This window comes from Colias eurytheme, chromosome 4, assembly GCF_061535395.1.
Source record: "Colias eurytheme isolate Ceu_HAF_F1 chromosome 4, ilColEury1 Martin Lab GWU primary, whole genome shotgun sequence".
Lineage (NCBI taxonomy): Eukaryota > Metazoa > Arthropoda > Insecta > Lepidoptera > Pieridae > Colias > Colias eurytheme.
This window is the reverse complement of record NC_142983.1, coordinates 8,601,508-8,724,808: the sequence shown is the minus strand read 5'-3', so window position 1 is coordinate 8,724,808 and position 123,301 is coordinate 8,601,508. Positions and strand designations below refer to the sequence as shown.

At 32.5% G+C, this 123,301-nt stretch overlaps 1 protein-coding gene and 1 long non-coding RNA gene across 2 annotated transcripts; both read left to right on the top strand.

Annotated features, from left to right (window-relative positions):
* Nucleotides 1-8,982: 8,982 nt before the first annotated feature.
* Nucleotides 8,983-10,057, top strand: LOC149909122 (uncharacterized). The gene is made up of 2 exons (XR_016458639.1): nt 8,983-9,191; nt 9,407-10,057. It is a non-coding gene; the product is annotated as an uncharacterized LOC149909122 (long non-coding RNA).
* Nucleotides 10,058-71,080: 61,023 nt separating this feature from the next.
* Nucleotides 71,081-122,866, top strand: LOC149909121 (ATP-binding cassette subfamily G member 4-like). Its single transcript, XM_090101369.1, has 11 exons — nt 71,081-71,423; nt 99,634-99,751; nt 100,118-100,307; nt 111,229-111,374; nt 113,070-113,229; nt 115,646-115,833; nt 116,604-116,757; nt 117,705-117,873; nt 118,664-118,764; nt 119,402-119,557; nt 121,975-122,866. The coding sequence occupies exons 1-11, from the start codon at nt 71,201-71,203 to the stop codon at nt 122,362-122,364; spliced, it is 1,995 nt and encodes a 664-aa protein (XP_089957495.1). The 5' UTR covers nt 71,081-71,200; the 3' UTR covers nt 122,365-122,866.
* The last annotated feature ends 435 nt before the right edge of the window (nt 122,867-123,301 follow it).

Below are 123,301 nucleotides of genomic sequence, written 5' to 3'. Positions count from 1 at the left end.
ATTCAAGGGATGAGTGTAAAAACTAAATAATGTTGACGTTGGAAACAGCTTCAAAAGTAGGTTAAAAGTGGATAGCGGGAGTCACCGGCGACCTGACTGAGCACACTAAAAGATTAAGGTAGTTTACTCGAAATTACTGTTATATGGCTTCCTTTGAACTGCTGAGAATGTACGGAATTTTCAAAGGATTTAAAATTTAAATAGAAAATCTTGAATATGATTGGAAATATCAAGTTTTCGTGTCACACCAAATATAGTCTTATGTTCAGGCTACGTAGGTTTGTACAAGTTGTAGTGTTTTAGTTTTTATTTCAACTTTAGAATAGTATGAATTTAAATTTCGTTCCTTTGAAAGTGAAATCCTCATTATTCATCTAATAAATATTTTACAAGATGCTTTAAAGAGGTTTGATTATTAAATACTTGTATTTCAATCCTCTTCACAATATATTATTCAAGGAGAAACTTAAGCAAATATAAAATTCATGAAGGCCTTTCTTCAGCAGATAGATGCTAATTCTTGACTCATTATAATATATTATAGTCTTGTATATAATAAATTTAAGATTTAACGCAATATTAGAGCTGTAAAATCAATCTTTGGTATAAGTTTATGAAATACTAATTTTATCAAACCTTTTATAAGGTGTTAAAAGTAGAATTAATCTTATTTATCTTATCCAGAAACTTCCAAGCAAACGTCAGTTCGCAAAGGAAAACATTTGCTTTGACTCATATTATTATACCCTTGACAGCAATAATAATAGACTACAACTACGGGTTGTTTTTGATTACAGAATACTGAAATTATGGGCATTACAAATTTTCACTACAGTTGTAGAAGAACATGAATTTAATAGAGAACAAATACAGTTGTTAGTAGTAGTGAAACATAAATTTAATTGCTAACAAAAACCTTTGATGAGCTCTGTTATGTGTACATACATAAACATGCTTTGGGTTCTCGCATCTAGTAACGACAAATATATATGTTTAACTTGTGTATCCGTAAAAACATAATATTATAGTGACAACAAGTTTTACTTTTATGAAACATGAAGAAGTTGTGCCACGTACAAAAGTCGGTATCCACAAGATGCTACGTAAGCTCCGTTCGCAATAACATAAAACTGACAAATAATAAAAGAAAAACGTTGTGGCACATCAAATCTTCCCACTCAACGCTAAGTGTCGACAACTTGGCAGGAGCACAATTCAACTTTCAGTATTGAAATCGTTGTCTTTGGCACGAATTGTATTGTAATGAAAATTCTGTAGTTTCGAGATTTAACGTTCTCGTCAGTACAATAAACTTCCTGCTTATTCAATGAATGCCGAATCGCTTCCATTACTAGGTAATGTGACGCCACTGCAGTGAATGTTATAATATAATTAATTTCAGGACAAATTTCACACACGGCACGATCTGATCCCACACTAAACTTTCGCTTCTGTTATGGAAACCAGATGGCTGATAAACATACATAATATATAATTTGAAATAAATACTTATATAGATAATTAACACCCAGACACAGAGCAAACATCTATGTTCATCACACAAATATTTGCCCCGGGTGGGAACCGAACCCACGACCTCTGGCTTGGAAGGCAGGGCCACTACCAACCAAGCCAACCGGTCAGTCAAATTTATCAGTGGTCAGTTATGTTTTCAATTTTAACTTCTTCAAAGGAAACTACTGAACTTGCATGATTTGCCAATTTTATTTAGAGAAGAAACGATACATTGAAAGAATTAGCCATATTCGATCCAGTGTTGATTCCTTAATATCTAATGATCCTATCTATGAGAAATTTATAGAAAAGTTTACCAGACTAACAATTTGCTTGCACGTGATATATTATAGATGTATAGAACTGTTCGTTTAAAAACCTTCAATTACTTCAGCTTTTATATCCTCGTAATAAATAACATGTGATTAGTCTACCAGTTTAAAGTTAATATTTCCACTATAAACCAAATGAATCCAAACTATCTTCTTATTATATCTCTAAAGCAATGATTTTGACAACATGAACTTTACGAGGCTGTTGTCTCATTTTGAGCGGTTGCAATATAGATCGAAATCAAACCCAATATTGTCTTGTCTTTAATTAACTTTTGAAGAGCTCTTCTATATTTTACCATGTTGAGTACAATTTTAATGCTTTCGACGTTTAAAATAATAAAAAAGCTTATGAGCTTAAAGATTATTCAGTGCTTAATTATATTAATGTAGAACATTCGAAGTATTTATTAACTGCTTAATAAAGTTCCCTAAAATAAAACCAGCGTAAACGAAAAAATCATGAAGTGTTACCACAGACATGTATGTGTTACCATAAATAAATACTATGTTAAAAATTAATGTAACCTACTGAGTTGTCTATGGTTTCTAATATCTACATCATGTCACTCGCATCTCCCGCTGTCTCTTTATTACCTCTCTATCACTTCATATTCTGTTGATTACGTCAATCGTTTCATGTTATGTTTGATGCTGTTTGTTTCTTGGTTTGTATATTGACAAGTTTCAGATAAGACGCAACTTAGACCCATAGTCATAATATAATATAAGTAACATCCTCAATATATTTTAAACTAATTGATAACTAGTAATATCGTAAAAAAACTAAACTTATGATTTTTTTGTATTTCCACTGATCCTTGATAAGTGTACAAAGTTTAAATGAAAGTGTTAGAATCGAGTCTAAAGCAGTCATATACAAACAGGTGAAGCGTGAAGCTAATAAAAAAACTATATGTACTCTTTTTTATTATTGTCCGTTCCCATAACACTTATTTTACATCGCATATTTATTAATTTTCTAACCCAGAAATACACGGGAAAAGAATTACAAACATACGAGTCTTATCGCCTTCCAAGCTACCTTTATTTATATTTACAGGGAAAACAGCCTAGTGCGTGGCCTACCGCGTTATTAACATTGTCACTAGGTCATTACTCACTCACTCAGACGCCGGAATTACTTATGTAGGAAAAATAATTTCGTTCACGAAGACAGCTGCCTCTGTAGATTATATCAATATATACTTCACTACATAGTATAAAACAAAGTCGCTGTCGTTGTTGTTCGTCTCTATGTATGCTTAAATCTTTACGAACGCAACGCGATTGATGCGGTTTTTTTTTAGGTATCTATTAATGATTATCGAGGAAATGTCGAAGAAGGTTTTAGTATATTATAATTTTGCGGAAAGCGACTAAGTTTGCTATTAGGTTTTAGACAAAGCAGGCGAAGTCGCTAGAGGAAAGCTAGCAATATTATTAGCATAAAGCTGTAGAGTTTGCTTGGTTGTTGGTTGAATACGCTAAACTCAAGAACTACGGATCCGATTAAAAAAATTCTTTCAGCGTTAGATAACTCATTTATCAAGGAAGGCTACAAACTATATATTTTTACGCTAAGACCTAAAGGAGCGGACCAATACGGGTAAAACTGCGAACACAACAGCTAATCTACTGAAACAAACACACAAACAAACAAACAAACAAACTGGAAACAGCTAATCTTTTTATTTTGATCGATTTTATTAAATACGACTAGTTATATCACAATGATATACTCAAAGTGAGTTCTAAGAACTTGTAGAATTAGAGCAATCGCTTTGGTTTGTTTGTTCTGTTAATCGAATTGTGTTAGATTGGTTTGTATCTTAGATGTTTGGTGTGTAATTTTATTGTTGACATAAACTAGCTGATGTGTGATTAAATTTAGTTGTCTTTGAATGGGACCTTCGATGTCGCTATTAGTAAATAATTTGTAAAATGTAAGTATGCATTTAAAACATCTGAATCCTGCTATGCTAATAGTTGGCAAACAAATAAGATACAGTTTATTTCTATAAGAAAACCATGGTTTCCCTTTATGACAAAGGATTGGGGAATACGACCACATTTCCCTGTATGGTCATAAAGGTCCCCCATTCCTATGCTTTGCAGAAAGGTCTTGATTTACAGTTTACGGTACGATATTAGGAAACTGTACACGACGTGATTCTAATAATCCTGCAAGAAGAAAGCCTTTTGCCGAATAATAATCGATGACTACTAATTGCAAATTAAAAACATGGTATTATGAAAAATATTATGTTCTTATGTCGTCTTTAATAACAAAAATAATCAGCACCTTCCAATTGATAATGATAAGTTATATTTAGAATCATAAAAATACTGGTTGAGACCTAGTGGGCAACACGTAAAGTTCACGTTATTTTATTCTCTTCGAAATAATATGAATAATGTCTTGTCCAATTATTTCTTATAATTGAATTTAGCAACAAGTTGCAAACTTTTAATAACTTCATAGTAAATTATTATTTATACATATATCGAATAAATCATTATAGTTTATAATCATTTTCTGTTTAAATCTTTCACGAATTTAAATTTATTTTAATAAAAATACTTGTATTAATTATTTTTTTAACAATATGTATACGTTCATAAATACATACAAAATACAGCATGTATAAGAAAAGAGAACATGAAGTAGATAAGTAATTATGTACATACTACATAATATTAGATTCATAGCAATAATATTATTTACATAAACATCTACAATAACTATAAAAGTATCAATAATCCCCCCAACATGCGAAGCCAGCATAAACCAGTAGAGTTTATGATAAGACAACTTATGTAACCGATAATTTTGCGCCTGTCAAGTGAAACCGCGCCAAAATCTACAAAACCATATGTCGTTTGATTTACGAGCTTATAGTTAAACGATATTAACTCAGCTTTACATGTAACACAATCATTGTGTTATTAACACCAATAAAGTGGAAGAAGTGCCTAGAAGAGATCACTCTTTAGTGATAAGGCCGCCCTCTGTGCTAGTTTAGCTATAATTTTTAGTTTTAAGTAATTTGTATAACTAGCATAGTAAAGTGCTATAAATAAATAAAAAAAATAAAAAAAAAATAAAGTGTTTAAATAATATTGTATGAGACTAACAAGAATCAGCGTAATTTAGTTTACTTGTGTTGTTTAGTTGTTTTAATACGATGTTATAATTGCAGCTAATATTTTACGTAGGTACGTATAGAATTAGTGAGTTAAATATTTGTTTGTTAGATGGATAATAATGAAATAATTGTAATTAATAAAAAGTAAGTCTGATATTAATTTCAATAAACGCACATGTAGAGATTTATGAATACAAATTATTTATTAAACTACAATAAGAAGATATTTTTAAATAGTAGAGACCATAATAATATACTCAAATTGTGTTTAAATGAACACATGAATTTATATTCATTATATTAAGTATGAAGTTTTTAACAAGCACGTTATTATTTCATAAAATATATTCAGTATAAAACTATTATTTTGCAGGCACTATATAAGGATCTCTTTGCTTAGAGTGGGTATCTAAGTGAAAACAAGAGGTCGTCCGCCGCCGGGTAAAGAGCAATTTATTCAAATAAAAAGAGAAACATCTTGCACTCAAGATATAATATAGAGCGGTGTGTCTCTGGTATATCATAATATTATCATGATATTGTCTTTATCATTTATCATGATATTCGTATGTGTTGGTATTTGTGATATGAACTTGATTGTTTATGAGATATTTTTGTTTTAATACAATTTTTTGTTTGTTTGTTTATTTGTGCAGGTGCAGCTGTTTAAATTATTGACACTGTATTATATGAATATATTTTTTTTATTTTTATAATATACATTAATTTTGTAGAAATCACAATAGGTACTTAACTAAATTTTTCATAATATCTTAAATCTTATTAATTCTAAGTATAAAAGATGCATTGAACAAAAGAAACGAAATAAAGATGTATCTTTGAAAGGAGAATACTCAAATAATATACCTACTACTGGCGTACAGACCGTACATTCTTAATTAGCAAAATTAGTATTTATTTCATTCCTAATTATTTTTTTCAAGTACGAAGAAACATCTTAGCACCTAAATTAATTAATAACATCCGTGGAGCTAAGTAATTAAGAACAAAAACATATAATATAGCTTTAATATAGGTAGTAAATAAAATTATTATCTTTCAAGTCACTTTTAAAAATTGTCAGTATCGACTATGTAAATTAAATTCCATCGAACGTTTAAAATAATTATAATACCTTTTTTTGATGGATAGAATGTGAATGTTAAGTAAATACAAATAAAATAAATTGAAGCTCATGATCTGCAATTAAAATGTTGCTAAGATAAACAGAATATGCGGTAAAAATTAATTAATGGAAAAATTGTGAAAACAAAATTACAATTCAGAAAATTCTACCGACTTTGTAAAAAAATGCTAAAATATTGAACCAGTTTTAAATGAATGATTTTGAATACCCTTTTCTAAATTCATATTACACATCTAAAAGTCTGTAATTAGCTTCACCAGTCGCCACTTCATACGGTTAACAATGCAAAATTTCAAATGAGTTCTATAATTCGCACCCAAAACTCGAACGGAAAAGTCGAAAGCTTCATTACTGCGAATCGAGTTAGGTTCGAGTCGGCACCTGCGGCGACCGCAAACAAATTGGCCGGCACATAGCAACCAGTTTCCGTTGCATAATGAATGGAGATCCCGTTTAGCTGAAAATGTTCTACGTCAATTCCATATTGACGGATTACGGTGTAGCTTTTTAGATAATGGGACCTTTAGTGTACGTAGTGTAGTAGCAGTAGTAGTAATGTAGTGTAGCAATACCACAGATAATATAATACTATAAAATCTATACTAATATTATAAAGCTGAAGAGTTTGTTTGTTTGAACGCGCTAAACTCAGTAACTACTGTTCCGATTTGAAAAATTCTTTCGGTGTTAGATAGCTCATTTATCGAGGAAGGATATAGGCTATATAACATCACGCTAAAACTAACACGAGTGGAGCCACGCGGGTAAAACCGCGGGGCGTAGCTAGTACCGACTATACAGCATACTAGTAAGTAATATACTTAGGCCGCGATTGGTCGCGCATCCAAATGGGTCAATACAAATTTATGAATAGAATTAAGAAAAAAAGATATAGGGGTTGAAATAATTAATTATCCATATAAATTAGCTAGCATAAAGCAATATTGAGATTGTAAGTAAGACCTTCAGCATAATAAAGTGAACATAATGTTAACAATATGTATTAGGATATAATAATAATTATGTACTTGTAATAGACAAGTTTTCCAAATTAACATTTCACTTAAGCTTGCAATTATTTATATCTACAATAATGTGTAGTGTGTTCTTAAGCTATTGTATATTTTATTATTTAAGCATTTCAACTACCGTTATATTACATGGTACATTAGAATAAATATATAGAGTGATAAGGAGTTACACATCATAAAAAATGAGACTTTATCAGTTAGTGAAAAGTATCAATATAATTTCCAGATATCAATTAATAATTTATCCCCAATATATTTAAAATATATAAATAAAATAGCATAAAAATTGTTCCCATTCAGTAATATTAAGTAATTAATACTATAAAGATGTATATTGTATAAATGAATAAAATCGTTAATCAAAAGTTGATACAATATCAACAGTACACTGAGAACATGAACACAGCATGATATTCATTAGAAATTGTTTTTTACCTTTGACTCAAAGGATGTCGATTTAAGGTGAATTTTAATTGAAAATACTTATATGGAAAAACACAAATGAATTTTTTTGTTGATTTAAATAACAAAAAGATGGAGTTAATTTTAAAACTCCCAAAGTTGATCAGCGATTCATTGAGCTTCAAAGAATAAAGTGAGTTTCAGAAAAAAAAATTTCTTACTAATATCACTACATAGTATAAAACAAAGTCGCTTTCCCTGTCCCTATGCCCCTATGTCCTTATGTCCCTATGTCCCTTTGTACGCTTAAATCTTTGAAACTACGCAACGGATTTTGATGCGGTTTTTTTAAATAGATAGAGTGATTCAAGAGGAAGGTTTATATGTATAATAACATCCATTAAATAGTGGAGAAGTACTGTTATTTTTGAGGTTTCTAATGTGATGTCGTAAAAAATTACATTTTTTCCGCTTACATTGCAAACGCAGGCTGAACCCTACGAGTTTTATGAAAATAATGTACTAACTATTATACACATTGAAAAGGTCTACAGAAAAGTCCGCGATGGTATATGTCTATCTCTTATGGATAACCCACAATAACTTTTTTTTGTCATTTACTTTTTACGACAAAAAATGGCTAATTTTCGATGCGATTTTAACCAATACAGCATTAATCCTTAACCAATTAAATACTTTGAATACATTGTTCATTTAATATAGATCTATATGGCCCTTTACACCGTATGATTTAAGTGAATATTTTCGAAGATATTACAGATTTAAAAATTGCGGGTCGTAGCGTTTGCGGCGGTACCGGCCGGCCGGCCGCCCGGCTATCTATTTTATACCCGTACGAAGTCGGAGCGGGCCGCTATGTTTTTATATACAACGTTCACAGTTTTTCTGTAGTGTATTTAGTATCAGCATTGCACCCGTGCGAAGCCGGGGCGGGTCGCTAGTGTATTATAAATTCGAAAGTTTGTGAGGATATATGTGTGTGTGTGTGTGTGTGTGTGTGTGTGTTTGATACTCCTTCACACAAATTCTACTGAACCGATTACAATGAAATTTGGCACACATATAGAGGGTAACTTGAATTAACACATAAATTAGTTTTATCCCGGAAATCCCACGGGAACGGGAAAAACGCGGGCGAAGCCGCAGGCGGAAAGCTAGTTTAATATAAAGACACATTTTCATTCTTTAATGTTCTACTTATGTACTTACCAGTGAATTATGCACTAGACTCCTTTAGGTACTTACTTTTACAACTGTGGTTAGCTTAGACCACGTGCTTCCTCTCGTCTTAGCTTTTAAGCTCTAAATACTATTTAAAACCATTCGCTATATTATATTTTTTACGAACATTTAATAGTTATTTGAATGTATCTAATTTAACCCATTAGAGCATAACGTTCGATAAATCGGACGTCAATAAAATCGTTATTTTAGGAGTATTATATATTTTACTCAAGATTTATCTTTATAAAACAGTTGTTGAATATATTTTCAAACTCGGAAACACTGTTGTTATAAAATATATTAACGCGCATGCGTGACAGCTGTCAATTCGTAAAATGGCGGCACGTGGTCAAAATTCTTCGCGGCGAAGGTAAGATTATTTTGTGTTTTTATTATATTTTTTTTAGTGTTATGGGTGATAAATGGATATTTTGATTGCTAAACTATTCGACTATTTATTTTCAATGTAATTTTTACGTAGCCACTGTCATTTTGAATACTATGCTTGCGAATTTCGTACCGTCCGATTTATCGCACGTTATGCACTGTGGGCACTGCATGTCGTGTTTTGTTGAATTGTTACAGGTTACAAGTTCATGAAATATTATCTGCTTTGGAGTGTGAGGAGGTTGATGATTATACAGAAAATATAATTTACGTTGAGCCCCCCATCAAGAATGCCGATCAGGTCACTGACGAAGACAGTGACCTGATCGGATCGGATTCTCAGCCTAATTACATTGAGCAAACTTCCGCCTAACAGTGGCATAAAATTGTTTTTCAACAATTATTTTACGTCTTTGAGCCTGATGAGACACCTGAAGGAGCTTGGCTATTGTGCTACAGGGGCCTTGAGAGCTAATCGCACTGAGAACTGCCCGGTCAAAGACGTCAAAAAATTCAAGAAGGAGGTGCGAGGTTATTACGATTCGGTAACCGGCATACGAAGACATCATCAGCTAGTCGGTACTAGCTGATGATGTCTTCGTATGCCGGTGGAATGATAAGAATGTTGTCACAGTAGCCACTAACTTTGAAAATCTAGAAATTGCATCTGCAACCCGCTGGTAAAAAAAAAAGCCAGAGTGCAAGTCCCTCAGCCATCACTTATTTCAAATTACAATAAGTATATGGGTGTAGTAGACAAATGCGACCAGGCTGTTGAAAATTTAAGAACTCGAATGTATATAAAGAAGTGGTGGTGGCCCATATTTGCATATTTAGTAGACGTTTCAGTAGTAAACGCCTGGTTACTTGCGCGGAAGAATGGCTGCACAAGAGACACTGAGTCCTCATTCGTTTTTAGACGTTTCATAGCAAGAAGCTTACTTTCGTCACATGGCATACCACCACATCAAGGTCACAAGCCAGCGAAACCATTATGTACAATGAGGTACGACGGTAAAGTTCATAGGCTGGTTCCAATAAGTACTGAACGTTGGTGTGCAAACCAATGTGGAGGAAAAAGTAAATTTCAGTGTCAGAAATGTGATGTAGGTCTTCACCCGAAATACCACATGGCATATAACATCGTACATTATAATACGTTTATCTTCTGTTGCTTTTTATAATAAATTTCTTCATAAAATCCGTACTTTTATTTCAACCTCCTTTTAACATCAATTGTGTCCGCCATGCATAACGTCCGATTTATCGGACGGGCTATAAATTCTGAACTTTTACATAAACTAAATATTTTATGTAATTTAATCATTAAAGATACTCTAAATGATGATATAATATAGTGATCATAATGAAAAAAGCGCTAATTAACTTTATGCACTAATGGGTTAATGTTTAAGTATTTATAAATAAATTTAAGTTTGATGAGACCCCGGACTTTGCCCCTACACTATTCTGCGAAAATAATCGAATTATTAATTTTTTAGTATTTCTCAAACGACAACAACGATATAATATTATGTAACATAAAATCAATAACAATCGAGTCCCTTTTAAGAATCACCCGTACCAAACGAAATTAATTCAGTTTTTACTTTGTTACTTCTATCTAGAAAATTACGAGAGAGCAGGCTGTATCTCAAAAGGAATTCCAAATGCATTTAAACACGAAAAGCGAAGTTTTAGTGCAGAAGTAGCTCCGTGAATACGACGAAATGTTAATTTTGCAATACGCTACATGTACTTGCACAGATTTATTGAATGGGATCGCTTCTTTGATTAAAACTTCATCTGAATGGTTATTAATCTGGAATATGTTCATTTGAGACGGGAGTTTCTAAGACATTCAACATAGAGCTGAGATATTTTGTTGATACAGCGACCAGTGTACACTGTACGTACAGGGTACTTACTAATAAAATCATGCACTAATCAACAACATGAAAATAAAAAGTATTGGGTGTTTATAAAATATAGACATGTCGCGGAAGAATTCCAACAAATACCCGCGGCCCCATCATTAAAGCGGCTCGACGGAACACAGTGGGGTTTTAGTCGGTAAGAATCCGACATAACCCACGGCTCCTTCCCCGGGGGCCGTGGGTATCTTTGGAAGATTTCCCCACTATAAAAAAAAGGCTATAATTATATTTCCATATATATACAATGTGGGTTGCTAAATCAAGAAAATGAACTCAGTGCACACCTAAATATAATTTTTTGTAATGGTATCGGTAAAATATCTCAATATTGAAAATGTATAATGTAATACATCACAGTAAAAATATATTAATACCAAAAATATATCACAACACTAATGAAGAAACGATTTCATTCCCAAATGCAAGCGAGTACAATAGTAACCACGATCCACGACTAAGTATCCTCAAAGCGTAATAACTCCGAACATTATGAGCGGCCAATTCAAAAGGAAAAATCCAATATTGGAGAGGCTCGGATGATAGATGAAACACATTAGCGACAAGCCTGGCCATAACTCACCCTACAGCACGTTGAAATTCATCCATCTAGATTTTAAATTTACCGTTACATTCACGATTCAATAATCGAAATGTTCTACGATAAATCGTTTTGAAATTTCAATTCCAATGCGCTAGTAATTTGTACGGCTTTGTTTTAAGTTTGGAACTGTTCACTGTTTCATTTGAATTTTGGTGCAGCTCTTTTGGTAGTAAGGCAGTTAAAATATAAATAAACATAAAGTGTTGGTATTGGAATGACGAATTGCATCGTGACTCTGCCACAATATGTATTTATATTGCTCTTACTTCAGAAATATAATAAATAATCATTTAATAAATAATTCAGATACATTAATGCGTTTAAATTTGTCGAACATTAATATACAATGCGAATGTTATTTAAGCTTCCTTATAGCATGCTATAACAACTAACAACAACAAACAAAAAATGATATATTTCCCGCTCTATAATTATATTTTTGTTTTATTTAAATATGTATCATATTAGTTATGTGAAAAAATATTTTTGTGTAAAATTATCATAACTTTGAGCACGCACGTAAAGGATGATAATTGCAAATTTGATAAAGGTATGAAACAAAAGAGAAACAAATAATATGTCTCGGTTTTAAAAATTAAACTTACCTCTTTTAACAAAAGGTAGGAAAGCAAAAAATTCTTTGTATTCATTATAAAATCACTAATGACTATAGTATTATACCTACGTGTGAATACCGACCTCTGTGCTGTGTTTAAATATTTTTAGACCCTTTATGTTTTGCACAATAAAGTATGTAAATAAATAAAATAAATTTCAAGATATATTGTAGGTCGTGAGGTACCTATACATTCTCCTCGACAAACAACAAAAATGGCTAAAACAGCTGAGGTTCTACTAAAGTGTTTATTTTACGAAGGATTTTCTTGTGTGATATGTGATGCGAATGGCTAGTTTTCAAAATGTTAAAATATTAAAGTCGGCACTAACAATATTGTAACAACCACCAGGGTTACTAATTAAATAATTATTTATTATAATTGATATAAAATATAATATTTAGTACAAGAAATCAGTTCGTCAAGCCCGCCTATTATTGACGCATTTAAAATTCGTTGTTCTTGAAGCTACGAAATACCAAACCATTTTTCTTTCACATACTATAATGCTAGGCGTCCATTTCAGGCGGATCGGGCCGGGCCGCATCGCAACGGGCCGTCTCTAATGGACGCGCTGTTTGCTCCTGCGTCCACCTGTACGGGGCGCGGCGGACCGCCTAGGCGGATTTTATCTAACAGACGCTCGCCGCTCACATCCGCCTGCCTGCGTCCACTAGACGGGTCGGGGCGGGCCGGGCCGCAGCGCACCGCCGGCAGAAATCCGCCTGCGAAGCGATATCCGCCAATGCGTTGCGGCCCGCCCCGGCCCGATCCGTCGCTAATGGACGATGTTTCATACAAAACATAGGCCGGCGTATTTTTGCGTTGCGATGCGGCCTGGCCCGATCCGCCTAGTGGACGCAAGCCATAACACATGATATTATTCCATATTCCTGAGTGACATAGCCTATATTTGTATCCCGGGCTAACCTGAGCTGAATCAAAATTATGGAGTAGGTGTTCAAATTTATATATTATGTACATAATATATACGTATTACGTAGGTATAGGTACAAATGTCTTTCCCTGACACGTAATAACGTTTTCGTTCTGGACTCGTATAGAGAGTACCTATTTCTATGCTAATTTTACCGCTTGTGTATTATGACTGAAAAGTTAAAGCGCTTGAAAACTGTTTATCTAAGACTTTCTGGAAATTCGGTAACCCGTAAAATGGGTTAAATAACAGATAACCTAGTCAACGAAGCGTATTGTAAGGATTGTAAGAAAAATATTTATGAAAAAACAATATCTATAGGTATAATTATATTTTTGTGATTTTTATTTGTACTTACATACTTGTAAAGTACCTACTCCATAAATGCCCCTTGTTACTAAAGGACCGGCCATGTCTCTAAAAGTTTGAGAATGTTTTTACAGTATCCTAAAACAATTGAATGATAGATGAATACCCGTGCACTCCTTAATAGTTGAAAACAATTTCGAGTAACATAATATATTAGGACTAACAAAGACAGGAGGTTCGACGAGTTAATATTTGCTTTAATGAATTTGCTGAGTAAACGTGAAAAGGCGGGTTCACACAGAGCGAGCATCCTCGTAAACCAATTGCTACAAAACAGTCAAATATGTGGACGTAGTTCGGCTGAAGAAAACACGTGAACGGTTATTTTCCTAGGCCAAGATATTTCCACACTGATCGAGTCGTTTCGCGCCGCAATTGTTTCGCGAGGCTGTTCATTTGTATGGACACGCATGTCCACGTTTACAATGCAATATTATCATTAAAGCTAAATATTAAGATTTGCGAGGATGCTCGCTCTGTGTGAACCCGCCTTATAGTGTTTGCGGAGGAATGTCGGAACCACGTGTGAGCCAAGCAAAATAATCGACCTTTGCCTCCATTGTTAAATTTAATATTCGATTCCGCTTAATTGGAGTCTCTGTGGAATAATATATTGGAGATGAACAATTTAAACAAATTTACAGTATATTATGTTATGTTAATAATAATTCATGTCGCGATAGTATTTTGTATTTTATCACCAAATAAATTCATACCCTTACTTTTAATTGAATCATCATTCCCATGAAACTTTTCTTTGATAACGCAGGCGATGCCGCGGGCGGATAACTATTTCTTTTATGAACCAACAGCTGACGCGGATAAACACATATTTACTTTCCGAGCGAGTGATTACAGCCTAAAAGATGTCACAACTTAATCTCGCTCAATTATTCAGAAGCGAACTGAAAATCCACTAGTAGTTTTAGCAACTCAACTCAAGAGCATTAAGAGCGTTACATCATCTGGTCCTATGTTAATTCTCTAATAAACTTTGTATTGTGTGAGACAGAAAGATGGATTATATGAAATTGCTGAGATTATCGTGTACCTTGCGAGTTAAGAGCTTGTAGTAATTTAGTGTTTAAAACTGGGTTAATTGATGATGCCAGGGACAGTTTAGTAAATTGCTGCTGGCGCTAGTTACAATCACAGCTTACCGCAAAATGTTGTCAGTATCATGTTATATAAATTGTATTCTGTTCATTGAAATTGTTCTTTGTATAGTTTGCAATTATTGCTTTTAGGTTTCATTTAATTGATTTATAACAAAATATAATACGGTCTGGCTTTGAAGCTATTTGTATTTTAACTAATTGATATTTTAAATAAGATACCTAATCAGGGGCGTAGCTACCGCCGTATCTGCCGTATCAATTATACGGGGCCCCCGCACCAAGGGGGCCCCCAACGTGCGCTTTTGTGAGAAATCTTTACCCTTCCTAAGGGCCCCCAAACAAATTTTTATACGGGGCCCCGCCAAGGCACGCTACGCTTCTGTACCTAATTATAATTGGTGTTTAAAATAAGCTACTTATCACCGATTATTCTATATTTAACAATAATTTAATTATGTTAACATAAGTATCGAGCACTCAATCATCTTTAATCTTTGTACATTAAAATTTAATATGATAATTATGTTTAATATATCAAACAATCACAACTGGTAAAGTATACACAACGTATCTGTATTTCTTCACAATATAAGTTCGCATCATCCTCATAAACCAATAATCGCCCGTATTCAGAAGTTACACTTGACGACCCAACGAGGACTATTCGAAGATTTTTCCTCAATCATAACTTTGAAATTATGTCGTCATAGCAACACATCACGTGGTATCGGGTAATGATATAGCTGGCATTACGTAAAATCGAATTATTTCGATATCCGTGGCAGAATTACCTCGAGGATCGTTTCGGCAACGACGTCATATTCTCGATTTCGATTCTCGATTCCTCCTAGTCGATTTTACGGTTTCATCCCGTTATCGTACGTTGGCAGGCTGAAAGTACGGGAATTCCATATCTCGGAAATAATTGTGATTCAAACGGGTAAATGTCTAGCACGAATACTTTAACGGAGTATCATTCATATTCAAATTGGCTATCGCATAACCTTATATAAATCGAGAAGTTCTTTCTGTTATATCCTTAGACCGTTACTAAGGTAACGGTAAACTAAGTTAAACGATTTCTTCTTATTCTTCCTTGGTATGTAAATTCTCAATACCTATATCTACTGCATTATAATCTTTTTATTCGTTATGCCGTAAATTTTTACTCGTGTACCTCTTCCTTCTTTAGATTTGCCTATCACAGCGTACATAGATTTAACAGAATAAGCATCTATGAATTTACACACTGCCCCGATTTTGCAATCAGGTAAGACACCTTATAATTATAATTTATAAACACCAAATTATTTATCTAGGTACATAACATCCTCTCTATCTATCTAAAGTACAAATAGCTTCCACACTTCAAGCATGTTAATTCTCTACGCATAATCTTATTACCTCTGATGGAGACGGACCATGTCACGAGTATATTCCCCCTATACAACATCTGCGTAGTTCATTAGACTACCTTGACTCCTCGTATTTTTAATAACTCTCTAATAACATTTAATGAACAAATAAAAAGATCTAAATTAATTTTATAAAAACAAGCACCTTTATTGAGTAAATATTTATCTCATTATTAAAATAAATTAAAACGAATTATCCGAGACTTTGTTTGCTTTTCTTTGAAATGAAACAAACCCACATAAGGGCGCTGTTGACTTATCAAGTTTTCAATGAGTATCGACTTTTGTACGGAATATCTCATTTCGTAATATTAATGTTGAAGTTATTACAGTATTTTCTATAGATTACTCGTAGAAACATGACAAGGCATTGTTGTTGCATCGGATACTGCTAAAGGACTATTATTTCGATCAGCTTTTTATTTCATTAATTATTTGTATGGAAATGTTTGTAGCAAACCACTGCTATGCGGGTATGAAACAACATTCCATTCTTCCATATTCAGTCAGTTAATGATGTTAAAAGGAAAAATGCGTTCTATAAATTAAAAATTAATATCACTTAATTATTATTTAATGACTGAAATAAGAATGAAATACAGTAACTTAAGTATTGTATTCTTATATAAAGGGTGAAGTTTAATCAAAAGCAGGTATAATACACTACAAGCTATTTTATTACCTCGTAAAGGTAAACATCAAAGTCTTTAATCGATTCGTCAGTCACGCTGAATGCTATTTCGATAAATTCTTCGCATAGCACAAAGGAATCTCTATAATGCGATCCTTTCCTTACACCCGTTTAACGGTGTGCGCTTGTGTGCGTGCTGTGTACACACGTTACCGCTGTACATGTGTGTGAAAATTGAAGGTGAGTATTCCGTCTTCGTACTGTAATTACATGGTTGTAACTTGTAACTCAATCACAAATCATTATATGCGTACGTACATATCTGTAAAGAATTCTAAAAGTTATACGAATAATAAAATACACAATTAAATAATAATAATGGAATAGATAAAATAAGTTTAATTAAATTTAAAAGCTACGAAAAATGTTTTAGTAATGATAGAGCTATGAATAATATCATTCGTAATTGGTCAGTCGATTTATTGCAGAAATTCCAAACTTCAATTTTAAATATTATCTATAATAATTCGGTTCTCAATTTGTCCTAATAAATCGCTTTGAATTTGCAAATTTAGACAGCAATTAATAAATCGTACTTTGCTTAATAACGTATATAATTTCTCAAAACTCCTGGGATAATAAAGGTCCGTGTTTATTGTGCCACTGGAACATGCCAAACGGTAAATAGTGTACAAATTAGTGTGGAAAATTGTTACAACTAGAAAAAGTCTCTCAATGAAAACTTACCCTAGCTCACGGCTGGGCTCACGACATCTTTATTGTTTCCTTACTCAGTGCGCTTTTGTAAAGGAAAAAATATTCTTGAAAATTAACGCTATATTTCAGTATTAAATAGAAGCATGCCCAGAGAATTTATTACGTTTCCACGTTTGAAAATTTACCAGACCATTAAGTTCTAACTTCCTAGAATAAGTATTTCAACCAAAAATGTTCTCGAAATTTCCATCGAGGTCAAGGGAATTTAATTACTAGGCTTAATTGAAGACTTATGATCTTAGGAGATATTAGCCAGATTATGCCTTCGTTAATTAGATGTGTCGGGAGAAAAGTGCGGGCAGGAAGGGATCAAAGGGATTTGAGAGACTGTATGAACCTTTTTATCCGTGTTACAAATCTTGCAATAATTGGCACGTTTGTTTCAATTTATGTTCATTGATTTTTAATAGAAAATATTTAGAATTGTTAAATCGTTTTCTAGTTCTGTCAATAAGCGAAACGTATTCTAGAATATTGGAAGTAATTTGAAATACCAGTGTTTTACATAAATTTAGGCATCATTCAGCAAATTCATTTTCTAAGTCATGCTGCTGGTAATCATCAAGCAAGTCTTTGGATGTTATTCGGAAATGTAAAGTATTACATTAACTTACTATATGTATCAATAAAATCTATCACACACATAAAACTAACAACATAACTCTAATAATAGAGACAACTGCAACTCATAATAAAAAGTATGAAAACAATAATACAAACACAGTAAAAACTTTGATTATTACGCAGAATCGCATTCCCTAACACATCAAAAATAGTTTACGTACTCAAAATCTATTATCAACCAAACAATTCAAAGTTTACAAAAGGTTAATAAAACGACAATAACAATAATGAATAGTTAACTTTCACAGCGCACCACAAAGGTGTTAAAATTTAATCAGTTGGCTCAGTAACAAAAAGTTTCACGTGTCACAAACGCGGCAATTAAACCAGAGATCCGTATTATAATTAGGGAATGGAGCCCGAATTGTCGACCCTTGTTACATTTATTTGTTTTTCTGTAATTCGCTAATTGCGTTCCGCGCCGACTGTTACAGATCTCGTACGTTCGATTAATTTTATCTCTTTCCCCGTATTGGGAACGCTTGTGAAATTATTTATTGTTCCATTTTCGTTATTTGCTCCGTAAAAATTTAATAGCATGCTGTAATTTCCCTATTTGGAAGCTATTTGTATTATTTACGAAAAGTGGAATGAGCTTTCGAAAATTAAATTTATAATATCCATAATATTTTATTGTGGCAATTATTTTTTGTCACCATTTACTTAAATTACGTTTATACATTTTATATTTTTTAAGTTAATTTTATTTATATTATTTAATGCAAATATAGTAATTGCACAACTAATTGGTTAATAAGGATATCCGCCCGCCCAAAACTTCGCTTGTTGGTATACTCAACACTATCCCGCTTTAGCCAATCTCCACCCAATTTTCTATTTCACGGCATTCCAGTTTTATTTCCAAGGAGATCAAAATACCTATCTTTAATCGATTTCCATAAAAAATGTATCCAAAACAATTGAGTAGTTCTCGTTAATACGCGCACGTAACAATCACACAGTTTCAGCCTTGCGTTTGTTTATTTTAAAAATATTAACAAAACTTCTGTGCTTAATAAAATTAAACAATTACGAAACCAATAAGGATTTAATACATAGTCGTAAACTGTAGCCCAGATCACAATGATGTAAAATATTATAACAACAGAAGGGTTTACAGCCTTTATACGGCGTAATTATAAAACGGGGTCGAAGGCCTGTGCCGTATTACCTATTTATGATAATGGGGTCGCACATAATGCTATTTACTCCATATATTTGTGACGGAAAATAAGACATTAATTTTTGCCCTCGAATTTTTTAATTAAAACAGGGAAGAGGTTCTCCTGGGTAGGGGACAACGTTAATTAAATTTGGAAAAATATGGAGACAATTTAATATTTTCATTTTAAATTCAAAAGCTTTGAATATATAACATAATTAAGTATGTGCTGTCATAATAATGGTAAACAAAAGTTCCATATAACATTTCGACCTTGAAGAAACAAGGTTAACTTTAGATATAGACGCAGACACATCAATTTCAGCAATACACAACAATAATTAATGGGCACCATTAAACCAGCAAGTCACAGAGCATTAAATAAATTATTAGAACAAAACATAACAAAGTGCTGAAGTTAATACAAAGTTTGATTGTAAATCACGAAAACGTTGTAAATTCTGTAAAAGCAATAGAAGTGTGAGGAAATATTTCGTTTCGAACATATTGTTGGAGCGAAGACTTGAAGTTTTAATTAAACCGCTCCGCAAGTCCTGCTCTACTTTTTTCACTTGCTAGAAGTGAATTAGGGCTTACTCAAGAATTTATAAAATCGGGAACTTTATTGAATTTTTATTAGACAGCGAAAGCAATCATAACCTCCTTTACTAAGATCAATAAATGTGTTATTTGTTTTAACTTTAATTTCCTATTCCCTTTTTATATTGCCTTTAGAAAGAATTAGTATATTTGCAAGGTAGGTACATTACAAATCCAGCATTTCTCCCATAATTATATTATTTATACTGCATTCAATTTATCAATTATTTATTAAGCTATTGCATAGCTTCTATCGCGGACCTTGAGTGCGGGGACCGAATCGAGAAATTCCGTAACGAAAAAACCTCACGCTCCTCACTCCGACGGACACGGAGGTGTGGCTTGAAGGCATAGCATGCAATAGCTTTACCGCGGCAGTCCCCGAGTGCCACACGTCTTTTTTTTTATTTAGAGAGCATAATATTGTGAAGTGCCAAAATCGAGTTTGAGTTTCATTCATTCACACTCGGCTTTGGTATTTCATTCACGGATTTCTTTTACGTCTTATTTAAATACCTATAGACAAAAAAGTGTAAATATTTCTTTCTCCTTTTCCTCTGATACTAATACTAAGAAAAATAAACTGCAACTTTACCTACAAACTCAAAAGCAATAAAACTCAAAGCGAATTTATTTCAAAGCAAAACACAAAGTTTAAGATGTTCGCTATTTGTTTGGTTACAGTTGTCGAGTGCTGTGGACAAGTTTTCATCACCGATCGAGTTAATGGTCAAGCCTGAATTAAATTGTCAACTTCGTGTTACAAATCAGTATTTTGAATGGAGAAACAGTTGAGTAAGGTTTTCTTCAATAAATTAAATACAACAATAAATATAATATATGTACTTAAATTAATATATACGTATAGTTTGGATAAGGCAGATTCAGATTATCAAGAACGAGGAATTATATTATCTAAAATATATATTTATGAAAGAATCACAATTTGAAGGAATGCTAATATTAATCTACAATGTTTTTAATGATTGAATTAGTTACAGTATCTAATTATTTTACGGATAGTATTTTCTTTTGTGAAAAATATTCACCAAAAACTATGGAAATAAATAAATCAGGTTCGGAAGGTTAAATTCTAAAACGTATGAGCTCTGAATTTTAATCGGCTTACAGAATCCCTTTCTGTAGTCACGACGACGTTTGTTTTAATTTCATTGTCGTAAATTTAATACCTATTTATATCTCGACTTAGGTTTAAATATTATTTTATTCAAAAAACTTTTATATACAAGTTTTTGACTGGCTTTATTAAATCTAACACTTAAAAACTATACGCCCTTTCGAACAATATCTTATGGCTTATTATGAGTATTACCACAGATAATACTATACATCACGGTGCATTTACAACAAACGAACATAGAACTAGAGTTGTTAGAGTGTAAATGAAAACTCTTATTCAGTATTGTCTGTGGTATTATTCAGTATTAGAACATTCCTAAAAATCTTTTCACACGCACTAAGAACAACGAAAGAATGCTCTACGCCTGTTTACACAAATAATTCGGCATTACGGGGTTATAATAAATATTCGCTAGTTTGATGTAAATGCACAAGAATGGACTTTTTTTAGATAAAACTCGGCGTATAACATCCGACTGCTGCCTCGTATGATGTTGATTGGATGAACCACCTGTAAATAAAATAAATTATGTTATTGTTAAAATCATTCACAGATATTTCTTACACTTTGAAGGTATAGCCTGTGATAAAATTCTTATAAAAAAAAAACATTTAATAGTATATTGTGCAAATAAATGGCATTAAAAACATTGTAAGTATTTGACAATAATTCAGCTAACAAAACCGTAATTGAATGGAATCGCTGAAAAGTTACATATTATTTGTGGTTTACATTCAATGTTACAATTCCTTTCCAATCATTAAATTCCGAATAATTGATAGGCCGCAACCGAAATGAAAATTAATTTGTTTTATATTGTACATAATAATATGTCAACAGATACGCCATCGTAAACATTAAATAATAATTGTGAAATATTCTCATTTCTCGGCGTGTCGGATATATTTCATACAAGCCTATAACGTGTTATACCAGTACTTATTATGCGTTAATACTGCGTCAATCCATGGAAATAATTGAATGATTAGTATGTGTGAAAATATGAATTTGTAGATTATATGTATTTAATCTAACGGGACTGAATCGAATAGGAAGGACGCTGCCTTTTGAAACTTTTTATAAGTCGAAGCCTTTATTTACGTCATCAATTTATCAGTTTATGAAGTTTACTGCAATTTACTGTAACATTTTTACACTTAGTAATATTATTATTATATAGTATACTTATTATTTATTACTATAAACCAAAAAGTAAAGTAGTAACTTAAAGAAAACATATCAACTATTTCGGTGAAATATAGAGTCAAATCCTATCTTTTTAAGTAACAATCCTGTAACAAAAACGAACACCAAATTATAAACGAACTCACCCTTAACTTACACTCAAATCTTAATTAACAATTTCGCACTAGTTGAGATTGAGCTAAACTTCGCTCCGAAGTTATGTCAATGTAAAGCAAAAAAGGTGCCAGTAAGAAGTAAATGTGAGAATAAACACGGAACAAATACTAGAACTTTAGAGCCAACAACAAGTTTGATGTAAAAACTACACTACGGAAAAGATAGAAGAAAATGTATCTGGATTATCGTATTTTAAGCATGGCATAAACAGATGCACCCAGTGGACCATTCCGTTAATTTTACAGTAATAATCGGAAGAAGGGCAAAATGACGATTTAGTTTTATACGAAACTATAGTTATGGAAATAGCATCGTTCATGATATTATCATCAGAATATTATATAGCTATATTTATTTGCATACTCCCATGATATATGGTACTTGAAAAAAAAATGTGTGCGTGTAATACGTGTGTGTACACACACGTAAGAAGTGAAACTTCTTTATGACCTTATTTTTCAAAAAATAATTTACTACATACATATATGCAACATTACAGAAATACGTCGAATCAAAGATGGCGCGTAACGGAAAAAATGTCACGCGTAACGAAAAAATGTTACATTAAATTTTTTCCAAACCCGACAAAGAAGTTTCACTTCAACAAAAAAAATCATATAACATTTCGTTCGTCTTAAAGCCATATGGCACACTAACCGAAAAGGTGTTTAAATAAGTCTGTATCTCACTATAAAATAAAACAAGACTGTTCTCATTTGCGTTAGTTTCAGAGCCCTAATTATGTAAATGGCTGGGCTTCACCCAAACGTATGTTAATGCACCAAACCCACCCAGGTATGTATTCGTGTATAGCGAATGAAAATTATGTCTTTGCAAAGCTTGTTCCTGCGTAATGAAGTAGAGCGATATGATCACGCCTTTATAAAATCTTTGGTTTTATTTCGTTGTACTTACTCTCTCACGGCTCTAAGAATACAAGTCGATAATAAACCCTATAATTTATTTGGTTGCAGCTTTGATTAATAAGTACCTATGTGATTAATTTATGTAAAAAAATGTTGTTATAATTACAATTAAATAATATTATAGTAAAAAAATGTATTATTTGCATTTGTAATAACATTATTTACAAAAGGATAATATATCAATATCCTTTTGTAAATAATGTAAATAACTCAATAATTATTCCAAACCTTAACAGCGAATTTTAACCGTAGACCAGAAAAATATTATGATCCCATGTTAATCATTTAAAAACATACGTTTTGATAAAAAATACGTTTGCAGGAAAATTTTATTTTCTGTAGGATTGAATTATTGGATGAACGGTATCAAACAAAAATCATAAAGTCGAATCAAATTTTATTAATGACTGTTTTATTTTGAAATCTGATACCGGCCTACAATTTCGGCTATTTCCTGACATAACCAATAACATTAGATAAACACATGCAAAAAATATTTAAATGTAATAAGAATAAATCGTCATAATTATATTTTATCGATGTCTATCTTTAGTTATTTGTCTTCAAAGACAAAGACGAAGTAACATTATGTGAACTACAAAGATAATTTTTAATTTTCCTCGAGTTTCATGTGTGCAAGCGTGACAGGGGACACTAGTTGCATTCTATAATAATGAGTGTTTGCGTACTTTTTTAAAAACTGTAAAATAGAAAATTATATATTATATATTTTCCATTTTGGATATTTCATTTTTAAAGTGTGCTAAATACATTTCAATTTTGCAAGGAAACGAAAAAGGAACTAAAAGTTTATTTTTGAACAAAAATAAACTTATAGATAGCCCTGTCACTCGATACGCAGCGAGTGTCACGTTCGGCGAGACCATAAGAGTGACAGAAACTTAATCGTAAAGTTAAAGTAAACTAAGAATTAATAAACACTTGGAATAATCTTAATAAATCTCTGAAAATATCTCTCCACTGGGAATTTAAAAGTGTTCTAAATACATATCAATTTTGCAAGTAAACGGTTCAAAAATAAACTTACAGCCCTGTCACTCGATACGCAGCGAGTGTCACGTTCGGCGAGACCATAGTGACAGAAAGCTGTCGCCGTGACGTACGAGACGTGTCACGGATACGGCTTTGTCGCGGGACCGTTTTTCGCGAGTTTATCCACTCCTCTCCTTTTGTTTTCTCGTTTTTGTTTCGAGATAATGAGAGCGATTTTTCGGTTTGGCTGTTATTTTGAGTGCATGGCTAATTTAATATAATGACCGGTATTAAGTGAATGAAATTAAATAATATGTATATGTAGGTACGCGTTTTCATGCTGAATAAGTAGGTAATACTTATTCAGCAATAAGTAGGTAACTACTTATGTGATAGATCTGAAGAATGATACACGGCATTCTTTGTTTCAAGTATACATAATAATATAACTAGAAGAAATTTAGAGTTCAATGATAAATGTGCAATAGACCACTATGATCATCATGATAATATACTTCACGATCGGTTCGTAGATCAGAAAAACGTCTTAATGCAGCTTATTTACGGATCATTGTTACGCAACAAACTTCCCAAAAATAGATCTTGGCAAACCAACCAAACATTCCAAGTATGGTCAGATTCAAATAGAGCTGCATATTTACCACAGATAACAATTAATCACAAATCATAACCTTTCAATCACAGCCTCAATGGCTGAAGTATGACACACCACGTTCACTTGATAAATGAAGAGGTCTGGACGGAATGATTAGTCATGCTCGCATCCATATCTTGCGAATCGTGCGTTATTCATAATCCCCTGTAAATGGTTAGGGTTGTCGCTTATATTTTTTTCGTGTTTTTTTTTTGTGAATACTATACGTATACTACGAATCAGGTGACCGATGGTAAGTGATTACTGTGAACACTAGCAACATTGGTGCTGCGTAGATGCTTTGAGGTCAGCAACATGATTTTATGAACATTATATGTTACTATGTAGGAGTAAAGATACAATGATCACTACATAGTATAAAACAAAGTCGCTTTCTCTGTCCCTATGTCCCTTTGTATGCTTAAATCTTTAAAACTACGCAACGGATTTTGATGCGGTTTTTTTAATAGATAGAATGATTCAAGAGGAAGGTTTTAATAAGTAATTTATTAGGTTTGAGACAAAGCGGGCGAAGTCGCGGGCGGTAAGCTAGTTATAAATAATTTGAAGGGATTTCATTTCTAAAAGCAGGTTAACACATTCAAAATAAACCTCCAATTACACTGGATAGCAGAAAAAAAAGGTTTGAGAAAATAAAAATCTAACTCAGTAAAATAATACAACCAAATAAATATATTGTAATATCAATGAAGCAATCAGCATTACCGCTTTGAATAGCTACGAGTAACTTGAACCGTGGACGGAAATATGCGCCAGAAACTGTACGGCAACTATTTGCGACCGCTAAGAAGGAAACATTGCATGAAATTGAATAAATACTACATCAACTTAAGATTTTGAGATGACTTAGGAATATAGAAAAGAAACCTTTAAATATCATGAATTGTAATTTAATCCATTTTGTACGTATTCTTGTTATAAAAGATTCAAAATTGTAGTTATTATGTGTAATGTGTACTCTTACTTATACTGTAACAAATAACATTCCTTCCTTTAAAAACGACACATTTAAGGTATTTTTTTTTTGTTTTCATAACGTTCCAAGTTACTCTACTATTTTTAAGTTTCATTCCTTATGAAAATCTATTTTTTGCCAACCCTATGGGCCCCTAAGCAGGCTATCGCATGTCGACACCCTTATTCTTTTTCTTAAATCTGATCATCATCATTCAAGTTTCTTGTACTACTTCAATAATAGCATTTTAATCTCAAACCTGTAGAAGAGCTCGGTATATTAAGTATTTTTTTTAACTTGTATGAAAGCAAAATATATTAAACTAGCGGTCCGCCCCGGCTTCGCCCGTGGTACATATTTCGCAATAAAAGGTAGCCTATGTTCTTTCTCAAGGTCTAAAGATTATCTATGCCAAATTTCATCAAAATCGGTCCAGTAGTTTATGCGTGAAAACCATACATACATACATACATACAAACTTTTCCTCTTTATAATGTTTATATTAAATTGATATATCAGTAAATATTTTGCATTGCTAAATGCATCCAGCTAATTGAATATTGTTGAGAATTATTGAACAAATCATAATAAGTAATCAAAAATTTATTTGGTGTAAATGTTTAATTTTACTATGAAAACTGAGAACGATATTTTCACAAAAGACAGAGCTAGGCAATATTTTTTGACTATTATGTGTTTTTAAACTTCCATTATAATAATTTGTCTAGACAAATAAAATAAAAGTACGAGGTAAATGAGACAAAAAATTAAACAAGAAAGTCATGAAAACTAGACTCAGTATTAAAAAGCAAGCCAGCATAAAACCTTCTAGTAATGTAATTCGAAACAGAGAATCTCATTCAAATAATTACGAATAGAAATAAAACAATTAAAATGTACAAACAGATGAAACATTTTAACCGAAGGAAATAAAGAATGGTATTATCACAGAGTTAAAGGGAAATTTCATACTAATTCGCTGTTACTTACTAAGGATTCAAGAGCCCCTACTTTTTTCTTATTACATTTAGAATATCAAATTAACTTTGCCTTGAGTAAACCGTTTTTTATTATTCTTGAATTATCTAAACGCTGACGCAGTTGTCAAATGGTTATTAAGGTAAAATCTCATTTACTTTTCACGACGTTTTACAGCCATATCTTATATATAAAATTCTCGTGTCACAATGTTAGTCTGCATACTCCTCCGAAACGGGTGGACCGATTCTCATGAAATTTTCTGTGCATATCGGGTAAGTCTGAGAATCGGCCAACATCTATTTTTCATATGTACCACGGGCGAAGCCGGGGCGGACCGCTAGTAAAAGTATACATTTTTAGTTAATTCAAGATTGCACTATTAAAATAAATTAAGCAATGTTTAAATAGGATTCGAAAGATTTTTGGCTTCTCTCCATTATTTCGTGGTGAAACTGTGCGGTTTTTGGTAATTCACTTTAAGTATCTGCGGTATAGTTTAGTTAGACTAGTTTTAACATATTGTTGTTTTAATTATTTTTATCAAGTAACAATTCTTTTGGGAAAGTAGGCAAAACACATTATTGGTTGGTATTTATATACAACCGAGTCCATATAGAACTAAATAGATATGTGGTAGATACCTTTATCTCACTAAGTGCCTTCTTTAGTTACCATTAAAATATGATCTAATTTGTATAGGAACTTGAAAAACATACGTGTGTTTTACTAAATCAAAACTCTGCATCCAATCGTTTAATGTAGATATAGACACAAATTCCCATATCATCAATCAATTAAGTATCCATACAGAAATAATCTGTGGGACCACAATTTGCAAGCAAACAATGAAAATAATTCCATCATATGTCGACCGAAATTCACGTTCCCAAAGCATGAAACATTAAGCAGAATAACAAAGTCATTGCTCCGTGCGAAAACTGGAAAAATAACTTCGCATTGTTTTCCACAAAATTGCATACAAATTCAATTACAAAGGTTGCTGAAATAGCTATTATTTGAGAATAAATAAAAATGAGTACGGTCTGCGAAATGGTCGGGAACAATGGATGGTGTAATTATCAGCAGAGGATCACGCAATCCCCCAGGCCACTTGGAACTACGCTTGTTACAGTGTCATAATATTTTCGCCTTTATTTCATGTAATTATATACAGGGTGTCCCACTATTGGTATACTAAGCGCGAAGGGACTTGTAGTTTTGCATACACTGATCACGTAAAAAATACTTAAACAACAATATTACGTCAAAATTTTTTTGCTAAATTATTCCTGAAAATCCATGTTTTCTTCTCTAGCTTCGCGCAGCCGGCATATACCGCTTCTCTAATGTGAGCATTTTGTCTATGAAAACATAATCTTAAACGATATCTCACATGCGGGTGGCAAATTTGGGCGTGTTGCTTGTTAGGGGTGTACACATAGAGTTTTAAGAATTCATCTATCCGAAAAAAAAATGCGTCTGGAATTTTCTCTAGTATTTTTTACGTACTCAGCGTATGCAAAACTATAACCTCCTTTGAGCTTAGTATACCAAAAGTGGGACACCCTGTATATTACTAGCCCTTCACTGCGGTCACAGCGACGATATATCGTTAAAACAATAAAGCTAAGAGCTTCGAGAATTACAATTATGTTGATAGTTTAAACTAATTAAAATAATAAAAATAGCAAAAGAAAGGCAGATGATTGTATTATCTTTTCAACTGTCAACCCTGCTCCAAGTATCTTGTGTAGTTGTTACTGTAATAGCACTCTGTAAAGCTTTCTTAAATTACTTCTGCGATGCCTTTTTGTTCAAAATATTTGCAAAATTACCTACACAGTAAACATTTATTTCAATTACTTCTATAACACCCCTATTCCTTACAAACGTTACAATTGTTGTAGAAGAAGTTCTACAATACGAGTCACAAACAATTAACTAACGAACAAAATGAAATCGATAATTAAACCGTTTAATTAGCTAGAATTAATTCCAGATTATACAAAGAATACAAAGCTCTTAACTTGATTATCTTCGTGCAATAAAAACAATTTATTAGGCATTCCGCTTTATTGCAACGTTGCCGGTTTCAAAGAATTTAAAAAGTATTTCAATCGCTGAAGCTTAAACGTTGATTGAAGCTGAACTTGACATAAAATATTTCTTCAATCGAGATAATATTACGGAGGCGATCCGTTATTAGATTCTGATCCAATCCTACTTTAACTGATTATTATTATAATAAGTTCCCTCTATCGTTTTTTTCTCTAAGTTACCTACGCATATCATCCTATACATTTTATAAATCTCATATTATTTAAGGCTATCCTGTGATCTATAAACTGCTCCTGTTAAATGCCTTAAACTTCAATTTTCTCCGAACTCGTCATTGAGGTAAGGACTAAGGGATAATTCTTTTCTTTTGTGATTTTCTTTTTTATTATGTTCCATATATTTTTTAATATAGAATACTAACTATAATAGAAAAGACAGAAGCAGTTTGTTACAAAGCAGAAAATAATATAGATATAAGGGATGTAAAACAAAATAATAGCATCAAAGTGCTTTGAAATGTATCATATTTCGCAACTAACATTTCTATTGTAGTACACATTGAAAAATGTGTTTGACGTATGAAATCTAGTAGAAGCAAGACATTTGGAATATTAACATTGGTTTTCCAAGTACAAAAGAGATACGTTATTACTACAAGTACATGAATTTTACAGGTAAAGTAAAGGAATATAGAGAACAATTGTAAAGGAATATAGAGGTGAAGTATGAGAATTTACTTACAATTTTCTCATGTTCTTTCACAAGTAACTCATTTTCTTTAATATATTATTTAAAAAGTTATCGTAAAAAAATGCAGTCGATTGATAATATACAATAAGTTTTGTTTTATAGAGGACTGTACAATGCTTCGTATTACTATAATATGAAGTCAATGTTGCAAAATAGTGAAAACAAAGTGGAAATTACCTTATAATTTGACTTATAAGGTATAATAAATTTGATAATCAAGTGCAAATTGATATAGGTAGTTATTAAAAAAAGAATTCATAAACATATTTTCTATTATTTTATTAATGAAAAAACATTTAAACTTACACGTATTAAGCTCCCAAGATATTAATAATTTTCCTCAAGAGCTGTCAAAAATATAAGTTATTAAAATAAAATTAGGTTATCTCGTTTCGGATTAATTAGCGAAGCCGTGACCTCGGTGTCTTTATGAATACAAATATTGTATGGTAGCTACTGAGAATATTCATAAATGGTATAAAATATACTGGGTTTTCTGTCATTCTAATACAAGAACTACGTATTTAATGTGTTTTAATCTTGGTGACATATGCACTATTGACTATGACATGGATAAATGTGCTAATTTAAGAAGCATATTGTATTCTCAAACTTTGCGATGATGCTATAATATGTTGCTAGGTATAAAGAGATACATTATATCTAAATCGTATTAATGTACATTGAATTTGTCAAATGTACAGTAAATTATAATCTAGTTAGCTTATTGTACATCTAGTTAGTTATCACTGTTGACAAGTGTTATTTTATTTATTTCTATATTAAAATTTTCCTTCAACATAAAGTATGTCTGTTCGATTCTCTTTTGTCTATTTTATTACAAAAAACCAACATCATAAATCTTGTATGGTGCTTGTCTTAGAAAAAAAATTAGCAGCTCGATATATAGCAATGAAATAAAATAATGACAATAATAAGAATAGAAAAATAGTGCTTCTCTTTGCCTATAATAATTTCATAATAGTGATCCGCAGTTTTCGATCAACTTGAAGAAATTTCGTTGTAAACTGAAACATGCCAGTTGAAGCGTTACAGTTGCAACCAATTCTTCTGTTAGAGGACCAACTTCTTAACACATGTTATAGTATAAAATTTTATATTAAACTAGAACTTTCGATTTTTGCTGTACAACACAGAAATTGGAACTATGTTTGAATATAGATTGCATTTTCGGTCGAAGAGTTCCTTAGGGACTTATTCATCTACATGTATATGAATTGGTCGGTAAAAATTTATAGAATATCATATTTGAATTAGAATTTGAAATACTCTAACTACGTATGTAACTAGTTTTGAAGCTGAATAGTTTGTTCCAGATTTGAAAATTATTAGCTGTTTGAGAAAACGGCTTTGCAGATGCAATTAGGTACAAACATACTGTTTTTAAAATTTCTGTAATAATAAGGCAAATCAAAACAAATCATACCATAAGATAAACTGTTGTAAAAAGAGAAAGTCATAATAAGGAATCAATTTTGTGAAATTTATCTAAAAAAATTCGTATCATCATATGAGACTTTTATAAATACAAAATCATAATATGTAAAGCCGCTTCAGTAAAACGCCTTAGCTAGAGCCTAAAAAATGCGATTATACAAATAGCAACACAACGGAGCAACGTCCATTAGTTCCTATTTAAGCAACATAAGAAATTACCGCGCAAAGTGCTGAAAGGGACTTAAGAACTTGCAAATAAAATACTTCATTACTTTCGTATTGGATGAATGAACCAATCGTGGGAGTTAAAAAGAATTCTAACCGCAGATATTCGAGTCACGACTACGCATCTGGAGCTCTCGAAACACCCCAACTATGTGTACTAGTTCTGAAGCGGACTAGCGTCTTCATTTTATTATCCGCTTTTCAGTGCTTCTACACAAGTTCTTTGGATTACATGTTATTTACATCGAAGTGAAAAAGCAATTGAAATTTTAATAGCAATTGAAGTTAAATTAATTTGATTTATTTTACAGTTTTTTTACAAGTTTCCAAACTATAGGTACTTATCTATATATATATAAAACTCATAATATAGATAATATAGTGATCTATCAACGCACAGCCCAAACCACTGGACGGGCTGAAATTTGGCAATTTGGCATGCACGTAGATGTAAGGACGTACGTACAAAGTCGTGGGCGGAAGCTAGTTATAAATATAGCTAATAGGTTTTTGATTTAAAAACATACTTTGCAGTAATTTGTGTAAGCAAACATAACAGCGATAATAATTAGTATTAATTAGCGATTATTTGTTTTTGATTATATGTAGATATATAATCGAGAACATTTTAAATTAATTGTTTACATACATAATTTAACTTTGATTTGACTGATTAAACCGAATCATTTGCAATCTGCTTAACTAAATAAACAAACATCTGCCTAAATTCACAACAATATGTTTACTTCAGTCGTTTGTTCAGCTTCAGGAAAAGTTAGAAAATGATCTTTAAATATCAAAATTATAAATAAATATCAACCGAGTTACACCTAGTAGTGAAGGTCGAGGGTTCGAACTTTAATTGATATTTAAATTTATCTCAGTAAAAAAAAACTTCGCGAAGAAAGCTTTCTGTCCATGAAAGAAAATTGTCAATAGTGACTACTACCAATCTCCTCTTCGACATCGTCTAAACTATGATATAATCCATACTAATATTATAAATGCGAAAGTAACTCTGTCTGTTACTCAATCACGCCTTAACTACTGAACCAATTTGCGTGAAATTTGGTATAGAGATATTTTGATACCCGAGAAAGGACATAGGCTACTTTTTACTCCGGGACATAGGATAGGTTTTATCCCGGAAATCCCACGGGAACGGGAACTATGCGGGTTTTTCTTCGACTGCGCGGACGAAGCCGCGGGTGGAAAGCTAGTATTATATATACATCAAGCCTGTGTACTGAAGGACAAAATGATAAATACATGTAGGCTAACATATACCATATACTAAATCCAATGTTACCAACTACCCAGACTCCCAGAAAGTTATTTAACTACAAAATTCCAGTTAAACATTCATGAATTGAAATTCATGAACAGTATTCATAGTTAGAAATGATAAGTCTGTCTCTTCGTACCTCGGGATGTGAACAACTTTAGTAAACTTGTTACTTTAAAATTTAATAAATTTTAAGGTTGAGTGTATGAACTCTAAATTTAATATGAGGATGGTTTATGAAATAAAACTGAAAAATTTACAACTATAACATTGAAATTGGCTTAAGCGAAAGACTGAAAATTCGGGTAAGTAGTACTCGTAAACTAGCTTTTTCGATTAGCATCTCAAAACTGGAATTGCTCTCATATTATATTTATTCATAAAATTTCTCTCTCAACATTTTTGTACTTAAAACTTTAAAGATAAATATATTTTTTATTGTATCTTTCCCATACAAAGTTAGTGTCCGTGGAAGTAATTAAACAGCACCGTATTATTAAAAGGCCAGACTGTTAATTAAATGACTGATTAAACTAATAGGCTGCAACATAAATAATGTATGAATGTGGTGATGTAACTGTTATATCGACAAATAAGACTATATGCGCTTTCAAGTTATAATTATTTTTCAAAGTAAAAGGAAATACATGGCAATATTAAATGTATGTTATAAATAATCACTCCTGTTGGTCGCAGCGTGATGATATAATATATCCTTCCTCGATATCAAACACCGAAAGAATTTTTCAAATCGGACCAGTAGTTCCTGAGATTAGCGCGTTCAAACATACATACAAACAAACCCTTTAGCTTTTTTATATTAAGTATAGATTAATGATACAATAGTCAACTAATAAAACTCATAAAACATTAGGATAATGCTTCACGAAACAGCTCGCTCTGTGTGGACACGCCTATTGACATTTCACGTAATAACTGAAAAACATTATAATTCGGCTGACCTTCAGTAACTAATAACTTACATTTACTAAACTCAGTTATTTCGGCACCACCACATATTTTATTAATAAAATAATAGAATTCTTGCAAATAGTGTTGGGCTTATGAAAAATGTAATTGAAGCAGTATATTAGCACATTATTAGTGCACATAGTATTATACCTATATAGACGAAACATGTTCTGATATTGTAATAATATGTTATGAGTATAAGGACCTTATATACACACACATTGACATACCTAATTGGTTACGATACGGTATTAATAAAGTTTCGTAATAAACTCATCATAAAACAAAATATGTTGTCTTATGTGTAGGTGTATCAATATTAAATAAGTCATAAACAAACTTAGATTTGAGATTATTTGCGAAGTTAAGTATCTTAATCATCCATTATTGAAACACAAATTTCTTGATTACATATTATTTCATAATTATGATAGATTTATAATAAATATTTGCTACTTTTATAAAGGATCTACGAAACAAATTACAACGATTTCAAAATTTCGCTATCAAATTTTTCGTTGACTTCCGCTATATCATATCTTATCACTCAAAACTCGACTGGCTTCACCTCAACATTCGCCAGAACGCATCCTTTCCTCTCTGTACTATATTTTATACTATAATTTGTGACCATAGGTCCCTTAAATATAGATTTGAACTCATAGATTCTTCTTCACGAACTATCCTACACGACATGGACCACCTTATTCCTCAAAACACGATTTTATAGCTTTCTTTACGGTACTGGCTGTAAAGTGGAACTTCAACTTTGATATTTTCAGTAAAGCTCAAGCTGTCAGCTATTTTAAAATGCTTGTCAAACAAAACTTTCTTCGCAACTGTTAACTCTCCTATTTTTCTCTATGTCTTGTATACAAGGTGTCCCACTATTGGTATAATAAGCGCGAAGGGACTTGTAGTCTGGCATACACTGATCACTAAAATAATACTTAAACAAAACAACAAAATTACATCAATAAATTTTTCCTGAAGATCCATGTTCTCTTCTCTAGCTTCGCGCAGCCGGCATAGGTATTATACCGCTTCGCTAATGTGAGCATTTTGTCAATGAACACATAATCTTCAGCGATAGGTCACGTGCTGCTAGCAAAGCTGGGCGAGTTGCTTGTTATGGGTGTACACATAGAGTTTTAAAAATTCATCAATTTGAAAAAAAACTGCGTCTGGAATTTTATAAGTATTTTTTACGTACTCAGCGTATGCAAAACTATAACCTCCTTTGAGCTTAGTATACCAACAGTGGGACACCCTGTACAGTAGTTAGTGTAATCATAAACTGCATATTTATCATTGCGAAATTAAGAGTAATTATATGACAACTAGCTTCCACCCGTGGCTTCGCCCGCGTTTTCAGAGAAAACCCCGTTCCCGTAGGATTTCCGGGATAAAACCTATCCTATGTCCTTTCTCGGGTATCAAAATATATCTATACCAAATTTCATGCAAATTGGTTCAGTAGTTCAGGCGTGATTGAGTAACAGACAGACAGACAGAGTTACTTTCGCATTTATAATATTAGTATGGATTACTTATACATAGTCCGGTTGAAATATACGTGAATTGACAAAAAAGGAAATCTAATATATAATATATTATATATAATAAGTATTATAAAGGCGAAAGTTTGTAAGGATGTATGGATGTATGGATGTATGGATGTATGGATGTATGGATGTATGGATGTTTGTTACTCTTTCACGTAAAAACTACTGAACCGATTACAATGAAATTTAGCACACATATAGAGGGTAACTTGGATTAACACATAGGATAGTTTTTATCCCGGAAATCCCACGGGAACGGGAACTATGCGGGTTTTCCTTTGCAAACGCGGGCGAAGCCGCGGGCGGAAATCTAGTACTATATGATTTGATTATCACAATTCCTTTCCTGGAAATCGCTTCGGAGTCAAATCTAATCATTTTCAGGTCTTTCCTTTTATCTCTTAATGGCATTAAATTCACACTTTACGAAGCATTCATCGTCGTGATAGCTGTAATAAGAATTCTTGGTATTTTTCGATATTTCTCAACAAATTTTATTACTTGCGAGAAAATAGCTTTTACTTGACATAATTAACAACAGCCATTAATGAAAGGGTCAAAACTCAAAAGTTTGTATAAATTTTTTGAGTTCATTTATTTAAATTTTCTCTACTTTTCAACTTTTTTAAGTGACCCCAATATTTCAGTGAATATAAAACTTAAATAATCGTTAAAATCTTAATAATTTCTATAATTATTTATTTTCATAATATATACCTAAATAGTTTTATTCAATACAAGCTGCGCTCCGCGGTTTCACCCGCGTGGCTCTTGCTCCTGTTGGTCTTAGCGTGATGATATATAGCCTATTAATAGCCTTCCTCGATGAATACGCTATCTAAATCACCGAAAGAATTTTTCAAATCGGACCAGTAGTTCCTGAGATTAGCGTGTTCAATCAAACAAACAATTATAAGTGTTTTATTCAATTATTCAACATGGAACATACTAAACTACCATGTAAAACCTCCGGTTAAGAAATCTCAAACTGATGTTCGCAAATGTATACTTATTTCTACCTCTTGGAAACGGGTATTGAATGTGATCGTCACGTAGACGTTTAATTTACAACGATTTTACGAAGAAAAATACATTTCAGGGTGAGAAGAAGTATTATTAACTTTATTGAATACTCACTTATAGATATTTTGTTGTATTTCTCATAACTGACGGTAGGTATAGTTGTGTAAAAATATTATTTATTAGTAGGCATAAATTCAAGGTATACGTACCATAAAAATCGGATATTTACATTATTTATTACTCTTTACGACTCCATTCAAACAAAACTAGTTAATATAGTGTACTTATCTTACACGTTTTTGTTATACGTTTTACGCTTTCTGTAGCACTTCATCACAAAAATATATACATAGAGAAATTCTAAAGCATGATTGATTTATAGACATTTGTAATTCAATGTAAGCGGAACGGTCCAAACGATAAACGGAAAGCAACGATTGTAATAAAATCTGAATTATTAATATGTATTGTAACGATTGATTTGAATAACGATAAAGATAAGTTGCTATTTTGAATAGAATTGGGCTAATCTATTGTGTACAGATTGTGAGTCTATTATGAATTTAAAGGGTGTCTCATATGAGGCATTCAGCATTATTTGTTGTTTATCATCGATATAAATATAAAATCTAGTGTTGTTGCTGGTTCCTTTGTATCTGTACAAAAAAAAATTAACTCAATAGATTTTTATTGATATCTATAAATAAAATAAGTTATTTTACGAGGTGTAATTCACCCTCAAGTCTTAAAAAAGCTCTAAAAGCCAGCTTTGCTAAATGTATTAGATTAAATACTTACAAATTAGCCCTTTGAATTTGAATTGAACCCCACACCTCTCGCTTCACCACTGCGCCGCTCTTTTACAAGCAACTCTACGATACTTCAAGCAATATTGCAGGTAAATTGCCATAAAGTTATAACAAAGCGCTGTATAATAATAAAGAACAAAACGTAACAAATTAAGGATATAAAAGTTTTGTTTGTGCTAACAACTGTTTTCCGCATGAACGAGCGGCGCGGTTTGCGCTCGCCTTGTGAATATCAATTACTGGCAAACGTTTCCTATATTAAATTCACTGTGAATTAACAAAGACCGAATTTTCATTATAGCTGCTAAGTTATTGCTGATCGATTTTTATAGTTTTATTTTTGCAATCTATACTAATATTATAAAGCTGAAGAGTTTGTTTGTTTGTTTGTTTGAACGCGCTAATCTCGGGAACTACTGGTCCGATTTGAAAAATTCTTTGGTGTTAGATAGCCCATTTATCGAGGAAGGTTATAGGCTATATATCATCAAGCTACGACCAACAGGGGTGGAGCCACGGGGGTGAAACCGCGCGGAACAGCTAGTATATTATAACGATAATAGTATTTTTGTTTCTTTTTTACGAAAGGAATGAAAAATAGAGACAGGAATTATTAATTATGACAGGATTTTAAATGTATTCCTCTTATACATCTATACTATTCCAAGAGTATAATTAACAGCCACATTTTGTTAAAATCCTCATAAATAAATCAAAATCACATATAGAAATTTCTAAATATTCATAGGAGCTTGTTGATGAAGCATTCTGTTAATATTTTTCATTTTCATTGGTCTCTCTTGTTAAATGTACATAATTTATAACATAACAAGTGCTAGGATAACGATTATTATGCAGCACATATTGTTATAAATACATGGACATAAAAATAGAAATATATTTTTTCCCCGACGCTGAAGAGTTCATATAGTTTGCAATTTAAATCTTGACGCGAACGAGGAATGTTATTACAGGTAAATTAGCTTGGAGAAATTTTTGCATATGTAGTGGTGTGTATATTACTCAGATCTTAGAGCGCGTTTCCACTATATCGTTCTGACTTCTGGCCTATACAAAAATGTTTCGATATCCTAACATTACTATTTAATTTTATACTTATTCCTAGCAACACTTTTGTTTTCAATAAAAACAAGTTTTTATTTGAAAGAAAATGGTTTTGACTTTATAAAAAAAAATATATCATTCAATTTCACGTCCTTGAGCAAACGACAAGGCGACTACCGTGAAACAATAAAATATCGTGTCCATAATAATTTGTTTCATAATTAATATTTGACCATAATAATTACGAAACAAAACAAATAAATAAATCGTCACTTGATAGTGGAAAGTGGAAACACGCACAAAACCAGAATAAACCAGTTTACGCTGTCCGCAGGTGCCACGTGCAGTCGTTTGGTACCGTGAACATAAAGCACACATTTCATTCAAAAATTATAATTATTACGTATAGACCGGGAGATATTGACACAAAATTTCGAGTCATTTGTAACAGGATGGCGGTTCTACAGGGGTCTTAGTACGCAATGACAAAAAGAAATAGTTTGGAAAATCCAAAAGTGCACGCCTCATAATTTTTTTTAATAATTATTTATTAATTATTATTTTTGTTTATTTAATAACAATTAAACCACATCGAATCAGACCCTGAAAAATAAAAGGGTTCTATTCCTGAGCATACTCAAGCGTAAGAGAAAAAAAAGACTCGATTAGTAAAGTATTTCGGTCGCTATCGTGTTAACAAGAAAATCCTCCGCACATACAGACACACGGACGTCCAAGACAGAACTTTTTTAAACTGTTTTTTAACTAGTTTAAATAACAAAAATGACATCAAAAATATCATGAATGTTAAAAATAGTGTTTTTTCTTAATATGTGTGTGTATGTATTATCTTACAAGTGCAATGTATGATACATAAAGACATTTTAAGTTTGAAAAATCAGATGTTTTGCGCGAAGTGACAGTAGTACCCACCTCAACGCTTCGCTTATGAGGCGTGCAAAACGATGGTGTGAACACTGGTACCGGCGGCTTAGTCGCGTAGGCGTTAGTCGAACTCGTCGGAAAAATAGCGAAAGTCAAACGATTTGTAACACAAAAATTTTAGAATTTACCGATAGCCCATAAAAAAGAAGTAGGCGGTAGTGTCATGCCATACTTTTCCGGTGTGACTTACAGCCCGCCATACCGACGCGAATGTGTTGATTAAAAAAAAAACAATTCAACCATTTGTACCAGGCTAACTTTTGCACAGGTAACCATCGTCGTGCAGCTATTTACGAAAATCGCCATGCCATACTTTTCGGACGATTCCAAATGGTCGCCATACCGCCGAAAATCTGCAAAAATTTTTTTTTTCGCCAAACTTTTTGTACCAGTATTGCATTTGGATTTTTGGAGAGTATGTGATAAAATGTGACCATTATTATATTTACCATACTTCTAGTAGGGGGAAAAAGTGCTGCCATACTTAAAAAATTAATTTAGTATTAATTTATATAAGTGAAGATTTCCACCACCTAGATCTTTGAAATTTTGTATTTATATTCGTTGAACCTCAAACTTACAGGAAAAATTAGTGCCATACTGTTACTAATCGTTCAAAATACGAATAAAATCTTACAATAAAAAAAAATCTTATACACATTCGCCACCTCCCACAGGTATGGCATTATCACACTTCTATTTATAATCATCCAGGAGTTGTTGAAAAAAAAATTTAGGGTGGTACAAATGGTTCGGCGAAAAAAAAAATTTGCAGATTTTCGGCGGTATGGCGACCATTTGGAATCGTCCGAAAAGTATGGCATGGCGATTTTCGTAAATGGCTGCACGACGATGGTTACCTGTGCAAAAGTTAGCCTGGTACAAATGGTTGAATTGTTTTTTTTTAAATCAACACATTCGCGTCGGTATGGCGGGCTGTAAGTCACACCGGAAAAGTATGGCATGACACTACCGCCTACTTCTTTTTTATGGGCTATCGGTAAATTCTAAAATTTTTGTGTTACAAATTGTTTGACTTCGCTATTTTTCCGACGAGTTCGACTAACGCCTACGTGACTAAGCCGCCGGTACCAGCGTTCACACCATCGTTTTTCTTTTTGTCATTGCGTACTAAGACCCCTGTAGAACCGCCATCCTGTTACAAATGACTCGAAATTTTGTGTCAATATCTCCCGGTCTAGTTAATGTAAAAGTTATACGTATGTTAAATGTGCAAATATTAAAATAAAGTCTCATCTTTTTCAGAGGAGAAACACATATAGTTTAATTTAAAATCCCTTATATATATATAAAATAAAAACTAAAAATAAAATGTTGTTTTATTTTATTTGCTGACCATACACTACTACAAACGCAAAAATTTCTCCAAGCTAATTTACCTGTAATATTGCTTGCTCTTTTATGTCCATATAAAACATATTTATTCCATTCTAATAAAATATTTTTTCAAAGAACATTTTGTTCTATAAAGTAACTATTTAGGTTTATATTAAGTTAAAAATAAAGATACGAATAAGTGATACCTACTAATTGATAGTAGATAAGAAGTGGAGTAAAAACAAAACTTCAAAGCTGTAGATATTAATCTATATTAATACAGTTTGTTAGACAACCAATTATATCAATAAATGTTATTAAAATACATAGTATCTACACTATCTGAAAGCCTCTTTTTAACGGAACGACAATTCCTTGTAGATATCCTGCTATGAAGCAATTAAGTCGTAGACAGCTTCTGTGTTAAACGAGAACCAATCTGAAATTCTTGGAAATCAAATACCAGCAACATCGTCATTGTACCAAAAAGATATTCAAACGTCTTCAATTTTATTATTTTTGATTTAAGACATTGCTTTTCTCATAGATTACCAAGTTATTTAGATTACAGGCGTTACCCGGATATTGCCAATTATAAGTCTCCTAATCCGATTTAAAGCGCTTATCTTCTTATCCTTTATTAGATGTTTAGCTTTTCCCATAGTAATTTTTTACACGTGTTTATTAGTTGCGATGGCAAATGTTATACTGTTTTATACTGCTTTCCGAATCAGTGGTAATTGAAAATGCTTCTAGAAGAAGTCTAATATTATTGAATAAATAAATGTTTGAGTTTGAGTTTAACATGCATTGTTTTTACGTTATTGTAACGTTAGAAAACAATTAAACTCTATAGTAGGTACAAACTATAAAAAATTAGGAACGTTACACGAATTGAACATATTTCATTAATTAATACAGAGCTATTTGCACCAGTTTCGCTTGATTTAACTTCATTTTGAATTATTGAAAAATTTTATTTTATGAACAGCTGTAATATGAAACTGAAAATTAATAAACGGCGTAAAATTTTTAAATAACTTATCGCCTTTCATAAAATGTACTTCTGGGTTCATTTAATTTGCACGTTTTGGAGAAATTTATAAACTATTAATAACAGAATGTTTAATTAAACTGTAACTGTGACGAAGTAAGAAATTAATGAAAATCCTTGTAACTCAATTTTCAGAGCCGGACCGGAATACGAATGACAGCGAAACAATGACTCGACAAGCTCAATTGATTACTCAATGCGGATTTCGAGATAATGGAAATTAAATATTGGCCGAAAAATAAATTATTTCAATCGCTTTTTAAATTTGTATGTTAATCCGCTGTTTTAGTCGTTGAAATCCGTGTATTTTATGTCGTAATAATCTTGTGAAAACATGTTAAATTGTGAATGGTCGAGTATGTTTAAATATTCTAACATATTTTGAGATTCTGAACAAACAAAATGAAAAATGAAAACAATAAAATAAAATAAAGTTATGTCTTTTATTTTATTGTGTGCTTCCTATAGGTCCTTTTTTCGTTTTTAACACCTTTCCCAAGAACATTTCGTTCTAAGTTCTATCCAAAACGTTCCTACCTACATAATGATATAACCCATAATATTTCTACAAAGCACTTGCCAACAAAATCGAACCATAAATCCCAATACTTTGCTATACGGCATCTGTCGCTGTATAAACCAAACATCAAATAATATCACAATGTACGGCCACACAGGGCTCTATTGTAACAATTAGCGCGCTCCAAACCATTATATCCACTATTCTGAATTAGCTCCAGTCCATTGTACACTGAGCTAAAACAAACACTATAAATCTTTGATATGATAATTGATACTGTCCGTACATGCGTATCGATGTTTATGTGTGTGCTTTATTTTGGGTTATAAAATTGTATACAAATTATGAATTTATATTGTACTAGCTTTCCGCCCGCGGCTTCGTACGCTATGTCTAAAACCTAATAAATTATATACTAAAACCTTCCTCTTGAAACACTCTATCTATTACAGAAACCGCATCAAAATCCGTTGCGTAGTTTTTAAGATTTAAGCAAGCATAGGGACAAAGGCACACAGAAAGTGACTTTGTTTTATACTGTGTAGTGATACAACATAATATGAGGTAATATAATTAATGTCTCGTAATAAGGATTTACAGCAATTTAAACTACTTACACAGTGATTTACTTTTGGCTTCATAGAGTGCATTAAAATCAGCTTAAAACGTTGCACATACCCGATTATGAAGACTACCCTGAATTTTTCATATAAGCGTATATCTACACAAAAGTATGGCTAAATAAAAGCAAGAATGAGTACAAAAATAATATTTGTGAACAACAACGTCGATTTATATTCGCTTCACTTTCATGTTGCATCATTTTTCAAATTTCCCATTTCACTCTTTCATCTCAGTTCAAACGGGGGAAATCAACCAATCTTTATGAAACTAAAAACATCGGAACGAATCTTTATTCCTTTTAACTTGAAATTATTATCTACTATTGGATTTGTCTTATATTTCTGCAGAACTCTACATACACGTATACCTACAGTATATACATTATACACATTTATTACATATACCTACGTAATGAAACACCAAATCGGCATATGCTTAACATCGCTGTAATGAAGCTGAAAACGTTGATTAAAGCCAATCGCAATTTAATCTTACGCTTTAATCATTAACTGTAATTACTGGAACTTACAATATTCTACATACACTGCGGTTCCATCGACAGTGACGTCACCTTATTTTCTAGATAGCAATTCAAATTTACGCGGTTGTTAAGCAAACGTGAACAGTCAGGTTATCATGATGTCTTAAAGCAGTACTACTTTCAGTGTGGAAAAAAGACAGCGCTATAAAGGTCGTCTAGCGTCTTCACACTTTTACACTGGAAATAATACTGCTTTAAGACGTCATGATAACCCTCCAGAACTTAACGTGTGGTGAGATTAAGGCTCTTTGGTAAATGAGTGTTAGCTTGAATAGGATAAACTGGAAATAGGAGCGCTAACGTCTTAAAACGCTCTGAATTTTATTACCTTCTTACGACGTTACTGTTAAGCCTGTAGGTATTAAGACTTCGGATAATTAAAATTGTAAATACAGAAGAGGGTACACAAAGCTTTGTTTCCATTGTTTACATAAATAAATGAATTCTGAAACGATGATCATTATGCAAGGCTGTTTGATTTTTATTTTTGAAATTAAAAATTGTACATCGTATGGCAAAAGGTATTTTTTTCTGTTATTTATTGTTTTCATTTCCACACCTTTAAATTATATCGCTGATCCTAAAAGCATATCATTCACAATAAAGCTTATATTATTTTATTCAATAATATTTGGATTACATGTATCAAATTATGAAATTAATTTACCACCCGTACCACCATTATCATATTAATGTTTTCAGCGGAATTTAATAAAATTATCATTTATGAAGGAAAGGCAATATAAATTTTGTATTCAGTATGGAAAATAGGGAAACTGCACACAAATAAATCCCTCACATCATTTACATCCGCTAATTAAAAATGAATTTTAAATGAACATACGGGTCAAGCACAAAATGATAACGTTGAATATTTTACGGCTTAATATCTGGGATTATGTCAATTCTTGCAAATGTAGTCCTCGGCCACCGTTCGCCTGCTTAAGGCAATTACATGGTTCAACGACCTTAATAATTCTGTCACTATATTTGAATTTGTTTTTTTAACCGCCCTCTATAATATACATCATTGTTGAAGTAAAAGTGACCAAAGATTATGAAATTGTAAAATGTATCGTATTGTATCGTAATGTGTTAGTGGTTTCTACCTAATTTATGTTTTCTCTGAGAGGCATATTACATTTATGAATAGTAAATATTGTGTACTATGTATGTTGTAAATGTAATGTAGGAAGACTCATCTTTCAACATTAACCGTTATAAGCAAAGTCTCTACTACATGACCCATTCTGGAGACCTTAAGATGACTAAGCAAGTAATTATAAGTTCTAGAGTGGGGTTAAGTTAAGGAGTTAAGAAAACACCGATTTAGAAATTAATTTTATTCAAAACAGACTCTACTATGTTCTGGAGACCTGATGATGGCTAGGGTGGAGAACATCTCATCTACAGAGATATAAATTAGAGGATATTATTTGACGTAATTCTATAGAACGGCCTCTACCATGTCATGGTGTATCGAATGGTAATGGTGACCAGGCAAATGTATTTAGCGTTCTCTGTATATCTCTTCATACCTAGTAGGAATATATGCATGCAACCTACACACACCGAAAAAAATAGGGGAACGGACAAGAAATCACGTTTTTTTCGACTTGTTATGTATTTTGTAGTTAGTTCGGGGTTAATTTTTTAAATCACTTACGTCTTTGAAATGATGACGAGAAAAAAAATGTGTTTCGATTTTTAAACATTAAAATTTAAGAGTTTGGTGCCTATTTATCGACTATATAGCAGCTTAAAATAAAAAATATTATAACGTGTTTTAAACTGAGTTTATTTTTTTCTACTGTTTATCTTTGAACACATTACAAAATGAGTGATTTTCCTGGGACTGAAGTTACCAGAGCCTATGACTATGACTGATATGGGTCCTACCTTCCGTTCAAAGAATACAGTGTTAGTTGTGTCGGTACCTACTCGGTATCTATGGTCTATTACAATGTTCAACGCTATAGTTAAACAGTCTTACATATTATGTTGGCGCGGGCAAGGAAGAAATTGGGCAACTTGGAATTGGTTTTATAAGGGTGCAAACTTGGATAATTTATTTGGTTGTGGCTTTGGAAAAAATGCATGTGACGTGTGTAGATCAGTACCACCATGTCATGGCAACAGGAAAATTATAGTACAGTTGAAGATTAAAGGTATTCGAGAAGGAAATAAAACCTACCCAGTACGAGTTAGACTCGCGCACTGAGGGCTCCGATCAAATCTATTTTTTATGATGCTGTAACTTTAAATTTATGTTTTTTGCATTGTTTCCATTATTTGTGTCTATAAGACATCGCCGACATCTGATTAAATCTGATATTTGTTTGGATTACTAGGCCGAACGTTGATTTAACAAGCATCACTCACGACGTCCAACTAGTTAGCGAATTTATAGCCCTTTGAACAGAGCGGATAGAACGTTCGGCATATTGTTGGATGACGAGTTGTTCTTTAGTCATTCAATTACATGTGGTCATTCAATAATCGCTCTAGTCTTCAATCAAATAGCAGACCAGCTGCAGCAGCTCCAGATGACTGCGACATATTATCTAGTATCTTATTAAAATCCTCCGATTAAACAGATTTTCCAGAGAGTTGACGTCTTCAGAAGAGTTTTCGCTTTCGTGAAGTAAAAATTTAACAAAAAAATAATATTGAAAAAACCTTCGTTTTTCTTATAAATATATTTATAATGAAACCTTCTTTGATTATTATTATCCCGAATGTTGGGTTGTAGAATAAAAACGCCTTCGTCACAATTCATATTTTATTATTCCTTCACTTGGTACATTCACTTGATAGTTTTCTTAAATCTTACATAAATCACAAGGCACGGCTATGGCACTTATAGACCGCACTGGTCGGCTGTTTAAGATCAATTGGCTCGCTGATCGTCTCTTCAAAAAATGTAAGCGATCGACTGACAACTAACCAACTGGAGGGGAGGTTAAGTTGTCAGGCGGTAGATTATAAATACCAGAAAACCTTATCGATGGAAATGTTCTATGTATGATTTTAAAATTTGTAACACGAATCTATTTCTTTTTTCCTCGGAGAGTCACTGCAAAGGAATTATTGTTATATAATTTATATTTTTATGAATCACTAGCTTTCCGCCGGCGGCCCCGCCCGCGGTTTCAAAGAAAAACTCGCATAGTTCCCATTCCCGTGGAAAATCCGGGATAAAACCTATCCTATATTACTCGTGGATAATGTAGCTTTTGAATGGTGAAAGAATTTTTAAAATCGGTCCAGTAGTTTATGAGCCTATTCATTACAATCAAACAAACAAACAAACAAACAAAGTTTTCCTCTTTATAATATTAGTGTAAGTGTAGAAGAAATCATCGGTTCACCCAGTTAAAAGTGCGGAGGTAACGGAACCAACAAAAAATTCAGTTGAATTGAGAATTTCGTCCTATAATGGCGTCGGCTAAAAATGTTGCTATATATAGTCAAAACTGACATACCTAAACGAGGTATGTCAGTTTTGACTTTCCTACGATTTTATACAATAATATAAAATTAAATGATTTTGTACAATATAAAAAAAATGCTGATTTTCGGCGGTATGGCGACCATTTGGAACTGTCTGAAAAGTATGGCATGGCGATTTTCGTACATGGCTACTGGACGATGATTACCTATGCAAAAATTAGCCTGGTACAAATGGTTGATTTTTTTTTAAATCAACGCATTCACGTCGGTATTGTGGGCTGTAAATTACACCGGAAAAGTATGGCATGACACTACCGCCTTTTTTTTTTTTTTTTTTTTATAGTGGGGAAATCTTCCAAAGATACCCACGGCCCCCGGGGAAGGAGCCGTGGGTTATGTCGGATTCTTACCGACTAAAACCCCACTGTGTTCCGTCGAGCCGCTTTAATGATGGGGCCGCGGGTATTTGTTGGAATTCTTCCGCGACCCCCTCGGCGGCAGCCCATCTCCAGGCCAGGCGCAAGCCAAGAACAGGAAAGGTAGTTTGCCTGCTCTTCCCTCCCGTTGGCGGCATGAGCGGAACACGTCTCAAGCCGCCTCACCGCACCATGACACTACCGCCTACTTCTTTTTTATGGGCTATCGGTAAATCCTAAAATTTTTGTGTTACAAATCGTTTGCCTTCCGTAATTTTTCGACGAGTTCGACTAACGCCCACGCGACTAGTCTGCTGGTACCACTGTTCTGACCATGATTTTTCTTTTTGTCATTGCGTTCTAAGACCACTGTAGAACCGCCATCCTGTTACAAATGACCCAAAATTTTGTCAGTATCTCCCGGCTTTGGATTGTTTTGGACCCTTAAAATATACGATAGAACAGCAATTAATCTTTTTTAAAAAATATTCAAGACACAGGGAAAGTCTGGTTACTGTTTTATAGGTATGTGTTTTCTGATAATATTTTACTGTCAAAAATTATCAACACTGGATATTATTCAATGACGCCTATCAAAAACAAAACTAATTTACAAACAGATTTTTATATCTTTACATACCTATTTTTAACTTTCATTTCATGAACTGCTCATGTAAATACCTATTACAATCTGGTTTAATTTAACAAAACATTCAATTCGGTGAATTTTAGCGTTATTTTGCAAAAAAAACCGCACGTACAGTCCCCCGTCCGAGTCGAACTGACACCGTCAAATTTCGTCAAAAATATGCAATAGAGGTGAGGTTTTATGTGGGTTTTATTATAAATTCGAGTTTTTTCTTGATAATTTAACGATAATAATGAAAATTGAAAAAACAATCAATACAAATTGTTACAAATATCATAACATATTTTTTGGTATAAATTTCATGTATAAATATGTAGCCGTTTTCCTAACAAAATGCGTTTTATGTTCAAAAAGGGGTTGATTTGTATGTATTTTTTTTATGTTTAGGCCGTTCTAAAATGAAAAGTAAACAATACACTTTGTTAATTATATCCTTGAGTATCACATATATTTTTTTTAACACAATCGTACCAACAGTTTCCTCAACAAAATTCAATATGTATAAGGTGTTTTTCGGTTTTGACCATAGTAATCCCCTTAATTTCAGTGACAGACGAAATTTATCTCAATATGGTTATATCATTCATATATTAAGCCTTATAATCTGAGCCCATAAATATAAAGGCCTATCTGATTACGGAGTGCTGGGTCGGAACCTTAGCCAATAAAATAATATATGAAATATCGACGCCCCCCGCGAATAATCCGGTAATGACCTATTACGGGGTTTTTCATGTTATGCGTTTTTCGGCATCTAGAAGTTAAAATACACCATGTAAATTTTTTTCAGAATTTTTCTATCTTTATTTACGAAGATATGAAAAATTACGCGTATATTCCATAAAATAACATTAAAATGTATTTTAAACGAATAATATGGTTTTAGATCTTTACGAAAAATAATATCAATATGCTTCGACAGTAAACATTGTTACGATATTATTCAGGTAAATAGTTTTCTACATTCTACTAATCTGAATCGTTACTAAATCATTTCTACGAATATTTTTTAATTCGTCCTCTTCGCTTCGTGTAATTATAACATCGTTAATGGAATAAAATCTTGGAATAGTTAGTTATGAATTTTAGATTACCCTTTCAAATAAGTAGAAGTAAGAACAGGGCCTGACTAAGCCAAAGCAAATTTTGGAATTAAATCATCGTAATAAAATATGAATTTAAGATGAGTTTTAATGTAGGTAATGTGTTATTTCAGCTACTAAATAGATTTTGCTAAAATTTAGCATGCAGACAAAATATGAAATAATTTGGCTTTGACTTTGGCTTTTCACTCGTTATCGCGTGGGCGAAAGCGTGGGCGTGGACGAAATCTCGATTATGGATGAGACTTATATTTTCATCAAAGTTGAGCATCAATTAATCAAAACTATTAAAGCATGTCTACCGTCTAGTCAATTTAAAAATCCATCCCAGATTTAGAAATTATTTTTATACCTTAAAAACATATTTTCGTTCGCCTTAATTAATGATCCTTTGAGATAGAAGTTTTCTTTAAATAAATCTTTAAGGTGTTGCAATAAAAAATTAATTAGTTATTATTGAAAATACAAAAATTATTCTTATCTTTAAGAGCTTATTACTACTATTTTTAAAGTAAAATAATATAAATATCAGGTAAAAATCCGCTCGAGCACCTTTACGTCACTCCAACAATTAAGAAGAACTTACCGAACCGAATACTTACCGAACTTACCGAATTTTAATTCGGCTACAGACAAAAGCGCATCAGTAGCAACATATAATATGAACTCAAAATATAGGTTATGGTCTTAATTCTGGCACAGGTTCTACGAGAAACAATTGACCATTTAGGTACATTCAGTTCTTGTACATATTATATACGAATCATCGACCATCATTACAAAATAATAAATGGACACGTGACTATATTGCAAATTGCATGTCGATATTGCCCCTAGTACATTTCAAGCACACCAAGATAAATCCTATAATTTAAAAGGGTGCTAAATTGTTTAAACTGCAATGTATACGGTAAATTTAAGACGAAGCCAGTGCGGAGCGGCCGAAAACATAAAAGTCCGTTCAAATATCGCATATCTATTCCTCGAAGGGAAACGTTCATGATAAGATCTTTTATTTATGTTCCACTGAGTTTGCAGAAGACACTTTGGTCGCAGAATGCGCCCCTATTTCGGTTTCCTTAGTGCAAATAGAATGGGCCTGTTAGCTTCTACACTTTCAAGAAAATCTATTTCCACACTTAGGTTAGGTAATTGAAATATTTTACGGAACGCGATTAAAGAGAATGACGATGTTTCTTTTCTTTGTAGCAGATTCTTACAATTCTATCTGTACTTCTTACAGGAATTTAATTTAAATAAAACATTAATTAATTAATTAATTAAAATGCAATACCTTGTGATTATTGTAAATTTATATCAACCAAAATTGGTGCAAAATCCAATAAGCGTCGAATAGGATGAAAATTACAAATTGTTTTATAAATTTTTGTCACAAAATTATTGTGATAAAGCATATTGTTACTTCGAAACTCTAAATTAAAATCGATCGCCAAAAACCTTAACTCAAATACCTTACTAATATAAATGGACACAAAACAGTATTTTGAAATTTAACAATACGACAATTAGTTAAAATTTTCTGGCTTTATTAACGTAGTTGTACGCTGCAATTTAGAAATCTAGTTGAATTTAGGAATTCTATACATGTAGCTGATCAAAGACAATTATTTTAATCACACGTATAATAAAAAGCAAATTTGTTACTTTGTAGTAGTATTATGAATGTAATTTCTAGAATATGTTATAGTACCATAACTCAGTAATGAGAAGACAAGCATATACTAACTGTTCTAAAATCGTAACTTCAAATTTAAACTTCGTTGAAAATTTCATAATTATTGTATTGTAATTATAAAGTATATGAAAGTGAATTTCTTCTTAGCGTCGTTGTATACCGTCATCTTTGATCTCAATATCAATTTGACGCTCATAACCCAGATTACAGAGAAGAATTGCAAAAATCCCAATAAAGCGACATATTCACTAACAATAACGATAATCGACTTTTAAGCGCATAGTGTGCACACAGCTTAAACCAAAAGTTTCATACATTCGGCAATAGAGAGAAGCATGGATGAATAGAAAAGTTTAAGCGTGGACCGCTTGATTGCGTTCACCCGGAGTCTGGTAAACAAAGTTGATTAATTTTTACCACGCTTACATTTCGAACTTTATTATGTGACTATTGAAAATTTATTGCAATGGTTTGGTAGTGAATTTCAAAAAAGTAAAAAATGAATAGGTACCTATATACTCTGTTGCATTTTAAAAAAGTTTCATTAATTTTCTTCCTTGCATTAGTTTATTAAGATTTCTAATATTTTTTTACATGGTGGAAAATAAAAAGTTTCCTATTTTATATTCAAAAAGTAAAGAAATTGCTAGAAAGCATCATAAGAGTTCTGGTTTTAAATGTCTTGAAGGTACTTTAATGAGAAATAATTACCTCTAATGAGCTTTTGAAGTGGCGTGATATAACAAGTTGTACACTATCACGGATTAAATGTGGACACAGATGAAGAAAATGTATAGAATTTAGTTGTTGGTGTTATTTTTTTAATATGCATATCAATTTTGTTTATAATTTTAAATAGGAATATGTGGGCTTTATTTAAAAAGTAATTTCAAGAGACTTCAATCCCGTGCCGTAACATTAACAAGTCCGATTCGGGCTCATGCCCTCTTCAGTGTTTAAAATACAAAAATATAGTGCGAAATAATATTTTAATTTCAAATTGAAACATATTATTTATTAAAAATATTTTTTAAATAGCACATATCACTATATAGTGATGGAAGATTTGTCGAAGTTGTTTCAGTAATTACAAATATTACTTCCTTAAAATGAAACTCACAAACTTATAAAATTTTCCTTATTAATAATAACTCTAGATCTAACTCTACACAAGATTATTTCTAAAGTTTACAGAACATTCACATTTCACTTCAAATTCCGAAGTACTGCAGTAACACAGTGCAATGTTATAATATGAACATATTTTGTATGTATATACATTGGTCGCTTATTTACCATACAACAGATACAATAAGTATTATGGTCCATATTTGCTCAGTTTCCAAGTTGACACAGTACGGTAAATATGGGTTTTAACCGAAAGCACCTTTATTTCGCGTTGAATGTTAAAATTATGTATGACCAGCTTTACCTGTAACTTGTACATGTACATCATTTTACTTCGTGCAAAGATTAAATTCAAGTGTAACGTAAGTTTCTGAGAATTTCATCCCCTGTTTTATTCAAAATAAACCTTGTAAATACTTGATGTATTTATCATAAATAAACTTAAAATAATTTGGAAAATCCAAAAGTGCACGCCTCATAATTTTTTTTTAATAAATATTTATTAATTATTATTTTTGTTTATTTAATAACAATTAAACCACATCGAATCAGACCCTGAAAAATGAAAGGGTTTTCTATTCCTGAGCATACTCAAGCGTAAGAGAAAAAAAAAGACTCGATTAGTAAAGTATTTCGGTCGCTATCGTGTTAACAAGAAAAAGGATCCGCACATACAGACACACGGACGTCCAAGACAGAACTTTTTTAAACTGTTTTTTAACTAGTTTAAATAACAAAAATGACATCAAAAATATCATGAACGTTAAAAATAGTGTTTTTTCTTAATATGTGTGTGTATGTATTATCTTACAAGTGCAATGTATGATACATAAAGACATTTTAAGTTTGAAAAATCAGATGTTTTGCGCGAAGTGACAGTAGTACCCACCTCAACGCTTCGCTTATGAGGCGTGCAATATTGAGATAAACATTGGTGCTCATATTATAATCAACAGATTACTATAATATTATAAAGCAAAATATTTGTTTTTTGTCCGGTAGAATGCATATGAAACAACCACATACTACAGCTAATAAGAGCTTATTATCTTCAAAAATATCACAAATATATATATATCAAGATTTTGTCATCATAATATGGGTTTCAGAGTGAAGACGCGGGCTCTGATCGAAGTTTATAATCGATCGTGGCTTATAACAATATTGTCCATTCATATATTATCATAGTCAGTAATCTCATATATTATAATTAAATTCCATTAATCTGCACTACAGTTAAAATCAGTGGTTTCCGTACGCTCTAATGAAATCCAACCTAGCTTCATTTACGAGTTCTAGGGTAAGTACATACTATGCAAGGCTTACCATAATATTATTTTAGTATTTTATCTCAAAAGACGTGATATATAAAGATGAAAAGGTGTATGATTTTTATTCCTGCAGCTTTCAGAGTAGGTACTCCTCAAAATAATGTTTATATGGAACTCAATATTTCAAGACTCAACCGCAACACCGCAAACAAAATATGCAAAACACAGTCTGGGAAATGACAATAAAAACTTTCGCCAAGGAATATTGTGTTCATTTGAGTTGACTCGCTTTGTTCGTCATGTCGAAACATTATAATTAAATTTTACCTTAATAAGAGCGTTCTCTCGTTAGGAAAAGATTTTTGAGGGCATTTCATTGAAACAAACCGACACATTTTACAATTTCCTTCATTACAAGACACTCGCTTTGTCAAATCTTAAACGTAACGAACAAAGGTAAACTCCGATAAACATGGAGTGCTAAGAAAATTAAACACAATTACGTAAACCGTATCTCATCTTAAAAGCTATACGTGTCGACAAATTTCCCTCGAAAATACATTTACGGGGGAACCTTGGAGGTGTTATATAATCTGTATATGAAAGTAAATAAAGATAAGATTGTTTCTAAAGACAATACCGCCACGGTTAATGGAGATTCACAATACGCAGAGTATAATCTGTTGGACTAATAAAGGAGCCTTGTATAAATAAACTTGGAGCACATAATCGCAAGCACCCTTTGGAAGTAATTTCATATTTCACACGCTATAGTGGCCTTAGACCTTTCGGGTGTTAAACTATTGGGAAGAGTAGTTTACCTGTAACTTTAAGATAAACTCTATTTTGTTAACGACTTCATTTTGACTAAGATATTGTGTATCCACATTAATCTTTGATTTATATTGTAACATGATTTTCTATGCATTTAATCTTCCTCTATTTATTACGAGTGCACAAAAGTGTTTTAATTATAATATATCTATCAGCGCAACTTTTAAAAAGACAAAAGTTTATTGTGTATATTCTAAAATGCCATTACCTACTCTTTACTTAAAGATTCTTCGGACCGACTCCTATGTTAGTATTTTTTTATCTTTGAGGTCTTCCTCCTTCATAGATCTCAAGGGGATGCAAAATTAACGCTCAACCAATCATTGAAAGACATGTAATTCACACACGGCATTATAAAGTCAGCAGCAATTCATTAAGGCTATGTACAAAGTCAAATAGCTAGACCGCTTCCCAGTTCTTGTTAAAAAAGTACCGAATCGCTAGTTGAGATTGCCACTATGCACTCAGATCAGATTAAAGCTGCACCGTAACTGCATACTGGATATGGCTGTAGTTATTAAAACTCAGCTCCAATTCCATTTGGTTAAGAGCAATTCTGGTAGATTTTCTTACGTAATTACTCATTACGTTGAAAATTTTATGCAGTTCTTCGTGGTTATTTTACATTTAAGTAATGTTATTTCGATATTTGTGTTTCGAAACCTCATACTAATACCTACAGTTATTTACAAATTAAAAACTCCGACAGACCTCGTCATCTTAAAATGAAAATTTATTTTCATATAACGATGAAGAAACAAAAGCTTTCATTTACCTCTCATAAAACTGTCCTATCTAAAGGATGTTTCCGTTACGGTATTTACTTACGGGACGTCAGCCTTCCGTGAAAGTGATCTTACCCGTATACACTCATCGCATCAATCTGTTTCTAAGAGCCGGGTTGAATCGCTTTATAATGAACAATATCTAAATTTGCTGCAATATTACTTTCTAGTGGATTTTGTATGGCTCTTGCGTGTACTTCATTTACTCGTGGTAACACAATTCGGTGAAGCCTTTCAACAGCTTTAAGATAGTGTCTGATTGAGAATAGAATTAACTGTATGGAGAAAATATTAGTTATGAATATTATTTTTACGGAACAGCGTGGCAGAAAGCGCGAAATAAATGATTGTTTAGGACTCTTTTACATCCAATTTCATCATCCCATTTTCATAGTTCATTAGAATATCCTTTTGAAATTCATTTTTATATAAGAGGGCATGTGCTCTCTCATTAGCACTAGTTTTTTTTTTTACATATATAGGTTCCATTCATTAACGAACCGTATAATGTTTAGTAATTAAAAACAAATTCTTCAACTTATTATAAAATACTTAATACATCATTCCTATTTACCTTTCAATTCATTAATTATGAAAAGAGTTGTTTTAATTAATTGCGCAACGTGTTGCCTTTAATTTCGTATTATATTACGATTTTGACGTAGAAACCGCAAACATCCACTCTAATGGTATAAAATATTAAAGAAAAATGAGCCTTAAGATGTTGAGATTAGATGTTACATTCTTATTCAGAAGTTATTAAAATTTAATTGCCTCGATTATCTAACATAATATATTTTGTATAACGACATTAGATGCTTTAATAAATGTATCTTGAGTATGCTGGGTTGATAATAAGTATCTACTAAATAAGTATGTAATTTAATTAACATTACGTAATTTGAAGGAAAAAACGAAAAATAATGAAATTATGGTGCAATGTAATAAAATATACTAGCTACCGACTCATGAATGAATTGCTACAGAAAATCTATCTCAGTTACTCATAAAATACTCAACCCTTCATATTACATAATACCACACAAAATAACATAAAAATGTATTGCCTAGATTTCCTAGGTAGCCTAATACGATTACTCCGATCGAAGAAGCTGTCGGAAAAGGATTAGAAAATAAAGCTCGTCGACGGAACACTCTAGAACCGTTACCACGTTAATATCACTTAACTTAGTTTGTTGTTCAACTTTTTAAATATTAAACCTTATACAGAATGAAGAATGAAAGCAATAAGTAGTAACTCTCGCTTAGATACGGTCTCGTATGTCATTTTTATAACTGCGTACATTACATGTATTTTTTCATTAGACACGCGTAGGTAGCAATGAAATATTTTTATTGAACTTAATATCTAATCTTTTCAGATAGTAAACAATAAACACCGTCTACTCATCTGTCATTGGATTAAAAGATAAGCAGGATTAAGAGCTTTGAGCTTCAAGGAATTTTAAAATGAAAAGGTAAATAAATAATATAAATAATAAATATAGGTATAAAATTACATCTTTTATTACCCCACACTTCAAAAGAATATCAGAAGCAATTTCAATAAGGTGCGGTATAAATATTTTATTTATTTCGATCAGTCATTTGTTCAAAGTATCGAAATAATAATGTAATTAACATACACTTCCTCCTAAGCAGTCTCCTTTGGGATTAATCATCTTATGAATATGTCAAAACATGCAACAAAAAGCTTTGAAAATATAACGAATTATGTACAGAAAAATACACATATATACCTATATACAATTCTAGTCTCAATTTTAAATTATGGGATGAATAATATTAAGTTTTATAGCATTTAAGATGCTTTGTAAATATATACATTTAGGTTGTTAGTTTCAGTATTACTTGTTCTAACGAAATTTTAAAAGTTACACTATGAAACCCTAGTATGTTCGTTATACAATTTATTAATTTGGTTTGGGGCCTCAACTTCTTTCAAACCGGCCCTGCCCCCCTAGTCAAGTGGCTTTCTGTTAGCGTAGCGTTCAATAGAATAGACTACGAATGTATGAGATTGACGTAACCTGTAGATACGTTTATCTACAGCCTACGTCAATCTCATACATTCGTAGTCTATTCTATTGAACGCTACGCTAACAGAAAGCCACTTGACTAGGGGGGCTGTATTGTTTTGCTCTTAGTCGATAATCTGCTAAGCGCCGACACAAATTAGATGATATTTCACTTTTACCGTTAATAAGAGCAAAAACATAATGAAATTAACTGGAAAGATTATGATTTATTAGTTGTGGTAGAGAAAAGTGTTGTATAATGTATACACAATCGTGGAAGTTGCACAATACACATAATAATTATAATAGATTTATAGTTTTTAGGCACGCTTTAATCATTTGAATGAAAAAGGAAACTAATTTCAAAAATGTCTATCATCCGTAGAAAACTAGATAAGCAGGATTAAGAGCTTTGAGCTTCAAGGAATGTTAAAATGAAAAGGTTATTAAAATACTTCCTTATACCAATCACACATTAGATACATAAAATACTTATTTTGAGTATATTTTTTTTTTCATTTATCCGAGCGCGAGCATTCGTTGTTGTTTTCCTAATGTATTGCATGTTTGTTTTATAAGAAATGCTGTTAGTTTGTATACTTTTATTTTAATAACAAAATTTTTGTTGTATCAACTCATGTGACATTTGTGGCTACAATAGGCTATGGCTGAAAAACAGCGGTGAAAGCACTGGCCTTTTAGTCATTGCTTCCACCATATGCTGAGTCCATAGCCTTTTCGTAGTAAACTGTTATGTTTCTTGTGTATTTTTTTTTGTTTATGTGTTTGATTTTTACTGCGAATAAATTCTTATTCTATTCTATTCTATTCTTGTAGGTACGAATGTTGCACGCAAATGACTCGGGTTAGCTTATTCTATACTCGCTTTTACGTATCATGCTTCATAAACATATCTATAACTTTTGTTACTTCAAGAGAATTCTTACAAACCTCCTCCAGTTACTAAAGCTTCTAATCTCAAGTCCTCAGAGAAAACGTAGATGTTATCGAATAACCTAGATCACAAGTTATAACGCAACAGATGCGATGACCGTAAACAAGGCTCTTTATCGCGCCTCCGCTCGCCCAAACTAAGCTATTATTATTGAAGATGAACCCACCCGTCCTATCAGCTGTATTAAATTTTATAACTCCATTATATATTTAAATAGAATCTGTATCTTTTGAATTGTCTTTCAGGTTAAGAGATAACTCGAATCACCTAGATAGTTTTGGTAAGGTAAGGTTAAGGTTGATTATTGTTTGCGTTTGAAATACAACATAATATATTATGTATAGTTTAATCTAAATACAAAACAAATATTTCAAAAGGATATTGATTAATAAACATTTATTTAATTTACTTATGATTTTAAATGGCAAACGCACCCTACAAAGTACAAATAAATAAAATTATTTGAAGGGTGAGGAAAATTATATTCACTTAATATTGCTTTTAGTCCTTTAGTCACAATAGGTTACTCATTTTGAATTACGTAGTTTTAAGTCAAAGTTACGAACATGTTTGGCATAATTATTTTCCTAATTGGAAGAAATATCTCAAAGCAAAGCGTAAACCGTAACAGCTTATTACAAGTACAAGATCCGAGTAACAGCAGTGACTTCTGAACAGTCGTGACTTCGAGAATAATCTGAAGATTTAAACGCAATATTTCTTAGCAAACTGCGGTCGAAATTAATTTCAGTTGCAAACCTTGAACAAAATGTACAAAAACTTTAAGACTACATTCAAAGGGAAATGACTCGGTTATTTTAATTTGAATTCAAAATGGCGCTTTAGGGGTAGTCTCTAATCAAGCTGCAACGTTGGAGTTAGCTGTACATATGTACCCACATTCGCGGGAAAAAGCCTGTTCAATATTCCTTTATAAATATTTTTCTTTTTATTTTATAATATGCTTTCATTTAACTTTCTTCTACTACATCCAATGTTTAGCACTGTTTTCATTCAAGACATTTTAAGAACCTATACATTTAAATTTTGGATATCATACAATTATTTTAATAAAATATTTGTAATTATAAATGAAAGAATTTTCAATATAATATATCTATCTATTTGTTATGCGTAAGAAATAAAGGATAGAATAGTTAATCACAAATAGTATTTTAAGTAAATCAAATATACCTACATATTTGTATTCATGATTAGTTCGGTGCGATACGATGTAGTTGACCTAAATTGCAACATTGATACATACCCCGTAGAACATGATTTGGTATGGTAGCGTTTAATTGTATTGACTAAATAGTATATTACCTTTATATACATCAGAATTTTAACGATACTATACAGGATTATTTAAAACTGAAAATTAATTCACTTAAAAAACTGAGCTTGACTACTAACAAAAGATGGTAAGTATTAGATACCATCACAAACCATATATTTTGATAATAATTTGTGTCAACTAAATAATTTTACTGTTAACAAAAGAAGTAAATCAGTAGAACCGTTATAAAGATTTTATGGCAAAGAATAGAAGTAAGTCTCCGAATTGTCGCTATAAAACTTAACAAATCCCATATTTTACGTCACTTTTACACAGCACCTAGTGAGTTAATAAACCAATTTATCCCATGTGTTTCTTATCGAGGTAACTTTTCCAACAATTGATATCAACTCGTAAACATTTCAGTGTTGTGACTAAAACTGTGAAAACTCCATGTTTTATAGTTATTGCTAAAACAACGTAACGATTGAAAGAATTTCACGTCCAATATAACTGTTTTCGCTGCGAAATACAAAGCAAATTTTTATAGTGGATAAATCAAATTTATTTCGTGACATGAAAACTACTGCAACGTTTTGTTGTATGTCTCTAATTTATTTTATTTTTTTGCAGGTCAAATGTACAGACAGTGCGACCTGATGGATAGTGTTTCAGGCAATTTTTAGGTGTTCTCTAATCTGTTTTCACCCGAGATAATAACTAACAAAATAAAGATAAACCAAAAAATAATAAATGAATGGTTGCAATACATTATTTGACAGTGATTTTTTCCATGGCATCCTTTGTGATTTTTAATGTTAAAAAAAATTCCCACATCCTTGCTATCTTCAAACATTGTAGTACAAAATTGCGCTTAAAGGGAACGTTCTTCAATTTTCCTGAAAGATAGCAGGTGTCAAAGCCAGAAGATCTTGTTATAAGAGTTTAAGAAGCTTCTCCGAGACAAAGGAACATTTGATTGTTATATTTTAATTAGCCAAAGCGGCAGAATTAAAATTACTTCGGGGAGAAGTGGGCGGCTGTTTCACCACAACTGAACGAGTAAATTGCAAAATGAAGATCTTATATAGTACATTAGCTTTCAAATACGTAATTCGCTTCTAGTGCTATATTTATTTTGTGTAACTTGAAAATTGCTAAAACGTATTCAAGCGAGACGATATAGTTTTATTCATGTCTTTATACGGTATAATATTACAGAAAATATTCTGGATACTTTTAATGTTTTTACTTTTTAATTATTTCATACTAAATTACCTAAATATAAAAACATATTATAAGAGCGGTGACTCGCTACAATGTAGAGTGCAGTATTACATACAAGTTTTCATCCACTATTTCATATTTATTTTCGTGACATACGAATTATATTTAATTTTGTTTACGAAAAGATCTAATAAAAACAAAAACGAAGTATTTCTACGAACAAATAATTCAAGGTTAAATTATTATTTTTAATTATGATTTCAGTACTTTGCTGAAACAGTACTTAGTAATGTTCATTTCCAGTGGCCTCTTGACCCGAGTCATTTGAGAGCCAGCTAACAATATTTTTTTTATTATTTAACACGGTGTACTAACACAATTATTAAGAAACTATTTATTCAAATCATACAATGTATTAAATATGTTACCTAATATAAATAAAAAGTGTACCAATACAATTGTTCTATTCGTATAGGAGCTACCAACGTTGACAAGTGAGCATTTTAGTATAGTTGGTTCTTTGATATACTGTTCCTCTTGCTATTTCGGTTAGAGTCCGGGCTGTCTGGCTGGTCGCAGTGGTTGCGTTTTTTAGTGCGCATCTCATCTGCACAGGATAATTTCCATAATTTAAAGTCATTTTTTAACGCGTAATTTTTAATATTTTACCTTTAGATAGATCCATTAGACATAATTTTTTTATTGCAAGACGTTTTTTTCGTTGTTAAATAGGTGCCAGACGCAATTTTTTATTTCGTTTTTATAAAAAATTCAAATTATTTTAGAATGTCTGTAAATTTCATATTATGTTCTTCAAACATAATATAATCTAAAATTAATTAGCCAGACGCTAATTCGATTGTTAAGTATTAAATAATGTGTATAAATAAAAAAAAGTAATGAAGCATGCAGCTCATCAGCTAGTGTATTTTAACTATGCGACAGGAAATAATTGCAAGAATACAATATTATTTACACTTGTTCTTATAAATAAAAGCTAAAATGAAAAAAAATAAACATAAACGTGAAAAATAAATTAAAGTTACCATACATTGAAAAGAATGGAATAAAAACTTTATCAATGAAGGTTAAACAATTACATTGTTAAATTTAAAAAGCCATCTTCATAATCATCATCATCATCATCTTTCCTCACACTGTCAGAATTATTTATGTTATCGTCTAAGGAATTGTTATTGTTTTCCAATATTCCATCATCTGTAAACAACTAGAAAGTTTGTTTCAATATTGATGTACACACATACACACACACAACACACACACACCACACCACACACGACACACACACGTGAACACACACACACTCGCATGTTTAAGTTTATATTGAATTTAACTAAAGTAGTTAGCATGAATTTATATAGGTATATTAGCGGTCCGCCCCGGCTTCGCCCGTATGGTACCTACATATTGTATAAACTATCCTATCTCTCAAGTTGGATCGAACTGCACATGGTGTGCGAATTTTATTATAATCGGTTAAGTGGTTTAGGAGTCCATTGAGGACAAACATTATGACACGAGATTTATGTATATATATTAAGAATTAAGATTAATGAATTAATATTGTTATCATCATCACTACATAGTATAAAACAAAGTCGCTTTCTCTGTCCCTATGTCTCTTTAAATCTTTGAAACTACGCAACGGATTTTGATGTGGTTTTTTTAAATAGATAGAGTGATTCAAGTGGGGGGTTTATATGTATAATAACATCCATTAAATAGTGGAGAAGTACTGTTATTTTTGAGGTTTCTAATGTGATTTCGTAAATAATTACATTTTTTCCACTTACAGTGCAAACGCAGGCACCCTACGAGTTTTATCAAAATAATGTAATAACTATAGTACACATTGAAAAGGTCTACAGAAAAGTCCGTGATGGTATATGTCTATTGTCTATCTCTTATGGATAACCCACAATAACTTTTTTTGTCATTTACTTTTTACGACAAATAATGGCTAATTTTCGAAGCGAATACAGCATTAATCCTTAACCAATTAAAGACCTTGAATACATTGTTCATTTAATATAGATCTATATGGCCTTTTACACCGTATGATTTAAGTGAATATTTTCGAAGATATTACAGATTTAAAAATTGCGGGACGTAGCGTTTGCGGCGGTACCAGCCGTAGCTATATATTTTATACCCGTGCGAAGCCGGAGCGGGCCGCTATGTTTTTATATTCAACGTTCACAGTTTTTCTGTAGTGTATTTAGTATCAGCATTGCACCTGTGCGAAGCCAGGGCCGGGCGGGTCGCTAGTTAATATTAGATATATATTAGAAAATTTAACTTGTATTGGCAACACTGTATTTTGTCTGTGGTTCTTTTTCTTCTTGTACGCGGTGTGTAATGTGTGGTATTAGGCAATGTGCTATTGGAAACAATATAAATAAGTTTATGTAATCGCTGTTTTCATTTAAACCCATAACTTAATAGTTAAGTAATAAAAAAATTGTTTTGTATAGAAGATTGTTGATGTACCCTAATAGTTTATTTTTTAGCCTAAGGAATAAAATGTACCAATGGAAGGTACTTGTTCCCACAACACAGGGAATCCTAGAGTAGGAACAATTCAATTTCTATGTATCTTTATATTTTCGAAAAAAAAAGTTATTTTTTATTGTTATTTAATTTTCGCGGCCGACCCTTTCTATCTCTCTTGCACTTTAAACTATCTCTCCGTATACCTACACAATCATCAAATTGTTATACTTACCTACTTTCACTACGTTTTTATTTGTACGTATTTAATACTTAACAATCGAATTAGCGTCTGGCTAATTAATTTTAGATTATATTATGTTTGAAGAACATAATATGAAATTTACAGACATTCTAAAATAATTTGAATTTTTTATAAAAACGAAATAAAAAATTGCGTCTGGCACCTATTTAACAACGAAAAAAACGTCTTGCAATAAAAAAATTATGTCTAATGGATCTATCTAAAGGTAAAATATTAAAAATTACGCGTTAAAAAATGACTTTAAATTATGGAAATTATCCTGTGCAGATGAGATGCGCACTAAAAAACGCAACCACTGCGACCAGCCAGACAGCCCGGACTCTAACCGAAATAGCAAGAGGAACAGTATATCAAAAAACCAACTATACTAAAATGACTTTTTTTTTAACGTTAATAGCTCCCGCACCATATTGTTTAGTTGTGAAGGATATTTATCCCAATAGTATACTCTATTTGATTTTAATAAAAGATGTTATATTTTGTATTAGCCTATACAATCGATTCCTATTATTCTAACAGAATACTTTATTACAAATTTCCCTTGAGATGTTCGCAAAAAATTTACATGAAATAATGTAAATCGAAATCAACCGGGAATAGCCGGGTAATAAAGGCAGAACTTTTTACTTTTTGTTTAACTAGTTTCTTGTTTGGTTACTAAGATATTACAATTCTAAAAGTTGTCTCCTTGATGTAGTTTTCTGTTGAGTACTGCGCACGTGGAAGGAAAATAAATGAGGTAGAATGTCAACCTGCTGTGCAAGTCAAATGTAGTTTGGAGATATGACTCTTATTATGCATTATAAAAAATATATTTAAAGCTAGTAGGTACTTATATGGATCCCGAGTCATAAGGACACAGTTTCGCTGATTTGGTAGGCAACTACATAATATCTTACTATTATTACTTTTCCGAACAGCCGTAACAATATATTATGTTTAATTAACACATAGGTATGTATATTGCTTCTCATATAAACTTAATTTATGTAGCTAATCATACAGTTTTGTATTATATTTTAGGACTACAGAAAGCGACGAATAACGTATCAGAAGTCCCTCAAGCATCACAAATCATATTGTACCAAACATATTCCACACACCGCTGCGTAAAAAAATAAAGACAATACAAAATAAGTTGGCTTCGTTTCTAAACTATGTTATTTTGAAACTCCACAGTCACAGTCCAATGAAGCGCAGTACAACAGATAATGCTGTTGGATTTTCATTTACAAGGTTTAAAATATCTCGAAGTCGGAAAGCTTTTGAAACGAGACACGTTGCAGTTTTGTATTGTTGAGTATGCTTGAGACGAGGACGCTTTGTTCTTCCTAACTTTCGAGTTTCGACTGTCGTGTTTAGATACAACATCTTTTGGCCTAGTTTTAAAATTGTGGGTTGCTGGAACTAGCTTAGAGTATATTAAAAGTTTGAATGGAAAGCTGAATAGTTCTGGAGGTCAGAGTGACGTAGTATTACGGCAGTGGCATGAAAAATTTAACGATCGACGGTTCTGTATTGGTATAACAAGTCGTTCCTAACTGGACAAGGAAGCAGTGAATTCATAGACAGCAAGATACGATAAGATTTTACGTATAAGTTAATATGTATGTCAACTAACTTATATTATGACTATGCATATATTTGAAGTAAATCAAGCGTATAACAATATGTAAAGTTCTATGAGTTGCATAAAGTTCTGCGCCTTCTATAAAGCACGGAGCAAATAATATTAATATTTGTTGTAGCCATCAGTATACATATAAAAATATGTAGAAAATTATATTGTCATATTGAAACAAAATGTAGTTAATTAATGCAAAATTAAAAAAAAAATACCCCTTCAATTTTTGAAGAACAAAGTTGTTAATAAGCGCTTTGAAAACTGTTTGGCTAAATACAATAATTTGAACGTGAAATAGACATGTAATTTATGATTTACTAAACTGTACATATCATTATGAAAAGCTTCGCCTAAAATCCGTATTCATGTTGACATTTATATCTCCAGGGAACTATCCCCAGGCTAAAGATGGCTTAAGTTATCTGCTCTGAGCGCTTTATTTTAATTTTTAAAGCAAAATTTTTCAGGCGAAATTTTTTTATACATATTACCATTTTGAAATTTTTTTTTATCCTTATAACTTACTATCAACCCTACCTCACTCAAACGAAAATTATGAACACTGTTTTTGTGTATTACCCTGTATCACCCAATATTTATAATAGTGCATAAATTTACCCCACATTTGCATAAAATAAAAAAGCACCTCAGGGCTGACATAAAGATAATAAATATGTCAGAAATATCAGACATCTCTAGCGATACGCGCTTATTTCCCACGAGATGTACCCGTTTGTAATTTACATAAAGTACCTAATACCATACTGTCCATGTCATAAAACCACAGTTTACGACAACCCTGAATTCTTTGAAAAATCACGCACAATTTCTCACGTTTATAAAGCTGCAAATTACATTTTTTATTAGCTGAAGTCCGGCCTCCGGGTCAATATAATCAAACATGTATAAATGATTCTAAGCGTAAGGTTTTTTTGCTACTAGCATTAAAAATGGCTACAATTGACATTTGGTTAGTGCACCTTTTTATTACATAAGCGATCCATATTGTTTGTTTTTTCCACTATTAGAACATAACAAAAAACATAATATGCATAGATAGAGACTTCAATAAAACATATGATATAATTTTATAAAACATATTATATTTACAAACTGTTTGCTATCACACCGTGAATTTAAAATAAATAAGAATTATGAGCATTTAAAGTACCTACCTAAATGTAAAATATAAAATTTCAAATGCTGCAAGGATGAAATCAAACAACTGTTAATGAGAAAACGTGCTAAAACTTCAAGTATCTTACAGCACTATTTATACTCTTAACCTATTTTGTTATCCCTTCCTCATAATAAATCCAGTCTGAATTGTCAACAATATAAAATACAATTTTACGTGCTTTTTCTTTTGAAAAAATGTAAGCTTTAAACTTAAACGTGAACAAAACAAATTATTGTCGTTTATTATTTACAACAACGTTAGTCGTTATGAAATTATTTTACAAATGAATCATTCTGTTAAAATCTTTTTGCATTTTTGCATTTTCATGGTTGTCAAGGCCAAACCTTGGCATTGCCTTTTCGGTCAAATGACGGTTTTTTATCGGTCAAATTATAGAACAATGAGCGACAACTTTGAAGCATTTGCACGTTAATGACTACTGGCTGGTGATTTCTGAATTTAGATTTGAGGCGCTTTTGATATTTAATGGATTTTTTACGTTTCAGAGGAATGATACACACGAAATATAATATTAATTTCATTTCTTTTAGTTGTCTGTTGCTATTTTATCTATACATATATATAGGTGATTGATATAGTGATCTATCAACGCACAGCCCAAACCGCTGGACGTATCGGGCTGAAATTTGGCATGCAGGTAGATGTCATAACGTAGGCGTCTCCTAAGAAAGGATTTTAGAAAATTCATCCCCTAAAGGGGTAAAATAGGGGATAGAAGATGGTATGAAACTTTTTATTCCTTGGATGTATTTGCATGAAATTTAGCACACACATAGAGGGTAACTTGGAGAAACACATAGCATAGGTTTCATCCCGGAAATCCCACGGGAACGGGATCTATGCGGGTTTTTCTTTGAAAACGCGGGCGTAGCCGCGGGCGGAAAGCTAGTTAATAATAAAATCTTGAGAGTTTTTTTTTTAATAATAATGACGACAAGCATAATGTGTAAGGAATTCTTAATTATGGTACAACTTACGCAAAACTAAGTTAGTAAAAAATTTTATTAGATGATTTTTACAATATTTTTCACATTTACGATTTTATTAACTACGTTCCGTGTGTTTAATTTGATAATTATTTTATACATTAAATTGCTTTTACGTAAGAAGTTTTTGCCTATTTGAATAGATTTATTTGCAGAATATTATAAAAGACCAAAGGCGAGAGACAAACCGAAGTTAAGCGTCCGCCATGCTGGGAACAATAACGAATTGACAAAACTGACTTCCAAATAGAAGCCCTTCATTTGCATTTTTCTTACTTGTGAACGCATAGGTACCGGAACTTGGCAAGGCTGTTAACAGCGTTTTAATAACAATTATTAACATATATTTGAATTATATCTCCTGTGTTATGACGAAAAATGTTTAATTAAAGATACACGTGTATGTAATTCATAACAGATTATATTTATGAGCATTTTTTAACACAAAAGAAATGTTTAATGGTCCAATTAAATAAAGAAAAAAGCTGCACTGGATTCTTCGTAAGTATTTTTTATCATTTACAAAACTCTATAGGAGAACTCTACCTATCAAAATAATGTAAATCTATTGGTCCGGGAGCCAGCAGCAGATTTTATGACCAAGTTCCTCTCAAGCGGTAATTAGTAAAATGCATCAAAGTATAGTATTATGAAGCCTCGTGAACGTCAGCTGGAGCTCGGTTGGGGGGAAGAGCGGTTGTAGCCTCCCGTATCAGCTGACGGTTTTTCCACCAAGATACAGCCAGCTGACATATATATTTATCCACAGTTACATATAAGCTATCATCAGGTAAATTTTTGTTTGAGAGGAAATAACGGAAAATAAATTTTTCTTTAAATTTAACTTTCATGTTCGAGACACCAGCTGACGTATAATACACCATGTTGTAACCAGCTGACTATTTTTTTTCGTTGAGATATTGGGTTAGCTACAATTTGACAAATTTTTAGCTGAGAGGAAATGAATGAATGAATGTATTTTTTTTCCTATGTGCGTGGGAGGCACCCCCCCCCAACCGAGCGCCAGCTGACGTTCACGAGGCTTTATAATACTATACTCTCATGCGTCTGACGAATTATCTCTTGAGAGGAAATAGTTAACCAAATTTGCACCTGGCTCCCTAACCATATTCCTCACACGCTCACGAACGCGAACGCCAAATGAAATGTTTATCAAAACTGTTGGGTGTAAGATGGAACCGTCCAAAACACAATTTTACGATTCATAAATTTCCCGAATGCAACTCTCAGACACAACTCAGTTACCATTTTATTGTTTGTTTGTTACAGTAATGCTGCGATCACATCTGCGACAATGTTATTTGGGAAACTAAAGAACCTGTAAAAAGTTACGTTTATCTTTTTTGTCGTATCGTGTATGTTTGGTTTATCTTTCCTTTGGAAGGAAGTATAAGTATTGAGAGTGAGTTATGTGTTAAAAAGCTTTATAGGCAAGCTTTCCGCTAGCAAAAAGAATATATAACGCAAACATTGGCTATTTAATACACTTATAAAAATCACATTTATATCGTAAAAAAGAGCGTGTGTGCCGAGCACACGTGTCAGAAATGAAACTTCTTTGGCAAGATTCAAAGATACCAAAATCGTCGCCTTACATCTCCATAGCGTGACGACCTTAAAATTTTACTCTTAACGAGCCTAGAAGAAGTTTCACTTTAAAAATAAAAAAAATATTTCCTAGAATATAAAACGTAATAGATTCGTTATAATATATGTATTATCTTCTGAAATTAATTGTATTTGTTTAAAAATGCATTTATCAAACATACAGTAGTTACATTGCGCAGATGTGTCGTCAGCATTGCCTTAATGGATTATATGAAAAAGTAGATATTCGGTATGATTTAAATCTGAAATTTCTGTATAATTTTCATATTCACGTGAAATTGTCTTCGTTTAGTGCAATATTATTTATGAGAAATGTTTTTCCCCTTTTTTCAGGACATTTGGCTGATTTCGATTGAAGTTTTCATCTCAATAAACTTATGAAAGTAAATAATCAAACAAAAAGTGCAATAAATCTTCTTTCAAATAATATTAATTATAGGTATTAAATTAATAAAATTAAATTAAATTAATTATTATTAATTAAACCAGACGAAGTATGCATGTTATTAATTACTTAAATTGAAGAAAGAAGATGTTACGAATCTGCGTGAGATCTTGAAACCATATACATACTATAATTTAAATGTGACATTAAAATATAATATAATAATTTAAAGCTGTAAATTCAAAAGTGAATTCGCATTACCCTAAACTGTTTCTCAACTCGTATTCAAATTGAATTTACTCATGTACGGAGTCGTATTTTTTCGCCTTTCGTTGATTTCATGATTTACGATGTTTGCCTGCTGTTACAATACTAAATCAAGTGGAGTTTTCTTGAAAAAATATTTAAAAGAAGAAATATAAACTACAAGGCGAATAGACCATTATATCTTATGGAAAAACGACGAAAGATTCGACTATAGACGGTAGTCATCAATAGTTATATAATACTAGCGGTCCGCCCCGGCTTCGCCCGTGGTACATAATATTTACGTTTTCTCTACATAAGAACCATCCTCGTACTTCAAGGAATATAATAAAAAAAGAATTATCGAAATCGGTTCAGCCGTTCTCGAGTTATGCGCTTACCAACACATTTTGCGATTCATTTTTATATATAAGATATCAATACTAAATTCATAATGAACAAAAAATTATTCAAATGAGTTAATGATAGATACGTATAATGAACCTTCCTGTTTTTAATTTTGGTAATAGAAACATCGCTCTCTTTCAAATCAGATTTATGATTTACATAATTTTAAGTATCCACTTCTACTACTATAAATAGAATTGAATATGCAAATAAGGAAAACTGAATCACATTTCAACCCACAGTCTAAACTATATCTATCTAATACATATTATAAAGGCGAAAGTTTGTAAGGATGTATGGATGTATGGATGTATGGATGTATGGATGTTTGTTACTCTTTCACGTAAAAACTACAGAACCGATTACAATGAAATTTAGCACACATATAGAGGGTAACTTGGATTAACACATAGGATAGTTTTTGTCCCGGAAATCCCACGGGAACGGGAACTATGCGGGTTTTCCTTTGCAAACGCGGGCGAAGCCGCGGGCGGAAATCTAGTATACTATGATTAGAAACTTGAAATATGTCGTGAAAATTATACGGGCTATTGAAATTTTGGCCTAAGAAGTATGAATATCATTTTCACCAAAAAGCTCCGATAGTATTGCAGCTCAATGACATCGGTTAATACTTGTTTAAATAATAAATGATTATGAAGATCATCATTAATTATTTCTTTAGAAATTAAGAATTATTTTATTATTTGTTTATTTTGACAATTCGACCTGAAACATAGTAAAAAGGCCAACAAAATTTTTCGGATACACGACCGAAGTCGGGGGCGGAACGCAAGCTTTTCATATATTTAATATTATAATATATATAATCTAAAATACTGAATAGCGCCTAAAAATTATAATATAAACAAAATTATAATTATAGGGTTTTTATCGCTATTATATAAAAAAGTACCAAACATTGCATTGTGGTAAGGTCAAGGCCATAGTCAAGGCTATATGTTTTATACCGAAGATTTCCACTGATTTGAGCCATTGGTTAATTTTTTGTCCTCCTCGTTGACGTATCATAATATGAATATGGGTTATAAACATAAATATTTATTTCGGAAATTTTGTTAAAAACAGACAAATTATTCGACACAAGAATAGCCGCATGTCCGGACTTTATCCGCGTTCATCCGGAATAAAAAAAAATACTATTTATTGGTCTGTGAAAGAAAGCTCCTATAAGATCGGTGGAGCTTTTGAGAATAATCTTTAAAAAATTCCTCACTATAATATTATTACTTCGTTCATCAAATACCCTAGGATTATCCTTATTATTAATTAATGTTTCATACAGCTACAAAATACAAAAAATGAGCTTCCTAGAAATATAAATCCGCTACGTGATGCTAAGCACGGCCAATAACAACCAGCTTGTTTTAAGCTTTCGAGTCAATATTATGTTCTGTTTAGATTAAGACTTACAAATCTCCTGACAGTGTGTTTAAAATTTGTTTTAATTTTTTAAAACTTTATGAAATAATTCACCAAAAAGTGGACAACACTACACTACGAAATTCATGTAGTTTGGACGGAAATAATTAAAAATATACATACTTATGACATCTCTTTATTTTGGTAAATACTAAAAAAATTGAATACAATTTTCTGTATTATTTTTTACATAATATTTTTACATACAAGTTGTCAACTTCCATAATTTGTTGCAATTAGTTCGGCCACCGACGTATACGCCTCACATTTCATTCAGTGCGCGGGCAGTTTCAAAACAGGCTGCGCGTTCCTCTCACGCGCACCGATTTATCGATATAAAGATCGATAGATCAACCGAAAATTTAAGTTTTGTGTCATGTGTTTTTAATTTAAATAATTGAAACAATGTCAAACGTACCGTTAGTTCGCCGCGCGATTGTTGGAGCTGCCTTGGCACATACTTCCCAAGATACGAGTATACCAGTAGACCAAGCCCAGGAGGATCAATGGACTCCAGCTGCTTTAGAGAGAGCTGGGTCTACTTTGAAGGCGCTAAATCGTATGGCCAAAAGACCTCCCGTGCATATATTGTTTGAAGATGTCTGTTATACTATTGGATCAAATAACGGTAAGTGGGTAGACAATTTTTTTTAATTGAACGAAATTTTACCAAATCTACTGCATTTGTGGTACTAGAAGAAATCTAAAACTACATAAGTCGGTTCATTTAAATCTACTGCATTTATGTAAATGTATAAAAATTTTAAATGAACTATAAATGGTAGTTTGGAGACGTATCCTGAAACATAACTTTGATATTATTTCAATAATATATTGAAGATGTGGTTTGATGACCAAAAATATGGAATAACCGTAATTTTAATAATTTAGCGGTTCACAAATGATTCATGTAACAATAATCATTATACAGAGGAAAAATAACGTTTGTATCAGTTTCTTCATAACGGTTAAGTATAAAATCAAAACCGTTGGATTTGATGTATAAAATATTATATCTACCTTAATTTTATAACCAATACCTGACCTCTCAATTTAAATATTGTAAGGTTATATTACGATCATAGGTGGAAAATTTTATGCAACCGGAATGTAGATAGATAATAATTATATATTATTAATTAAATGTATAATAATTTATGGACGCATTTTGGACATTCATACAATTTTATTAAAAAGAATAATATTAGAAGTTGAAGGTTGTCGCCACATGACCGATATATTTTATAAACAACGAACGACGATTTTAAATTTCTATTTTTTGTGTGATGATGTTAGGTAATTGGTGTTTATTTTTAATCGATGATATTTAGATGCAATTAAACTATTAAAGCATATAATTAAATTATAATAAAATGAAAATGATTTAGTTCAAATTTTATAAATATGTCAGTCAAAATTTGGGGAAATAAAATTAATACGATACATTAATTTGCTATAAAAAATCCATCCAATAAAGGACGTGGTGAAAATAATATACCTACCTACCTTCCGATTTGATAACCTCCTCTTTTTTTTAATTGGTTAAATATTACATAAGTGTGATGAGTGTTTTATCTGCTTCTTTAGTTTTTTTGTTTTATTTGTACACTAATGATTGCGAGTAAGTATAAAAGATATAAGATATATAATATATCGATGCAAACCTTACAACAAAATACTAATAGCTTCCTAAGAAGCTGTGAACATTTTATAATTTACTAAACGGAAAAATTTCTATTTTTAAATTAATTTTTTATAGAGCACTAGCTAACCTCTGCATTCTGGATGCTATTAAAAATTGTTCAAAAACAATATACAAGGACAAATTTGAAACGGTCGCGGTGCTTTAGAGATTACTTTATCCGTTCTTCTTTCTCCATGTTATGAGATAAATTATTTTTGAGATATATTTTCTTTAATTTAAAGTGCCTAAAATTTAATTACCTGTTCATCTGTGGGCTAAAATAATGTATGTACCTACATACATTATTTTAGATGATTGACAGCTTATCGTCTCCACACATCACAGCAAATTCAGGTTTCAATTATCACTAAGATCCTAGACACTGGATCTAGAGTCAAAGGCTATCAAACGCTTAGATCAACTTTGACATAAAGCTGTACTCTAACAACATAATAATGAAAAAGACATGTGATGTCAAACATTTTAGGAGATAAAAAACTTGTTTGTTGATTGCAGCTTTCGTGAATAAATAAAACTGGATGATAATGTATACGAAATATACAACTAGATTAGACTGATCCATTATACGCAAAATTGAGATAAAAATTTAAAGAATCTAGAAAAATGACTATACCGAAATAAACAAAAAGGCCTCATGAATTTAAATAATATTATTCAATTTGTCACTTTGCGCCCACTGGATTATCATTAATTTTACATATCTAGCTATAAATTAATGCGATTATAGCTATTCCAAAAAAATATTTACTACTTTACGTTTGATTAAAATACTGTTATATCCATTAAAAGTTATATTAACTTTAATAACTGTAAATAATACGATCTTACAAACGTCCGTTCTAATATTATTATTACGAGAAGGAGAACACAGTTTGGGATAATTCAAAATGTTTTAAATGAATCACATGTTTTAACAGGGTATATTATATGGTCTTCACAGCATCAAAACTCTCAAGACGTGCAGATTAGTCCATCGGCCTAAGAAATTTCGCCCCTTCTATGGCTAATAAACGGTCTCTAACGGGCTTCAAGTTAACCCTTGTTACAAATGCCCAAGGAAAAGTTGAACACTATTGAGGACTACAATAGGATCGGGTACCTTGCTACTTGTTAGGGCTGACAATGAAATCAATGTCCTATTAAACCTTTAGCAAATATAATTATATACTCTATAAGGATCCATGTTATAGTGCTATAATAGAATAGGTTTAGGGTTGATCAGTGATCACGTCGCGTAAGAATCATCACGTTTTATGTTTCTTTTACATAAAAAGGCAGAATAAAAGGTGCAATTTATTGATTACCTATACCCCTAATATCAATAAACTAACATATTATATCCTAGTTTAAATTAATATTTCTTGTAAAATTATATAATATTTCAGTATTGACAACCCTAACACCCCTCCATATAAGTAATGAATAAAGTTTCTCCATTCACCCTTACTAACGTCATTGTTTAACTTTCCAACTTAAGGTAGCACGCATTGCTAATTTTCTTTTGATTCACCTTAGCTAAGATGTTCGAACTAAATAGAAAATAATGTTCGAACACTTGAAGGATTTTATTTCGTTATTTAATCATATAATTTTGTTTCATTCAGTTTGGATTTGATAAATAAATTATAACGGACAAATTGATGAAATAAAGGATTCATTTTTTATCTTTAGAACAATAAAATATAAAGTATATTTCGCCTCTGTATGACTAAACATAAATAATAAAACGAGATTTAAGCACAAAATAATGAAACAATGATAAATATATTAATTATATTAGCTATAATTTCCTAAAACCACAAACATTTTAAACTACGCCTTCATCACAAAGAACAATCACAATAATTCACGATAGTGCTTTTCTAGCATTTAACAAATTCCGTTTATTCAACTAAAACAATTCTCACGTAATTTATCGTGCCATAAAGTAAGCTGTTAATTTGCACTTTCGTCCAGGAAAATAAATATTAAAACAAGGAAATGAAAACGACTTCTTTCGTGTTTATTGTCCAACATAAAAGGAATTTTTAGCTCGAAGCGGCGATAATGATTCAAGCAATTAACGCAATGCCTATTATTTTAATTTTAAGTGGCTATTGTAAGGTACATGTATAATATAAGGGTAATTCAACATTTTACCCATCAATCTTGTGACTGATCGATACAACGCATCCGTGTTCCAAACAAAGCACGGATTTTTTTTAGCTTCATGCAAAATTATCCATTATTGTAATTGAGTTACGAAGTAAATTCGCAAGAAATTATAATATTCAATATGTATCGACTACGCGGAAGATTGTAGAACGAAAATTTTAACAAAGAAAGTCATTTCAATTAAAGACAGCCTTCATCTCTGGGAGTTCATTATAATGCTGCGTGTTCTTTGAAATAAAACGGAAATAAAACCGTGAAGTAGGTAGGTATACTTCAGAATAATGATTAAAACTAGAATATGATTATATTTTTATCGCACTATACATAAATCCAAAATATATCTGCCATAGCTACACAATTTAAAATATTTAATTATATAAATAATTCAAAACATAACAATTTCAATTAAAAATACTTTTATCTCAAGTATAGCTTACATAAAATATTATTTATAATATGCTACTCTCAAACCTCACAAACTTCTAGCAGCCATAAGGCAGAATAAAGATCTAGGTACATAATTTTCAATTAAACAAAATCTATCAGATGTACAAAAATAACTATTTCCATTCAAATCAAGAACGAATTAACATTTTCAGTTACACCAGATACCGAACACATTATTCGCAAAACCGCAAAGCCGCAAATAAACCGCTATCAATTGTAAAAATTTAATTTGAGTTTGCTTAAACATTTTATTAAATTGAAACTCAAGCCTTTTAATACCAATGCTTTAACAATATAATAAATATTCGTGTAAACTCAGAACTAACAACTTTACGCTTTTCTTTTATTAGTTAAATTAAAACAAACTTTAATTTTACAAGTTACTGAAAGAAAAAATCATCAATAAATATTTCAACTAAGACTTACTTGACTAACTTACCATAAGTTAGAAAAACCAAAATTTCTTCCAGCGCTGGACACATTTAAAACAAAAGGATTAACGGGTAGAAAATACTAATGAAAAAAAAATGTCATTAATTATCGTCGTATACTAGAGGTCCGCGCCACAGTCCAAAAGCCCAGCGGCGGCGCGCCGGGTGCGGCACCCGGCGCGGCGCGGCGTCGCCGGCGTGGGCTAGTTATTTTTAAAGTTATTTCACCACCGCCCATAAACACCTGTAACACTTCTAAGTGTTACAGCCTGTAACCTGTAACTTACAGGTGCTTTGCCGGCCTTTTATGGACAAATAAGCTCTTTTCTTGAAGGCCCCAATGTCGTAGTTGTTCGGGATCACCGCAGGTGGCAAATCGTTCCACAGTTTCACCGTACGCGGAAGGAAGTTGCGGGTGAAGCGGACAGTGGTGGAGCGCCAACCATCCAGATGGTGCGGATGGAACTGGTTTTTACGGCGTGTGGTCCGGTGGTGGAACTGTGCGGCTGGTAAAAGGTGGAACAATTCCTCAGAGCACTCCCCATAGTAGATTCTGTACAGTATACAGAGAGACGCAACGTCTCTTTGCACTGACAGTGGATCGAGCCTATCGGAAAGCCTACGGTCATCGACAATTCGAGCTGCTCGACGTTGGATGCGGTCAAGAGGAAGGAGTTGATACTGTGGGGCTCCGGCCCAGAGATGAGAACAGTATTCCATATGCGGTCGCACCTGAGCCTTGTACAGCTGAAGTCGGTGGGCCCGCTTGAAGTACTGTCTTGATCTACTGAGCACACCAAGTTTTTTCGAGGCTAATTTAGCCTTCGCTTCCAAATGACTGCGGCATTGAACGTCACTCGAGATTTCAACTCCGAGGATTCCGATTTTCGGCGATATACTAAGGGGAGTACTCTTAAACCGAGGTTCTACGACAAATGGTCTTTTTAGCGGTGAACGCGCAAACCTGTGTCTTTAGGGGATTGAACTCGACAAGATTAAGTTCGCCCCAATCTGAGACTTCTTGGAGAGAAGACTCGATTTCAGACACAAGTTTGTTTCGACTCTCATTGGGGCTTTCCTTTGAGGTGTTTGCACGGCCGGGATAAAGAGCATCCCCCGTTCTGTCGTCTGCATAGCAATGAATGTTACTGATTTGTAACAAATCATGTTTATAATTATCATGGATAAAAATAATTTTGTTAACTTTTGCAGGATTTAGACGTGATCTCTTCGCAGTTAAGACTAGCCCAGCTACAGAAAAAACCCTTTCACTTGGCGTGCTTGTAGCTGGGATAGATAGAAGCGATCGCGCTAATCCGGCAAGCCAAGGAAAAACAACTTTTTTTTGTTCCCAGAACTTAAGAATGTTGCCCTCTACATCTCCTAAATCTGAAGGGTTAGCCGTAGCCAAATATCTCCAACACTCTTAAGTGACGTCGACATCCTCATCAATATATCTATTGGAGTGCTTTTTGGCTAGCTTTTGGAGTAAAACATCTGGCATCGACGATATAGTAGACATTGTCTACTATATCGATGCGACGTTGCCGTGTTGTAGACAACAACGCGTGCGTGACACATGGTTCGCGCGCAAAATTTGAACTCGGCGTCAATTTTTCTGTGACCCGGCGGCGGCGGCGGCGCGCCGGGGTCGCTCGGCGGCGGCACGCCGGCGTGGCGCGGACCTCTATCGTATACTGACATCTATTTCGAGACCTTAAAGGCTTTGTCAGATAGGACGCGTATTTTAGCGCTGCGTAGTAGCGCTACAGCGTCCTGTTTTAACGTCGCGCGAGGCTTCGTCAAACAGAACGCTTTAGCGCGCGTTAGGACACTGCAATTGATATTATTAAAGCTGCATGTTGTTTACATAATTATTACTTACGAACAAAACAAGGTACAGCGATATTAACTCCGGAGTCGGAAGAATTTTTTACTTACCAGTTTCATTAATTTCTTCTCCGATTTGTGCCCACAATTTTGCCTTCATTGATATATCTTTATAGTTTATATGAACTATCCTTCGTATTATATAAGCATGGATATTTTCTAACCAATTCTATCAAATTTTCGGTCATTATGCAGTATTTTATTATTATTTTACGCCTATTAACTCCGACGCTAAAATAAAATTTGTAAAAAAATACAACACCCGACGTTAAAGCGTCCTAACGCTGCGAAAGAGCGTTGCGTACTGCTAGCGCCGGCGCTCTGTTTGACGGTATTCTACGATGGTAGTAGAACACATCTTAGTGTCATATCGCGGCGTCAACTTAACGCTCTGACGCGCGCTAAGTACGCGTCCTGTCTGACAAAGCCTTAAACATAATGTACGCTCACGCAAAGAAAACAATTAATCATTTATTTTTTTGTTAACATTGCCATTTGTCAAAATTAATTAACAACGTCGTAACAGTGTCTTGGAAATCAAATTGCTGGCTTCGTAAAAGCAAAAAGAACAGATCAAAAGTTGCCGTTGAAAAAGTCTAAAAACGTTAACGCAATAAAACCTATGAATGGCCATTCACGGAACCGGCGCGAGTGCTAAAATCGGTAACTACCGTCACTATTCTATCCGTGATTCGCTATTGTCAACACTGCACGCCTGTGTTCAGCGAATTTGTACAACTTCCGGACAAATTGAAGATTGCACTCGATGTATCAGAATTCAAAAACCGCATAACAATGAATGTATTATATAGTCGCAACTCGCAATTGTTCAGTATTGTAAAGGAAATGTGGATATGATATAAAAAAATATTATTTTTAGAGTTTGCTTATATTAACGTTATAATAATCCCAATAATATCACTTTAATTCTCTCTCACTTTATTTTGTCAGCAAATAAAATACTTAAACCCCAAATAATTTTATGACATGAATAAAACAAACGACAACCGTCTTATTTATAGGATTAAAAATTTGTGAAAAATATTATTTTAATTACGCCAAATATCAACTTGTTTAAGTCATTTTTAAAGTTATAAGATAAAATAAATGGGTCTTTGTATTCTTTTTATGTAGTGAGACGAATTAATTCTGGATTATAATTAAATTATTTATTTCGAAGGTTAGAACACGAGATGTCCTAACAATAATTATTGTCTCTGATATGATTGGCTTAATTGGTGTCTTTCAATAATATTTTCAGCCTGAAGTCATCTGTTGATTTAAATGTATAAATAAATGTGATAGAAAGCGTGGATCGATTTAGGTTTATAATTTTTTCGTTTGAAGTTGTTAAAAATAGCTTAAAGGTTTTTATTTTTACTGTAAAATATTTTTAAGGAAGTCTATCTGTTAGTATTAGTAGTTATGCTTGGATTGTAGCTAGAAGTATGCTTCAATGTTTAAAAAAAAAGTTAATAATTGGGCATTGGTGAACCGATTTTGATGATTCTTTTTTGAGAGCTAGTTCGTTCCAGTGGGTCCCATTAAAAATTTGTCAATTTTTTACCATAACAAGACGTTTTGTTTTTTGTTAAAAAATAATTATTGTAAATTGTTTTATTTTTTGACATAGTTATTATAATCAGACATAATTTAGAATTGAATTATCTTGTTCTCACGTTTTTCTTTGGGAAAAAATTTTTATGTATGTTTTATTTCATATATAAATCTTATTAAATAATTGAATTATTGATCCAGATTGCAAATCAAGAAATAAGTTATTTCTTTTGTCAAATTAGCAAAAATGCTTTAAGTGATGTCGTCTGAATTTTTATAAAGGTCAAGGAGCTTTAAATCATTTGACTATAGGAAAACTTCATCGTGGAAAATTATTATTGATGCTATAATAAAAAAGAATCAAATAACGTAAAACAAGCGTAAAACCTAAGTACTGTATAGGTATATTATCTGTGGTAAAACACACCAATTTAAATCATTCATAATTTTAAACATTTAGACTGGCCATAAATATTGTTACTATAAAAAAGTTAAATTTGAATTTGGAATCTGTCATTGGTATAATATGAATATAATAATTAATATCATAAATCATTTCTCATTTCTTCGCGCCAATTAGTAGAAATTGGTGTTCTGTGGCGTTAAATATTTTTGTGACAATTTTAAAATTTAAAATATTATAGTAGAAAACCGGGATGCAGTCATAGCATTACTCAAGGTATGGGATGAACCCGAATTTATTTTTTTAACAAAATGAAATATCATAGTTAAGTTGCACATTATTGCCATTGTTTTTTTTTTAACAAATTTATATGGTTATTTCTGCAGTTACACATCAAAGTTTGAACATAAAACAATAAATCACAGATTGATATCAAACAATTAAATTTACTTAATGCATTTATTTCAATTATCATTAAATGCGGATAATAACGAATCAAACACAGCATAATGCTACGTCTAGACTATTAAAAAAAAACCCTTTTTTTATTGTATTAGTTTCACTTCATTTTCACAGCATTTTGCATTTTGATAACTTAGGTTCAAATAATTCTTTAAAACATGATACGAAATAATATAAGATATACTGATTAACTAATTAAATATTCCCCATTAAAGAATACGATGTATTGTATTAGAAAAGGAAAAATCGCAGATGACAGGGTATTCTCTGCTCTGTAAAACAAGGATATGAAATAATTTGAGTGTAGCTCATGCTTCTCACATAAATATATCATAATAATACATAATATTATAGTAGCTGTCATCATATGAAATTTTTGAGATAAACTACCTCGTAAAAACAGTAATTCTACATTTTTTGTAACTCAGTACTCAAGAAACATTGCATATAATAACAAAGTAAATAGTAATGCGATATAAATCTTATTAATTAAATTTATCGTGCATAATAATTATATTATGTAATTGTAAATCGCAGATCTGTAAATAAGATAGAAACTATTTATAATAACATTATTATGTTTCATCAGGAACTTTTATTTGAACTATACGAGATAATTGGTTTGTAATTTACAATACAATAAATTAACAATAATTATAAACCCATTATTATATGAAGGAATATAGACCAATTAAACGAAATTATTAAATTAAAATTTTAATTTATATACCTACGAGTGAGAAAGAAGTTACTCTCGAGTAATCACATAATGAATTTTCACTAAGAAGATACATTTTTTAAAGGACCCATTATATTTTATGAAAACAACTCATTTCATCTCCAAAATATTGAAATACAAACTGAGCATTGCATTGCATTCCAATTTCCAGCAAGTTGTAACCTCTATTGATAACAGGTTTGCCTTGGTGATAACATAAGAAATCATTAGACAGGTATCGAACATTTTAAGCATGACATTATTTAAACATACTCCATTAAGAAAATCCCTTTAGAATATTCTATTATGTTAAATAATCATTAAAATATTTAAAATGGAACATCGTATAAAACTTGCCGTGATAGCAGTATTCGTAAGCCTAATTTAAATACATTTTATATTACGAACCAATATACATATAAAGTTTTTTATTCGACATAATATAAATAAATATCCCTTGACATTTTCATTAACACTTTATTATAATAATTAATTGTGCTGAAACTAGAAGAAGAAAAGTATTGAATAGTATTTACATTTTCTTTTTTTGTTTTTTTTTCTGTAAATAAACGTAAATATAATAAACAAAAACCACTAATGACGTAGGTAAGTTACTGAGCGTGCACTTCTAATGCGTTTTTTAGTATAATAATAAAATAACATTACCAAAATATATATCTCTCACGTATATATATTGCCTTCAAAGAAACCGTATTCCTTATTGTCTAATAATGATTCGACGATATACCCACTTGAGTGAACGAAATTTACGATTATTTCAAGATATTATTATAAGATTTGATCAGTTTGATTAAAATGCATTAATATATGAAATTAATATTTTATCATAATTAACTACAGACAATAAATAAAATTGATTAAAAAAGAAGATACGTGAAATGCAAGTAATAAATAATACATACTTTCATTTTACGAATCACAGCTTCCAAAACACAGGTTTTACAATAATAGATTTTTTTATGCAAAAAAATAACCGGCTCAAAAGACCTGTAATAAAATTTCGCAGCGGGCTTATCCATTTGAGGGCTACCAGCTAAGTGTTTGAAGGTAGACCATGGGGTATCCATTGATAAGCCGTATTAAATATAAGATTTAAATTGATTATTAATCATTGAATTTTCATGTACAACATTGATTGATATAATAAACAAAAAATATTTTCATAAAATATTGTTAATATTGTTGAGATGTTTTTATTATTTTATTGTTAAGTGAAGGTAACGTTAATCACTGGCTTTTTGTCTTCTTTGACAGATCAATGTAAGCTCGCCACTGATCCGACCTTTGACTTTTATTCAAGGCTGAAGGTCGAATACATTTGTGTCGAATTTCATAGACTCCTAATTTAATCATCCCGGAGTCATATAATTTAGACTCTTTTTAGAATATGCAATTATTTGTTAAAACGATAGAAATATACATTATAATTACCTATAGAAATAGTCATTCGTAATTTATGTTATTTAGTACAGAACACGGATTTAATTATTTCCGCTCAAAGATATAACATCAAATGCGGCTTCCAAGATAAAAAAGCCCCAAAGGTTGTTAAGTACATATACGTATGCCTACTTTATTAATTTGTGTCAATTAAAAGCAACCGACATACTTAAATACCAATCAATAGAATAATTAACCAACTGACTTAGAAATTCCCCAATATCTATAGAACTTGAAATCAGCTCAGTGCTATCAAAAGCATTCGATATTGTTCAATTCCGTTCCCGATTGATAGGATTAGGACGAGGCAAAACGTTTTTGATCTAAATTCCAAGTATATAATGAGATCAAAGATTTACATTGAGACGTACATCAACGAAGGCTTTGTTAAAAGGGACCCTTTATACAGTTATGAGATATTTGTATACGGCTTACAGTTGACAATAAACCAAATGGAAATGTATTTATTTTTCTTAATCCCAATTTAATACAGGGTTTGAATTTTTGTAAAGAGCTTCCAGGGGTCGTAGCTACACTTCTTTCTTTTTACTTTTATTTAAAAGATAAATTATTTATTTCTTAGACTAGTGGACCTGCAGCTTATTTCGTAAAAAAAACAAAGTTCTTAAACTATAATTTAGCGTTGGAGTGGTTGCCAATTTTTATATTTCATTTAACGAACCAACGAACACGGAACGAAAATGCAGTTTCACGGATATTATTAAAAAGTATAAATTTCCTATCTTAGTTCCTGTTTTCAATTTAATTTTAATCATTCTTAAACGAAAACGTTACAAAGCCTACACACATGTCGATTGCTTTAAAATTCAAGATAAAATTTGTATTTACATAAAAATTCCAGCCTTTTACGAAACCACGCAATATTTACGTCAATACTTGTCCCAAGAAATGTTATAAATATTCAAGAAATACTTTATTTATCAGCCATTCCATTTAAATTAGTTTTACATTAAATTTATGGGTACTTTTTTTATAAAACAAATCCCTGTTTCTTTTTATCTTTATTCTAAAACATAATTAGGAGATTCAAATTGAACTGTTTAAAATTTTCTGTACTAACTGAGAAGTCTTGGAAGATAAGTTATAACATATTATCTAATTTATGACCTTTTCTTTTATAGTTATTTTTAGTACAAAATTATTCAAAATAAAATGTGTAAGTACCTACTTATAAGCATTGTTCAATTTGTAGATAATATCCAATGAATAATATTTGTAAACAAATAACGAATTTGTGTGCGAATGTCAATACAATCTAGGAATATGAATCTCATATCTCTATCACATTATAACTCACGAACTTATTTTAAACAGATTTTAATGATTTTTGGTTTGATGGATTTGTCTTCGCACGGAATAAAATAATACCGGTATTCAAAGAAAATATATAAATAATAAGTACCAACATATAACGGTGCAAAGTTGACATGAAAAGCAACACTACACTCAAGCAAAGTACCGACCTTACTACCAGTACTACTTTGAGTTTCGACAGTATTCAGGTACAACTGTAAAGAACTGCGCTTGCAGTGTTCGCACCTCGTTAGGTATGGAAAAATTAATAAAACGTAGCTTTGCCAGTCACGGTACCGCAAGCACAAACGATTCATATATATTTACTGGAAGAGACTTCAATTATCAATAACAAAAGCCTGTTAAATTTAGTTTTAGTATATAGCAGAATCTTAATCTTAATATCTTAATACTATTATAAAGGCGAAAGTTTGTAAGGATGTATGGATGTATGGATGTATGGATGTATGGATGTTTGTTACTCTTTCACGTAAAAACTACTGAACCGATTACAATGAAACTTAGCACACATATAGAGGGTAACTTGGATTAACACATAGGATAGTTTTTATCCCGGAAATCCCACGGGAACGGGAACTATGCGGGTTTTCCTTTGCTAACGCGGGCGAAGCCGCGGGCTATGTATAAATCTATGAGTTGTTTAGTAACTTTGCCTTTTAAGGATATTATCTAAAATCCACATAATATGAGCATCAATTTATAACTCTTCATTTCCATAATAGGCACTGTCAACGCCTACCAGCGTATAACAATCGTATTTTGTAATATATTATTTGTAAATAATATTCTCAGAAAACTGTATGATTTTCTGCGTATTTTACTCGGTATATCATTGAATTTATTATTTAGTAATAAAAAAATAATTCTATGTTGGTTCGTAAACAGCAAAAACTCAAACTATCGAAAAGTGCTTATTATATCTTACATTTCCAGTGGAGAACTAGAAAAAAGTCTCCAGCAGAATACAGAGAGATTTATATCTACTCTTATTCATAAGGTATTTTTACTCAGAAAATTGTCAAATTTGTGAGACGTATCTAGTAAACCCACCTCTACGATATACACTGCCAGTATCGCTATGCAATTTGGCAGTTTGTCGGTGCAAAGGAATACAGCATATCCGAGCGCAGGGATCCATATCCGTATTCCCAACGTATCCGCGAAACGAATAAATTCCTTCCCAACGACAAATTTCCTTTTGTTATATTGTTCCAAATCAAATTTCGCTGAAATTGATATCCACTTATAAAATTCACTTTATATTCTATCGTTTGTCACATTGTTATGGCATCTTTAACGACACGGTTATATTCTTCCTTATGAATAGCTGTAAGTGTTTTCTATCTCATGGCTCAAAGTCACACATTTAAACAAGTAACTAGACTGCTATTAGGAACTCTGAATCGTCATATTGTTCAAACATATTATTAGTGTTGTAGATCCCTATAAATAAGCAATGTTTGTCACTCACGTGTGTGTGTCTGCATCCGCTAATACGTAGAGATATGTTAGTTGATAGAATTAAAAATAAAGGAACAAAAGATAACAAGTCAGTTATTATTATTAAATCTGTATGTAAGGCTTGTGTTAAATTTATATCATGGATGTAAAATAAATACTAAAGGTTAAAGTATGAGGTTCCGCAAAATTGATTCCGTGAATTTTACGGAAATTCGCATTGTAGTGTTTTGAATATTAAAAATTTCATATAAAATTTTATTAAAAATTATGAAATTTGACGAAATTGTTTAATAATATTATTGCTACATACAAGTGGTCTAAAACTGTTTTCGAAATGCGTGAGGTGGTTTTTTCCAATAATGAAGATTCACCCTCTATGAACTTAAACATAGCCACAGAATACTTAATAGTAGCTAACACATAACTTAACCCGGTCGGGATTTGAATGTACGATCTTCTACGAACATTAAATCAACATATCATAATTCATAGGTAATATGTACACTTATTCTTTGTTATACGAATATGTATTTCTTGAAAAATATATTAGTGTTTCTTATCTACCATTCACGTTTTTGCTTGTTAAAAAAACTACTTAGATTGTTGAAATGCGTGTGAAAATCATTTAATATTCATGTGAGTATTTAAAATAGACGTAATATAAGTATCACGTTTTGGCAAATGATCTTTTCGTACATATTAAATGTAATCGATGTTTAATCATTGTAATTTATTCATTAAGTCACCCTTATTAGAATACAATAAAAATAAATACGTTACAGACAGACGTTCTAATTTTAACCTTATCCAATGTTACGGCCAATTGTGAATGTAATTTTCATGCAAACAACTATGTTTTTTTACTGTAAAGTAATTAGTTACCATAAAAATGAAAATAATAAAGTTGACAGAGAAACAAACAAATAATATTTTATAGAGTTGGTAGGACATATTTTATTTTATTATTTTCTAAAATCTTGAATTCTTATCTCGTAGGTACTGATTTAACTTGTTACCTTTTATTATGGCGATGAAAATAATTTAAAGTTTTTACAATAGGTACATAATATTTTTTTAAATTGCTTTATTAATGGTGAATTAATTTTTACGTGACGTTTTATTAGTATTAAGGAGGACATAGATCGATTTTATAGCATTAATTTATTACGATTTATAACATCTATATAGTGTTAAAAACTATAAAAGAATAGTTCTTCCATCTAGTAGGTATAATGTGTCATCACGTTTTCGCATGGATAGCATCAATTAACATAATTAGCAAATACTGTCAACCTGACCAGCCTTTTAATGGAGATTATTTTACCAGGAACACAACATTGTTATAATTTCATTTCACGTATACGAAATTTGAGGAAACGAAATTATTGTTTTACAAAGAGGTTAAAAACAAGTACCTCAGTAAGTTTAGGTACTTTCTCGAATTAATCGTCAAATCTTCAGATCATAAACCACTAAATAAAACAGTAACATAATACTGTATCCAATAAATTTCAAATATATTTACAAAATTTCTACCTATATAAATTAAAACAAGTATGCAACCGATGCACAAAAATTCCTTAAAACGTTTTAAACGAAACCAAAATTAATCCGTAAGTTATTACAATTGCTGTAAGGTCAGTGTCGCCACGTGGACTGTACCCTACCTGTACTTTTGAGGTCATATCAAGCCATTGACCGTGGATATAAAACTGATTTTAAATAAACATTGTGATGAAATGTTTTGAGTAACAGCAATATTTTGTATGTTTAATTAATGTCAGATCGATTTTAATCTTATGATGCAATATTTTCACCTACCACATGTCCAAATTTTTCCTATGGATGTAAATTTAATTGGTATAAGTTCAAACATTCAAACTTCAAGTGTTAGGTAATAATTATGAATGATTTTTCACAATTCCGTTTTTCATTATTTAAATTGAAACACAATTTTCAAACTGTTCAATGTCAGCATTATATTTGTCCTTTAATTTAAATCTCTTGTAGTCCCTAAATCCTACATTTTTAAGGATGACGACCATGTTTTAATCTAATAAAATAAATATAAAATATAATATTTTTTTTTGTGTAAAGCTTTCACATTTAGATTGATTAATTCAACATTTATTATTTATAATCGGGTTCAACCTTGGGTTCAACTAACAAGTGAACACGAGAAAGTACTAAATAAACTTCATAAAAGTAACCTTAAAAAAAGTTATCCTGAATATTAAATTGGGGGAAACTAAGATAAATTTTAGAAATTATTAAGGTCTCCAAAAACTTTAAAAAAATCAAAGGTAAACCAACAAGTATGTTGAAGTTATTACGGTGGAATGACCTGGTAACCATTTGTGTTTATTTTTATCTGAACCCCTTTTTTATAAGGGTCGAGTCCCTAAGGTAAAACATTATATAAGTTATGATGGTTTATTTAATTATTGGGCTTAGAATCAAAGACTTTTCTGTCTCGTGACTTTAGTGAATCTTTTCTCCATATACTTATGAACAAAAAAAATTGGTTGTCTGTAAAGTCGTTTTACTGACGATAGTTGAACGTGACAACGTCCGATTGTGCTTCTTTGTCGCTCGTTCCGCGCTCTCGCTTGCACTTCAAATCACATGGAACGCCTCAGAGCGAGGTAACGCCGCATGAGTCATGTTTTTTCGTGCGTGCAGCCGGCTCTATCGAATTATAAGACGTTGTCACGTCAAAAAGTATAAGCGGTTTCCTACAGTGCGAGCATCCTCCTAGTCAAATCTAGATAAGTTTATTACAGCCATTATAGCCACAGTCATACATACATAGATAAACCGAAATTTCGTCTGTACTGATATCAAACACAATCGACGCATCAATTATCATAATATACCTACATATATAAACAACCGTTACTCTAACAGTTAGTAAAGCCGTCACACACCAGTAATAAACGAGAGTAAATCACAAAAGTCTGCAACCTTGAACCTTTTTTGATCCTCGTTCTTTAATGAGACATTCTCGACAGACGTGACGTTGAAGCATCAATATTATTACTTATATTTTCTTTTTCTCCGTTCGACAAAGACATTTTTTGTTAACGTCTTCCTTGGGCGGATATCGAAGTGTTGAATTTCATGCTGATATTGAATTCGCCTTTTGTGGAATCAATAACGCTTGATGGCGCTATTTGAGTACTGTCGCTGCCCCTAAAACAGAATTTTACCAAAGATCATACGTTACGTCATACGACACGTCACAAGACTTCAGAGGGTCATAAACATCGTAAACACAATATTGAATATTATACCAACACAGTAGGTATATCTCATATATCATTATTAATTTTAATTAGTGACAGAGCCTCAAGATAATGTTATCCAGTTAAAGCAAGAAAAGCCTTCTGGTATCTTTACACTTCATTATTTATAATTATCGTGAGTTTGGCTTGAACACGATAATTATACATTTATCAAAAATAATGTACGCTAAGAATGTACGTCACTAATTTCTAGAATCTTCATAATTCCAACTTCTTCATTATCATACATGTTTCAGTTACACAATATAAAGGTAAATTGCTTATTTATATTTATTTCTTCAGAACACTGCTTAATTATAGCCCTTTGATTTTGTGTACAAGGAAAAGGTTAAAGTATACTAATTTATCGTTAAAAGGAGGCGCCTGCCTACGGCCTTAATGAAAATTAGTTTTGCAATTTGTTTTAGATTAGACATATCAAAACGCGTTGGAATCTATTAATTAAGGTTAAATTCCTTCTAGAACGATATTCTCAATTAAATGAAAAGGTATGTGTACTTATACCTACCAGAATTGTTTATGGACATTATTTTCGATTCATAAATTCATTAATACATTTCCATACTAGACTTTAGTTTACAAATCGTTCTGATACATCGAATTTTTATGCATTCTAGTTTATACAGTTGCGAATTTGTCTTACTTCTGTCTAGTCTTTAAATTACAGGTTATTGAAATCCATACTATAATTATAAATGCGAAAGTAACTCTGTCTGTCAGTCTGTTACTCAATCACGCCTTAACTACTGAACCAATTTGCATGAAATTTGGTATAGAGATATTTTGATACCCGAGAAAGGACATAGGATAGGTTTTATCCCGAAAATCCTACGGGAACGGGTTTTTCTTTGAAAACGCGGGCGAAGCCGCGGGCGGAAAGATAGTTATACATATATGTAATAATAGATCTCACATTAATAACCAGATCAGACATCGGACGCATAAACCAGCAAAAAATACATCCAAAGTATATCATAATCGCAGCATAATAATAATTGATGTCAAAATACGTATATAAATTAATTGTAATCTACGTATAAAAATTGAAAGCATGTAGATCTTTATAGATAAAATTTCCATGCTCTTATTTTGTTGTATAACTTAAGAATCTGACCAACCACCGACACAGTTAAAAATATTAGTACAAAAATTTGATATTTTTAAGTAACTATAGTTAGTTATATCAGTACAAAACTTCAACATCACTTTTCACGTAGGTTGAGGATCAAGAATTTTTTTTTACATTTAAAAAAATAAAAATAAGTGAATGTTCTAAACGAATATATGTTATTGATAACGCTATCCATAGAGAGGAATAAGAACTGCGGAATAGTTTTTAAATTTTTAAAAGCAACTGGACAAAAATCCGGTTTGTTTTCAAGTAGGTTATCTAGAAACTAGATAGACCATCGATAAATATTATACGAGTTCTTACTAATTCTATCAAACTATGTTGGAATAAGTTGGTCTACTTATTTATTATTCAGCCTACTGAATCTACCTCCTCCCTAAATTATAAATGATAAAGTTTGTATATTGGATTGTTTAGCATCTTTATCAATATGAATAATACCATAGCATAATAATTATGGTAATACGTGGTAATACTTAACTTCCAGAAATCGTATTGACAAAAATCATTTGTAGTTTGTACATTGAAGTAGGTATCAACAATGCTTAAGGAAATCTATAATATTTCTTTTCAAATATTGGTGAGAAAACTTGTGTCCCCAAATGGGACATAATGCGTACTTTATTGATGAATGATATAAATCATAAATCTTATGAAATAAAATGTTTAGAAAATCCCGAAACCATCAGTAAGTAGTTTTATAACTTCTAGGAAAATCCAATAACTCCTTACAAATGTAGCAATACATAACAAAAACTTCTTTCGACCAAATGCTGAAAGAAAGTGCAAAACGCCAGAGACTGGAAATCACAGTAATTTGTTAGGCGAAGTCCGCGAAACGCCAATTTCCTCTCGATATTTGTAATATCGCAAGCGTCTTACTCACGAAGTTTCGAAAAAAACAATGTAATTCCCTTGATTTTGTTCACAGCGATTGATCTCCTTTGTGATTCTTTCCTTCAATCGACAACAATATTATTTAGATTACAAAAGTCGGAATGTTGAATGAGCGCCGCGTCGAACATTTGTAAGGAATGAGCTAGAAATCGATAAAGCGTCTTACAATTAAGTTAATAATTCGAATGTGGATTTTGCCAAGAAAATAATGGGAAAATTGAGATGTTGCTATTTGCAAATCCTTGAATATCAATTTGTACGTAATGACATTTCGTAGAAAAATAATGGTTTGACTTCACTGACTGGTTCTATATAATATATGCTTATGGGCGCATCGATGGTGAACTTAGGAGCGATCACAAGCTAGTTTGCCCACTGTACCATGCATAATTATTGCACAAATCTATACGTCTTCAACAAGCTTTTAAGCACTAACCAGCCGGTTAGTGCTTAAACTAATTTTGTCACGAGCCGCCTCTGACACTGAGCAGTATTCAAATAAAATTAAACGATTATCTTACAGATGTTAATAAATAATAATGTAATGTAAATATAGTACGATGATACAAATACTGTAATGCTTTGACTTTACTACGTTCTTCACAAGAGTCCCTCGGGTTGAATAGCCAAAATAAGGAAGAATACACGAGTCAAAATTCGCAACCAATATCCTTGTATAGTTTCCGAAAAGAGCATTTCCAGTCACTATGCACAATGCTACGTTGCTGCTTTGTTTCAAACCAGTTAGTGCCTTATTTACTGGAGTGTAGAATGTACCGTACAAAAGTACGTCGAGAGCTGGACTAGTTTCAAAACACCTAAGTACCAGGCAGAGCATAGTTTCGGAGAAAAGTAGGAACGTGCCGATTTGACTTTTGTGTTAATAAGACTGCGTACACATTGGCCGCGGGAGATATCTCGTATCTGTCCCAAGAGCAGCTAGATCGTAGTCAGATAATTAGGCCTTTCGGCATATTTGGAGCCATATTTGCTTATCTTTTCGTATATATCGGTTACCTTTTTGGAATTTTATATATTTTGACAATGGTGAGGTTTATAACAATGTAGACATTTTTATTATTTCTATGTTGTGAAATTTTCTTTGAATATTTAATATAAAAGATTCGTACATGCTGGTTAATTCAGAAATAAAGAATTCATTCTAAAAGTAAAACAGTTCCGATGAAAATAATCCTGTAACAAACTTAACTTTTTTCTAATTGATGATGAACGCTTTGCGTTACAGCTCTGGATTCGATTCCTATTTCTCCGCTCAAGTTTTGATATAGTGTAATCAATAATCATGCTATTTCATATAGAGAAACAAATAAAGAAATATTTCTTGAACAAATTTTCATCGACAAAAATAAAATTAAGACTAAGGCTGACTTTATAAGGATGTCAACCCATAAATTGGTACGCAACCCATCCTATCCGTTTACTACCCTCTCCCATCTACAGTCCCGAATATCACAGCGATCGTTGGAAATGTTCCTCTTTATGGTAGTTACAATATTTTTATAGATCTGCGTATAACAGAATTTACCATTTTAACACACATAAGTAATACAAAAATGAATAAACTTGTAAAAAATAAAATTAAAATTTATTGTTTTAAGTATTTTTAATTTAAATTTATTCCAGTTAAATTATGATGAAGTTGCAACAAGTTAAAAGAAAATATACCCATGCCATTAAGCCGATAAAACTGATGAATTAAATTATAAAAAAATATTAGTCATATTTTATTATACAAATAGCATGCTTAAAAAATAATTGTTCTACACACGTAAATACCTAATAATGGAAAATTGCTAAGCCGTTTGTTATGATACTGTTCCATCTTAAAAGCCATGTCATCTTCAGTGACTGGCCATGACAGGTTTAAAATTGAAATGTGGGTGAGGCTAACCACAATTTAGCTTAACAATTTATACTGCATAGAGACAATATGGTTATAGGGAAATTCGTTTTATTAAAAAGATTTTTAAATTCCCGCCAACACAATAATTTGTATTTAACTACAAATCTAAAATGCAATCCTAAAGTAGGTAAGGGTACAAAATAATTATTTTCATAACAGAAAAATTTACAAAGACATTCGTTCAAGAACAAAGATATAAATAACATCCTTCTCATCTTATCCCCTATTTCCAAGTAAATATTCAATACTTTATTTAAATTATAAAATATTTCGCACCACTGGTTTTATTTCCTAAAACGATCCTAAATTTAGATACAGTAGACGCCCGATATTTACTGCCTCCAACCGCGCACAGTTGGCATAAATTGTTCTTTTAAACGACTGTCTCCTAACTGAAAAGTTTCGTTTCAAGTTTCGCTTCAATTAATATAAATTATGAATAAGCCTCAACTGCGTCTCCACGCCGGCCTGACAAATCGTTCCAACTCCCGCCGAGTTTACATTACAAAGTTATTACGCGGTCAGTAATCTGAAATATCATTCATATTCATATCATTCTTATTTTTCAGTTGTAGTTTTTCTACTTAAATCTTTCATCTCATCAACTATTTGCCCTCAACGTATTCAATTATTTTCATGTGTCTGTTCTGTTCGCATTTTAGTCAAGTAAATACAACACAAGGGAGCAACTTCTTTACATTATACACGAAACCATTGTCGTGTCTATAGGCAGTTAAAATCATGTTCATAAATATTGGGACATTAAAGAAACGTTATACCTATTTTATTATTTTATTTTTATTATCTATTATGAGCATCTTAATTGAATTTTAATTGATTAACAAATAACTCGTATGATATGAATCGGTCTTCACCAAGTTTTCGTGTTATTAGATTGCGAATGAAAACTTTATCGAATAAACTCCAATTAATTTTAACCATAAATCAATATTGTTTTTATGTATGTATATGTACACGTGACCTCTTTTCGATAATATACTGCAATTTTATACCTACGTAGGTACTCAAAACTTAATACTTTGTCATTGGATGATTAACGATTATAGTTTCCTAGTTGACTTGAGATAGTTTCATCAACTTTTAAGCGAAGAAAGTTACTGATGTAAATATTTTCATATTTGTCTTAAAATATGCGGATAGTTTTGTTTTTTGTATTCGTTTTGTGTTAAAATACATTTGTAATTTTATCCTTTAGACCGGAATTAAATCATAATTTATTATCAACTCGACAATCGACATTGATCGGCAGTGACAGTGCATTGACCAGGCTTTCGCTTAAATTTTCGTAATAGTTAATAATTCAAAAGTAATTGTATAGAATAACAAAGTACAGTTTAATATAAATATTCATTTAAATAAAAAATATATTCTTCTATTTTCATTCCCTATCGCGTCTGTCTGTTCGCGATAAACTGGAAAACTGCTGCATAGTTCTCGTAGAAGGTTATATAAGGTATATATTATAATATAAGGTGTTGTTTGTTGGTAAATTATAGAGCAATAAATCGCGCCGTACATTTAAACTTCGATATCGAGCAGGCAGTAGTACATGTACGCAACAAGATCAATCCCATTTCCACGACGATTTGATGCAAGCAATCAATAAAACCCTTTCGCGTCTTCACTCCGGTTCCAGCGATATTCAATCTCGAGTAACGTATGTCGGAACCCTTGTTACTTTCCTTCATTTAGGGACACATTTTAAATAGCTGTGTCATTCTGCTCCGCCGAATATTTTAGTGGCTACCGACTCGCAAAGGGTTTGAATATATCGGGCCATGTGAATTCGGTGTGAGCCTTTTGAATTCCGGCATTAGTGCCAGAAATGAATGGGAATGTAAACAGAGTAACGGTAGTTGTGAATTGGTTATTTATTGTATTGGTGTTAAACTGAATAATGAGGAAAGTACTTCTAACTTCTTAGCATTTTAGTACATAACTAATACATATCTTACACCTACAAATATAAAAAAGAACTATATATAAAATATGAAGAAGTAGGTAACTCCTATATTATGTAAAAAATTCAACTTATACAAAGCAACAATAGATGAATTTTACAGTTTCAAAATAGCACACAGATTCAATTAATGTACTTATGACAACTTTTTTGGTCATTGGTTTTGCCATTGTTAAAAACAGATAATGTAGAACAAAACACGTTCATCTCATTCCATTTACATTTACAACGAGCAATTCTACGGAAAATGGTGCTGTATCAAAATAGGAATAAACAATATATAATTCCAAAACGTGCCTAGCGTATTTCATAAATTAGATTATTACTTCAGATAAAAACAAAATAATGCTTATAAATTATCAAACGCAACAGACCATAAAGGCAATTAGTCTTCATACGACAAATGACAGTGTAATTTGACTATTATAATGCGTTGAACTGCGACAGTTAAACATGATTTCCATCATGGTTGCCTGGTGATGGAGACACGATCAATTCTACCGTGCGGCAATGGGACATTACTCAACTATGACGCAAGCAAAGCCGCAGGCAAAGCGCTTATAATATATCTTAGATCAAATACTATGAGCGATCGAAGTAATAATATATTCTTTACAAATAAGCGTATTAATATTCTACAAATTCAAAGGATTTATAGTAAAAACCTGTCAGTTTAATACTTCAATTTGTAAATTACATATTATGAAATATTTTATCCATGTTACAGAGGAATTATATTCAAACATCAAATGTGCAACTGACACCTTTAGTTCAACATTAAATTTAATATATTAATTATTATTTCAGGTTATTGCTAGGTTTGAACGAACTTTGTAAATATGGGGGTAAGGAATATCGTAATATGCTTTATTGTTCCTTGAAGTTGATAATTGCTAAATATGATAGTTCTCAATGTTTAATGTTTTTCAAATATAATTTCCAGGAGCGTTTCATTTCTTCGAACAATTTTTATTTGCTATAGATTGATTTCAGGGGAAATTGATATATTGTGTATCATACATGTAGTCAGATTGATTTTCTTCGTATTATAAGGTATGATCATATACATAGTTATATATAAGGACATGTTCACAGTAGTCCATATAAAAATTTACAAACTAGTTTTATTACAATTTCGGTTACTGTCGGCAACACAGCTCCAGATACTCTGGATCTATATATGCTTATGGGCGCATCGATGGTGAACTAAGGAGCGATCACAAGCAAGTTTGCCCACTGTACCATGCATAATTATTACACAAATCTTGACGTCTTCAACAAGCTTTTAAGGGTTGGCACTAACCAGCCGGCCTAGAATGCGCTCCACGACAAAATTTTCTCTATCTGTTTGTCGCGTTTTAATCGTTGATGTGGTTTATATATATTTCTCTATCGTCCCTTACAAAGCCAGAAATATTGCTCGACATCTCATGTCAAAAGAAGAGATGACAAAGTCTTTATGTACCACAGGAGGCAAGTGCAGAAAAAAGGCTTTTAATGTTTTATAAATGCAATGTTTTGCGTATCATTTCAAAACCTTAGAACGCATGTTGGTTGCTACAGTCCTCGACCTCATTAGAATCATTACTGTATTGTCACAAAGTCTAACAATATTTCTCATTTAGTTGGATTAGATACACTCATAAATATAAAATTATTTTAAAGGTAGTCTTACTAATTTAACAGTCTATTATGACGCTAATATTATGTATTCGGATTTACATATTACTATGTACTGTCCCAACTAAAAATAATAATTAAAATTAATAAGAGTGCTCTAGAATTCGACTTACGTATTAAATTCGACTGCATTTGTGTGGAACCAGTTTTGGGTGACGAAATTATAAGTGAATTAATATTTAAAACCAGTTTACTAACATTCAATAAAACAGGATATTGGAGATATCGAAATTCGATACGCAATGTAAAACAAACAACTCTGACGATACAAGTAAGCAATGCAAGCTTAATATGGAAGAACCGAAGAAATGATATATTTATAATATTTTTCAATTCGGTATTCAGTCAATTATTAGAACAGTAAGATAGGAAAAATTAAAGTAGAGTAATAAAGATGATTAGAATATACTCACACAAAACTCATATTCCCAATTTTATGAATTATTTTTCAGAATAATGTGGGGTTGGTTCTTTGAGTGATTTTGCAAGACCACGGAAAATTAATACCTAACATATCAATTAAATTCATTTGCCCATTAACGAAGATGGAAACATATATTGCACAATCAAATTGATTACAGTTATTTTTTTAAATTCTTATATTAGGTATGCTTATATTATAATTCGTGGGAAAATAATATCAAAGTCGACTGAAATACCTAATATACTAAAAATTGTTAATAAAATAGCGTTCTTTAATTTTCTTACACAAATTGCATACTTGTATTTGATGGTATATTTGAAAATGAAAATGAAAATGAAAAATATATTTATTTAAAAACCATATGTTTTAAACAGTTACATACAATTGTATTTATGTTGCACGTTTTACATACATTTGGCTTTATCTAGGTTTATAATAAAGGTTTACCAATAGTACCCACACTAGGCAAGCCTGTATCGTGGGCACTTTGTAGGTATATTAATTTTTATTAGTTATAACTTATAAGTAAGTTAAATGAAATAAATAATCTTAAGTTTAGTAAAAAAACTTAATTGTCAGCTCCACCAAGTGGACACCCGCCTTAACTTCCTTAATATTTAAAATAAGTAGGTACCTACCACTACCGCTTCCGCTTATAATCTTGCGCTCACTTCACAAGAAATGTAGTCGGACAGGATTACGCTTACGACATCGAATTTTCATGTCGAAATAATTGTTTACTACAGTAATTATTATTAGTTCGCCATTAACCACTGTACTTACATTAGCGATTAAAATAATTTAAGCTGATCTTTTCTCCGGGAAAAGGTTAAAGTTCGTAATTATCATTAAAGAAATGCAAGTCATTACGAATTAAATTAGTAAGAATCATAATATCCGCGATAATACCAGAGTTTCTTGTTTGAGATATTTCTCAAACAAGAAACTCTGGTGGTGGTGTTCCGAATTTTTATGCAAAAAATTAATTATTCGTGCATTATAAAATATAATTGATGTGATTTCTTGAAATTAAACTACGCAAATCCGTCGAAGTTTTTACTATAAACCTCATTGCTCTTATTTTTCCATAATTTTAGTTTTAATACACAATTAATAATATTTATTACTGTTATTTATCAGCTTAGCTTATCCGTTATTCGAAGCCATTTTAAATAAATTATTTGATCATCCATTGATTAATCACAAAATAAAAGATTCCTTCTTTCTCACCATCGATAGGAATAAATGAAAAGAATACCTTTTATTTTAGCACAAATCTAATAAAAATCCTAGGTACCTCACAGACATCGCAGTTTTATAAAATACATGAAAAATGTCACATCCTCCCAAAGCCGGAAAAATGTACAATAATAATAGGTCATTACGACCACTAGCGTAACGAAACGTCAAATTTAATGACACAAAGTAATAACGTAACAAATTGTTATTTTATAACTGCTTATTAACTTACGCAAGAATATCGAGAGCTTAAATCTTTTAATTAGTAGATATATCCAACAAATCTAACGAATAACTGCAAATAACAGCGATAATACTTATTGTTTTATTGGTTAATCCTTTGTGATTTATTTTCTTTACACATAATGCTATAATTGACAACATTTCAAAATTTTAAGCTACTTATTTTTTTATTTTAATGAAAACTAGATCAAAAATTATGATACACGTATTTTTTGCTTTTTCTAAATATGGAAGTTTTCATTCATCTTTTTGAGTTTTAAAATCATCTCATTCTAAAATGTCGTAAGCGCCAAATGACGTCATACATACGGAGGAATACATTTTTTCCTTTGCCACATACCTAGTTTAAATTAAAAAAAAATCTTGACAGTTGACATTTTGGCATATTTGTCACTTTGATTCGTCAAGCTTTGTGAATATTGTTATTTGTTATTTGCTGATCCAAATTTTAAACAAAAGAAACTTATTCACAAGTACTGATGATGATGACTTTATGCAGGATTTGTTAAGGGGTGCTGAAAATTTCTGGGAAACAAATATACTATCCCAAAAACGTTGGAAAGTGTTAAATAAATACAACTTTTAGTAAGTAAACAAAGTCTTTTATTTCAAGAAAATTATGAACACTATAGGCACTATTTGTATAATATAAATGAATTGGTCCAACTCCAATCAAACAAACATCACGATAATGAGATTAAATTAGAAAACCAAAACACAATAACACGATTTAAAAGTTTGTTTACATGAATAATTCACAAAAATGACATTAATATGAAATTTGACACATGCCATACCCTGTAAATGTCAGTGATAGTTTTTTTTTTTTAACTTTTTTTAAATTAGGCTAAGGCGCATTTTTATTCCTCCGTATGTATGACGTCATCATCACATTTATCGTTTTTATTTAATTTCTCTTAAAATATGCGATTAAAAAATGAAATAATTTTTTTCTGTAATCGCAAGAGCAAAATAAAGAAACGGTTTTTTTCTATCATGGCCTTATAAAAAATGAAATGTTGTCAATTTAAGGCGTCAAATAAATTTATGACCATTTTCAATTTAATGTTCGCATTAAGTTCTATCTCTTTAATGAAAACTTAGCTATGCTGACTTTTATTTCAAGAATGTAGATGATTCGAAAATCGAAATACATAATCGTGTCAAAGAGCTTCAGAGTCCAGACGATAGTTAACATTAAATTATATTATTATGTAGACTATTTACAGTAGTAACGAGAAAAAAAAATATTTCTATAACAGACGTACCTTCCTATTACGTCTAGAAAATATAATAATAAAACCATGAAAACATCTTTAACAACCGGCTTCTGAAAAGGCGGCGTTGTACTCACATATGCTTTTATCGTATTTAACGCATTGCTCTATGTTAACACTCCACCTCATAAATATTTGCCAATCGTAAGCAAATATTATAGTTTGCATTGCATTAGCAGTCATTGAATATTTCCGAAGCTCGCTCTTCCGTATCAGATACGCAAACAATTTTCTTGTGGTGTACCGAGTTATTTCACTACAACTAATATAAATATTGCGAAAGTTTACATTTTATAATAAATTGATGTTTACATGGTAACCTTATATTTCATTTTCATGATATATATTGAATAAGGGAGTCGTTTGGAAATATTTATCGAGAACAAAATATAAGGTGTTTATAAATAAGTGTCGATTAATTACTTTTGCATTGATTAAAGCTATTATTAGTATTATATGCTAATTATTCCTTCTAATTTAATTATTTACTAGAATAGTCATTCCACGCATGAATTTATTATGAGTCTAATTATAACATGGGCATCTAATGAAACCCTAATTTTAAAAAGCATCACGCTTTACAATATAAATATCGTGTTCAATTTTATGACCATCTCAAAACTAGTACTTCAAACTCCAACTTCAATCCAATTCAATAGGTATACCATTTTACAAGCCTAAACATTCATTTTAATATCCATACTGTTTGCAGGGGAGCGGCGGATTCTTCACAACGTTTCAGGTGAATTTCGGTCTGGCGAGTTGACTTGCATTCTCGGCCCGTCCGGGGCCGGCAAGTCCACCCTACTGAACATCCTGGCTGGATACACGTATGTGCATATTTGATCATATTACTTACATTTTATCAAAGAGCTTTTGAATTACAGCTTGCGGGCGCACTGCATGTTTCACTGAGGTGAAGTCTTAATATTTGTAGATGGATTTTAAAAATGCATCAAATTACTGTATTAAAAGATATGTTTATTTATTATTCTCAGAACTCAGAATATTCGAGAGAATTAAATGAACCAATTTTGTTGATTCACTTTTTTACTTGAAAGTTAGCCGTTAGGTTGTTAGTCTCATTTAAAATTTGTCCAGGTCTTACGATATGAATGCGGTTTTATTTTTTGTTAAAACATAATCATGTTTTTATTTGAATTAATAATTATACTAATACTTTTACACGTGTATAGATCAAACGGTGTAAACGGAAGGATCTCAGTGAACGGCCAAGCCCGTGAGATGCGAGTATTCAAGAAGCTGAGCAGCTACATCATGCAAGATGACTTACTGCAGCCACGACTCACGGTGCAGGAATCTATGAAAATAGCAGCCGATCTTAAGTTGGGAAGAGAGCTTGGTGATGCTGAGAAGGACTTGATTGTAAGTTTTTTAAATAATATAGTATTTTATATATTTTTTTAAATGAAAGAGGGGTATTGAAATGGAACTCAAAGGAAATGAAGCTGTAATAATTCCATTAATCTATACTAATATTATAAAGCTGAAGAGTTTGTTTGTTTGTTTGTTTGAACGCGCTAATCTCGAGAACTACTGGTCCGATTTGAAAAATTCTTTCGGTGTTAGATAGCCCATTTATCGAGAAAGGTTATAGGGGGTTATATATTATCATCACGCTACGACTAACAGGAGTGGAGCCACGAGGTTGAAACCGCGCGGAGCAGCTAGTCTATACTAATATTATAAAGAGGAAAAGTTTGTAAGTATGTATGTATGTATGTATGGTTTTCACGCAAAAACTACTGGACCGATTTCAAAAATTCTTTCACCATTAGAAAGCTGCATCTTTACTGAGCAACATAGGCTATATTGCATTTACAAAAAAATTAGAGATCCTTACCAAAAATGCAATAATGTAACCCAAGGTGTAAAAAAATCCTCAATAAAACTTCTGTCATCGCGTGCGCTGCGGAATCTATTGAAGATAGAACAAAAAAATGTTCTACGGTATTATAGAATGGATCAATATCTACAAGAAAGTCCGCGATACCATATTATGTCCATCTTCAGTAGTTATGTTACTACAACAACTTTTTTACGTTTTCAAAGTAAATAAAAGTGCCGACAGTAATCAAACCATGTTATCCATACACATATATTAATCCTTATCCCATTAAATGATGTTTTATTATAGACTGTTTCAATACCAGCAAAATACTTTTTAAATGAAAAGAATTGGATATTCCATTCAAAAGATATAACGAATTTTTAAAAGTGTCAATCTACAGAAAATAGTAGGTATACTGTTCGAGCAGGCCGTAGTGCGGGGGTCACGGAGGAATTCTACCAATATGCGTCTTGACGGAACACAGTGGGGTTTTGGTCGGTAGGAATCCGACATAACCCACGGCCCCACGGGACGGGGTAAAGGTGATTTTCATGTGATTAAAAATTAAACCTATAGTCCGACCTATTTAGTAGACTTTTCACTGTAACGATATCGCTATCTATGCGGGTGAAACCGCAGGGCATTGCTAGTATAATATAAATTGAAAGCTTATGGATTCATAATATTGGAAAATAATCTGTTTTCTATGTTGAAATCTAGGGAAGCCTTCCGTAACAATAATGTCCAATTTAAATAATTTGTGTCAAATGTTTGAGGTAATTATGTTTAATAGTCCTATCAGCTCGTAAACACTGATCTATTCAATATTTGATTATAAGCCGGTTTAGATCTTCAGATCTAATTACAAATAGACAACAATGTAGTAGATTACTGTGTGACTGCTACAGATTGCACATATTATGAAAGAACAATGGTTAAATCTATATTCTATAACTAAGTTTGCAATGAATGCATTTTACATGTGACTTGTATTTGTGAATTTCCGAGGTCTTCATATTAGTGGTAGTAATATTTCCAAGAGAGAAAAACATATTCATATCAAACCAGAATAAAATATGTACTTACTAGTAAACAAAAGTACCTACCAAGTAAGTTTTGTATTCAACAACAACATAAATTAAAACCGACAGATTATAAACAAATCTAACCTTCCCAATGTAGGTCAATGTTAAATATTCAAAGAATCATTTGATTTTTTTCCCATTCTAATACCTTAATATAGCATAATCAAATTTCCGTATAAGGTCAACTTAGTTAAAGTATTGAATAATTGCCTTTGCCCTTAATGATTCGTCAGTCAAGAAGCAACTTGATTTTTAATGATGTTTAGTAAATCTCATTAAAGTTGACCGTGATTCTTAAATATTCAAAAATAAACCACCTGAAATTTAATAATATATGAAATAGAAAATTCTGTTATGTCTTTTAATTAAAGAAAACTACTTGAGATTGTGACATTTATTATAATAATTCTCCAGAAGAGATATTTATCTTATAAACGAATATTTAAATATGGATAAGTACCCACATCAACAAAGGAATGAGGTTATAAAGAAAAATATAATTAAGGAAGGAAAGAGTTCTTAAATACATGACGGAAATAGACTTAACTAAAAATATTTAAATTTTAAATTAATTTTTACGGTTTCTGAGACTTCTTAGTTTATTACGTAGAGATGGATGAAATTTATTTATTTATTTATTTATAAACACTTTATTGCACTTCAAGATAACAAAACAAGAAATACAAACACTTAAATATAACTTACACTAAGTACAATTGGCGGTCTTATCGCTTAGAGCGATTTCTTCCAGACAACCTTTGGTACAATAGAGGAATAAATACCAAAATACATAAATGGGTAGTGCAATAATAACTATGATAATGATACACATACATATTATTTATATTGTGATATAAACTTTTTTGGGGGCCGAGTCACCTTCGTCCGTAGGAGTATGGATTCCCTACACGTGGCCCCTGGGTGGTGCTAATCAGGTGACATGGTGGGAGACAATCGTCGCGGCTATAATGACCACCCATCAGCTGAAGACGTGTCGCCAAGCGTCCGTGTTCCGACATGATGAAGCTGATGTAGCCTTGGTGAAGACGGGTCGAATCAGTTGCGCCTATACAACCTGGACGATTTGATGCACACTTACGCTGTTGCACCTGGAGACTAGTCATGGAGGGTAGCGGGATCCGAGGCACGGTGCACCGCTGGCCGACCGCTAGTCAGTAGGGGGCCCAAGTAGCGTGCTAGCCACATGTGAAAGGCTGCCCCGCCAACTAGCGAAAAATCCCAAGATGCGCCATAGTGCCGGTTGGCGACCGGATGAGAGGGCCCTATGGACATCCTTGGGGGGGCTCGGGCGTCCCCGCAGTCTCCAGACTAGTCCCCATCAGTGTAGCTTCTGAGTGTGTGTCTCAGGTCTAGAAGTATAGCGCCTCGATTCACTGCCGTCTTCACACCTACTCCACTCTCTAAATTCTCATGAAAAAAGCAAGGTACAGGAATAAAGTTGTACAGCGGCAGCACTCCCTCTCGCTGAAAGTAGACCTCACTAACATCAGAGGTCTACACTCCAATCTCGCTGCAGTCCATTACCACCTCGAGACTCAAACTCCTTGTATCTTGTTCCTCACGGAGACGCAGATAAGATGTCCGTCTGATCAGGCGTACCTAACTTATCCCGGATACACCCTGGAGCATAACTTTAAAGCTCGGTCTGGTGTGTGCGCGTACGTACGAGACGACATTTGCTGTCGGCGTCTCCGTTACCTTGAAGACCCCCATCTCTCTGTACTATGGATGCTGGTGGACACAGGCTTGGAGAAACTCATCTATGCTTGTGTCTACCGAGCGCACAGCGGAGACCAGGAGACGATCAGGCTCACAGAGTACCTAAGTGAGGCGGCGGATACTGCTCAACACAAATACCCTTCCGCTCATGGGCGTAGCCACGGTGGGGCAGGGTGGGGCACTTGCCCCACCCTGGCTCTGATCTGGAAGGTACCTAACCAAATCTAAAAAACGTAATTATCTAGGTACTGACTACAAAACTTAATATCCGTTAAAAAATTCTCACTCGAAAGCTGTTGTCAGTCGACACAAAAAAATGCGATCTAAACAAAAAGCTTGCGCTTCTACGTTACATGATTTAAACCACTTTTGGTGCCAGAAAAATTAGTGTAGTACTGTTACCCCATTCAAAGCTGTTTTTATTTAGCCAAATTCGCACTAAATTTCCCATCCAATTTCACTTTTGTTTTAGGATAAGTTACTGACCATAAAAGCACAAAATGCTGACAGATCCAGGTGGAGCTACGCTCGCAATCTTACATAAAAGTTTTTGGCCGATATCTCGGAAACTATCCATTTTAAGGCAAAAAATATTGGGAATTATAAGTAGTAAAATTTTACACCTTTTATACTTTGTAAACTTTATGTTAAACTTTCCGTTTACGATTTATGGCCTATTTAATGAGCCGGTCAATCAACTTTGGCAAGTAACTCTTTAAATATTGGATTTATCAATGAAATACAAAGGCATTAATATATTATACATATGCATTATCCATTTATTAAGGTTACTTTATTTGAAACTTTTTTTTCTAATCCTTTTTGAGTTATTTAACGTTTGGCGATAAATAGTAAATTTCAAGGTACCATGTATGTTTCGTATATATTTCGTACATGTTTCGTATGTATTCTAAATAATATTGAGTAGTTATTTTATATTCGGATGCAAGAATAAAATAACGGAAAATATTTTAAAAAATGTATTAAAAATTTTCTATAAGTAAAAAAAAATCAAAAATTTTGCCTTTTCGGAAACGGTGAAAATCCACTTGCATTGGAAATTTCTTCTTCGTTTTTATTACATCCGTAAAAAAGCTTTTGGCCTGCCACGTCACCCGCCGAGCCTCGGTATTTCTACATTATACGTGGAACAACTAAAAAAATATGGACACTAGAAAAAAAATTTCAAACAAAACTTGTAGAGAATAAAGTGACCTAAAAACTATGTACATACATGCATTTTATTCATTAATCCAATATTTTAACGATCAACCGGTTCATCAAATAGGCCATAAACCGTAAATAGTAAGTTTTACAAAAAAATTTACATGGTATAAAGTAACCTTAATAAATGGATAATGCATATGTATAATATATTAATGCCTTAGTATTTCATTGATAAATCCAATATTTAAAGAGTTACTTGCCAAAGATGATTGACCGGCTCATTAAATAGGCCATAAATCGTAAACGGAAAGTTTTACATAAAGTTTACAAAGTATAAAAGGTGTAAAATTTTACTACTTATAATTCCCAATATTTTTTGCCTTAAAATGGATATTTTTCGAGATATCGGTCAAAAACTATAAGATTGCGAGCAAAGCTCCACCTGGATCTGTCTGCATTTTGTGTTTTTATGGTCAATAAGTGACCATTAACCTAAAACAAACATGAAATCGGAAGTGCAAGGTTTTGCTTTATTTACTGAGTTATTTAAAATGGTTCATTTTTCTATTTACATAGACCTTTATTTTATGGTAAAAAGGAATCATATTATTGTATTAGACAGATAAACTATATAATATAGGGAAGAAATTTGCAACATAAACGGCTGTAGGTATCTTTTGTTTGTTTTAATTTATTCATTATTATTTCAGCTTGATACCGCCACGTGTTCTTGAAAAAAAAGGTATTTTTAGACAGACAGACGCACAACAAAGTCTGCCTGTCGGTTTGTCTGTCAACACAATTTTTCTCAGGAACACGTAGAGTTATCAAACTGAAATTTATATCGAATACTCAAGTCTTAAAGCTGTGAAAAAATCAAACTTATAAGCCAACGCAATCAAAAGATACAGCCATTTTATGCTGCAAATTATCGCAAATTTCGACATTCGAATTCGAATCAAAACCTACATTGTACCTACTTCGCGTAAACACAGAGTCTTGAAATTTGGTTAAAAGCAATGTCTTATAGCACAGATAAAGGAAAAATTGCTAAAACATACATTTTAGAGTTACAACACAATAAAAAGTAGGTTTATTCGGAGCCCTCGGTGCGCGACTCCGACTCGCACTTGGCCGGTTTTTTTTTTTGCCCCACCCTGTGCCCATGGCTAGCTACGCCCATGCTTCCGCTCAGCTAGTGCTTCTGGGGGATTTTAATGCCCACCACCAGGAGTGGCTATACCCATACCAGAGCACTGACCTAGCTGGGAGAGAGACGCGTAAACTCGCTATAGCGTTAAATCTCACCCAGCTGGTTCAAGGAGCGACGCGGGTTCCTGATGTTGAGAGTCATACAGCCAATTGCTTGGACCTTCTGCTGACAACAGATCCAGACCGTTACTCGGTGGCGATTTCATCGCCGCTTGGTAGCTCCGATCACTGTCTGGTGAAATCTGTATCCGTCTACTCGCCGCCCGATCCCAGTCCCAGGGGCTCTCGGCGCGTGTGGCGATACAAGTCGGCAGATTGGGACGAGATGCGTTCTTTCTTTGCATCTTATCCCTGGCGGCCTGTCTGCTTTTCTTCTGAAGACCCTTCAACCTGTGCGGATGCTGTGACTGATGTGCTGCGGCAGGGAATGGAGTACTTTATTCCATTCTCCGATGTAGCCACGTCCAGCAAAGCTCAACCCTGGTTCAGAGCCGATTGCAGACGCGCTGAAGCGCTTAAGCATGAAGCATATCTGGCTTGGGTTGATGCTCGACACCGCAAGGCCAAGGACGTGTCAGAGAAGAAGAAAGCCTTCAACCGGGCCGCCAAGTCCTGCAAAAAGGCTCTACGGAAAGCTCGATTTGACCACGTCAGCCGTATAGGGAACAAACTGGCTTCTTACCCCTCTGGTAGCAAAGCGTTTTGGTCCCTGGCTAAGGCGGTTGAATCGAATTTCTGCCGCCCCTCACTTCCCCCACTGCTGAAACCGGATGGGTCGCTGGCTCACACCGCCGTAGAGAAAGCGAACCTTTTTGCTTCTCTTTTCGCGGAAAATTCTCGTCTTGATCCCGCAAATGCGAAACCTCTTAGTCTACCTGGATGCGAGGTGAATATGCCGGAAATTCGCATCCGTCAGACTGAGGTCCTTAAAACGCTGCGGAATCTTGACGTGAATAAAGCCAGTGGCCCTGATGGAATTCCAGCCATAGTACTTAAAACCTGTGCACCTGAACTTGCTCCTGTTTTGACGCGCCTCTTTCGCCTCTCGATAGCGACTGGAATAGTACCGAAATCTTGGAAACTTGCCAACGTGCAGCCCGTGCCCAAAAAAGGCAGTCGTGCCGACCCCTCCAACTACAGGCCAATTTCAGTCACGTCCATACTCTGTAAGACTATGGAGCGTGTACTGAACAGCCGGCTCCTGGCACACCTAGAAGCGAACGACCTCCTCAGTGACCGACAATACGGGTTCCGCCGAAATCGGTCCACTGGGGATCTTCTAGCGTACGCCACCTACATCTGGAGCGAGGCCATCGAGAATCATGGTGAAGCACTTGCTGTCTCCCTTGATATCTCGAAGGCCTTCGATAGGGTCTGGCATGATAGTCTTATTGGCAAGCTTCCATCCTATGGTCTGCCTGCTGGTCTCTGCGCCTGGATCTCAGATTTCCTGAGAGACCGGTCGATTCGAGTAGTCGTCGACGGTTGCTCGTCCGACCAATTGGCTATTAATGCCGGAGTCCCTCAGGGATCAGTTCTCTCCGCAACACTCTTCCTGCTACACATTAACGATCTGCTGAGACCCGGTATCTATGGGTACGCAGACGATAGCACTGTTGTGGAGAGATATGCATCCAGCGCGCGAGCCAGTGCGGCACAAATCCAGTCGCTTCGGGAGGCGATGGTCGAACGCATGAACTTGTCCTTACAGGCTGTCTCCGAGTGGGGCGAGGCCAATCTGGTCAAGTTCAATGCGACCAAGACCCAGGCGTGTCTATTCTCCGCAAAACGGAGTCCATTCAACCTGACTCCGTCCTTCCAAGGTGTATCCGTGCCGATAACTGACCGCCTCGAGCTTCTTGGAATCACCCTAACGCCTACTCTTAATTTTGGTTCATACATTGAATCCATAGCCCAAGTAGCCTCGAAAAAGCTTGGTATACTGGCAAAGGTGAGGCAGTATTTCAGCCCGGGACAGTTGCTCAATCTCTACCAAGCACAAGTCCGTTCGTGCATGGAATACTGCTCTCATCTCTGGGATGGATCTGCCAAGTACCAGCTGGAGTCGCTTGAGGCGATAGAGAGGCGTGCCAAGAGGCTCATAAACGACGATGTGCTAGTAGGCAAAAAACTCCAGAGCCTCGCTCATCGTCGCAGAGTGGCAAGTCTATCGGTTTTTTACCGGATACACTTTGGAGAGTGCGCTGCGGAATTGCACGACCTTATTCCGCCATCCCCGTTTTTCCTTCGTTCATCGAGGCGCACAGATTCTAGGCATCGCCACATGGTTGACGTTCCATGTACCCGGACTAAGCGGTTCGGATCGACATTCTTTATTCGAACCGCTAGGGACTGGAACATGCTTCCTGAATCTGTGTTCCCCGATGAGTACAATATGGGGGTCTTCAAGAGGAGAGTGAACAGGTACATTCTAGGGAAGCACGCTCCATCTTAGGCCACATCTCAGCTTACCATCAGGCGAGATCGTGGCCAAGTGCTCCCCTATCGCAGCATAAAAAAAAAAAAAAAAAAAAAAACTAAATAAGTAAAAGGGAATAGAGATTCGAAGAAAGATACCATACTAAAATAATACATAGTAATTAATAATACGTATATAATATAAATAAATTTTATGTACGGCTAACACTGAGAAAGTGAGATTTAACCATACATTTAAAACTATTTGGTGATTGAGCATTTTTGATAGAGTCTGGCAGAGCATTCCAAAGTTTAGTAGCATGAACAGTAAAAGATCCATCATAAAAATGTGTGCGATGTTGAGGCATAATTATCCTCAACATTTCGGATTTACGAACCTCACTACAATGACCTCTAAACTCAAACCTTTCCTTAAGGTATTTTGGCGTTTAAGGGTCAAATAAAATTCGATACAATAGTTGGAGAGCATGCGCATCCCGCCGCAAGCGAATCGGCAACCAGTTGAGCTTTTTTCGGAACTCCGAAACATGATCATATTTACGGAGCCCAAATATAAACCGTATGCAGAAGTTCTGTAGGCGTTCGAGCACATTCAACTGTTCCATCGTTAAATTTACATAGCTTACATCAGCATAGTCTAATATAGGGAGAAGGAGGGACTGAGCTAAAAGGATTTTAGTAGGCAAAGGAAGAAAGTTTCTTAATCGTCTCAGGGATCCAGCTGCTGCGTACATTTTTTTGCTCACTTCCTTGATATGAGGTCTCCACGATAAGGTTTGATCAAAAATCAAACGAAAATCAAAGATTTCTTACAGACTCAAAATTGTAGATCAGTCTCGATTTATATCATATTAATGGAAAATTTTGTGCACCACGAAGGCTTGTCAAGAAAACTTCGACAATATGTGATATTTGCCTACCTGCTTCGCCTCATTCGTATCAGTGGGAACGAAATATATGGGCTGATATACAAAAATCTTAATACATATATATAAATCTCGTGTCACAATGTTTGTCCTCAATGGACTCCTAAACCACTTAACCGATTATAATAAAATTCGCACACTATGTGCAGTTCGATCCAACTTGAGAGAACACGGGCGAAGCCGGGGCGGACCACTAGTTTAAAAGTGTTCAAAACTTCACTATATTATTAACACGAAATTATATTTGTTTATAAAAAGATGTGAGTTTGTGAACCATGAACTGAAGCTATTTTAAGATATAGATAGTTACAATAGTTAATTTCATTTTATTTCCTCATATATTTTTCACATGAGTTTCTATGGAATGTAATTTTCATATTATAATTTATTGTATATCTCACAATGAGCCTGTATCCCGGTCGAGGTCGGAACTCATTCATGTCATGAACGTTGATTTGTTTTATTTTCCCATTTAATACCGCTTCTGGAGAATTATGGCTACAATCAATCATTAACTGGCATGCCTACATAAATATTAATACGATAATATGCATAGAATGCAATAATCGTAAACAAATTAACTTTTAACGTTCTTTGCAAGTTTTTAATCCTGTTGATCGAAGAGAGGCAAATACGTAGGAGCTAATAATGTCTTTAATCAGTTGGAAAGGGGAGAAAAAGTAACTACCTATAAGAAATTAGAAAACAGTGGGAGTTCTATCCCGTCGGAGAAGACCGGATTAAGAAACTTTTTAGGGGGTAAAACAATTTGTTATTTAAATTCTAAAAATCGAGTAAACAAACACTACAATTTTATTATTGCTTTAAAATTGTAGATATTATATTTATGTGTCTATTATAATCAGTAGGTATTTCTACTTTAATCTTATGGTTATACTGACTAGTATGAGTATCTAGAAAGTCTGCAGTAATATAACGATAGAGACGAAATTCATAATGTTTTCTTGTATTTTTCATACAAAATATTTGAGACGAAACTGATTAATTGGCTATACTGTGGCTATACTCGTATTACATCTGAAATAAATCAATTTTTTACGAGAGTTAAAAATGATGTCAACAAAACATGAACATGTTTTGTAATTATTAGTCCTTGGTCCACATAAATATATTATACAAGGACCAATAATATTTCAAAATTATAATAATATTTAATTTGGCCATAATGATGTTTGCAAAGTTTAAACGTTTATAAATGGGACAGTATAAGTAAATGATATACAATTATTTTAATAAATGATTCCTGTATAGATAATAAATGTGTTCGTTAGAATACTAATACTAATTGAGATTGTTTAAATGCATAGAAGATAATAATAGAGTTGTAATGAGAATTATTTATGGCAAAAGTAACTATTTGAATAATTAATTATTATATATATACATTTTTAAACATTATGAAATATATTAGCAATTTTAATGGTAAAGGTAAATATTTCTAAAACATAAGCAAACACTTATTTGTTTGAAGTATGTAGTTATATTGTATATATACCAGCTAAAATATGAATATTAGCTTTTACGCACCGACTAGGACTTATGACTTAAAAAGATAACAGATATACAGACAGAATTTAATATAGAGTATTGAATAATATGTGTACAGGATTTAAAAAGCATATAAATTATTAAAAGGCGCTTATTATTCGACAGTCCGACACAGATTGTTTTTAATATTAAATTGTAGACAAACCACCCAATACAAGATTTATTACAGAAGTGCATATTGTGTAGACGTATGAAACACGTAATACTCAGTCATGGTGTTTCACTTTCTTTCTATAAGAACTAAAAATATATGCTCAGAATAAGCCAGAGTTACACGTAGAGTAATAAGAACCTTTACTAAAACCTATTCTTTTCAGGTGGAAGAAATCCTACAAACGATTGGTCTATGGCAGCACCGAGATACAATGTCACAAAACCTCTCCGGGGGGCAGTCGAAGAGGCTCTCAGTCGCACTGGAGCTTGTCAACAACCCGCCGATTATATTCCTGGATGAACCTACCACGTGAGTAAAACCGCGATATAACTACAATGTTATAAATGTGAAAATGTTTTTGTAATGACGTCAGATTGGTCGTTCGGATGTAGAGAAGATTTCGAAAATAGACCTATAAGTTACGAGGTAGCCTAAATTATATCATAGGGTTATTTTCGGGTTGCGATACCTATCTATTTAAGTACGGGATCTTTAGCATTGCTAATACATACTCTAAGTAACTTATAATAATAATATGAAATGGGGAAGTAAACGAAGTAATTTGCAAGAAGCACATATAGGTACACAGTTTAAAGAAAAACCTTCTTCCTCACACCCCATTCTGAAGAGTTTGTAATGTTAACGAGTCACAATTATTATGTTCCAAATCAATTAAGCTTACTTCTTGTTAATTTGTAAGTGTTCTATAAATAAAATAAGAATAAAGTGTTCTATAAGAACAGCTAAATAGACGTTTTTATAGCAGCTTTCAAAGCGGATCACTAGCAATTAGTGTAAGACCGAACGTGACGCCCATAGGTCTCTCATCGAATTACAGCAAGTAACATGTACACAATAAGATGTAATTGACTTAATCACAATCGCCGTTACGTTTTATTGCACATAAAGCCGGTGCGTGTTTGGAAAATAGAAACGTTTTTAGTGATAGTCTATTTAGATTTACTCTTGGAGCCACTTGCCAGGATGATGCTGAATCTAATAGGCTAGTAGACTTATCAATTAATGATGCGGTTTCTGTGAGTCGTTTTGCTTTTAAAAATGGTGTAATATAAACTTCAGAAATGAATGTTAGCTGGAGATACTACGAGAAAATATTGGCAAATAGGTTAGCTTGATATGTAAATCTCGTCTAGATTGAAGGTGATATATAGATATAGAGGTGTCATGTTTAATATTTGATTGAATAAAATTGATTAATAAAAGTTCTCAAAATTATTCTAGTGCCTACTTTCTAGTTTCTAGCAAAGGTTCTTAATCTTGGAATCAAATACACAAATATACAGTAAAAAAACAGCTTTCCCAAGACATAGGTACTGCAAAATGTCGAATTCACTTACCACTCCTTTAAAAAAGGATACCCTTTTGTCAATACAAAGATCAAAAAAGAAATTCTTGGAAGAACGTTTCGACTTCTGCGATTTGCGCCTCACTGAATCTACGATGTTTTTCATCGTTTCTTCTCTCGCTTTCAATACAATATTGACTAGGTACTAAGTGATGAAAACATCTAATAAACTATACCATTTCCTTGTGTGTGCTAAGCATTTGATTTGAGTTTTAATAGATTTTTGTAAATCTTTGAATTAAGATTTCAATTTTTTCAATAATGTTTCCTTTGAGTAAACTTTCTATTTAAAATATTAAGACTGCTGTACCTACAAGTGGCGTTATAAAATTTCTCCACGTATATAAAAGAAAGTCGTGTCACTTGGTTAGTTGGATATGTGTCCGCTTTGATTAGTATACCAAGTAACGTTCATTTTTCATGTTTAAGGGCCAATTTTTCAATGCTTGGATAAAACTTATCCGTCCAATAAAGTATTACACGATAGTATTAAAATGTCACGTAAACTGTCAAATACGGGAAATGAGAATACGTTTTTAAATTGGTAGTTTTATAAATTATTCGACGAATAAGTTTTAACCAAGGATTGAAAAATCAGCCCTAAGTATACTATAATAAGAACCTGTCTCTCTTTCCAGAGGCCTAGACATAGTATCAATCCGACAGCTAGTGGTACTATTACGTCTGCTCTCCCGCCAAGGCCGCAGCATCATATGCACGATACACCAACCTTCTGCGTCTTTGTTCTCGTTGTTTGACCGTGTGTATGTGCTGTCTAGGGGATTATGTTGCTATCAGGTATTGTATTGTTTATATTTCAAGTGAAACTTTTATTACATCGTCTCAAACTTTTTGGTCATGTCGCGTGACGGTTGGCTGCCGAGTAGGTATAAAGCAGTGTTCGGAGTCATTATCGTACAAATACGATAATTTTGTGCCTAAGTTTCACTTTTACCGTGGTTTCATAAAACCACACAACATTTTTATTTAGATTGTGTATTTATTTATAACTAGCTGCTCCGCGCGGTTTCACCCCCGTGGCTCCACTCCTGTTGGTCGTAGCGTGATGATATACAGCCTATAATAGCCTTCCTCTATAAATGAGCTATCTAACACCGAAAGAATTTTTCAAATCGGACCACGAATTCTCGAGATTAGCGCGTTCAAACAAACAAACTCTTCAGCTTTATAATATTAGTATACCTACCTAAATTATTTATTTTACAAACTAATGCAGCAGTGTTACATAATTTGCACAAGAGCATAGCTCAAAAGCAATCTCTACTAAACAACCTGAGAGGAAAGGAATTTGAATGTGGGAAAATATACAAAAGTGTATAGGTATAGTGTAATATAGGTATCATAAAGGTTAAGGGTCGTTATATTATATTTCACACACACATAAAATACTGTAGACGTAGAATAAAACACTGACTCTCGCTCGAAGCACTTAAATCAAAGGCAGCAATTCTTTCATCAACTTCCAACAATCTTAACTGATCACGTCTTAATTTATATACTACATAAAACGTACTTTATGACACCGAGCCGTTGATTATAACCGGCCGTACTAATTAAACAAAGTTTGCAGTACCGGATGTGCTCATCAAAAAGTTTTAACCTGCGCCAAATAATTTGGTAATGAAGCTCAAACTTCCAAAGTGACAGTTTGATGTTGATGCCAATTTTGATCTGGGAATAGTAAAAACATAATATCACCACATATCACGTTCCTACTTATAAATAAATCATATCCTTGAAGATATTTTAGCGTAGGTACCTACTAACATTTTCCCTTTTTACTGTTTTTCTTTCCAAGATCGATAATTTCATTAATTAACAATGCTTAATGCACGTTAAGAAGAAGAAGAATCAGTTGTCTATACCCATTCCAGGAATCCTTCTATCTGTACAATATTCGAATAATAAATTGTCCATAATAATATAAATGCACAAAGCAAAAGCATGCGGATGAAGATTGTCTGAAGATGCCAGATCTGCAGAATCTTAACATGGCTTTGTGTCTGCAAAACTGACAGATACGCAAATTACACTGCTTTGATCCCGTCATTAATTCCACAGACGATAAATACTGGACCAGAACGGATGTGTACTTTAGCTTTGGCTATGAAAATGGCGATATCAATAATTATTTGTTAATTTTTTGAACAGAAAAATAATAAATTAAGGATTCTTTAATTTGCAATCTATTGCAGTCTTTTAATATTTTAAGAATCCCACACTTGAAATTCATTTAAGTTTCACAGCTTACTTTTTTGCCAAAAGCCCTTTAAACTGCAAAGTGAATTGAGATGAAAATATGAAAAGCATTTAGTTTTGGATTGGAAAATATATTGCCTCCGAGAAACCATCATTATGCAATCTATATAATTATAGTCTTACTTTTCTTGTGGCCATACATTTAGTCGACTAGATTTTCAGCTAGTAAACAAGAAAGGATGTTTGCTGGTGAAACTTAAGAGATAAACTTAGTGATTCGCCTCGAAGCTCGCATGCGAACGATTAAACAAAGATTAGGTCCATCTTTGGTGCTTTATCCAACGGTCACTGTTTCATTGAACTTTCAAAAGCAGGAATTACATGATAACGAAATTAAATCTATTGCCCTTAATTTATTTCACTTACTTGATATCAAAGTTAATAGTGATTTAACTAATTCTGGGAAAATACGTGACCTCTATAATAACCCACTTACTATAATTCCAGCATGACACCTGACTCTTTTGCTTTAATTAGTTACTAGACAGGGGACGTCCCCTAAGAAGCCATTTTTATTAAGTTTATTTTCATAAACTATTTCCTTATCCATAGATATTAGTATCTTGTTTGTGACTTTGGAAATCATTATACCTAGATATTATCGTTCATTGATCTAAGATCTTACGTTTATCTAGTTCTGAAAAGATTATGATGAAATTTTTCGCAATTATGATGACCTAGCGAATGTTTCTTTCTTTGTTAAAATATGAATAAAGATTGAAAATGAATTGATCGCGTTCTCCGTTTAATCTCTAATGTCTAAACAGAACCAATTAAGTGTACATTGTGTACATTTATAGACAATTCCCTTGCTACCAGGTTGCTAAGCAGAGATTTCTGTAGCAATAAGAGTTTTTGTACACCATCTAGTAGTTTCTTTAATTTGTATAAATTTACTCGTTTCTTTTCCGTAAATAAATAATCCCCATTCCAGGGGGCCTCATCAATGCTAGTCCCGTATCTAGCGGAGGTCGGTCACGTGTGTCCCACCACACACAATCCCGCGGACTTCGTGCTAGAAACCCTTTGCAATGATAGGGAAGTGGCAGCCAAGATGGCGGAGTTGTGCCACAATGGGAAACTTTGTAGGAGGTTGGATAGAATTACCGCTAGAGGCGGACGGTGAGTTATTTAGATGTATTACTAAAAATAGTGAAGTAAAAATTTCTAAAATTAATTAAGCACATATTTTGTGATTGGCTGAAGTTGATTCAATACGCACCACATAAAGCGAAGATCTTCGCGAAATAATAGCTGCGCGAAGCAGCTTTCCTTTGTGTTGCCATTTTCCTATCTTTCAGCACTGTGTGGACCTGCCTTATGTTATCAATATTATTTCATGACCATTGTTTTTTCCCTTATAATTCATCGTATTTCGAATATTTAGTAAATATAGTATGTAGGTACACATAATAACAGGCTAATATTAATATCTAATAATTATCTAACCTTACCTATGAATAATTAATTATTATTAACTAATATTTCGTGAATATTTGAGTATTAAAAGTTTCGATTATAATTACTATTAAAACATAATAGACATAATAATGTTCTCTGAAATAATAATAGTTTAAAAAACTAAAAAACACGCTTTTTATAGAAGACCGAACTAAAAAATAGAAAATTTTATCAAATTAGTGTATTGTCATCGGTCCTCAATAAATCTACAAAGTTTGAACGAAATCTGGCCGTTTAAAGTGGGTCAAAATCGCGCCCAAAGAAGTCGGTTACAAACATACAAACATACAGGTGAAGCTAATATAAAGCGTGTAAAAATCGACACATAAAATTGTAACAAACTCGACATCTATCAGCCATTTAAAACCTGTCCTTACATATCAATCCATAGAATCCGACACAACACGGTATAAGCCCCTTTTCTGTTTCAGCAAACCGGTTTTACATTCAGACGAGTCCATTCAAAGGATTTTCGTAGAACACGTCGCAAAAGAGCAGTTGCAGAGAATGGAGTTCCCGACCACGTTTTTGACGCAGTTTTGGATATTGTTGAAGCGCATGTCCTTGCAGAGTAGGAGGAATTCTGTGAGTACCTATGACTGATCGGGCTTTTTTGTAGGTACATGAATTTTTCAATTTGTTTATGGATAAGTAACTTTTTCTCGGTCAGGTAGATGACCAGCATCAATTTTTAATTAAACTCTTTAGTCTCTACAAATAATTGAACCTTGCCCCTAGGTCACGTAAAACATCCTGACACATTCGATTTATTAATGTACATAATTAAAAAAATACCTCTGATAGGAATTAACAGAAATTCTAAATATAAAAGAACCTATCGTTTCGAAAAATGATCGTAAAAAAGTGCATTAACTTACCCCAATTTTCTGATATGCGGAAAACTTCAACATCATTACAACATGACGAATTACCATACATAAAATATTAACGTATAACATGCAACGTCGTTTACATTTATGTTAGGCTTAAACTACTTTAATACATTCTTACTTATGCAAGTTCCCGAGGGACTAACTCAAACTTGGAAAGAACTCCAACCCAAAAACTTTTCTTACAAACTGCATTAGAATATATTATACCTTTTAATATACTAGCTTCAACATGCAGCTTCTCTCGCAGTGGTACCTGCGTAGACATATGCCTATGTGCTAATCCAGATTATGATATATTTGTGTACCAAGTTTATAAGCTAATTTATTAACAAACATCCATTCATTGTTACAAACTTGCATTTCTATTATATCCTTAATCCTTAAGGTAGAACAATGCTACAAAAATTATTATCAACGTGAAAATTTATTACAAGTTATAGGGTAGGTACCTACTGTGGAAGAACGGTAGTCTTGCAAAATATATGGATAGGTAATTTTATGGTATTTGAAGCTTGTCCGACACACACATAACAGCATTATCCTATAATTATTATTTTTTCCTATAAGACGTATTATATCACTATTTTAGAGTTTTTATATTAAATCTATTTATTGGATATATTTTTATTTATTTTATAGATAAGTCTCTGGATCCAATTTATCCACCACCTCACAGCAGCGGTTCTTCTCGGCGGCATTTTCTTCGGTATCGGCAATAATGGTTCCGTACCAATTGCAAATTTCAAGTTTTGCCTCAGCTGCCTTGTGTTTTTCATGTACACTTATGTCATGATTCCTATATTACTATGTAAGTATATATATTTTATTTTAATAGATTTAAATTTGATGTGTTGTTATTGATTTGATAATAATATGTCCTTGAGTCAAGAGATAGGAATATTGAAATGGTAGCTCGTCCCTTTAAATTTTTTAGAGATATATTTAGAGACTTTTTAGAGATGACGTAATATTAAATTAAGATAAATAACACACTCAATCTATTACTCAGTATTGTATTAGTTTTTTGTTTGCAAAAATACTTGGGATAAACTTTTACCTACGACTTTACTTTTCAATTTATTTTGCTTTTTAATCAAACGTATACCTAAATAATTTGTACCGCGGTCCAGTTATTCTTTTTTTTCATAATGTTTGACATTATAATTTAATGACTGCGAGTAATATACTAACAAAGGCCTTATTGTTATGAAAAACGACAATTTTGAAGTTACAAAAGGCGCCAGTGAATTTTTTTAGAGAAATAATCGTAAAGTAGGATTTGCAGTCGCTATATTCTTACAAAGACAGGCTGTTAGCACAAAGGCCTAAATAATAAAGCTGAGGCCAAAAGTGGGCCAATGTTTGTAAATAAAAATCTTTTTTATTACAATTTTTTAACGTTTAAATGGGAATATTTTTTTTAAATTGCGTGTTTTCATAATACACGATGAACAACCTACATTGAAATATCTGAAAATAATAAATGAACCTATACTTTTTCGTATTCATTTTGTTTATTAAATTTAGGCTAGATTATCCTCAACGATTTAATTGTATTATAATTTATATAAAATTTATTTTAATTGTGTATTTTATAGTTCCCATGGAAATGCGTATGTTACGACGGGAATATTTCAACCGATGGTACAGTCTGAAAGCGTATTATGCTGCACTTACGATTTCGTCTGTACCAGTTATGGTAAGGCATTTTTAATATAATCACTATGCTTAAATCTTGAAAACTACGCATCGGATTTTGTACCTAATAATGAAGACTGTAGAGAGTTGTCCCTAAGGATCAGGTCTTAAAAAATTCAATCTCTGAACGCCAACCTGACATTTTAAATGCTTGAAAACAAGACAAAAATTGCATGAAATTATGTGTGTTTATAGGCAAATATTTCATGGTCTCATATTGACTCCTCATACCTACTTCACACACTAAAACTTTGATACTTCACAGTTAGATAACCAAACTACATCCGTCCCGTCATGCGTCCCGCCTCGTGATCGAATTTTTTCTATTCTTTATAAATTTATAACCAAACTACATTTTCAACAAATTTCTTGGATGACACGTCTTTGTTGCCTAAACCTAAAATAGATCATGTCCTATAAGTTACTAGCGTGGTGTTTTAGGTCTAAAAATAGTCTGTGCCAAATTTCATCAAAATCGGTTGAGAGGTGTAAGCGGGAAAGTCAGACAGACAGAGTTACTTTCGCATTTATAATATTAGTCCCTACTAATACATAGATAAGGTATATAAGCCCGCATTGTGCACTGTACCTATCATTTTTTGTTTTAATTTTTTTTATGTAATTAATACATATTTCAGGTAATCCTCGGAATGCTGTTCATTATAATAAGCTACTTATTATCTGGACAACTGCTTGAATGGGACCGCTTCATATTATTCTCCATCGTTAGTCTTCTAACCGCTTTGTGTTCTGAAGGCTTGGGACTGTTGGTTGGAACTACGTTTAGTGTTACGGTAAGTTATTTATTTAGCTCTGAAATAAATTGTAATAAATTGTAAGATTCCATCGTAAAACTAGCATTCTATCCCGGTTTCGCCTATATTACTCGTAAAGCTTTCTGGGATCGTGTACAAATCCAATAGGTTGGTAAAGAATTTTTAAAATCTGTCTAGTAGCTGATATTCAATCTAACGAACAAACTCTTCAGCTGATGATGTTCATGTATCGTATCTATATTTGGAATAAAATTTATTAAGTGGATAGAAATGGCAGCCAAACAGTAGTAAACATACGCATTATAAAGGATAAATCAAAAACTAACTGATCTCTATCAAATTATAGCGTAAATCGTAATCGCGTGAAAATATAAAAATGTTATGCACACACATGAAATATTATATAGGTACAAAAGTCGAGTTAAGAAACTCTTCATGTTTTTCAAAACTTACCACAAGTTGTTGAAGTATGATCCCAAATTTATCTTTTTTAAGAGGTTTCTGCTTTCTGGACCGGTGGTCCTCAAGTGTAATGTTATCACGAGTGCTTGAAAAATTATTCATGGATGAATAAAAACTTGAGTTTTACGATAAAATATTCAAACCAAACATATCTAACTATAAATTTCTTAAAATGTTTCAAACGAAAGGCACCCTCTTAATTTATTAGGTAACATAATATTTCTAGTGTACTAGGAAAAGATATCATGATATTGTTTTAAAGCTGAAGTATTTTCAATCCCAATTCTAGATTAAAGTCACTAGGATAAAACTTCTCGTTAGTAGGGTCCATTTTATAGCACGGACACGTAGATATAGACGATCATAAGCTCGAAATTTATATCACCTACCTCTTCGTGTCTGCCGGGGAGAAAATTCCGCAAACAACCGCAAATAACTCAGATTACATTAAATATATTTGTTGTATTATTACTAAAACGTCCGAACATGGTAATCGTAAAATAATATTTGACACCTTACCTCATGTCGGTTATGTTCAAAGTTAATTGAGTATTTGAATAAAAAAAAATTATTGATTTTTTTTATGTATTTTGAAACTTTATTATTAATAATATTGATATTTAATGCAAATAACTTACAAAAAAAAATTTTTCCGTTAATTATAAGCAATTAAAAATTGATGAAATTTAAGTTAGAATCACGTGACTAAAAACGCGCCATGACTGGTCACCACAGTTGTGACGTCATAATGTTATAGCTATTATTAACTGCAGTACATAGCGTTTACATACGATTTGTTAGTTGGTTCCGAATTAGTTAGTTAGTTACGAATAATATTCTTGATGTTGATATATTTATGATCACCGTTTTTTGTCAGGAGTTGCCTTTGTAGTATTCGTACATAATGGTACAAAACGATAACTTTTGAGGTTCGCCATCTTCTTATATATAAAAATGAATCGCAAAATGTGTTGGTAAGCGCATAACTCGAGAACGGCTGAACCGATTTCGATAATTCTTTTTTTATTATATTCCTTGAAGTACGAGGATGGTTTTTATGTAGAGAAAACGTATATATGTACCACGGGCGAAGCCGGGGCGGACCGCTAGTTTTTAATATAAATTTAAATAATATAATTAACAATTAATATAATTAATATGTAATTTAATAATGACAACAAAATTAAATAGATCAAAACACTGTATTTATTATTAACACGCTTTTATTAGCTTCACCTGTATGTTTGTATGTAACCGACTCCTTTCGAAGTTTCGACTCGATTTTGACCCACTTAAAACCGACGGATTTTGTTCAAATTTTGAACACTTATCAAGGTCCGATAACAATACAATAATATCATAAATTTATCCTGATAAGGATCGCCAGGATCAGCTTAAAACATATGTTTGTATGTAACCAATTCTCCTTTCGATTCGATTTAGACCCACTATAAACCGACGGATTTAATTTAAATTTTGTATACTTATAAAAACCCGGTAACAATACAATAATTTCATGAATTTATCTTTTTATCCTGTTTAGTTTTTCAAACTATATTTAATTTTCTATCAACTGCAATGAGTGAAAACTAACATTATGACGTCACACGCGCTCGGGTGACGCTTCGGGAGTTGTCGGCGTGTCTTCGGTACTGGATTCAAAGACTAATTTTTATTTTGAAATAACTTTTGAATTATTGCAAAAAAATAAAAATAAAAACAGTTTTGTTATAAAACTAATATATAATCTTTCCATTTATCACAAAAAAAAATTTAATTCAAATACTCAATTGTAACTCTTATTATAAAACTCTGCCCAAGACACGCGTAGGCAGAGTTTTGCTAGGGACAATTTTAAAGCACAATGTTTTGAGCAACGACGTCATAAGTTTTGAGTATGTTGTACGTCAATGACATATACACATGTGTATAATATGTAAATGTAAATAAATAATTTATTTTCTTATTTTCAGAATGGCTCAATAGTGGGTCCAGCAACCGTTGCACCTTTGCTCGCTCTCTGTTGCTACGGGATGGGTTTCGGTCGCTTCATCGAACCAATCATGAAACTCCTTATGTCCATATCGTATCTACGATACGCACTATCCGGTCTTTGCCTTTCCCTTTACACCAAACGGCCATTAATGGAGTGCGAAGACGAATTCTGCCTTTACGCCGACCCCAAACTATTATTACGCGACATCGGAATGGCGAACGATAACTATATCATACAAATCGTCGCTTTACTCGCGTTCACGACTTTACACAGAATTGTAGCGTATTTCGCGCTACGATATCGTCTAACATCAGAATTCACTAGCAAATTCATGACGTATATAAGCAAATTTTTGAAGCACAGATAATATTGTATTAGTTAATTTATTATAACGGGTCTGATATGATAACGTTTTACGATGTTCGATTATGATAACGAACGTATCGCGGAATGCGGATTAAAGCAATAAAGTAAGGTATTATAGGAACGCAGAGGCGTTTTGTGTGAAAGCTTTAATTTAACAATAGATTTACACTCGATGACCGTTGTGACTTCTGATACACAAGTATTAGATAATTTTTGAAAAAACGACAATTAGGAGATATGTTAATTAAATGTTTACTTGCAATAATGCCCCAGAGAGGTGGTTTATGTAAGAAGTTACCATATGGTTACCATTTTATTAAGAAATTTTTATTACCTTGGTTTAAACGGACTCTTAAGGAAATGCATTCTTGCCATTTCATTACCGCATTAATTAATTTTAAGAGGTTCAATTAAGTTTAATAAAGACTCGATTTGTATGCAAGAGTCGAGGTTCTCTGTCTCCGAAATTATTTACGTAAGTACTGAACGGCTGAGCCGAATATAATTTTTTTTAGACTACAATACCTATATTATGGTATCTAGCATCTCAAAAGAAGCAAAGTTTTTAATTGTTGACAATTATTATCATATAAGTAATAAGTGACTTAAGTAAACTGAAGTTTACAATAATCTATACCTAATAGACTGGGGTAGAAGCCTTTGAAAAAAATGAAAAGAAAAAAAAAATCGCAGTCGGATGAAACCCATTAGAGAAGGAGGGGAATATGATAAAAATGTAAGGAAAAATAAATTACGGTCAATCCGAGTTCGGGAAGCGGGAGGGGGGAGCTTTTAAGAGAAAAAAATGGTTTCTCTCGATTTCCGACAAAACTACAAGTCCTATAGAAAAAAGTTCAATGGCAAAGTTGTAGGTAATTAAAAGTTCTACAACTTTTGTATTCACAATTTTTTCACATAACCTAAAAATTTAGGTGAAA

Excerpts from the sequence above, each read along its gene's own strand:
- LOC149909121 (XM_090101369.1), top strand. The coding sequence starts at position 71,201 with ATGTCAAACGTACCGTTAGTTCGCCGCGCGATTGTTGGAGCTGCCTTG. Across the intron at positions 111,375-113,069 it reads TTCCTGGATGAACCTACCAC|AGGCCTAGACATAGTATCAA; the intron begins GTGAGTAAAACC and ends CTCTCTTTCCAG. Across the intron at positions 115,834-116,603 it reads ATTACCGCTAGAGGCGGACG|CAAACCGGTTTTACATTCAG; the intron begins GTGAGTTATTTA and ends TTTCTGTTTCAG.